Genomic DNA, 144,179 nt, shown 5'->3' on the forward strand with positions numbered 1-144,179 from the left:
CAATTCTACGTGACTTTACCGAAAGAACCAAGAAGATGAATCCCTGCAGTCACGAAAGCTTTAAATCGAAAAGAGACGATACAGTTTAAAGGGTAAAAACCTACTACTATATTTTGCCACTGATAAAGGAGGTCTCATAGTGTAAATGCTTACCCCGAGCTCTCAATACTATGATAGTGCGCTGTTTTTGAGTTGTACGCCTTTTGGCGTCATCTGGTCCAACACCAATGGAGACTAGGCTCTAAGAAAAGCTGTCTCGGGTGTGGACCAATCAACTTCAAGGACAGTGCATATCATTACCATTATCAGAGTTGTTTCTTTTTGTTTGCATTTTGACTGCTTGTGTTGCGGTTATTGCAAACATGATGCCTTGTATAAAAGAATTGTATAAAGGTATCAGTTTTGTACCAGTTTAAAGGGTAAAAACCTACTACTAGACGATACAAAGTTGAACTTTATGAACAGGCCAGACTCACCAGAGCGAGACAGCTCTTTTTAAATCCTTTATATTAAGTTCGCTTGCTTGCTTAGGACCGTGCAAATCTTTCGGTCGTTTTTTAACCCACTTCCCGTGATCCAATCGAGCTGACATTTTGCACACAGACTCGTTGTGCGTGACAATGCATTTTCGTGAAAAAATGTTTCCAAAAATTTACACTGTTTAGGGAATTTTTTAAAAAATATTTAATTACCAATTGTTTAATGCTGCCAGACAATCATCTGACCCATAGGTGGCAGCCATCAAAAGCCAGAGGACGAGAGCACTCTAGCCGCCCCGATGCCACGCATATAAAGGATTTATAGTGTGAAACTTAGTTTTTACGGGTTAATTTTTTCAGAAGCCATCTGGCTATCACCAACGATGGCTCGACAAAGTGGGCTTAACATCATCATCATCAAGTCGGAATTTTATAGCGGTAGCCAAATACTCTGAACACTCTCTTCGTCTGTTGTATCCTCAAAAAAGAAGTCTTGTAACTCAATTTGTACCCACTTCCCAATGTGCTATCGACTGCAAACTTGGTATAGGTACGTCATACTGATGACAACACGATATTCTATCATAAAAAAATCCAACATATTTTTTAAAAACATGTACACGCTTTTATTTAACTGTGTTGCCGTATCCAAAAATCTTTGTAACTCAAAATTCAACCGTATTCCCAATGTCGTATCGACTGCAAACTTCGTATAGCTATGTCATACTGATGACAATACTATATTTTATAATAAAAAATATATATTTTTGAACAATCTTTTTAACGGCTCTGTCCACGCTCAACTGACGTTGCCTGTAAATCACCACGTGGCCCCTTACGTCACGGCAAGCCTCAGGGAGCCACGCCCAGGGGCGGGGGATGTGGAAGGAGGGGAGGGGCGATGGGGGAAGAAGGCAGGGGAAGGGGCAGCTCGGACAGTACATTTCATTAAAGCGTGTTTTTTTTTTAGTATTTTAAAATATTTTATTAAAGATGTTCTTTGTTCATGTTTTAGTTTGTTGCGGTTGCACCCGACTCAAGAGCCGCATGGCTCACAGGGCTATCGCGCGAGCACGTACGATGCACGCCGATGCTGGGGACCGTACGAGGTGGAGACCACCAAGCCCGGAGCTTCGATCGAGTTTGAGAACTTCAGTAGTGACCTCGAGAGCTGTGTATCCGCCTCGCTCTGTTGGGTATTTATGTTGCTGTAAATAAAACTGCAATTCACGAACGTGCGGCATTCAAGCATTGTGGTGTACACAGCATTTCAACTTCAAAACATTTTTTTACAGGGACCTGGCTTAGCAAACCTGGTTCGTATGTCCAATTTCCCAGTTCAACCGCCGTGCAATAGACGGCGGCGGTGGCATCTACATCTGCAGAACGTGAAGAACCAGTGGCATCTACATCTGCAGAAGGTGAAGAACCAGTGGCATCTACATCTGCAGAAGATGAAGAACCAGTGGCATCTACATCTGCAGAACGTGAAGAACCAGTGGCATCTACATCTGCAGAAGGTGAAGAACCAGTGGCATCTACATCTGCAGAAGATGAAGAACCAGTGGCATCTACATCTACAGAACGTGAAGAACCAGTGGCATCTACATCTGCAGAACGTGAAGAACCAGTGGCATCTACATCTGCAGAAGGTGAAGAACCAGTGGCATCTACATGTGCAGAACGTGAAGAACCGGTGGCATCTACATCTGCAAAACGTGAAGAACCAGTGGCATCTACATCTGCAGTACATAAAGAACCAGTGGCGTCTACATCTGCAGAACGTGAAGAACCAGTGGCAAGTGGCATCTACATCTGCAGAACGTGAAGAACCAGTGGCATCTACAGAACATGAAGAACCAGTGGCATCTACATCTGCAGAACGTGAAGAACCAGTGGCATCTACATCTGCAGAACGTGAAGAACCAGTGGCATCTACAGAACGTGAAGAACCAGTGGCATCTACATCTACAGAACATGAAGAACCAGTGGCATCTACATCTTGCAGAATGTGAAGAACCAGTGGCATCTACGGCTAAAGGAGATTATACAACTTTTAAAGTAATTCCCCGTGTTTAGTGTATGTGCCGTACAACATGTTCGGAATTGACAGGAGTAAATTTGGACACACAAATCGACTTACAAACAGACCTCTGGAACATAACTCGTTCATAAGTAGAAGAGTCCCTGACCTAAGTTTCCTAATCGAACAGTACAGAAAATGTTACGGACACGCAGGGATTGTATAAAGCTGTCCATCACCAGTATTTAAGTAGTGAAAAGTTTTTATTACAGACACGTCGGGAATAGAATAAGCGCGTTGCACGTACACTTAAGTCGTACAAAACTCAACACATAACACAAGTGCCAAGCCAAAACAGGTGCACCTAACAAATTCATAACTTTATTGAAATTGTGAGTTTAGGAGAGGTGTGTAATTAGTCACGTGTCAATGTGGAGACTCCATGGGGCCAGTTCTTTTGAGAACTGGGGTGGGGGAACATTTTCCCTTACAAGTGGCTGAGCAATATTTCAATTACCTTGTGCAGGTCACACTAACACCTCGCCATTATCTAATCCTAATAGTAACGCACGTGCCGCCCAAAGCATGAAGAGGCCTTCGCAGTGACAGAAACTGAGCGTGCTAAAATAATAAAACACAGTACTACCAAGGCAGTTAGCATGCCCGCCCCCCCTCTAGTAGCTGTTTAGTGCATCCAAGATGATTGCGGCGATGGGTCAATATCGCCTTCCAAAATGTATTGGGAATAAACGGGCAAGTTATTGACCAACATTTGGCAGCAAATGATCCAGAACATGTTGTTCCCTTAACACATTAATGTTTATAACTCCCGTTTATACACCAAGCGGTGGCTTAGCATGCTGAGCTGTGAACCGCCATCGCCTGGGTTCGCTTCCTGGGCATAGCTAACCATCGGTGGCAAGTGATACCGACATCACTTCCGGCCCTGTGCCACGTTCCAAACCCGCACTGACCAGCGTGGTGAAGTATGGCCAGACAACCGCCCACGGCCGACATGGCACGAGAAAACCTTCATCCGGTAGCGAAATTGACAAAAAGCCTGCACATTTGAAGTTTAGAAACACTGCTGAAGCAGCATCGTTGACAAAAGCACACACACACATATATACAAATAGCATTTGTACATTCTGCAAAGAACCACCGAGAGATGCACGATGTTTGGGATTAGAAACACGGAAGACTTATGTACAGTATTGCAAAACGTAACAAAAGATAAAGACATCAAACGATCGAACGCAAATTTACTTAAAAAATGTTGACTTGGTATAAATGGGCTTGGGCAGTTTACATTGCCGGGAGGGAATGATGCTCGTTCGCAGGTGCCAGGAGGACTGTTACTTTGCGACACTCCGTCCGGCGGCGTATCGATGACGACCGCCGCTGGCTCGCGATCGAACAAAGACGGTCGCTTCGTCGCGTGGCGCTTCTGCGGCCGTCTGGAATGTTCTTCCTTTCTGCTATTAGGAAGCCACTGGGAGCCATGCCGCACTTTTAAACCATCATCGAGATTTGGATTTAAAGCTGTCATGACTACTGCAGGAATCCATGCTCTTTGGTTCTTTCGGTAAAGTCACGTAGGCAGAAAATAAAATAAATAACGACGTTTCGGACACAACACAAGCGTCCGTCATCAGGTGGGAAGGCGTGGCCTGCTGCTGAGGCAGACTGCTTTAAAAGGTTTGACATGGGTGTAGCCCAAGGGTCATAAAGAAGTGGCTGGGGCAAGTGATGTTAATGTGAGAAATTAGCTGTTATTTCATGCTAATCTCTCACATTAACATAGCCACATCCTTGCCCAGTTACATGCTAATTCCTCAGATTAACATCACTAGCCCCGGCCACTTCTTTATGACCCTTGAGCTACACCCATTTCAAACCTTTTAAAACAGTCTGCCTCAGCAGCAGACCATGCTTTCCCACCTGATGACGGATGCTTGTGTTGCGCCCGAAATGTCGCGATTTATTTTATTTTATACCTACATGACTTTACCTAAAGAACCAAAGAGTATCATCGAGATTGACAAATGCATTTCTTCAGAACTGCTCGTTGTCGTGTTTAGTTTATTGTCCTTACCCCCGCACCCCCCCATTAGCACGGTTGACTACATACGCTTGCGAGAGAAGTTCAACACACGTACACACATACAAAGGACTCGCAGAGACCCATAGACTCACTCAGACCCATAGACTCACACGAGGCCCATAGACTCACACAGACACCCAGACTCACACAGACCCATAGACTCACACAGAGACCCATAGACTCCCACGAGACCCATAGACTCACACAGAGACCCATAGACTCACACAGAGACCCATAGACTCACACAGAGACCCATAGACTCACACAGAGACCCATAGACTCTCATAGAGACCCATAGACTCACACAGAGACCCACATACTCACAAGAGACCCATAGACTCACTCAGACTCATAGACTCACACAGAGACCCATAGACTCACACAGAGACCCATAGACTCACGCAGAGACCCACAGACTCACACAGAGACCCACAGACTCACACAGAGACCCACAGACTCACACAGAGACCCACAGACTCACAGAGACCCATAGACTCACACAGACACCCACAGACTCACAAGAGACCCATAGACTCACACAGAGACCCATCGTGTTGTCGTCCTTCCCTCGGCACATCCGATTAGCGCGGTTGACTACGTACGACGATGGTGGTAGTAGTGTTCAAGCGGGAATGCTCCTCCGGTTTGACGGTCGAGTCCGGCCGTGGACACTACCAGACCGAGTCCACAAGGCTCCACAGGTAGTTGACGATGAAGGAGCGGCTGTGCTGGCGCGTGTCCAACTCGAAGGGCTGCACGCCCGTCTTGCTCCCCACCACTGCACGCACCATCGCAACCGAGCCGTGCGCGAGCAGCATCGCCGTTAGCACTTTGCCTTGACCGTATTCTCCACATTGTAAACCGTGACGATTTAAACTATTTGTGTTTTTATTTTACCAGAAGTGTAATGGGTTCTGGAGACACTTATAGAGGTAACTTGTTTATATTTCGATTTAAAGCTTTCGTGACTGCAGGGATTCATCTTTTTGGTTCTTTCGGTAAAGTCACGTAGAAGGGAAGTAATAAAAGAATAAAAATAAATTATTTTATTATGTTTTATTTTTATTATTTTATTACTTCCCTTCTACGTGACTTTACCGAAAGAACCAAGAAGATAACTTCTTTATTAGGATACAACACTCCAACAGTCTTGATACTCTGTTACAGCCTAGGGACACAGCCTACTCTGGCTACGCTCTGGGGTCCTCCGGCTACAATTACCCTAGGGGAGGCTACCTGACCCGACCCAGCCAAGGTGCGGGTCTAGACTCTGGCTTCCACGGACCTCGCCCTTACAAGGACGTAGATCCGGGAGTCCCAGAGTCCCACCACTGTCCCGCACAGCGTCCCGGCCATTACAAGGACAAGCGGGACGAGGGGGTCCAGGGTCCTAAGCTGGCTGGTCTTGGGTCTTGAGCTGCGACTGGCCCCGATCGGCTGGGGAGCGGCCCCTTAATCCCCCTTGCCCGTCAAGTTGCGTGGGATCCTAGATCCCCCGCAGCCCCCCGTTGGTGGCGCCAAGGGGCTCAGCTGTCTGGGTTGTCTGGGATCCTGAGCCCCCAGCAGCCCCCCCCTCTTGGGCTGGCACAGTGGCCCCTCCCCTGGGGGTCCGAGGTACCTGCAGATGGGCCCTGTCCACCACTGCCGGTGTGGCCCATCGAGCAACCCAACATTCCTACCAGCTCCCTCCGCAGGAATGTGTTCTGTATCTCTCGTCGACAGCTCTCTCCTCTCTTGTGCATCTGTCATCTCACTGATCTGTCACCGTCTTGCTAAGGCCATAATGTAGATCAGTGGGCGAGGGTGTTCACATCTGGCCAGCGGGCCATCAGTTGCGAGTACACTCCTCCTCTCGTCGACACGCTCACACTGCACGAACACCACTAGGGAGCACCTACTGGTAGGCGGGCGGGTAGGAACACGTACCTCCCTTGACGATTGCAGGGTCAGCATCATAGTCGAAGCGCACGAGCGTCAGCTTGGACATGAGGTGAACCATGTACCTGGGAGAGACAGAGTTTGGAAATGAGACTCGACTACCCCCCCCCCCCCACCTCTTTCCCCGAAGAAAATGGATCTGACGCACGTGCCGCGTAACGCTATGGGTAGCTACGCGTCCGCGTTGGCCGTCTGTCCGAGCCGCCTTGCCGGCGACGCGCCACTCGCCCGTCGTGGAAGTTGTACATCCCGCCCCCCCCCCCCCCTTACTCCCCCTGTGATCGGATCGATATAATTAATCTACAACAACAAAACGTGACGACCGGGCGTGTGTGCGCACGTACTTGGTGCTGGGGATGACGTCGGTCAACTCCACCGTGATGTCCTCCTCTTGGAGCTTCAGCTCCTTCTCCAAGTTCTTCATCTCCTCCAGTTCGGCCAAGCAGCGAGTGCGACGTCGGTCAAGGGGCTAAATCGACCCATGGGCTCACGACGCCTGCTTAACACCACAGTCGCAACGCACGTACGCACAACTTCTTTCGCGCCGTACGGAGCCAACCGTGCTCATCGGAGGTGCATGGGAAGGACAAGAAACTGTGCGTCTCTGTGTGAGTCTGTGGGTCTCTGTGTGAGTCTGTGGGTCTCTGTGTGAGTCTATGGGTCTCTGTGTGAGTCTGTGGGTCTCTGTGTGAGTCTGTGGGTCTCTGTGTGAGTCTGTGGGTCTCTGTGCGAGTCTATGGGTCTCTGTCTGAGTCTTTGGGTCTGTGTGCGAGTCTATGGGTCTCTGTGAGTCTATGGGTCTCTGTGTGAGTCTATGGGTCTCTGTGTGAGTCTATGGCTCTCTGTGTGAGTCTATGGCTCTCTGTGTGAGTCTATGGGTCTGTATGAGTCCAAGGGTAAAAAAACAATTATGATCTGTTTACCTTTCCTATATTCTGCACTCTTATCGTGTTTTTGTACTGTTGTTGTTGTAACGTTCCAACTCCGTCCCCCTACCGGACATCTGTGAAAAAAAGATTTGTAGCTCATCGGATTCTCCAGGATAAATAAACGTTCTATTCTATATTCAATTCTCGTGACCCAGCCCTGCGCGGGGGTCGCTGCGTGCGCGCCCGCACGTCCAAGGATATGCCAGCGCCTGCCGCTGCTCCTCCCGCTCCTGCAGCTTCTGCTGCAGCTCGGCATTCACCTGCTCCAGCTCCTGCTTCGCCGCACCGAGGTCATTCGTCGCCAGCATCATCTCCTCCCGCGCCATCTTCAGCGTATTCTTGTCTGCAGCGAGGCGCGCAAACGCCGGGGAGGGGAGGAGGGTTTTTTTTCTCAGTGTTAAATTAGGCCGGCGTTTTAGCCAAAAGCTTAAGTCTCGTCGATGACAACCCTGTGGCGCTTTAGCAAAGTCCGAGTGTGCAGATTTCATCTCGTCATTCTTTTGAGAGGTAGAGAGGAGCAGAGGCGAGATGTATGTTGAACTTCATTCACAACATACGTAATCGGAGGCGCGGGGGGATGACAATTAACTAAACACAAAGCAGTGAGCGGCACAGCTCAGCTTCTGCAGTGGAAAAACTTTACCTGGTGCCTCCCGAGCTACGGCCGGGCCGGCTTGGCACGGCTTGGCACGGTCCAGTTGCACGGCGTAAACATTCTCCAGATTACAAGGGGCACATTTTCCCCTGCACCTTAACGCAAAATCTGCAGGGTGCATTTTTTTAATCCGGTAAGTGACGTGGGGAGCAAGTTTGTGGAAAGCCTCATTTTTCGTGGCGTCTCATAAATGGTGCCACGGCGGCAAGATGCCAACTACCTCGCCTCGTGTACAGGAGGTCGTGGGTTCGACCCCGACCCTGACGCCTGCTGTGTATTTGGAGTTTGCATGCTCTCACCGTGGTTGCATGGATTTTTCTCCAGGGCCACATTCAGATTAATGCATTTAGAGTATTTGGCTGCTATACATTGCCACACGATAAACCACTTCGCTGAGTTATCATGTGGCCAAGTTGATTCTGAGCTACATAGGTTAAGTGGGCCCTACCTGGTAAAATAAAAAAATGTTAAATACAGTGAAACCTTGGATTGCGAGTAACTTGGTCTGTGAGTGTTTTGCAAGACGAGCAAATTTTTTAAATAAATAATAATTTGATAAACGAGCGATGTCTTGCAATACGAGCAGTATGTACAGTATACGCTTTGTCTGCCGAGCGTCACGTGATCACAACTGAGCCAATGGTTCTTCTCTCTCGGTGTGGGATTGTGGGTAATCGTCTCCCATGTTCGGTCTCAGTCGGCGTGCCTCACTCGTATAGTCAACATCCGTGCGAGCGTACACTGTTTACTATAGTGTGTGACCACGTGTGTGTGCGTAAAGCATTTTTTAAACTTTGTGTCCAAGTGTAGTGACTGTTCTTTAGTAACTGTACTGCAAGTGAAAGTCGTCCAACACAATAACCCTCCTCTCCTCTCTCGTCTCCCTCACACCGGCCACGATTAAATGTAATTAATACGTTTGATTACTTTATATAAAATTTAAATAAAAATATAAAAAGGTACAGTATTTTGTATTAATAATTTTTATATTAATATTTTTGGATTGTGGAACAAATCATCCGAGTTTCCATTATTTCTTATGGGGAAATTCGCTTTGACATACGAGTGCTTTGGATTACGAATACGTTTCCGGAACGAATTATGCTCGCAATCCAAGGTTTCACTGTAGTTGTAATCCAAACCTTGTCTCTCCCAGATACATGGTTCCCCCCCTCGTGCGCTTTGACTATGATGCTGACCCCGAAATCGTCAAGGGAGGTACGTGTTCCTACCCACCCGCCTACCAGTAGTAGCTACTCCCCAATGATGATCATGCAGCGTGAACATGTCATTGAGAGGAAGCTTCTTCCAACTGGCGGTTCGCGGGCCAGACTAGAGAGATGAACGAGAGGAGAAAGCTGTAGATGAGAGATACAGGTTCGAGAGATGAACAAGAGATAATATACATTCATAATCAACGTTTTTGGGTTTAGATCGCGTTATTTATAAATGTGTCGTAACCCTCCACCACCCGACACGGCCAATCAGTAAAAAAGTGTCACGTTGACAAAATACAAATAGTTCACTACTTTAGCCCACCGGTGTGTTGAAGCGTGAAACCACAACATTTACACGCTTCAACACACCGGTGAAACCACAACATTTACACGCTTCAACACACCGGTGGGCTAAAGCAGTGAACTATTTGTCTTTTGTCAACGTGACACTTTTTTGCTGATTGGCCGTGTCGGGTGGTGGAGGGTTACGACACATTTATAAATAACGCGATCTAAACCCAAAAACGTTGATTATGAATAATATTGGTCGCGAAAGCCTGCTACGTGTTAAGATAATATACAGTTCGGCTTAGAAGACACACCCTCATCTTTCGCTTTAAAACACATGGATGTGATGGAGACTACGGCGTGCGAAAGCATCCTGCACCTTTCAGCGCTTGGATGGCCTCCTCGCTCTGCACCACCCAATTCTCCATCATGTTCCGCTGCATTTCCAAGGCCATGTCCATGTTCTCCTTGGGTTTGAGATCACTTGTGAAAAAGCTGATGATGTCATCGCACACTTCCAAATGCTTCTCCTGGTTGTTCTTCTCCATCTCTGCTCGCTGGACCCCCTGCATGCAGCACATTCAGAGTTCGCACGAAGCACCGCAGCCCATTTAGAGACAGACCATCGATTTCTAACAAATGGGGTGCCATCTGGTCCAACACCAATGGGGACTCGGCTCTAAAGAAAGCCGTCTCGGGTGTGGACCAATCAACTTCAAGGACAGTGCATATTATTATCATTATCAGAGTTGCTTCTTTTTTGACTACTTGTGTTATGGTTATTGCAAACATGATGCCTTGAATAAAGGTGTCAGTTTTGTACCAGTTTAAAAGGGTAAAAACCTACTACTATAAATGGGGTGCCGCGGAGGTGAGATGATATCTCCCTCGCCTGATATGCAGGTCGTGAGTTCGATCCTGACGCCTGTTTGTATATTTGGAGTTTGAGTGTCTCTCCCTGTGGTCGCGTGGATTTTTCTCTGGATCTTTCGGTTTTCCCCTCCACATTTAGAATCAACGTCGCGCGTTCAGATTGTTTGGCTGCCGCTATCAACTTCCACATGATAAGCCACGGAGTTGAGCTATCATTTATGGGCAGGTTACTTCTGAAAAAGAACTAAATAGCTCAGTAGGGCTTTACCTGGTAAAATAAAAACAAACTTTCGTTTAGTAGTTACTTTGACATTCCGTCCGCAGGTATTGTGGTCAATGCAAACATGACTCCTTGTAAAAAAAGGTGTAATTTTTGTTGCCAGATAAAAGGGTTAAAAAAAACAATTATCAACCAAGAATAGAATCTACAACATTGACTGGATTTGCTGTACTTAGTAAGTCATTGGGGCACGTTCTGTTTACGTGGTAAAACCTTACAGATTGGCCGTGTCGGGTTTAACGTTATGTTTATATTTACGCGATTTAACTCCAAGAAAACCACTCTACATTATGGATATTGTCGCGAAAGCCTCCGACGTGTTAAATAACGAATTATACTCTTAATTCTTTCGGTAAAAATAAAATCACTGATTTTTATTTTATTTATATTAATTCATCTTCTTGGTTCTTTCGGTAAAGTCACGTAGAAGGGAAGTAATAAAATAATAAAAATAAAACTTATTATTTTATTACTTCCCTTCTACGTGACTTTACCGAAAGAACCAAGAAGATGAATCCCTGCAGTCACGAAAGCTTTAAATCGTAATTTATATTAATTTTTATCTAATTTTTTACCTACGTGACTTTACCGAAACAACTAAGAGTATACATCCTTGCAGTCACGAAAGCTTCAAATCTAGAATTAATAACGAATTGGCTACGCGTTGTTTAAATGACAAGCCGCTTATTAATCGGGTGGTGGCGGGTTTCACGACACTTTTAGATATTTAAGCGATCTAACCTTCCCCACCCACCCCACCTATATTATGATCGATATTGGTGGCGAAAGCCTCCTTCCTACGAAAGCGTTAAAACTTATAGTTTTAATTTGCGAATTTGCGAATTCGCGACTCGCCTCACCTCACGGCGACTTCAACGGTGGCGCCTCAACGGATGCGACTCAGCGAGCTCCGCCTCTGATTGGTCGGTTCGATATTCAAATTTTCGTTCGTTGACGATTGAACGCGCAAATTAAAAAAAAATTGATTTAAAAGTATATATTTATTTGACTCGTACATTGCGACGTCGACTTACGATAGCGACGGTGTAAAGTATTTCGCGATAACATTTGTAATATATAAAAAATATAAAAAGTAATAAAAAACACAAACGGCCTCGCGTGACGTTATCCGGGGGTGGGGTCAATCGGCGCGCGAGGCTTAGCGACCCGCCCGTGACGTCATCGCGCAAGTGTCGACGGACGTTAGCCGTGACATCATCGTTGCCTCTTGAGCGTGACGTCTTGCGTAAGGTATTGCCGATTGGTGCGTGACGTCATCGCAACGGTCATCAACGCCGCACACGAAATCAATTGGGCGCGGGTTACATGACGTCACCACCACCGACGACGTCACCACCGCGAACGTCCTCACATCGCTGTTTGGCGCCAAATTTACGATGGCATTTTTAAAGTCGCCGCACAACTTTTTCTCTCTTCATTTCTCAAGGTGAATTGACATTTGTAAACATTTCACCGAGTCTCGTTGTCTCTCTAACATGTATTAATTTTACTCCCTTTTCGCCGCGTGCATAAAATACTTTCCCGACTACGCTGTTTGTTAGCTGTGTACTGCACGCGCAGTAAACGTGAAACATTTTTTTATTTATTTTACTTACCCTCATAACGAGCTAATTTCTCGAGAGATAATGTAATTTGCCACGCGTGATATTTCACGTCATCTTTGTCAATCCACGCCGTGTCGCATCGTAAAGCGTTGGGTCAGTACGTGTGCGTGGGGAGCGGTGGCGCAGCGGTTAGCGCTACTAAACCACGACCACCCGAGTTCGATTCCCGCTCACGGCCACCAACACCGCTCACGGATGATCCGAACCGGTCCTGGCCCCCCCCCCCCACCTCTAGGTCGACTCAGCCTCTAATGAGTACCTAGTGCGGTGTGTAAAACCACCGCTGGGGGAGACAAAGCCGTCCGGGCGTGGTTGCCGGCCTTCAATAGACGCTACTCGCCATGGATCTCGGGAGCTTTCTGGACCATCCCCTCCCTGCCCACCAACATCGCCACCGCCTCCTGCTGCTGCTCCACGCTCTCCTGGTGGCCCGGCGGCCCGAGGCCGCGGGCTTGGCGTGGGCCCGGCGCTTGGAGGCCCGAGGCTTGCCGGCGGCGTGGGGGCCGCTGGTGGCGGAGCTGGTGGAGGAGGTGTGCGGAGAGGTGCCTGGCACGGGGCCCGGGCAGACCGCGCGCCTGGCGCTGTGAGTCGCGCAGAGGACGCTGCCGGGTGGGGGGTTTGTTTCTTCTCGCGGTTGTGTTTGGGTTTTTGCAGCAAGCAAGTCAGCCCCACACACCCCGAGCTCCTCCACACCCCCCTAGCACCCCCCCATACCCCTAAACCCCCCCCCATACCCCTAACCCCCCTAGCCCCCCCCCCCCATACCCCCCCTACCCCCACACCTCCCGAGCCTCCCCCCCCATACCCCTAACCCCCTTAGCCCCCCCACACCACACACCCCTACCCGCACACCCCCCTAACCCCCCCACCCCTCTACCCCCACACCCGCCTCCCCCCATACCCCTAACTCCCCTAGCCCCCCCACACCCCCTTACCTCCACACCCCCCTGACCCCCCACCCCTCTACCCCCCCCCACACCGCTCTACCCACCCGCACCGCCCTACCACCCCCTTAGCCCACCCACACCCCCCTACCCCCACACCCCCTTACCTCCACACCCCCCTAACCCCCCTGACCCCCCACCCCTCTACCCCCCCCCCCCAGACCGCTCTACCCACCCACACCGCCCTACCACTATCTTAGCCCACCCACACCCCCCCGAGTAGTCCGTCGCTCGCTAGACTCGCGTTATAGCGCCCGCTACGACAGCGCCCGCTACGATAGTGCCCGCTATGATAGTGCCCGCTATAACGCAAGTGGCTCCCACTATAACGCGAGCGCCACTCGCTGGCTCGGCTCGGCTGTTGCCGCCGGTGTACAAGGGCTACGACGCACTGGATTGTCTACCGTGACCCCTGTGACCCCCTGCGTGTGGCAGGCTGCCCACGCTGCTGCGGCTTCCCGTGAGCCTCCAGCGCTCCGTCGTGTCGCTGCTGAGCGCCGTCCGAGACGAAGTCCCTGCGCCAGCTCTCGCCCTGCTGCGCCGCGCCCTGCTGCACCCCGCCGCGACCTGCGACCCCTGGGTCCGCGTCGCGGCACGGACGATGGCGCCGCTGAACCAGCGAGTGGATGTTGGCAAGTGACCCCATCCCACCCAACTACCGCCCCCCATCACCACGACCCCTTGGGTGAGCTTAACGTGAATTTGTTTGAGGTGGCCACGCGGCTCGGGGAAGAACCGCAGCACTTGGGCAATTATTGGCGCCAGCTCACCGCTGCAGCCATGCCCTCTGTGCTCCCACAGGTGCCCGCTGCGCCCTCCTGCTTGTCTGTGGTTCCTCCTCGCGCCTCCGAGTCGTTCTCTCCCTTCGAGAGAGCGAGTGAATGCTGTGCGCGTTACGAATTGAAAATGACTTGTTGTTATAATTGTTGTCGCACCGTATCGGAGACGCGGAACCGGCACTGCCAAGACCCTGGCTTTTCGAATCCGGGTTTCAGTCGCCCGTGAGTCTGGTCGCCAATAATTATTTGCAGCCATTTGTCCTGAACTTAACCAGGCTAGAGCCCACTGAGATTATGTTATTCCCTTGCGATTGGAGTCCTTTACCCAGTTGAGAATTCACCGGGATCCTTCTCTCCTATGTCTTTCTCGAGTTGTGTACCACCCCCCGTGATCTACGGGGAAATGAATCGCGGCTCCCGGCGTGCGGAGCGGAACGTCGGGACAATGAGCCCAGTGACGCCCGGTAAGCGCGACCCGAAATCCCGTCTCGCGCGTTTCGTCTCGTCTCCCTCCGAAGGTGGCGGAGCGGTGAGCGAGGTGTGGCATGCCCGCTACGCCGCCCTCTGCGAGAGGCTGCGGGCGCGCTCGCGCTGCCAGGGCGGCAGTGGGCATCGCGGAGACACCGCGGATCACGTGGGCACGGCTCGGCAGGCAGAGCGTGGGGAGACGCCGGTGTCGGTGGTTCCCGGGTGAGTGTAAGTGCGATCGACTGCGACGCGTAAGATGCCGACGGGCCTGAATGCACATGCTCACCGGGAAGTGTGTACGTATGCATACCTAATTATAGGGTTTTTCCCCTGTTTTCTGGCAACAAAACTGAAAGCTTTTTACAAGGAATCATGTCTGCATTAACCACGATACTTGTGGTCAAAATGCAAACAAAAAACATTGATCAAATATTCATTGTCATTGAAACTGATTGGTCCACACCAAAGACAGCTTTCTTTTGAGCCTCGTCTCAATTGGTGTTAGACCAAAGGACGCCAAAAGGCGTGCAGCTCAAAGACGATGCACTATCAAAGTAATGAGGGCTCGGGGTGAGCATCTAACGAACGACTGCTGCGCCACGTCGTTCTCTTCAGGCGCGGCTCGGACGACGAAGGCACCGTCGGGGTGACCTGTGACCCCGCACTGTCTGGCACGCGGAAGCGCCCGGTGCCTGACGATGATGGCGGCGACGACGGCGACGACGGCGGCGAGAGCGGAAACGCGACCGTCGCCCCCAAACGGCCACGCCTCGACTCCCCCCGGCACGCCGGCGATTTGAGCGCGTCCGGTCGGGCAGCGCTGGGAGGAGATCCCGGGACGCCCGTGCCGGGTCCTCGGGAGTCGAGCGATGGTGGAGGCGGCGATGGCGATGGCGGCGGCGCCGACATTTTGGACGAGTTGCCGTTTCCGAAAGCCGAGCCGGAGCAGGGCCTTCCGCCGCACATCAAGGTCATCACTCGCGTTGTGGATTTCGTGTACACTTTTTTCAAGCCTTATTAGCGATCGCACGGGAAAATGAGGAGTGAATGTCGATAATTACGCGCGTGCGTTATCACGGTTATAGGTTTTGGAGGGATTAGAAAGAGGGCAGGCTTGTGTTTGAGTGAACTGCAGTTTAAGAACTTGCAAGTGAATCTTCGTGCCTCCTGGAAGTATAGGAATACAAAGTTATGTGAAACTGTATGAATGTTGTTGAACTTCTTTTGCACCATATGTAGCCACCCGCGCTAATCGGAGGTGCAGGAGAAATACCACAAACTATGGGTCTCTTTGCGAGTCTATGGGTCTCTGTGCGAGCCTATGGGTTTCTGTGTGAGTCTGTGGGTCTCTGTGAGTCTGTGGGTCTCTGTGTAAGTCTGGGTCTCTGTGTGAGTCTATGGGTCTCTGTGTGAGTCTTATGTATGTACGTTAAACTTCTTTCGCACCCTACGTAGCCAAAAGCGCAAGTTTTGCGCTTGGTGAAAAATGCTATTGCGGCATACCTCGGCGTTAGGTGGTTCGTGCACGGCGCTACGAACCCACGACCTGAATTTAAAGTTTTTCGGGCACAGCTAACAATGGATATTTGGATCAGTCCTGGGCACACCATGCACCAGCCCACACTGACCAGCGTGGTGAAGTATGGCCAAACAAACCCATCACGCCTGGTATGACGTGCGGCAGGCCGTCAGTCTTAACAGTGGGTTGGCAAAGGGCTTTTAAATGAATTATTGCTATATGCTGATTCAAAAAAAACATTTGTTGTTTTTTTCAGAAAAAGGTTGCTAAAGTGAAGGAGTGGCTGGAAGCAAGTTGTGAGGTTTGTGTGAACTTAAATATTAAATCATTAAATAATAATAGTCTGTTTATGATGCATGGCATGATAAGGACTATAATTGGGTTTGTTAGAGTTGAGATGGGGTTAAGGTTTGCTGGGTTAAGGTTAGAGTTCAATATTTTATGGTGATGATCGGGCTTGTTAGGTTTGGTGTTAATGTTAGGCTTGTTAGGTATAGAGTTGCGGTCGATTAGGGTAAGGCTACGTAGGTATGGGATTATCAACACATTCCTGCGGAGGGAGCTGGTAGGAACGTTGGGTTGCTCGGTCAATGGCCAGGGTCAACGGCGGCGTGGTGTATTCCGCAAATATGCCCGACTGTGAGGGCGGGCACAAGCCGGCGTGAGTAGGTTAAACGTTGAGTTTTATAAGGGCACCACGGGGTGACCAGCCCCTCCCCACCCAGCCCCACCCCTCTCACCCCCCACCCAGCCCAACCCTCCCCACCAAGCCCCTCCCCACCCAGCCCCACCCCTCCCATTTTTGGATGCACGATGGATGGACGGACGGACTCAATAATCCCCTGTGGGCTAGTGTAACCAGGAGGTTCCTACCAGTATCAGGCTTGTTATGGTTAATCTTGTTAGCTCAGGATGAGGTTTGTTAAGTATAGGATTACTGTGAGCCTGGTTGGGTCTAGCGTCAAGTTAAATGTCAAGCTTTGTTAGGTTATTGATAAGGTCTAGAGATATAGTTATGGCGAGGGTTTTGGTAGGTCTAGGATTAGAGTTAGGACTGGGGTTGGGTTTAGTTGTGCCTCGGATCATGCGTGATCTTGTTGGGCTTAGTGTTAAGGTGAACGTGAGGGTTGTTAGTGCTAAGTTTAATGCTGCAATGATTTAGATGTATTTCATTTATTTGGCAGTTTCCAGGCATGGAGGAATCGAGCCCTGCTGAGCTGTCCTTGCTGAATGAGTGCCGGCCAGAGCAGGTGAGCAGATTGAACACGGAGGAGGTCAAAGTTAACGAGCGAACTCGGCTAGTCCCGTGTATGCGTGGTTCCTGTGTAACGCGTTCCAGTGTGTGTTTGCCCTCGGAAGTATTTAATTAGCCGTATGGCATCTGACCGGGTAGCTGTCGGGGCAAAATGCGTATATGCATTTTTGCAAATTGTCCTGTGTGGTGCCCTGGTTTGTGCCTCCACATTTTTTGGGCAACCCTTTCGTCAAATTTAGCCGATGTTAAATAGGACGAGTCCTTAAAAGCAAGACAACCTACCACCAAAGTTTCATTAATTTCGGATCATCTTTACGTGAGTTAAGGAACCCAACCTCCCACCCGTTACTGAAGGACAGATGGAAAGAGACACATGCATGACCACCTCAAAATGTTCTGTGAAAGCTTTAAAAGCAACGATGAGAGAGAGAGAGACACGCAAACTTTGAATATACAGCAGCAGGCGTCGGGATGGAACTCACGACCTTCTGTATACCAGGCGAGGTAGTTAACATCTCCTAGCCACCGTGATGATGATGAGAGGGTGACAATGTGGAGTTCACGACCAGTGCTGTGCGGCGGCTCTGGTATCTGCGCAGGTCTCTGCCGTGTGCTCGGCGCTGGGAGCCGCGACCTTGCCGGAGGAAAGCATCGCTCTCCTGGCGACGGCCGTGGCTGCCCTTACCCCCAAGATCGGACACGCGGCCTCCACGCAGCTCGCCCGGGAGCTCTTCCTCTCCAAGGTGGGGCGGTGCCGTGGCCTAACGACGCATTTTATCATGAGACCTCCTTTGCCAGTACCAAAATATACTAATAGGGTTTTTCCCCTATTTTCTGGCAACAAAACTGACACCTTTTGCAAGGAATCATGCTTACATTAACCACAATACTTGCAGTCAAATGCGACCAGATGACGCCTTTTGGCGCCTTTTGGCGTCATCTGGTCGAACACCATATGAGACTAGGCTCTAAAGAAAGCTGTCTCTGGTGTGGACCAATCACTTTCAAAGACAATGCATAAATTATCAGAGTATTGTTTTTTGTTTGCATTTGACTGCAAGTATTGTGGTTAATGTAAGCATGATTCCTTGCAAAAGGTGTCAGTTTTGTTGCCAGAAAAAAGGGGAAAAACCCTATTAGACGCATTTTATATTCACGCGATCTAACCCAAAAAAACCCTTCGCTACGGACCTGTCCGAGGTCTTCTCCGTCCCGTCGTGTCCACCCGCCAAAGTGGCGAACGGGACCCACACCCTTGCAACTTTGCACGCGTCTCGGAACGGGAAAGGGTCAACACCTGGTCTCTTAGTAGTAGTAATAGGTTTTTACCCTTTTGTTTGGCACCAAAACTGACACCTTTATACAAGGGATCATGTTTGCAATAACCACAACACTTGTGGTCAATATGCAAACAAAAAGAGACAACTCTGATAATGATATGCACTATCCTTGAAATTGATTGGTCCACACCCGAGACGGCTTTTCTTAGAGCCTAGTCTCCACTGGTGTTGGACCAGATGACGCCAAAAGGCGTACAACTCAAAAACAATGCACTATCAGAGTATTTTTGAGTTGTACGGCTTTTGGCATCATCTGGTCCAACACCATGTGAAACTGGGCTCTCGGGTGTGGACCAAACAATTTCAAGGACAGTGCTTATCATTATCAGAGTTGTCTCTTTTTGTTTGCATGGACCAATCAACTTCAAGGACAGTGCATACATTATCAGAGTTGTCTATTTTTGTTTGCATTTTAACTGCTTGTGTTGTGGTTATTGCAAACATGATCCCTTGAATAAAGGTGTCAGTTTTGGTGGCAGATAAAATCGTAAAAACCTGTACTCTTGCTGGAAAGGGTAAAGCCCTGTTCTTTTTTTTTTACGTCGCTCGTGAGTTCATTTGATGTTGCCTGTACCGCGCGCGCCCGCCCAGCTGTCCAGCCTGGAACAGCCGGCTTCGAGGCTGCTGTCGGGGGCCCTTGGATCGTTTTGCAGCTCCTACCCCAAGCAGGGCTGTGCAGCGTGCCTGCTGCCGCTGACGCAGACGAGCGAGCTGGGTATGTACACGTGTACGTTGAACTTCTTTCGCACCGTACATAGCCAACCGTGCTAATCGGAGGCGCGGGGGAAGGATAACAAGGATCTTTGTGTGAGTCTATGGGGCGCTGTGTGAGTCTATGGGTCTCTGTGTGAGTCTATGGGTCTCTGTGTGAGTCTACGGGTCTCTGTGTGAGTCTATGGGTCTTTGTGTGAGTCTATGGGTCTCTGTGTGAGTCTATGGGCCTCTGTGTGAGTCTGTGGGTCTCTGTGTGAGTCTGTGGGTCTTTGTGTGAGTCTATGGGTCTCTGTGTGAGTCTATGGGTCTCTGTGTGAGTCGATGGGTCTCTGGGTGAGTCTATGGGCCTCTGTGTGAGTCTGTGGGTCTCTGTGTGAGTCTGTGGGTCTCTGTGTGAGTCTATGGGTCTTTGTTTGAGTCTATGGGTCTCTGTGTGAGTCTATGGGTCTCTGTGTAAGTCTATGGGTCTCTGTGTGAGTCTATGGGTCACCTGTGTGAGTCTATGGGTCTCTGTGTGAGTCTATGGGTCTCTGTGTGAGTCTATGGGTCTCTGTGTGAGTCTATGGGTCTCTGTGTGAGTCTGTGGGTCTCTGTGTGAGTATGTGGGTCGCTGTGTGAGTCGATGGGTCTCTGTGTGAGTCTATGGGTCTCTGTGTGAGTCGATGGGTCTCTGTGTGAGTCTATGGGTCTCTTGCTCTAGTGCAACGAGCAGTGTGTCTCAGATGGTTCACAGTGGCTGGGATGCCCTGGCACGTCCCATTAGCTGCGACGCCGTCGCCGTTAACCCACGTGTTTGTCTCGGCAGGGCCTTTCCAAGTGGAGTTCATGTGCAGGGTTATCCGCGACAACCTGGCCTCCGACGATCTCCCAAGTCTCCTCAGGTCAGCGGAGCAGGAGGGGCCGTTCTCCACTTCAGGGCCTCCTCCTCTGCCACCCGCACATTCCTCGATTCTGTGTGCGAGCACCCGTAGGGCTAGTTGTGTGCGGAGAGCGGTGGAGTACGATGGTCGGTGCGTCGCGCTCAGGAACCCGCCGACCCGAGTTCGATTCCCGCTCGCGGTCAATAGCGATGGCACGTAGAAGGGAAATAATAAAATAATAAAAATTAAACATAATAAAATACAATTTTATACAATTTTATTATGTTTTATTAAAATAATAAAAGTAAAACATAGTAAAATACAATTTTATACAATTTTATTATGTTTTATTTTTATTATTGTATTATCTCCCTTCTACGTGACTTTACCGAAAGAACCAAGAAGATGAATCCCTGCAGTCACGAAAGCTTTAAATCGAAAAATAGCGATGGCGTTCGTGTGAACCGGTCCTGGGCCTCCCCTAGGTCGACTCGGGCCTCAAATGAGCACCAGGTGCGGTGTGTAATCATCGCTGCCGGTGTGTTGTGCCGGTCTTCATAAGTGCTACTCGGTAACAGCACTTGCCCCAAAGAGTTTGTTCAAGGCTATATGGGGGATTTTTGTTTGTGTTGTGGAGAGTAGCAGTGTAATTAGCGCGCTGCGCTACAAACCGGCGACCCACGTTCCATTCCCACTCGCGACCAATAACAGTGACGTTCATCTGACCTGAGTTGGTCCTGGACCTCTCGTAGGTATACTCGGCCTTAAGTGAGCACCTGGTTTCGGCGTTTACAAAACATCGGCACTGCGGAGACAAAGGCGGCCGGGCGTGGTGTTTATGTCCACACCACCACCCCCTCCATAGGTGCATCGCCGGCATTTGCCCCAACAGTCTTCTGTGTCGCTTTGTGATTCGTGTGCTTGCTGGTGACCAGGCTGTTGGTGAGCAGCCCGGGCGTGTGCTGGGGTGAGGGCTTCCTCACCGTCTTGCAGGCCGCACTGGACCGAAAGGTGAGCTGTGGGACAAGAAACGTTTCCTCTCCATCGCCACCTCTTTCAAATATCGAAACACCTCATCACCACCACCACCACCACATCTCATAGCCACCGTGGTGCCCAGGACACAAAATCGCGTGTTGTGTTGCCTCCCCTTAAAGATGGAGCTGAACGCAGAGGAGGTGGAGATGCTGGTGGTGGCGATGTCGGCGCATGCAGCGTCGTTCGCCAAGTCCCTCAAGTTTGCCAAGCTCCTGTTGGCGCTCGTGAACAAGCATGGGGCTCAGGTGAGCTCAAACATTATCACCGCCACCGCTACGACCCAGCACGGTCAATACAGCCGCGATTACTACCGATTATCTCCTTGGTTCTTTCGGTAAAGTCACGTAGAAGGGAAATAATAAAATGATAAAAATAAAACATAATAAAATAATTCTCACGACGTTTCGGTCACAACACAAGCAGCCGTCGGGGAAAGAGCGTCAGACGCTGTCTCCCTGACAGACCTGGTCTTCACCTGAGGACGGCTGCTTGCGTTGTGGCTGAAACGTCGTGATAATTATTTTATTATGTTTTATTTTTATTATTTTATTATTTCCCTTCTACGTGACTTTACCGAAAGAACCAAGAAGATTAATCCCTGCAGTCACGAAAGCTTTAAATCGAAATTATACTACCGATTAGTCTACGTGATCAATCCAACCGTGCCGCTACGAGCAAATACGGACAATGCTATCGATGCAGCCACTGCTCATACCAATACGACCCTACGCTATCAATACCGCAATGCACTTTTAAATCGAGATTGAAAACTAATTTCTTTAGAGCCACTTTTTGTGTTTAGTTTGTTGTCCTTTCCCCGCACCTCCGATTAGCACGGTTGGCTACGTACGGTGCGAAAGTAGTTCAACATACAAAACATAAATTTCGATTTAAAGCATTCGTGACTGCAGGGATTCATATTCTTGGTTCTTTCGGTAAAGTCGCGTAGAAGGGAAATAATAAAATAACAAAAATAAACCAATAAAATTCTCACGACGTTTCGATTGCAACACAAGCAATCATCAGGTGTGAAAACCACACGGAATTTTATTGTTTTATTTTTATTATTTCCCTTCTACGTGACTTTACCGAAAGAACCAATAATATACATAACATACATACCGTGCCGGCCCTCACAGGTTCTACTCGCTAACAGTACTTGCCCCAATGATCTGTTCAGGCTATGCGCGGAATCTTTGTCTGTGTGTGTGCGTGCATTAACTTTCTGCCACCCGTGGCAGGTGACACGGGGTCACGGCGCGACCCTGGCCGCGATGGTGGAGGTCGGCGACACCTTTATGAAGCGGACACTGCGTGCGGCTCTCAAGAAGATCTCGGGCTGACCTCTGACCTTGTGCCCCGACCTCTGACCCTGTGCCCCGACCTCTGACCCCGTGCCCCGGCGGAGCAGCGTCAAACTTCGTGAACGGAATGAGTGACGAAAATATTCGACGCCAAAGTGTTTCCTGCTTTTTAGTCAACGATGATGACTCTTTTGAGTGGATGGAAATCATCAAGCGTTGCGATGGCTACAACTGCCCAGTACAGACCAAAAATAGCGACGGCGATGAAACGAAGTTAACGCGTCTCAATGAAGATGCAGATTGGTCATAGTGACAACATTGGAGGCGGCAGTGCACTGAAAAAGACCGAAGATTGTCATTGCCTTTATATGTACAGTAGATACAAATGAAGGGGTTTGGTCGATCGCACGGAGATTGTTGGTTGAAATTTATAGAATGCTCACAATGGCCCAGTCAACACAGTCTCTAACCTCACTACCACCACCTTGGAACCAACGTCACTTTGATTGAAAATGTGGGGAAAAAAGAAACGTGCTATTTGTAATGAAAATAAGGTCACTTTTCTTTAAACCTAAATGTCTACCTGTCAACCCATACTGTGTATTCTTGTACAAGGAAGTTTAGTTTTCAGGTCCATACGGCACACAGCCGTTTCAATACAGGCAAAAATAAATCTGTTTGTGTTTCTCCCTTACGATGGGACTTTGTAGGATGAACGTTGAGATGTATAAGGGGCACGGGGTGACTAATAAGGAATAGAATTGGTCTGTAATGAGGTAGGCAGTGATTAGGGGTTGACAGGTAAGCATTTCCAACGTGAATTGTGTCACGACACATTCAACGTTTAATTGCAAGGGATAAGCAACAGTTGTGGTCTTATTTACGGCATGTGCTTCAAAGCGTAGAGGGTTCGGAGGGTAACACATTCCTACGGAGGGAGCTGGTAGGAACGTTGGGTTGCTCGGTCAATGGCCAGGGTCAACGGCAGCGTGGTGTATTCCGCAAATATGGCCGACTGTGAGAGTGGGCACAAGCCGGTGTGAGTAGGTTAAACGTTGAGTTTTATAAGGGCACCACGGGGTGACCAGCCCCTCCCCACCCAGCCCCTCCCCACCCTCCCCTCCCCACCCAGCCATTCCCCACCCAGCCCCTCCCCACCCTCCCCTCTCCACCCAGCCCCACCCCTCCCATTTTTGGATGCACGACGGACGGACGGACACAATAATCCCCTGTGGGCTGGTGTAACCAGGAGGTTCCTACCAGTATAAATATTCTATTGTACTTCTTGGAACGTTCGCTACTGCACTCAGGCCACCGTGTGGATACTGGATATCTGAAAAAAAATCGCTTTTTGGCTCATCGGATTCCTCCGGTGGAAGATGAGATGAAAATTCTGATACTTGTAACGCAATTCTAGATTTGAAGCTTTCGTGACTGCAAGGATTCACACTTTTAGGTTTTTTCGGTAAAGTCACGTAGGTAAAATAATAATAATATAATAATAATAGAAATAAAATAAGAATAAATGAAAATAACTCAATTAAATCACGACGTTTCGGAGGCAACACAAGTCTCCATCTTCAGGTGGGACCGTCACAGCCAAGTTTACTGTATCAAGATACAGTAAATTTGGCTGTGAAAATAACTAAATTAAATCACGACGTTTCAAGATACGGTAAATTTGGCTGTGACGGTCCCACCTGAAGACGGAGACTTGTGTTGCCTCCGAAATGTCGTGATTTCATTTAGTTATTTTCATTTATTATTATTTTATTTCTATTATTATTTTTTACCTAAGTGACTTTATCGAAAAATACCTAAGAGTATTGTAACGCAATGTTAGTGGTGCACAAGGGTAGTTCGCGTGTAAGCACAGGGAAGTGATTTACGGGAAACGATTTGAGGGTTTTCTTTATTTGTTCGGATATTTCGCCTGTAAAAAAACGAAACGGACCTTGAGATGGAATTTCTCGCTTTGCGTGTCTGCATTGTCAAGTTACACGCACGTAGAAAATACAACGACATGTAGTGTAAATATATAACTTTTACACCGTGTATATAACTCATAGATATACACAATTAAACTAAAAGTTTTATTTTACCAGGTAAGGCTCACTGAGCCAAATAGCTTTTTTTTTAGAAGCAACCTGGTCACAAATGATAGCTCAACGAAGTGGCTTATCTTGTGGAAATTTGTGGCAGCGAAATACTCTGAACGCGTGATGTCGATTTGTAAATGTGGAGGGAAAAAAACCCAGAGGACCCGGATAAAAATCCACATGCAAGCGCATGGAGAAAGACACACAAACTCCAAATATACAGCAGCAGGCGTTGGGTCTGGATCGAACCCACGACCTACTGCAGACCAGGCGAGGGCGTTAACATCTCCGAGCCACTGTGATGATGAGAGAGAGACACGTAAATTCCAAATATACAGCAGGCGTCGGGTCTGGATCGAACACACGACCTACTGCAGACCAGGCGAGGGCGTTAACATCTCCTAGCCACTGTGATGATGATGAGAGAGACGCGCAAACTCCAAATATACAGCAGGCGTCCGGTCTGGATCGAACCCACGACCTGCAGACCAGGCGAGGGCGTTAACATCTCCTAGCCACTGTGATGATGATGAGAGAGAGACACGCAAACTCCAAATATACAGCAGGCGTCGGGTCTGGATCGAACCCACGACCTCCTGCAGACCAGGCGAGGACGTTAACATCTAGCCACCGTGGCCCAATTTGATGGCGGCCACCACCAGTTTGTGTCAAATGTTCGTGAGCTGTAACAGTCTCGAGGTATTGTGGTCGGAGAGAGTGCGTCTCAAAAGTTCGAGTGCGTTGACGCTGGCGGCATCTGTGAGCGTCTCTGAGAGACCCGCTGCTCAATCTTGCTGGCTAAAGATGCGTACATATCTTTTTTCTCAGGATAAATAAAGATTCCGGTAAAAAGACTCTTCATGTACAAGCTCAATTTGGTTGGCTCAGGTTTGAAGGGTGTGTCAACACGGATGTACACACACTGGGTGCTTCCAGTGTGATTTTCTCCTTAAATAAGTGTTGTTTATTGAAAGGAAATCCAGTTTATACAAATCAATTCGATGGAATTTTTATTTTATTTTCCGCTTCTGAGACCAGAATATACTTATTTAAAGCAGCGGTAGGGCTTTGGGGATCCGTCAATTAAACCAATTAATTGACTACCAATCGTCGTGTGTCACACGGCAACAGATGACGTTACTTTTTAAATCCTTTATATTAAGTTCACTTGCTTGCTTGCGCGCTTACGACCGTGCAAATCTTTCGGTCGTTTTTTAACCCACTTCCCGTGATCCAATCGAGCTGACATTTTGCACACAGACTCGTTGTGCGTGACAATTTATTTTCGTGAAATTTTTTTTCCAAAATTTTCCACTTTTTAGGAAAAAAGTAATTTCATATTTAATTTAAAATACCAATTTGATAAAAATTAAACTCTTACTCAAGAAAAACAGAAATGAATAATAAAATAAAACCGATGCCACGCATATAAAGGATTTATAGTGAAAAACTTTGTTTTTACGGGTTAATTTTCTTTCAGTGCAAAGATACGTACAATTGACGCATCACGTACAATTCTAAAATCTGAAAGAGAGAAAAAAACTAATCTGTAAATTTGTTTGAAAAAAAATCCGAACTTCGAAATTTCCCGGTCTATGATGACGCTTTTTAGGTTAGATTGAGTTAATGTGTCGTTAAACCCGCCACCATCCGACACAGCCAATTAGTAAGGTTTGTCACGTAAACATAAAGTGTCAACTCGTTACTAGTTCAGCACACCGATTGTGCGTTGGAGAGTAAAACCCACTCCAAACATTTAAAATTCCGAGTACTGTGGCGTTTCGCTGGTGATTACAACAACGACAATCAGCTTCAGGCGATTTAGCAGAATTGTCAAGACGGTGAGGTCATCACTGAGCCTATCAGGTTTATATGGTGCCTACTACACTACAACTCAAGGCCGTAATTATCATATATTGGGGGGGGGGGCATCCACACATCCCCCAATATTCAAATATTGCTATTAAAAACATTGCTATGTTCTGTAAATAAAAAAATTTGCTCAACCTTGGCCACAATATCTGGACTTGTCTTCATTTAAATCAATGCATCGATTTATGTTTATATGATTGTGGTTATGCTTATACTTTATTAATCCCTAATCTCTGCCATTACATACAATGAAACAAGAAATGGTAAAAAAGTAAAAACAGAGCAATGTATTCCAATACACTATTAGACATTGTAAAAAATAAATAAAAAGTCCATCCCATGTGTTAGTGAATTTTTAAATATTTTAGGCAGGAAATTAGTTTTCAAATTTTGATTTATTTTTCTGGGTTGGTACCCCCAGACACCCTGGAAGATTTGGTGACCCCCAATGTTGACTCCATGGCTACGGCCTTGCTACAACTAAACTTGATTTGGTGGCGCTGCGTTTGCATTGGCGCACAAGCACACACAATTAGCCAAACCGAAAATCGATAATTCTAGATTTAAAGCTTTTGTGACTGCAAGGATTCATACTTTTAGGTTTTTTCGGTAAAGTCACGTAGGTAAAATAATAATAATAAAATAAATAATATATATTTTAAATAAAATAAATAATACTATTATTATTTTTTTACCTACGTGACTTTAACGAAAAAACCTAAGAGTACGAAAATCGATACTTTATAGCATATTGGTACAGGACTGGCGAAAATCGATATGCGGTGAGCGTTTGTGGTATCGATTAAACAGGAATAGGGCGATTCTATAGGAATCTACAGCTTTCGATTCCTATGCTCGATTTAAAGAATCGATTCGTGGCGCGCGAGTGTAACGGTTTCCTTTTATTTTTCCCGCGCGTTGAGTTTATTTTCATTTACCTCAGGTAATGATCAATGTTTTCTTTTTCATTTATCATAAAAAATACAATTATATGAATTATAAAGAATAGGGTAATTGTGTGCAAACTTTACATGTAGCACGTTAAACGTTTACCCCCTAAGTAACGTGGCTTAACGGTACAATGCCAATACGTAAAAAGTTATTGAGGTTAATTATTATTGTAAGTACTTTTAATTGTTCGTAAAAGTAAAGGTACATTCTATCGTGTTGAAAATGAATGTGCCGTATCAAGTAATTGACATTTTTAGGGCAAAAAAAAGTAAATATTTACTTTACGAAAGCGAAGATTTCGTTATAAAAAAATATTTGTTTAATTAAATGCCCACGTATTATACTTTATGTAATTATTAACGTTACCCTGCAAATGCACTTAATGTAATTGACTAATACACGTGGCAGTGGCAATTGCTGCCTTGAAAGGGAAATAACACAAGGCGACGTTTCGGGCAATGACCCTTCTTCAGGCCACAATCGCAGAAGTCACCTTACGATGACCACTCTTTTATGTATTTTTATATTTTACCACGGCTTAAAATCATAATTATAGCTCTTCAAAATATAAATACTCTAGGCGATGACACCAGTTACACGACTGATTTACAAACTTTTTTTTTCCTGTAGTAATTAACTGGTTTCGGCTGTGGTAATACTTAATTTCGTAGTTTAATTATAAGTTGTGTTGCGTCGCGGTTTTCACGGCCACCCTCCCCCAGGTCGACTCAGCCTCAAATGAGTACCTGGTGCGGTGTGTAAATATGGCCACTGGGGAGACAAAGGTGGCCGGGCGTGGTGTTGGCCCTCCGCCCCCACGTGTGCTGTGCTGGCCTTCATAGGTGCTCGCTAACAGCACTTGCCCCTACAGTCTGTTAAGGCTACACGGGGGATCTTTGTTATTATGTTTGGTTCTTTCGGTAAAGTCACGTAGAAGGGAAAAAATTAAAAAACAATTTCTCACGACGTTTCGGCCACAACGCAAGCAGCCGTCCCCAGGTGAAGAAACAGAGCTGTCGGTAAAGTCACGTGGAAGGGAAATAATAAAATAATAAAAATAACATTCTCACGGCGTTACGGCCACAACACACGCAGCCGTCCTCAGGTGAAAAAACAGCTGTCGGTAAAGTCACGTAGAAGGGAAATAATAAAGTAATAGAAATAAAACAATAAAATTCTCACGACGTTTCGGCCACAACGCAAGCAGCCGTCCTCAGGTGAAGAAACAGCTGTCGGAAAGAGACCTGAGGATGGCTGCTTGCGTTGTGGCCGAAACGTCGTGAAAATGTTATTTTTTGTTTTATTTATATTATTTGATTATTTCCCTTCTACGTGACTTTACCGAAAGAACCAAGAATATGAATCCCTGCAGTCACGAAAGCTTTAAATCGAAATCTTTGTTATTTTGTGGTGTAACTGGCAAATATGTGAAATTCTGTTCCCGTGGGCTTCGATGAGATGTGATAAACGTATCGTATTCGTATTTTGAAAATAAAAAAAATGCAGCAACAACCCTAGTGCCCCCACTTCCATGTACGCTCCTGTGTACATGGAAGGCGGTTGTGAATAAAAAAAAATCATACCCAATGAAACTTGTTCTTGGTTCTTTCGGTAAAGTCACGTAGAAGGGAAATAATAAAATACTGAAAATAAAACATAAGATAAAATTCTCACGACGTTTCGGCCACAACGCAAGCAGCCGTCCTCAGGTGAAGAACAGGGCTGTCGGAAAGACAGCGTCCTAATGAACACTGCTAAGCTTGGCAGCGTATTTTTTAAACTTGCCAACAGATCACGCTCGTGAACTCTGGATTGCTATGCAGTAGTACTGTCTTAATAAATTCCACATTTTGTGTGTGTGTGTGCACGTACGGTCTTTGTGTGTCATACAGGAATGGAGGGGAACGATAATGAATTCTTCAGCATAAATTTAGCCAGCAATTTTTCCCCACTCCAAGCCTTCGATATACAAAGCATCTTAGGCATTGGCTCTGATAATAAGGGGATGCCAGAACAAGGCCACCGCCAATCTTTGCAGGGCCAAAGGCCATCAACCCGTGGCCAGAGTCAGCCAGGAAAAGGTCGTAGCCAACTCAGGCAAGGCCATGGGCAGTTGAGCCGAGGCCGTAGACAGCCAGAGCAAGGTTGGGGTCAAACCGGGCAGGGTAAGCTGAGAGAAGGCCACAGAGAGGCAATTAAAGGTTATATTCAGCCAGGGCAGGGACAATATCACGACAGAACAAAAAAAACACAATTGGACCGAGGTCAGACTCAGCCAAAACAGGGTCAACGTCAACCCGAGCAGGGTCAGAGACTGCCAGGTCACGCCCATGGTCTGCTAGGGCAAGGCCGAGGTCAACCTAATAAGGCCCTGAGTCAGCCAAGACGATTTTACGGTCCACAGGGCAAAGTCCAGGAGCCATCGGGTCACGCTTGGGGTCAACGAGGAAAAGGTCAAATGAGTCGTGGAAGGGATAAACCCGGACAGGGCAGGGGTAAAACTGGGCAAGTTCAGCAAGGTCAAGCTCAGAGGACACTATTGCAAGGTCAGTCAACTGGGTCGTGGTCAAGGGACACTGGCAAGGTCAAGGTATTCGTTTCATCTGTAGCTCATAGCCCTGTATTGTCTGGTCTGATCTGTAAACCAATTGCGCTACTATTTTTTCTTAAAGAGATCCCACTCCTTTGATGTCCACATCCTGAGCACAAATTCTGCAGTGCTTTTCAACCGGCGTTTGACGTCAGAAGTACGGTACGGTGCTTGGTTTCGTTATTGACAATAATGATGGTAGCACTTGCCCCAGGAACGCTCGAAAAGCGGCTCAGCCAAGGTGTGCTTGCCTCGGCCGGTCGGGCAAACAGGCCGCGGTGGCGAGATGTTAACTACCTCGCCTGGTATGCAGAAGGGCATGGGTTCGATCCCGACCCTGACGCCTGTATGTTTGAAAGTTTGCATGTTCTCGCCACGGTAGTGTGGATTTTGCTCCGTGTCCTGCGGTTTTTACCTCCACATTTAGAAACGTGTTGAAGAGTAATTTGGCTGATATAACTTTACACGTGATAAACCATGTGGCCTGGTCGTTTCTGAAAAAGAGCTACATAGCTGAGTGGGCTCTTACGTGGTACAATAAAAAGTTTCGATTCGTTTAGTTTATGGGTTCTCTTTACGCTGCCCTTTGGTTCGCCAAGTACTGAAATAAACTTTTGATCAGTTCGCCGATTTACTACAGGGCAAGTCCCTTATATCAAAACACCATTTGACTGAAGATGTATTCATATTTATGATATTCATCATATCCTCTCATTACAGACAGACACTCCGGCGGAGCTGAGCACTAAACCTCAGTTTGAAAGTTCTAAAAGACAATATGTGTAAACGTGTACAATGTACATCTCGTGCAGTGTTATTATGAACGATGTACTTTACTTAATTGTGCTCAATTTTGTTCGTAGCTCCAGCAAAAAACACTGAACAGCATCAACCTCAGAAGAGCACGCTGCTGTTTGATGGGCAAGAGGCAAGACGACACACTCAACACATTTAAACATGCCCAAAAATGTGCATCGTTATTTCAGATTAATAATACAGTCATGCTAAGAAAAAACAAATGTCTTTAGTTCCATGAAGCTTGGGGTTGCTGCCATGGTGTAATGGTTAGCACGCTGGACTTGCAATCCACAAGTCGTCATCTCCAGGCGTGGCAGGTTTAATAGGCACATGTCGAAAATGTCCCCCCTCTGTCCACTCTCCAGTATATATTGGTACACCACAGTTAAATGGCAGGCCGTATGTGGTGGGGTAAAGTGTGGGTACTGTCATCTCTTCCAAGACGTCTGGCGCAGCGTGGAAGAGTAAGCCTCTACTGAGGGTTTATCGAGCTCCCTCTAGTGGAGGCCCTTCTGCCAGCAGTGATATGAGCAAGTAATTGCAGATCTGCACCTTGACCTTTTTTTGTTCACAGCACTTGACTTTTTAAGGAAAGTTAATCAAACTTGTATTTGTGTTTTCTATGACTTGATCGATTATTCGGTTGAAATGGAGAAATAATCAGTTTAACACGTAGGCTTTTGCGACCAATATTAATCATAATAATTGTTTTTGGGTTAGATCGCGTAAGTATAAATGTGTAAATGTTGTGGATTTACTCTCCAACACACCGGTGGGCTGAAGTCGTAATTAATTGACGCATTTTGTTTACGTGACAAGCCTTACTGGATGGGCCCAGTGGTGGAGGGTAATAACACATACTTACGCGAGCTAACCCAGAACCCTTTATTATGAATAATAACACTGGTCAACACACTTTTTCTGGCATAAGGTATTCCAACGGTTTTAAGGTAGTTTTGGGGTGTTGATTCCAAATCTGGCATCAGTTTTTGTCTATCACATCAGGTTTTTGAGATATCAAATATTGCATTTTCAATAAAAACTGCATAAGAAAAATATTAAATAAATGTGGATATCTAAATAAAATTAGATTATAAACACACTATCCTAAAAATACAGCACCATATTTTAACACTAAAGCAGTCACTGACTCGCAACAAGTTGCAATCATAAGTGACGGAGTTAATTTCGGATAAAATCAATGAAAATGGGGTATGCCGATAGCATAAAATGAGATGTGATAGAGTAAATCTGAGATCAGATTTGGAATCAGCACCCTGAAATGAGTCTAAAACAGCTGCAAAAGTCCAGGCCAGAATTTTTTTTTTACCAGTGTAATCAGTCATCTGCAGCAAAAAAAAAATCTGATTTATTCGTGATACTACGGATACACGCTCCTCATATCATGTGTCGTGTTTTTTTTTCTTCATAGCATAAAAGCGTGTCACAAATCTACAGGTCTCTGTGCTTGGAAATTGACAAGGTGATCATATGGAAAGTTAGAGTTGAGTGTGTGTTCAACGAAAAGGATAAGGCTTTGAGAGAGGCCCAGGAGACAATCGACGCCCTGCGGAATACAATTCTAGAAATACAGGTAAGCAGCAGCAGCAGTGGTCATTCATCTAAAGCAGTGGTTGTCAGAGTGTGGTACCCCCCTTCCCCCCCCGGTATCACCGGTGCTCCACCACGCTCCTCCAGATGGTCCGCGGGGCTGTGATTGAAATGCAGGCTGATCCGGACAGTGATTACAATGTTTATTATTCTTTTAAATGAAAGTTATGATGATAATTGGTTTTTTACCCTTTTATCTGGCAACAAAACTGACACCTTTTTTGCAAGGAGTCATGTTTGCATTGACCACAATACCTGCAGTCGGAATGCAAATAAAAAAAACATAACTCTGAGAATGTATGCACTGTCCTTCAAATTGATTGGTCCACACCCGAGACAGCTTTCTTTAGAGCCTAGTCTCACATGGTGTTGGACCAGATGTGTATGCCTTTTGGCGTCATCTGGATAAAAGGGTAAAAAAACAATTATCATATTTTTGTTACTGGCAAATGATGTTCCAATGGTGAAAGTCATGATATTTTATTAAAAAAATTATTGAGGTAAACTACTTTAACCTCAGGTCTAATTGCGCCCCCTAGAAAAACTTTATAGCTGCGTGTTTGCATTCTGTGTAATGAGTCATTTTGTATTACTGTTGCTTAGAGATAAGTGAATGCATTATTTTTATTTAAAGCTTTCGTGACTGCAAGAAAAATTTCTTGCTGTGGATTTCACACCTGATGATGATTGCTTGTGTTGCAGTCGAAACGTCGTGAGAATTGTTATTGTTTTATATTTCTATTGTTTTATTATTTCTCTTCTACGTGACTTTACCGAAAGAACCAAGAATATGAATGCATTTTGTCACTAGGGGTGGGGGGACTGGGTTGGTCCATGGAAATGTTTGCATTGGCTGAGTGGTTTGTGGGCCAAAAAAAATTGAGAAACACCGGCGCTAAACGATTATGGGTAAGAAACGATCTCAGCAGGATGATGCCTCTCCACCCGCGGTATTTTCATCCGGCGAGAATTTTCAGAAACCTTTAATTGTTGAGATATTAAATTCTAAATCCCAACCGCCATAAACACATTCCTGCGGAGGGAGCTGGTAGGAACGTTGGGTTGCTCGGTCAATGGCCAGGGTCAACGGCGGCGTGGTGTATTCCGCAAATATGGCCGACTGTGAGGGCGGGCACAAGCCGGCGTGAGTAGGTTAAACGTTGAGTTTTATAAGGGCACCACGGGGTGACCAGCCCCTCCCCACCCAGCCCCACCCTCCCCACCTAGCCCCTCCCCACCCTCCCCACCCTCCCCTCCCCACCCTACCCTCTCCACCTAGCCCCACCCCTCCCATTTTTGGATGCACGACGGACGGACAGACTAATCCCCTGTGGGTTGGTGTAACCAGGAGGTTCCTACCAGTATGAATGTCGTTAAGTATTGATTCACGATGTTCATTTTAGTTACAGCCTTAAATCTCGTTGACAACAACTTGTAGAGTTTCAATTGAGTATTTGTGTATTGTATGCGGTCATCTCTTAGTCTTGTTGATTTACTAAAGCAGTGAAACACTCATATTACATGCTGGTGTGAGGTGCTCGTAATTTCTCCCACCCAGATATTATTATTGTCAGTCAATCGGTGAACTTAATCGTTTTATGTACACATGTAGCCAATTATCAGGTTTGGTTTTCCTCAGTGCACTGTATGTATGTTGAACTTCTTTCGCACCCTACGTAGCCAATAGGAGGTGCAGTGGTAACTCAAATTACGTTACTAGATTATCTTAGTCTGCATATTTGTTCAGACTTGTTAATTTCGTCTGGTTATAATCACGATTAGGTTTTTGTGTGGATTCCCCATAGTCATCATTTTGCTTGCTAATTTTGTCTGCTCATCGTCATTGTTAGCTAAAATAGAGAAACACTTCGTTGCCAAGACAATCATTTAAAGGTGCTTCTGATCTGTTTGCAGATTCAACTGTGCAGTAATAAGATTCATGTCTGTGGTTCCTCAGCGATTGCTGTTTTTGCATGATTGACGATGCTATATGAAACTAAACATTATTATCAGTCTTCTTGGTTCTTTCGGTAAAGTCACGTAGAAGGGAAATAATAAAATAATTCTCACGACGTTTCGGCCATTCAGACCCTGTCTTTCCAACAGACCTGTTCTTCACCTGAGGATGGCTGCTTGCGTTGTGGCCGAAACGTCGTGAGAATTATTTTATTATGTTTTATTTTTATTATTTTATTATTTCCCTTCTACGTGACTTTACCGAAAGAACCAAGAAGATGAATCCCTGCAGTCACGAAAGCTTTAAATCGAAATTATTATCAGTGTGTGTGTCAGATGTTGAAACGGTATGTGTCATCTCAGCGAAGTGTGTGTTGTGTTTCCTTTTAGTTTGAAAATGAAAACCTCAGCGTTAAACTTCAAGACATGATTAAAATCAAACAAGAATTAATAGAGAAGTAAGAAGTCTTTATTTTCCTTGAATTTTCGCTTAGTCTTCTGTTTAGGTTCCTAAACTTACGTTAGTGCAACACAATTGTGTTCACGAAGGGAGCGCACGTTTTAAGGTTATACGTCACAATCTACCATTATATAAAGTATTAACCCAATAAAAAAAGTGTTGTGTAAAAAAAAAATCGGTGTATTTTAGTTGTTGTGACTATCAAATGACCACAGACTTGTGTACGGGCGAATAGCATGCGTTGTGCGAAATTGCAGCTGACATGAAAGTGATAGATTGTGTCTGAATGTTTACAAGCACTCTCATATTACGCTTGGCATGGCATCAAATCCACAACTCAGTGCTCACACAATCACATTCGTACACATTGTGAAAAAAAGGTCAAGATGCAGCCCTGCAATTCCTTGCTCACACCACTGCTCGCAGAAAGGACCCTTACTAGATGGAGCTCTAGAAAGCCCCTCTAGATGGTGTTTTAGCCGACATTGCCATGCTCACCAGACGTCTTGGAAGCGGTGGGAGTAGCCACACTTTATCTCGCCACATCGACTTAACGTGGTGTACGCATGTATACAGAATCAGAACCTTTATTTATCCTGGAGAAACCCGATGATCGATGAAGCTCTTTTTTTAACAAATGTCCAGTAGATTTCAGAGATGTCCAGTGGACTACTGGGTGGACAGATGTCACGCCAGCAGATCAAACGAGCAACTTCCTGATTACACCAACATCCTCTCTGCAATGCACTTTTGTCTTAAATGGTGGATATTTTTCTACTAAGGTTTTCTGACCGCTGTCCTTGCAATATGCTTGTGTCCATAAGAATCCGTGGCACCAGGGAAATGCGTGACAATGTGCAGGGCCAGATCGCTACAGTGCAACAAATATTAAAGAGAGGTACATTCTCAACATTTGCCGACCATTTAACATTGACGCTGTAACGTTTAGTGATTGAACTTGTTTGGCACTGGCTTATGTGGGTCCTGTCCGTATGATATTCACAGCTGAAGCAGAAATGGAAAGCATAGAATATGCTGATTTGTTACTGAAAGAAGAAATTAAGGTAAATGTATAAAATGTATTTTGTTTTTATTTAATTATATTTCTTGAATATTATAGTATAAACATATACACATTAATATTTCACATTAATGCTTAAACCCTGGTGTCATCTTTTAAAGATACTTGCAGTGACTTTGAGTGATTTAAATTTAAAGTCTCAAAATGACAAGAACATTGCGTTGGACAAAGGTAAGTCTTGTGCAGGGTGGCTGACACAATGCATAGCTCCGTAATAAGAAGGTTTTGTTAAATATATAGAGCACCAATGTCCTGAAACAGTCATTCATCATATATTTGTTTGCATTGGGCACAGTGGTACATGCCTGTAAATAGCACATTCCTGCAGAGGGAGCTGGTAGGAACGTTGGGTTGCTCGGTCAATGGCCAAGGTCAACGGCGGCGTGGTGTATTCCACAAATATGCTCGACTGAGGGCGGGCACAAGCCAGTGTGAGTAGGTTAAACTTTGAGTTTTGTAAGGGAACCACGGGGTGACCAGCCCCTCCCCACCCAGCCCCACCCTTCCCACCCCCCACCCAGCCCCACCCTCCCCACCCAGCCCCACCATCCCCACCCAGCACCTCCCCACCCTCCCCTCTCCACCCAGCCCCACCCCTCCCATTTTTGGATGCACGACGGACAGACTCAATAATCCCCTGTGGGCTGGTGGAACCAGGGGGTTCCTACCAGTAAAATACAAACCCGTTGGACTGTGAGGTGGCATTACAAGAGATGGCAGTAGAGAAAATGGCCCCTTGATTCCAGCTGTGCGAAACTTTTAAGTGGTGTAAACACGAGTTGCATTAACGTTTCTATATTTAATTAAATATTTTCACATCACCATTTTATTCCTGGACACCTATGATAATAAATAATCTGATGTATTTTCCAATTGTGTCTGTTCAACATTTGTTGAGTGCACTTGTTGTTAATGACTTTGTTTAACTTGTGTTTTTTTGAGTTTTAACTTTCCAGCCTCCTTTATTACATATACAAAATTAATTGGAGCACTTTTTGAAAATGAAACATGAAAATAAAAAATGGCATTTTACCTGAAGAAAAAATTTAACGACCGTTGACTATAACCTCCTTTGACATGCGGTAGAAATCTGCACATCGACAGTGAAAATGAAACGAAATCTAAACAGTGCACAAATGAGCATCATTGAAAAATATCAGAGACCGAACGCAAATTCGAGACGCAGCATTGAGTGTTCAGGGGAAAGTAAGTTGGGCTTGGTCAGGTACACATTGCTCGAAGGGATGGTGGTCGATGTCGAGGCCGGTACACAATAGTACGGCTACAGCGGAGATGGAGCCATGGGATTCGGCTTGCGTGCAGCAGCAGCAAGATCGTTAGTTGCTTCACAAGGCCATGAGGGATGACGGCAGCTTGGGGAGGCGTTCATCGAGCAGTTGATAGAGCACTGTCGATGATTATCAATGGCAGTTGTGGTTTTACTGGATAAATATTGATGCGCTCACCTATTATGTTGAACATACGACGTGTGTTGTATGTAGTGGAAGCAGCTGTGCAAGAAATGGGAAGAGCACAGCGGGACTTTATAAGCAAGTTGACAGTTAAAGAAAGACAGGTTTGTGTGAATTCATGAGCTGATCGCTTTTGCTCACATTTTTTATGCATATTAGACGTAAAAAATTGGATTAAATTCCCATGCATTACATTTGACAAACTAATGTATATACAGCACAAATCCAAGGGTGTGTTCTAATTCAGGCTCATAATTTTTGTTGATTTCAAATGTAAGAAATTAAGCTACAAAGACATGCCTGTCTCAATCATAAAATATCCTTTGAAGAGCAAGATCACCTTCAAACAAAAACGGATCTATTCATGTTCCTATCCCAAACGTATTGCCTTTAACGCCTACTATTGCTATTCTGTACAGTGGTTAATACATTGGTTTTACAATTTACAAACGTCTGTAATACAATACAATGCTTAAAATGTAACTTTAACACGTATTCAGTGCCCTAAATGCATTTGTTCAACACAATATATGGGACGTACACATGTGTACCTCTTTATGTTGATTTTTCAAGTTATTTTCATTCTCATAAACAAAACTTACTTGAAATAAATGATGACTTGCAAACCAGAAAACTTGCCTTGCCTAGCAGTAGGTTATTTCATAGATTCGTGTATACAATCGTATTGTTCAGTAGTTATCAACATACAGTGCTGTCTTTCCCTTTTAGCTCAAAGAAATATCTGAGCTTTTGGAGTCAAAATATGAAGAACTCAAAACGACCTCTCAAAAGCTGCAATATTTCATTGAAAACTGTGTTCGACTCACAGAAATAAAGTGTGAGAATGCTCATAAAAAAAGGTTTTTGGGTTAGATCGCGATATTTATAAATGTGTCGCAACCATCCACCACCAGACACGGCCAATCATAAAAAAGTGTCACGTTTACAAAACACAAATAGTTCACTACTTTAGCCCACCGGTGTGTTGAAGAGTGAATCCACAACATTTACAATATTTGAGTAGCACGACGTTTCGCTGGCAATTAAATCCAACATCATCGGGCAATTTGCCAGAATAGTGAAGCCCTCCACCTGCTCCCGGTCTAAGAGAGTGCATTAAAATTGTGTGCTTTTGCCAACAGCCTGAATATGTGTGTGGTAGGCAAATGTCTACACATCTGACCGTTAAAGTTGATCTCAATTTAGTTTGTTTTACGTAATTAACAGGTAACTTTCAAACACTACTTGAGCAAGCACAGGAAGAAATTAATACCCTCAAGCTTGAAATAAATCGACGTCAGGAAGTTGAAAGCACACTACAGGTGACAAATCCATCGATATTTATATAAGATTGTCTGCCTACCTATTTCTGTATATTTTTCCTGAATGGTTTTCTCTAGCCTTTTTGCAAATCTCAGCTTTTCACTGTATCTGAAAAATGTAGCGGCTCATCTGCCTCATTGATTTAATCGTCATACGGTATAAATGAATATAACTTTCAGAAATAGTGATGACTAAACGCATTTTCTGCCACTGCTACTGCTGTAGGCTGAGATGCAAAACATGGCGAGCAGTTTTGCAGAGAAGGAGCGAGCGTACATCGCAAGCACGATGGAGCTACAACAATTGTATGACAAGCTGCAACACGAACATCAGGACCTACACGTAATTGTGCAAAACCTTCATAATGCAAATGAAGAGTTGACAAGAGCAGCCAGCCAGAGGCAAGTGGTGAACAACACAGCAAGTAGGGTGCTTAGATATTATATCATCACTAGTATTACGTACTACGCAAGTTGACAAAGGAAAGCCCCCTAGCAGTGTTCTTCACTAATTTTCAGGGGTTCGGAGGGTGGGGGGCACGTTCGCCAATACGACATCGAAAGTGTGAGGGCCGCCACACATTTGAAACCACTGGGTTTGACAGCAGCACGACGATGGGGAGGTGTTTTCAGATCTATGTATTGTCGGCCTCCGCATGTCAGCGGCCGCACTAAAGGCCATCAGGGGCCGCTAGTGGCCCGCGGGCCTTGCAGTGAAGAACACTGCCCCACAGTGTGAATTTTTAGAAGGGTTCTGCAATTATTTTGGCAGTAGGGGGCGACAATTTCTATGTGTTTCCCCCAATGAAGTTATTCGCGATTTTTAAAGTTTGTAAATTTCAGACAATGGGAGCTACTAAGGAGAAGGCACTACATTCCGTAGAACATCTGCCTGCTTTTGTATCTGTGAAGCAAAACAAATACAGTATATTTCGTTCACTGATGCAGCTTTCTGCATTGTTTAATTTGGCCTCTGCCGCACATCACGAACACTGTTTGTGTGACGATTATCTGAACCGGTCCTGGGCCTCCCTTTGGTCGACTCAGTCTCAAATGAGTACCTGGCGTGGTGTGTCAACATCGCCACTGGGGAGACAAAGGCGGTCTAGCGTGGTGCTGGCCACCCACCCCTCCGTGTACCGTGCTGGCCTACAATGGTGCTCGCAAACAACACTTGACCCAGCAGTCTGTGAAGGCTACACGGGGGATTTTCGTCTTGCATTGATTGTGTGCTGCGTTTCGTATACATTTTTGAACAATTAAATGAGGCAGATGTCTTGTTACGTTTTTTCAGGTGCAGTGAAGACGCTGAGATTCGTAGCAGGTTTGAAGCAAATATTCGTGAAAAAAATGCAGAAATAGGTAGGCAACGTTTAAAAGTGTAAATGTCCATTGCGGGTGTATTATTTATCGCATGTGCAACATTTTACCTCTATCAGTTGTACATTATTAACGTGTATTTTAGATATTTTCATCATGTCCAACATTTATTGATAATCCTTTATTAATCGTATTACTTTATTATTATTATTATTTTTAGATAATATGAAAATTGAAAGTGATAATAACAACGCGAAACATAAACAATTACTGGTGAGTACATTTCAATGTCGTTTTCACAATATCAGCCACAAGAATAGACAATATTCAACGTTACAATTGAAGTTCGTAAGTTGAGCCAAAAAGCTCTTTTTCAAGGGTGGTTTAGCTGGAAGACATCAGCAGATCATTCTATCTTACCAATTACACAGGTACTCTGGTTTTTTCATAAAGTCACGTAGGTGTGCTTTCGCTAAGTTGTCCCCACCTGAAGAAGGACGCTTATGTTGCGCCTGAAACGTCGTGATTTAATTTATTTTAAATTTTTACCTACGTGACTTTACCGAAAGAACCAAAGAGCATGAATCTTTGCAGTTACGAAAACTTAAAATCAACACAGGTTACATTAAAAAAATAATTATATAGTACTATTGCATTCACATTTGACCTTTCCAAAACTTGGGAGCGGCGACATTAAATGCTTTCGATTTATCCTCCCCCCCACTTCCCTGAAATGGTTCAGTTGCGTTGGGATTGTTTTCCGCCAACGATGTCACCTGATTGAGTAAGCTATGCAACGTTGCCGTATTGGGCTCGCATTTTTGTTACCAAAAAACAATTGTACTCTTTTGTTTTTTCGGTAAAGTCACGTAGGTTAGGTAAAACAATTAATAAAATAAAATAAATGAAAACTAAATTAAATCACGACGTTTTGGAGGCAACACAAGCCTCCTCATCAGGTGTAAAAAAAAAAGCTTTTCGATGTATCAAACACGAAGGCGCGCCACTGCGTAGGTCTCCGTCGCTGTGCTCGTACAGCTCTTGAGTTGTGTCGCAAAGTTGTTTGGCAAAGCGTTTGACGTTTAGCTCCCAAGAAGCTCGGGAGCACGGGGGAGAGAAACGAAACGTTCAGACGGTATTCGAGAGCTACGCCCATCGTGTGTAATAAATACATTCGGAGTATCATATGAGGTATTGGTTTCGTGTCGTGTCTTGTGTAAAGGAATCTTTAGACATGTTTAAACAAGAGGGAGCTTCATTCCAAGAAACCATCTGTCAAATGAAACAACAGATAGCCGCCATGGAAACACTGATAAACGAAAACAAGGTATTTCAAATGTTTCTTAAATCTATCGTAAAATAACCTGAGCAACATTTTCTAGTAAGTTATTTGTAAACGTGCTATAATTGTCATTTATCGTCACTGCAGATGCTCTTTTGTGTGCAGAAATATTCCATTTGCATCATCTAGCATAACATCTTGGGTGTCATTTAATTTCAGAGTGAACTCAATGCAATGAAAGCAAACGAGTGTGCCTTGGAGAATGACCGTATGGACGCCTTGAAGGCAGCAAATGTTCTGGAATCAGAACTGTGCCAAGAGAGGTAAATGGTGGAGCTTTATTTTTAAGTTCAGTGGTACCTTGGTATACGTCGTTAACTCGTTCCAGAAGGGCTAGGACTTATACCGAAAATGACGTATCCCATAAGAAATCAAAGGAAAGAAAATAATTCGTTCCAGAGTATAAGAAATTATATTTTATATGGCATGTTATACATTAAGGGAGTTGTATAAAACAATGTAGACACTATAGTAATCCCTCGCCACTTCGCGGTTCAAGTTTCGCGGCCTCAGTGCATCGCAGATTTTTCTAACTGATTTAAAGGCCTCATTATACCTGTGCAGTAACACCATCATCATCATCATTCATCATCACATTCATCGAACTGCACAGGTCTGTCATCGTCGTCATTGTCATCGTCACTGTCATCGTCGTCGTCGTCATTACTGGAGTCAAGTCTCAAGATACTACTGTCATTGGTGAGTGTAGAACACCATAATACGTATCGTATGAGAGAGAGAGTGAATGTATAATATTAAGGTTTTATAATTAAATAGATTTAAGTAAAATATATATATGAAGTATAAATATACATATTTTAAACATTCTGGTACCCACACACACATATACGGAAATTCCTAGGGGGCCAATCCTACTTCGCGGATTTTCACCTATCGCGAGGGGTTCCGGTCCCCATTAACCGCGATAAACGAGGGATCACTGTACTTATTACTAAAATGCATACATAAATAAATTAAAATACATTGAAATAAAAATACAATTTTACGTAACTTTACCTTGCTGAGAGGAGTTGATAGCCTACGAGGATGGTGGTGAGGAAGGGGAGGAGTCGTGAACGGGGTATACGCGGGTACGCGGTGACTCATCCCGACCCATACAAGTTCTAGCAAGCGCGTCGTATCCCAAGCAAGACGTCGTATCCCAAGACATTTTCCCTCGTCAAAACACGACGTATACCAAATTCGGTCGTATACCGAGGTATGACTACATTCATTCGGGCATTTAGGCACACCTCCACTTCGCCCTCCCTCCCTCATATTGTTTCAAACCCCCACCCGTCCTTCCCCTAGAGCGGTGGTTCTTAACCTTTACTGCAGCCTGCAACCCTTTGGTTCTCAATCTTTAAAAACGTACAATGTTAATAAATACATACCTACTCTTCATCCCCTATAGGACATAAGGCTACGATAAATACATAGGGTTTGATGAAACAAGGTAGTTATACGAGAATTGTTTTTTTACCCTTTTATCTGGCAACAAAACTGACACATTCTTTACGAGGAGTCATGTTTGCATAGACCACAATACCTGCAGTCATAATGCAAACAAAAAACATAACTCTGATAATGTATGCACTGTCCTTGAAGTTGATTGGTCCACACCCGAGACAGCTTTCCTTAGAGCCTAGTCTCACATGGGTTGGACCAGATGACGCCAAAAGGCGCACAACTCAAGACTAGGCTCTAAGGAAAGCTGTCTCGGGTGTGGACCAATCAACTTCAAGGACAGTGCATATATTATCACAGTTATGTTTTTTGTTTGCATTATGACTGCAGGTATTGTGGTCTATGCAAACATGACTCCTCGTAAAAAAGGTGTCAGTTTTGTTGCCAGATAAAAGGGTAAAAAAACAATTATCATATTTTGCTACTGGCAAATGAGGTACCAATGGTGTTAAGGTAGTTGTACTTACGTGCCCGCGCTTAATTTGTGTTTAAGATGATTACCTTCTAAAAAAATCTGGCCATGTCTCGCACCCGCAGAAAGGGAATCTGGCACCTCCAGGGGGTTACGTGCACTCCAGGTTTAAGAAGAACCACTGCCCTACATGGTTACCCGAGTTCAGGAAGTAGACACCAGGGATGTAGAGTTGAAACACACGGCACAGAGAGGTTAACAATATAAAACGCTGGTAATAATCGGTGTGCTTCTTCGCATTGTCTGTAATGATGTCAACTCCCAGGCATGCCCTCTGTGTGTACCTTAATCGTTTGTTCCATGAAATACTTTCGGACAAAAAAATGGTGAAGCTTTGAGACAGTTGGGCAGTGTGTTTAGTTACAGAATTGTAAAATGGTGGGTGTCTAAAAATTGTACTTTCTTCTAGATTTGAAGTTTTCGTGACTGCAAGGATCCATACTCTTTGGTTCTTTTGGTAAAGTCACGTAGGTAAAAATAAAAATAAAAAAAATACCATGTGAGACTAGGCTCTAAGAAAAGCTGTCTCGGGTGTGGACCAATCAATTTCAAGGACAGTGCATACATTATCAGAGTTGTGTTTTTTGTTTGCATTCCGACTGCAGGTATTGTGGTCAATGCAAACATGACTCCTTGTAAAAAAGGTGTCAGTTTTGTTGCCAGATAAAAGGGTAAAAAAAAACAAGTATCATATTTTGCTACTGGCAAAGGAGGTTCCAATGGTATAACTAAATTTAATCACGACGTTTCGGAGGCAACACAAGCTTCCGTCATCAGGTGGGACAACCACAGCTGATTTAATTTAGTTATTTGCAATTTTTCTACTTTACCGAAAGAACCAAAGAGTATTTTAATTTCTTTTTAAATCCTTTATATTAAGTTCGCTTGCTTGCTTGCGTGCTTGCTTGCTTGCTTAGGACCGTGCAAATCTTTCGCTCGTTTTTTAACCCACTTCCCGTGATCCAATCGAGCTGACATTTTCCACACAGACTCGTTGTGCGAGACAATGTTCGTGAAAATTTTTTTCAAAAATGTTACACTTTTTAGGCAAAAAAAAATTATTTGACATTTATTCAAATACAACTCATTCATGGCTTTGGCTGAACGTCACAGTGTAGGTGCCCAGAGCGTAACCCCTCCACAGGCCGTGGCGGAGTAGCGCAGTTGGTAGCGCCCTCGCTTCCCATGCCAAAGGTCGCGGGATCGATCCCCGTGTCCTCCACAGGCGAATATATTTTTAAATCCTTTATATTATGTTCGCTTGCTTGCTTAGAACCATGCTAATTTTTCGCTCGTTTTTTAACCCACTTCCCGTGATCCAATCGAGCTGACATTTTCCACACAGACTCGTTGTGTGTGACAATTAATTTTCGTGAAATTTTTTTTCCAAAATTTAACACTGTTTAGGGAAAACAAATTAAATATTTAATTACCAATTGCTTAATACTGGCAGACAATCATCTGACCCATAGGTGGCAGCCATCTCAAGCCAGAGGACGAGAAGGCTCTAGCCGCCACGCATATAAAGGATTTATAGTGAAAAACTTTGTTTTTACGGGTTTACTTGTTACGGTTGAATACTTGTCAATTGACTCAAACGATAGATGAAATAAACCTGAAAATAGATACCATAAAAAGTTCTTACTCATGAAAGTATGTTACCCAATAAATGTGTGCATGTGTGAGGCCAGATACGTATAGCTTTATTGACACTGGGCCGAGGTTTATGGTGCATCTTACATTCCGCAGCATCGTATAATCCAGAGAATACATTGCACTCTCTTGGATTTACACAACTATTGCTTATGTTTTTTTTTGGAGCCAAGTAACCGCACGTGAAATAATAGTATATTTACAAATCTTTCCTTTGTAACAGAGAATGCTACCTTGACACCAGAAACAAGGTTGGGACAGTTATTTTGGAAAACGAGAAACTGACTGAACTATGTTCTCGTTTGGCGAGTCAAATCAACGAACTTAACAACATCATTGAGGTATTCTGGCTCAGGTGTGCTTATAATTCACGTCTGTATTGGCAATTTCAACTGCAAAACTGTATTTCAAAATGATCTATGCTTTCGTTTTCAGACAACCAAGCGCAACGAAGATGCATTACAGTTCAACATTCAAAAGTTGGAATCGAATAATACAAACCTAGAGTAAGTTGTTCCTGCCTATTTTTTGTTTCTTTTCAATTCACAATCTGTTCCTTTTGTGGATGACATAGTTTTGTTGCAAACACAACTCCCATCTCTGTGAAAAAAGACTCTGGCCCTTTTCTTTATCCACAAGGTAAGGTCTTTATTTCACGGCACGGGTCCACACCTTCATCCTCGCTCTCCAGCAACGCCCCGAACTCCTCCTCACGCTCCCTCTTTTAACTTCTTCCTGGCTCCGCCCCTTGTCGCACTCCGTCTCCACCAATCATCACCTCTCTTACACTCACCTGGCCTAACCGTCCCACCTGACGCTCACTCACCCACTCAATCACCCGCTTTCTCTTTTAACCTCTTCCTGGCTCCGCACCTCCTCACACTCCGTCTCCACCAATCGTCGCCTCTGTTACCCTCACCTGGCCTAACCGTCCCACCTGACGCTCACTTACCCACTCAATCACCCGCTCCCTCTTTTAACTTCTTCCTGGCTCCGCACCTCCTCACACTCCGTCTCCACCAATCGTCGCCTCTGTTACCCTCACCTGGCCTAACCATCCCACCTGACGCTCATCCAACCCTCTAGCTCTTTTAACTTTTGCATGTTCCGGCCAATTTTCTTGGCTCCCCGTTCCCTAACCAATCAGAGCTTGGAGTGTTTTCTCTGCCTTCTTGATTACTCTGTCCCAGGGATCCTGTGGGACAATCGCTACACACCTGTAATGTGTTTTTCTTTTAATCCAGGGAAGAGTTGGAATCTTCCAAAGAACATCATCAGGCACAGCTCGAAGTCCACATACAGACAGAAACAAACTTGGTAATACAAAACATAAAACAGTACTCTACAAAGTGCTTTAAATAATTGATTTCCACAATGTAATGGTTAGCACACTAGGCTTGCAATCCAGACGTGGCCGGATCAATCCCCTGGTGTGACAGTTGTAATAATGAGGGCGATTCTGAAATGCGTCTTAAAAGTATACCCAAGTATCTGGCAACAAAACTGACACTTTTTTACAAGGAGTCATGTTTGCATCGACCACAATACCTGCAGTTGTAATGCAAGCAAAAAACATAACTCTGATAATGTATGCACTGTCCTTGAAGTTGATTGGTCCACACCCGAGACAGCTTTCCTTAGAGCCTAGTCTCACATGGTGTTGGACCAGATGACGCCAAAAGGCGCACAACTCAAAGACAATGCACCATCAGAGTATGAGAGCTCGGGGTAAGCATTTACACCATTGGAACCTCATAAAAGGGTAAAAACACAATTATCATATTTTTCTACTGGCAAATGAGGTTCCAATGGTTTAAATGCTTACCCCGAGCTCTCATATTCTGATGGTGCATTGTCTTTGAGTTGTGTGCCTTTTGGCGTTATCTGGTCCAACACCATGTGAGACTAGGCTCTAAGGAAAGCTGTCTCGGGTGTGGACCAATCAACTTCAAGGACAGTGCATACATTATCAGAGTTATGTTTTTTTTTTGCATTACGACTGTAGGTATTGTGGTCGATGTAAACATGACTCCTTGTAAAAAAAGGTGTCAGTTTTGTTGCCAGATAAAATGGTAAAAAACCAATCATCATATTTTTCTACTGGCAAATGAGGTTCCAATGGTATACCCAAGTATTTTGTTTCAGTAAACTTGGGTATAGTATTAAAATACACACCCTGTATATTTTAGTTACACAGACGGCCATGTATTCTATTCTGATTCATTTATTATTCCTACAGTTCTTTAATGGGGGCATTACCTCTCATTCTCAGTGATTCGAGAATTGCAATTTTAGCAGTGGTATAAAATATGAAATATGGTTATCGTTGCTGTGGTTTCCTGGTATCATAACGCCCCCTTTGAGACTATCTAAATTAACACGGTTATGATGATTGAATATGTCCTTCCGCTCATATGTTTTGGTTAGCGCCTTAAAATGTAAAACTGAAAAAAAAACCACCCAACAGAAAGTAAAAAAATAGCAGGAGCTGTGTAGGTTTGCACTGCCATTAAAATAAAAGGCACTCACTGTATGTGGTTGCCTAATTATCGGTCCCACCTGATGACGGAGACTTGTGTTGCCTCCGAAACGTCGTGATTTTTATTTTATTTTATTTTCATTAATTTTGATGTTTTACCTACGTGACTTTACCGAAAAAACCTAAGAATATGAATATAATTATCTCAGTTTACATTTCCATACCGTGTCAACCCATACGGTTTACCCCGTATTATTGCACAGGGAAATTGAATTTTCAGGTCCATACGGCGTACAGCCGTTTCGATATGGGCAAAATTTTTTTTTGTCTATTTGTGTTTCTCCCTTGTGATGGGACTTTGTAGAATAAACATTGAGATGTAGAAAGGCACAGGGTGACCAATAAGGTCTGAACTGGTCTGTAATAAGTTAAGACACTGATAAGGGGTTGACATGTATTTCCAGTATTAATTGTGTCACTTGACCCACATTCAATGTTTAAAAACACCGCGATTGAATAGTACCAGTTGGTCCCCTCGACAGTGACGCTTGGTGGCAGTGGTAAAGCGGCATGGCTGCACGATGGCGATGAACGCAGCTGCTGGGAGTCTTTGCCGCGTGGTCTCTTTTAAGAAGTCTGTGCGCTCTTTTAATCTCGAAGCGAGGGTCAACACATTCCTGCGGAGGGAGCTGGTAGGAACGTTGGGTTGCTCGGTCAATGGCCAGGGTCAACGGCGGCGTGGTGTATTCCGCAAATATGCCCGACTGTGAGGGCGGGCACAAGCCGGCGTGAGTAGGTTAAACGTTGAGTTTTATAAGGGCACCACGGGGTGACCAGCCCCTCCCCACCCAGCCCCACCCCTCCCACCCCCCCACCCAGCCCCTCCCCTCCCCACCCAGCCCCTCCCTGCACGACGGACACAATAATCCCCTGTGGGCTGGTGTAACCAGGAGGTTCCTACCAGTATTAACCAACACGTCGATTGTACGCGAACTGCAACAGGGTCACGAGTTGGAGGAGCAACGGGAGGAGCAATGTGAGAAGGACAGCTGCTACGAAAAGAAGGTTGGCGCGAAACCTTTTCAATGACAATGCATATATTATCAGAGCATATTTGTTTGCATGTGTAAAGAAGAGCCGACACAAGATTGCAGGGGTTTCGTCTTTTAATTCTTTTCTCCCATCCACACCTGTCCCCAGCCGTCCCAATCTCGTTCCTGCCAAAGGCCTCGTCTTCCCGCCCGTTCTCCCCTTATATCTCCTCGATCACCCCTCCCACTAACCCTCCTATTGGTGGGAATCTTTCCCCTGACACCCCTACACATGTTCACCACAGGTACATGTGGCTAATGCAGTACTCGATTCCTTGGAAAAGGTGTCTAATTGGTGTTTGAATATCCTAACGTCTGTTTTGTTGCCAGAAAGGGTAAAACACTATTCTTATTCTTTTATAATACCAAAAAAAGACACTGAGTTCCTTATTTCATTAACACTGGCTCATAACAAAAAAATGTATATCGGATTTTCCGGATTATAACATGTCCTCCCCCACCCGTATTTCATAGCAAAACTTGGGGGTGATTATTTGAAACCAGTTTCTGTGTGTGTGTTGTGTGCGTGATCTGATTTGTATAGCTTAATCGACACCGGGTACAAGTGTGGGGTGTGTCTTGCTTTCCGGGATAATCTGGAGAATGCTGTCCTAAGCAAGAATTACAGGTCCAGACAATGGCCGAAATCATTAATCTACTTTACTGTATTCAACACACAAAGGCGCGTTCACAAACAGCAGTCAGGAACAACTCCCATAATGCCTTGCATGCATGGCATGTGACCACCGCTGTTGGTGATTAACACACCTTTGTGTGTGTGTTGTTAAATCCCTTTTTTTCCAGCCTTCACGTACTCTCCTGCTGTGACGGGTTTTCTCCAAACCAATACGTTAATCGTATGCAGTATATACACATTATTAATGCTTTTCAACAACAATACAGGACCTAAGGAATACAGAAATAATGGAAGTTGGTGGACGAATAAAATATATTCAACTTTATTCCCTACACTACTGACGATGCGCTCCCCAAATTTCACCAGGCTTACTGTTCATGAACTCTTAGAAGTGCTTGCACAAAGGATAGTAACATCTCATCCTGTGTTCTTGGAAACCTTGGGCTGATTCAGGAAAAAATATGGGGATGGCTAAAAAGTGAGGGATGTGGGAGAGGGTGGGGTGGGGGAAGATCGGGGACAACAGAAATAAAACTAAGGAAAATATGGGGAGGAAGGCTAGGTTTACACGATGTATGTATGTTGAATCTCTTTTCCACCGTACATAGCCAACCGTTCTAATCGGAGGTGCGGGGGAGGGTAAGGACAACCATGGATCCAACTTACTGTATTTCATTTCACAGTAAGTTGTTAATGGTTAACGCTGAAGGTGGCAGGGGTTTTTGTTTGATGTGTGCCGTTGTAAGTCAATGTCTAAAGCCGGTCTACGTGCGATACTGTAAGAGCAGAATGTGGAAGTCAGGTGTTGTAGACTTTATAAATAGCAGACAGGGCGTGATGACCTATTAACATTGACAGCACTTCTAAAACAACCCCTTTTTTATTACACGCTTTTATTTAACTCACTTCGGCTGTTGTATCCTCAAAAAATAAATCTTGTAACTCAATTTTTACACACTTCCCAATGTGCTATCGACTGCAAACTTGGTATAGGTATGTCATACTGATGACAACACGATATTCTATCATAAAAACATCCAAAACATTTGAAAACTTTTTACACGCTTTTATTCAACTTACTGTATGTGTTGTATCTAAACATATTGTAACTCAATTTCAACCGTATTCCCAATGTATCGACTGCAAACTTCGTATAGCTATGTCATACTGATGACAATACTATATTCTATATATAAAAAAAACATTTTTAAACAATCTTTTTTAACGGCTCTAATTGTCCACGCTCAACAGACGTTGCCTGTAAATCACCACGTGGTCCCTTACGTCACGGCAAGCCTCGGGGAGCCACGCCGAGGGGCGTGGTGATGTGGAAGGAGGGGAGGGGCGATGGGGGCAGGGGGATGGGGCAGCTCGGGCAGTACATTTCATTAAAGCGTGTTTAAAAAAAAAGTATTTTAAAATATTTAATTAACATATGAAACTTAAGCAGTCTTTATTATCGTGACTGCAAGGTTCGTTATGACCATGTTTATGTGACTTTGCAGATGAAGGATTTCGAGTCTGAAATGGACTCACTAAAGCAACAGCACGAACAAAAGCGCAACAATGCAATGGCAAAGTTAGCGGACTGCAGGGTGCAGATAAAACACTTGGAAGAGGTTTGCGAATCGAACTTGACAAATGTTGTTTACCTCCGTTTTAGTCTTGGTAAAAAGGCATCGGGTATAATGTATACTCGATGCTTCTAGATTTGAAGCTTTCGTGACTGCAAGGATTCATATTCTTAGGTTTTTTCGGTAAAGTCACGTAGGTAAAAAAAATTTAATTAATAAAAGTAAAATAAAAAATAAAAATCACGACGTTTCGGAGGCAACACAAGTAAGAGATACAGCTATCGTGCTGTGACGGTTCCACCTGAAGATGGAAGCTTGTGTTGCCTCCGAAACGTCGTGATTTTTATTTTACTTTTATTAATTTTAATTTTTTTGACCTACGTGACTTTACCGAAAAAAACCTAAGAATATACTCGATGCGTTTATGCAACAAATCTTACTAGATGGCTGTGTCGGGTGGTGGCGGGTTTAACGACAGGTTTACATATTTACGCGATCTAACCCAAAAAAAACCTCTTATGGATGATATTGGTCGCGAAAGCCTACGTGTTTAGCTGATAATGTATGTATGTTGAACTTCTTTCGCACCGTAAGTAGCCAACCGTGCTAATCGGACGTGTAGGGGAAGGACAACAATACTAAAAAACAAAAAGCAGTTAATACTAAAACTATTTAGAGTGCCATTTATTCAGTAAAACCTCACCAAGTGTTGAGCTCTTTTTTTCTTTCACTTAAGAGTTTTGCTTGGAGATTGCTGCCCATGTCCATCCGTGAGTGTTTTGCGTTCGGTATATTGAAACCGGAGCATCTGGCCAAAGATGCACCGCACATATGAGGGCAATTCAGTCACAGGTTTGCGCAACCTACTTTTCTTGTATTTTCTTGGCCTCCTTATCAACAAAAGTGGGTTTGGGGGTTTCACAAATGATCAACGACCTTGCCTTTCTTCAAAGGGTGCTGGATTCGGAGACATGAGCCAAACCCACCCGCACACAACGACGGGGATATTGCGTGTTACTGCGTGTGCGTGCAAACTGTGATTTATACCGTAGCAGATGTTAAGTTTTTATACGTGGAGCGTTAACTTGCATCACTGTTATAAAAAAAAGCAGCAACGATTTTGCTTTCATGGCATTAGTAATGAAGTTCACACCAAGTGAAAATCCAAGGCACATGTGTGACCGTCGTTTTTCCCCCTCTTGCAGATAAAACCCAAGAGTATTTCAGCTGAGATTGAGAAAGTGAAAATCAACGCAGAAAAAATTGCACAGTTCAAAATTACAGAAATGACTGCAATGGTGGAAGAGTACAAGGTAACGTGCCGAAGTTGGCACTTCATTCCTGAATCGGACTCGCATGTTTTAGCGGCTTCAAAATAACTGCAACGTTTGTAAAAGAAAACAACGAAATGTATTTTTTCTTCTGATCGTTCATTGGCAATGGTGGATAAAAAAAAAAACTTTTTCACATTTGTTAATAACGCTCTGCAATGGCCCCCTTCTTAACAGCAACTATAACAGTTTCAACTTGTAACTCGCACGGCATTCGCTCACCCTCATAGAGAGATAAAACTGGTAGGAATCTTCTGGTTACACCAGCCAACAGGGGATTATTGTGTCCGTCGTGCAGGGAGGGGCTGGGTGGGGAAGGAGGGGCTGGGTGGGGGGTGGGAGGGGTGGGGCTGGGTGGGGAGGGGCTGGTCACCCCGTGGTGCCCTTATAAAACTCAACGTTTAACCTACTCACGCCGGCTTGTGCCCGCCCTCACAGTCGGCCATATTTGCGGAATACACCACGCCGCTGTTGACCCTGGCCATTTATCGAGCAACCCAACGTTCCTACCAGCTCCCTCCGCAGGAATGTGTTTTATACTGGAGGAGGAATCAGATGAGCTGTGAAGCTCCGGTAGCTTCCTAATATCAAAAGGAAGAGCGTTCCAGACGGCCACAGAATCGCATCTGAAAGCGCGAGATGCAGGGTCAATGCCCGAAAGTTACCCTTTTGTATTTGTTTTTGTTCTTCTTTAGGACAGTTTTATTGACAAATGTGTTGGATTTCTGTGAATATACATATACAGTATTAGTGTTTATGTTTCAATTGTAGGTTTATTTTTAGTGGAAAGTATGTGAAGAATTTTTAAGCATCGTCTTTCGTCGCTACAATGTTCACGATATATTCACGAAATATATTGAAGCATAAATTGGACCATAGCAAAACACATCTATATGTATTTCCTTAGTTTTGTGCAGTTGGTAAATGCTATTAAAATGTTTTGCAATTTTTTTGCGATCCTGACGTAAAGCGCCAGTGTGACAAGAATCTGGAAGATAAAGACAAAGAATATTCTTCTCTCGACCAAAAATATAAGGATGCACTTGAAAATGTGTCTACGTTGGTAAGTTTAGCTTTTTTAAAATAATGTTTTGGATCCTCCATTGCGAATCGTAACGCTCACATTCACCTCACCCTCACAATCCCGATGATGTTATTCAGGCGAGCAATGTTGTAAAGTCACACGGCAATTAAGACTCATTGTAGAAACAGAATGGTGACAATTTATGATGAAAGAGCAAGTGCTCATTTGCACGGTCGCACATCGCATACAATTTAACTGATAGCTGGTCTGTTCAGTTGTGTTACCTATGAAATACTCAACGGATCTTCAGTCCAATTATTGTACTAGCTAGTCTTTAGCCCGTCCAAGGACGGGTGTATAGCAGTAAATCTGAAACTTGCAAGCGAAAAGCAGACCGCGACATGATATATTCATTGCATCCATTCGTGTGCAATTTGTAAGGCCGCGGTGACACAGACTTATTTCATTTAATGATTATGTTCATCATGACGTCCTTTTTACTTCTATGTCTCAGTAGCGTTACGGAGATCACGTGACGTCAGGGTTCTGCCTTTGTAGTGAGGGTTGTCAGTTGACGCCGAGGAGGGGGGAGGAGGCGCATCGCCCCCCCCCCATGGGGAGTGACGTCAGCCGCTAATTATTTTTAATGTAAGGTGTTTCCCGCATTCAGGAAGCAGGGTGTGATTGTGGCTGTCTTGATGAAATGTACCCGTGTAATTAGCTACAAAAAAACTATTATTTGGTTATTTCGGTAAAGTCACGTAGATAGAAAGATAATAATAAAAAATAAAGTTGATAAAAAACAATAAAAACTAAAAAACACTAATGTAGACTGGTTCTAAATCAGAGTGAGTGTACTGGTAGTATGAAGGAAACTGTAGCAATTGACACGGAGATGCACATAGAGATTAAAAGAGATCAACAGCCCCAAATGACCTCTGGGTTAATATCCAGGTTTCAGCTGAATTCTGATTAAACCAAGCTCTCAGGTCAATCTTGAACATTTTCGCAACCTCCGATTAGCACAGTTGGCTACATGCGGTGCGAAATAAGTTCAAAGACAAAGATCCCCTGTATAGCCTTAACAGACTGTTAGCGAGGACCTATGAAGGCTGGCACGGCACACGAGGGGGTGGGTGGCCAGCACCACGCCCGACCACCTTTGTCTCCTGAATGGCAATGTTTACACATCTTACCAGGTACTCATTTGAGGTTGAGTCGACCTAGGGGCGGCCCAGGACCGGTTTAGATAATCGTTACTGGTGTTGGCCGTGAGTGGGAATTGAACTCGTGTCGCGGGGTTCGTAGCACAACACACTAAATGCGACACTACCGCTCTCCCCCTCTCCTCTGATATACGGAGCCACAGACAGACTCACAGATAGGGAGGCACAGAAAACGTACAGAGATGCACATACATTTTCCTTAATAATGAATGTAGCTTATAATGCGTGTGTCATTTATATCCCCAGACGCCTGCGTTATATATCAGGTTTTTGGTGTTATAATATAAAACTCAAGTATATAATGTGTATCGCCGCAACGTTTTTGTTGGTTGAAAACAGAAAAGGGCCAATGCTGATGAAATGAGAGCAGAAATAGAAAAGTTAAAGGAAGAATTGAAGCAGAAGGTAACTTTTAACCACAGTTGGGCAAACGGACACGGAGACACACAGGGAGACACTCGCAGACACACATGCAGACACGGAGACATGCTTTTTTATTATAATGCGGGTAGCCTATAACGGGCACGTTTTTCATGTCCACTGATGCCCCCGTTATATCGGGCTTTTACCGTACAATACATAGCTCAAATGTACAATGCGAATCACCACAACGTTTCTGTTTATTGAAAACAGAACAATGCTTTGGCTGTTGAAATGAGAACATAAATAGAAAAGTTAAAAGGACGAATTGAATAATTTTTTACTAAACCATCCAGTTCTTTTCACTTGCTTTCATTACTAAAGCGTGAACCTTTTTAATTCTTTTCTTTCTTTCTTTACTTCAGACTCGCAAACGTTACAGCAGCTCATACCCTGTAGGCCGGTGCCGTACACGACAGATGTAAATTGTTGTTTGCGTCAATCTAAAAATGTTACTATCATCGTCCTGAGATACGGTTGTGTTTAGACGGTCAAGAGATCAAAATGGTATTACGAAATGCCTTTCCTCAGGGAACGCTCACTGGGTCTCAGGACCTCTTTTTTTCAGGAGGGTCCTGCATTGCAACGTCAGCGCTTTTCCACAAATTAAGTGTTTGGAATGTGGCAGAACACCGGAGTAAGATAACCCGCGCATACGATGGGACATACTACTCACAGCTCCGCGTAATAAATTCAAGAATCTACTTGTCTGCTGCCATCACATAGCTACCTTCCAACCCAATTGTGTGATAGCACATTGTGTCATTGGTTCAGATTAAGCAGTACAAAGAGCCTGTCTATACAAAACATATAACATGGATTTCAAAGAAGGGAATTCTACTTAACTTATTTTTTTACATTCCACATCTTAAAATGTTCTGGCAGGGTATGGCTCCTCTATTGAATGCGCCCATTAAATGAGTCCAGAACTTTGTCGTGGCAAAGGCGGCAGCGATTTGATTTCTTGCGTTGCCCGCAGGAGAGCATCAATGTGGTGTCACGCCGGCCTGAAATCGCGCCTCAGCTGGCGGCTACCCCCAAGACTTCCACAGTGACGCCAGTGAAAAGAAACAGGAACACACCTACTCCTGTTTCAGTGGAGAAAATGGTACTGCGTAAATCCTCCCGGTGTTCTGTGGGCATCATCACAAGAGTAACACAGGTAAGTCACGTGTCCATTGTGTACAAGAACTAATCCCGTCACTCCCAGGGCATTCTCTCCCAGGGCATTCTCTCCTTTGGCTGCCATTTCATAGCGAGTCTTGTCCATCCGTTCCAGTCGAAATATATCCGGCCAAAGCCCGCTCACATTTTCTTCACGTATCCATCTCTCCGTATGAACAATAAAAACATCTCTTAACCCATTATACCACAATTGCCTTCTGGGAGTGCATAATTGTATCAACATTGTTTCGAGACAATTCAACTCTGGACCTTATTTTGACACACAGCGCCTGGTAGAGTGTGTAAACGTCAGCACGAGGGGGGGGGGGGGACAAATGTGGCCAAGTGAGGTGCTGGTCACAGCAACCCCTCTCGTGAGCTGTGCTGGCCAAGCATGCGTGAGGAGGCTCTCCCTGAAAGCCAGGAGTGGAAATTCCACATTCTTATGACGAGACCCCCAGAATGGGATTTAAACTCAACACTTTTCGTTGAAGTCCACGTGGTCTAATCTCTGCACATCTCTGCACCACATAATTGAGTTTATGTTGATGGTCAGCGATGCGGCAATCGACTCGTCTCGACGAGCTGTACACGATGCACTGTTCAAAGTTTAAATTTTCGATAACGGATTTTTTGATGCTGATGTTTGGCATTTCGACATCGCAGAGTAGCACTGATTTCGGATTGATTGGTACCCCAGTCGTGGAGTGAAGTACACCCCTGGAGAAAATAGTGTCCCAGAAATAAAATATTTAATTGCCTCTGCCATTTTGTATTATTTGGTATCCCGGGGTACCACCATAAGGATCATGTATTCAGAATCATTGTTCATTGTGGAACGTAATGGGTAACAATGTATCTAAACACACCTCCATTCTGTGTTTACACATACACACACATAATATATGTTTTGGCCATCAGCCTATTGGCATTCCAGACCAATATCCAGCAGCATTCATTCAAGCTAGCAAGATCTGGACCGGTTTTTACTTTCTGGGTCTTATTCATCAATCAGGCTTGTTAAATAAATTCCGCTGGGTTAAGCGCCGATGTTGGGTGTTTGCGAACAGCACGTCACTCCTGCAGTCTGCGAGCCTAAATGTAGGATCTTTGTTTGTGTGCTTGTGTGATCTGCAAGGCTTCTCCTTTGCCCGCACCGGTAACAGTGGCCAAGTCGGCTTCTAGGGGCTTTCTGAAGCCCCTTGCGATGGGGAACATCATGAATAAAAAACGAAAGGTATTCTATTGGTCGGACTCCGAAAGCTCTGACGGCATGGGTTTGGTGGTGAGAAATGCGACTGCTTTGATTGATATTCTTGGGATGCTGCAATGGGGCTGCATCCACTCTCGGTGGGAAAAAGCAGCTCACCTGACCCTAGGGATAATTCGCCTCATGACAGGGTCATTTGTGGATGTTTATGCAAAATAGAGACACTCCTCCAAATGTACGGTGCACAGTAAAGCCACTCAAAGCTGGACCAACTGGGGTAAGAGCCTTTCCGGTTACGGGGAGCTGACTGGCATGCCGCAGATAATTAAATATTTTTTTATAATCTAATAAAAAATAATTGCATGACTATATGATTGGAATATAAGGCATTCATTTGACAATTAATAACATTGAACTAAAAATGTGCAATTTAAAAACAAACAAACAAACAAAATCACTATGCAGTTTAATGCGAGTCACCATCACCATGAATCAGAATAAAAGGCCGAAGTCATTGGATGTGGGAAGGTGGAATAAACATCATGACGGGCTTGAAGCATTTGTTAAATAAACGTAAGATGAATGTGCCAGAGACAGAGCGCTCACAAAGCATGACCGTGACTAGGGGACGGGTTTCTGAATTCCCCAAAATGTAAACATGCAACACCTAGATGCAGATTTAGAATTGTTGCGGTCAAAGATTTTTTAAAATGTAAATTATAAAAAAAAATTCAGGAAGCCTTTTAGCTTCCAATTCCAGCAAGGCCAAGTATTTTTTTTTATTGTAGGACCCATGCATATGCATGCTTTTTCTTCCTCAATATTTACATATGTTAGGTCGATGAACAACTGATGCAAAGTATCTCTGGCGTGATGCCATCCAAGCGAACTGAAAAGACCAAGGCAGCAGCCAAGGTGAGGTCTGCCATCTTTCTCATGTATGTCGAGGTTATGCCGCCGCGGTGCAAATGGGGAGTGCACCAGACTTGCAGTCCGGTTTGATCTCCTGGCGCGGCAGTTTAAACAATGCTCTTGATGTTGACGCACATTTTTTTCGTACTCCAAAATATACATTTCCACGTGGTACGCCACTTCGTAGAGCTACCGTTGGTTGCCATGTCGCTACTGTAAAATAAGCTAATAGTTCAATGGGCCTTGCCTGGTAAGATAAAAATGGTTTTATTTTTTTTGTTAATATTTTTTTATCCATTTATTTACCTTTCCTGTACTTTGCGCTCCTGTGGTGTTTTTGTATTGTTTGTTGTTGTAACGTCTGACCTGCCCTTAGCGGTGGCGAAATGTTAACTACCTGACTTGGTATACAGGAGGTCGTGGATTGGATCCCGACTCTGACGCCTGTATATTTAGAGCTTGCATGTTCTCCCCATGATCGCGTGTATTTTTCCCTCCACATTTAGAAACATGCTTTTAGAGTATTTGGCTGCTATAAATTTCCACGTAAGCCACTTCGTTGAGCTATCATTTGTGAGCAGGTCACTTCTGAACAAGAGCAATACAGCTCAGTGGGCCTTACCTGGTAAAATAATAAAATAGTTGATGTACTGGACATCTGTGAAAAAGAGCTTCATAGCTCATCGGATTCCTCCAGTATAACACATTCCTGCGGAGGGAGCTGGTAGGAACGTTGGGTTGCTCGGTCAATGGCCAGGGTCAACGGCGGCGTGGTGTATTCCACAAATATGCCCGACTGTGAGGGCGGGCACAAGCCGGCGTGAGTAGGTTAAACGTTGAGTTTTATAAGGGCACCACGGGGTGACCAGCCCCTCCCCACCCAGCCCCACCCCTCCCACCCCCCACCCAGCCCCACCCTCCCCACCCAGCCCCTCCCCTCCCTGCACGACGGACACAATAATCCCCTGTGGGCTGGTGTAACCAGGAGGTTCCTACCAGTATAACCCTCGTGTTGTTCGTACATACGTACGTACGTGCGTATGTATGTTGAACTTCTTTCGCACCACCGTACGTAGCCAACCGTGCTAATCGGAGGTGCGGGCGGATGGACAACAAAAACGTTGTTCCTTTCACCGTCTCTCAGTGTAATCCCAAGCGGGCATCTCGCCATGCTTCTTTGTGAGCACCTTTGCGTTTGTGTTCCGTATCTTTTTTGTTTGTTTAACGGACAGTATTTATGAACCGTATACCATAGCAGCTAGTACATTCTGATTTGTCATTTCCTTAGGCACATTTGGGTTCTTAATGTTAAGCAACATGTAAAGAGGCTAAGATTGTATAACTAATAACATTGCAAGCATAACCAAAATAACTTTTAATATGTGCGTCCTTTAAAACGTTTTTCTTCAGTGCTCCTGTCACAATCCTTATCAGGCCTAAACATGTTTTTTTTTGCCAGACACACCAGCCAGGCATAAGCACAACTGATAATCCTCATGAGCATAGGTGAGTTGTACCTGCTTCGTATCCAGGGCAGGTGCAAATCCCAGGTACGAGGGCAACTATAATTGCCCGCAGTCTTGTAATATGACACGTGTGAATTGTCACCGCAGATATCCAAACAATCACAGAGGGACATGTCAAGAGTTTTGGGCAGAATCGACCAAAATCCCTCCATATTCTTCGCAAAACCAAACAAGGTACTTGGTACTTGAGTATTTGATGACATTTAACCGTTGTGGAGTTTTTGTTGTTGTTACGTGTGATTGTGCAACCACTCTCAGTGCAGTTGCAGCAGCATCACCAAGTCATTTCTTCAACTCCACACTGTGTAACCTGAGGTGGGGGATTCACACAGCACGGTACTAAACTGGAAATGTCTGGCACGTGGCATTTCAATACAGTACTAAACTGGACATGTCTGGCACGTGGCATTTCAGTAGAACACTAAACTTGGACTATCTGGCACGCGACATTTCTTTGCAGCGTCCGAGGATGCAGGCAACCTCAAGTCGGCATCGCTCTACGCGCTGTTCGGTTTATTGAGCTCCCTTAGCACGAGTTTGAATTTCCTTCCGATTAAATTTGTAATTGTACCCGTTATATGCAGCGCACGGTGAATCCACACGCGTTATTTCGAGGACACGCCATAGCAACGTGGACGTATCCACCACTTGACCCGTACACCTCCTCACGCGAGACCAACACCAACTCATGCTCACTTGAGCAGGAGACCCGCTTTAGACTTTTAACGATGCCCTATCGTCGTGGTGTCTTCGATGTGTTAATTTGTCACAGGCGATTGGGATCTCAAGAAAAACAACGTTGACAAGAAAGGCCAAACAAGGGAAGATATTATCTGCTTTACCTCCCATCAAGCCTCCTGCAAAACAGCGGGACACGACCTTTAGCTGGTTAAAGATTCAAGATGTCTACACTTTTGGACCCGAGGATTAATAAATAATTGGAGGTTTTTTTGAGCGACGTTGTTTTGCGTTCTGTGTTTTAGATGGAGACTTTTAGCCACCACAGTTAAAATGTTTTGGGTGTTCAGTTTTAAGGCAGTGTTTTTCACCAATTTTCAGAGGGGGGGGGGGGGGTTGGGGACACTTGCGCCGATAAGTGTGGGTAGGGCTGCCACACATTTGAAACCACAGTTGGATTTGACAGCAGCACGATGATGATGATGGTGGGGGGGGAGGGTGTTTTCACATTTGTGTATTGTTGGGGGGGAGGGGCGCGGGCCCATGTCAGAGGGCCGCAATAAAGGCCCATCAGGGGCCGCCAGTGGCCCGCGGGCCTTGCACTGAAGAACGAACTGTGTTTCGGTCAATGTTTAAAAGCTATGCCATTCAAGTGGTGAAAAAAAACCAACCTGGGTAATTCCGAATAGGTAAAACATGGTTTGACGTCAGTCGCAATGAAATGGCCACGAACAAAATACAAACTGTGTTTAAAGACCGCTCACGGAGTGTGGCGTTGAAGTATCATAATAAACACGCTTGACACAATAGGAGCCGTGTAACATAACTGGCAGGCGTGTACTTTCGTGGAAATGTGGATGCTGTGATTGTGAAGTAAATCTTGATTTGAGGCTTTCGTGACTGCAGGAATCTGTACTCTTTGGTTCTTTCGGTAAAGTCACGTAGGTATAAAATAAAACAAATCACGACGTTTCGGGCGCAACACAAGCGTCCGTCATCAGGTGCTGACATAGGCAGGTAGGATGGAAACATCACAGTTAGTTAAGACTTTACCTGGTTAATAACGTCCTTCCAATGATTGCTTAGTTTGTACCCATCTTCTCGGTTGACGTTGTGTCTGTATTTATATATCTGGATGGCTTCATGAACAAATCTCTGAAGGTAGTCGGTAGCTTTGCAGAGTACCTCCGTCTTGGAAAAAATCGATTTCGTGTGAGCCCACAGTGTTAAAACAATGATCAGCAACGGCAGAGGTATTGGTCCTACCGTGTTTCAGATCTGCCTTGTGTTCGCGAACGCGGTTCGAGACATGTCGTTTCGTTTCCCCAATGTAACTGCTGCCACAACCACAACTCAGTTTGTAGACACCAGGGTATTGCATGTCAGGAATCACATCCTTTACAGATGCGATTAAATCACGGATTGTGTGTACTGTGTTGAAACGAACCTGGATCTTGTGTTTGTTTAAGTAGGGGTTACCAAAACGATTTCTGACATGCAATACCCTGGTGTCTACAAACTGAGTTGTGGTTGCGGCAGCAGTTACATTGGGGAAACGAAACGCCATGTCTCGGACCGCGTTTGTGAACACAAGGCAGATCTGAAACACGGTAGGACCAATACCTCTGCCGTTGCTGATCATTGTTTTAACGCTGTGAGCTCACACGAAACAGATATTTCCAAGACGGAGGTACTCTGCAAACCTACCGGCTACCTTCAGAGCTTTGTTCATGAAGCCATCCAGATATATAAACACAGACACAGCTTGAACCGAGAAGATGGGTACAAACTGAGCAATTGTTGGAAGGACGTTATTAACCAGGTAAAGTCTTAACTGACTGTGATGTTTCAATCCTACCTGCCTATGTCAGCACCTGATGACGGACGCTTGTGCTGCGCCCGAAACGTCGTGATTTATTTTATTTTATACCTACGTTAATTTACCGAAAGAATCAAAGAGTATGTGAAGTAAATGTTATTTTTTTTCTGTTCATTGCGAACATAGTTTCATTGAGTACCATCTCGTAAGGTTATGTCAAGTGTACGTTCAACATTAAGCACTTAAAAGCCCATGTAATTCCATACTTTTTTTTTAATTCAACGTTAGGAAATACATTCTGTGCAAATAATCGGAACCGGTGATGCCGACGTAAGATTCACAATAAAATTCTTAATTCGGAAAGGGTGCGAGTTCGCTACCCCGTCGCGAGTGTCAACTCAGCCCTTCACTCTTTCGGCGTTAACATTATTACGACTGTCGGAGGTCAATAGTGGTTTGCCCTATTGCTAGACCTTCGCCCCGCCACGAACACAGTGAGGAATTGACAACACTGACGTGAGGCCATAGCACACCGGAGCCAGTTAATTGGCCAAATTGTGACCGGCAGCACATTGACCAGGGCAGTTAAGGCAACTTGCGTGGCAAACAGCAACGCGACAAAAGTTCCGTCGAGAGAGGTCACGGGCGACGAGTCTTGGCGGCTTGCCCAGCGTATCGAGGACTCTTTAACGCGAGCAGAAGCGCTACCTCACTTCACTGGAGCAAAAGACAACACTTTTACACTTTGATATTTAAGCTGTAGATTCGTAAAGGTTGTAGTAACAGCGTTGTGTAATAGCGGAGGCTCCAGGGTGATTTATTGTAAAAGTGTAAGAGAATCAACAACCGGTGGCAGAAAATATTGTAAAGGAAAACATTGCAATACAACAACAAACTTTACATATATAGATTGTTTTCCTCACGTTAAAAATAGTTTAAAAGGCATAGCTGTTACGACAGAACACTTGTAACTTAAATCCTGGCCACACTCCACTCGATATGCTTTTAGCATAGTGCCACACAACAGTGGACAATGGTGCAACATTGACACCTAAGTATAACAACTCCCAAGTTATCTTACAGAAAGCACCCACTCACATACGGCATATCCAAAGATATACGAACAAGAAACAATGTGTACTCATAGTGCAAAACAGCATTATTTACGCTATTATTCTTCTGCTTAAAAGCCAGTGATCAACTGCGTGCTTCGTTGACAGAGGTGCGTGCGATGTGTGCCGTGGTGGTCGTTTGCCGGCCATGGAGTGTTCGTTCTTTTCACCCGATGTTTCAAAGGAAAGTTGAGTCTTAAAAAAAAAACGAACAGGGCTCATCCAGTGCTGTTTGGGCTCAAAGTTTCGTTGGTGCAGGGTTGGTCACCTCTTTGAAGTGCACCAGAAAAACCCCCTGGGACATGTCATGGGGCAGGAGAATAGAGGGTGCTTCAAAAGAAATGTTAACACTTATATGGCATTATAGTTTTTAATGGGAAAAGTAACGAATAATAATACACTGGAACATGACAACAAATGTCATGTTAATAGCTTCAAAAAGTCAAAGAGTCTCCGCTTATTTGCCATCATTGTCAACGCACGCCTAGAATCTTCTCCAGGTGGTCTCCAGTGCTCGGAGGTACATTTCTTGTGGTACTGTTGCAAATTCTCAGAAGTGTTAACATTTTTTTAAAGCACCCTCTATTCATAACAGCAGAAGAGGGGAGGATGACTGCATGTAAATGCACGGTATTGAGTGGTGTGCTTTCACGCGACTGACAAAAAAACAAGACTTTGCGAAGACTTGCAGATATCCCACGGGAGCTGACCTCAATAAGAGGATGATCTTGGGAAAACCAGTACAGTAAACCATTAAAAATAGTAACCGTGGCAATCTAGTGACATCCATTAAATTAATTTAAATGCATCAACGCAGGGATATCGTGACATCAAAGCAAGGACAGGTGGCAACATCGCGTCTTAAAACGACAACAAAAATACTTTAAAATCACACTCGTTCTGGAAATCTAGCGGCGTCACTTAAATGGAATTCGATGTCACGTCAGTGCTGGACGATGACCTTATCGTCCTTTTTTTTGGTTTGATTTGCTCACTAAACGAAGCCTCAAAACGTCACGTCGGACGGAGCCGGTGTCTGCACACCGCCTCGCCACGTAACCACCGGGAGAAATTCGTGTTTTCCTTCTCAATTGTTGTTTGTTAACGAACATATCCTGAACGAGGAGGTAAAAACCGTGAAAACCCACCACACTAGGCAGCGCCACAAGGGAGTAAGAGAGAGGCTGGCGCTTTGCCCCGCTTGGTAGACGGGGGTGGGGTGGTGGGCAAGCGAGAGACTTCACACCCCCGCTCATAACTCCCTGCTCAGGGAGGCAAGCGCCAATTAAGTTAAATTTACCGGGTAAAATGTGTATAATTATCACACGCCGTTTATGTTAGAAATCCCACCCCCTACAACATCACCAAGGTAATGTGCTAGAGACTATTTCTGTTCACGTTAGAGGTAACGACCCTACAACATCAAAGAGGTAATGTGCTGTAGATCAGTTACGTTCATATTCTTTGGGTGTTTCGGTAAAGCCACGTAGATAGAAATAATAACAAAAATCGAAATCACGAAGTTTCGATCGCAACACAAGAAATTCTCTTCGGGTGAAGAAGAGGAGGAAAGCTGCTGAGGCAGGCCTGTTTATAAAGGTTTAGACATTTCGATTTAAAGCTTTCGTGACTGCAGGGATTCATCTTCTTGGTTCTTTCGGTACGTGACTTTACCGAAAGAACCAAGAAGGTTTAGACAGTCTGCCTCAGCAGATTTCCTCCTCTTCACCTGAAGACGATTGCTTGTGTTGCGATTGAAACGTCGTGATTTTGATTTTTGTTATTTTTTATATCCTCGTGGCTTTACCGAAAGACCCAAAGAACATGAATTCCTGCAGTCACGAAAGCTTTCGGTCAAGATTTAGTTACATTCATGTTCGAAATAATGTCCCTACAATATCGCCTAGGTAATGTGCTGTAGACCAGTTACATTCTTGTTCGAAGAAGCGTTCATATAACATCACCTAGGTAATGTTCTACGGACCATTTACATAAACAGCGTTGGTCGCCGGAAAGGTTACGATAGCCAGAGGGAGCGGATTAAAACATAGAAAATACTCGGTAGCCCGAGGTGGGGATTCGAACCCGTGTCCTTCACGTGTTAAGGGTGACCCACCCTTCCTGTCCTGTCCCTTCGGCAATGCCGCCTCCACGGGAACAGCCAACCCGTACTTTATCCCTAATGAACATCTGTTGCATCGCCAACGTTGCCACTAACCCCATCACCCAATTCCCTGACCCCCCGCCCCCAGCTTGCGCCCGATGCAGTACAGGGACTACCTCTACTTACGAATATTCGACTTAGGAACTTTCAGAGATACGCAAAAACCTGTCCGTATGTCCCGTTACCGCTGTTCAACGATGCTATTGCCCGTCAGAAGTTGATTAATGCAGAGATGAAGAGAACAACTGTGCAGACATTTCTGGGTAGGTATTTCAAGAGAGTAGAGAGGAAACACGAGCGCCAAAGGGAATTAGCATCTATATCTGCAGAGCATGAAGAACCAGTGGCATCTACAACTGCAGAACGTGAAGAACCAGTGGCATCTACATCTGCAGAACATGAAGAACCAATGGCATCTGCATCTGCAGAACGTGAAGAACCAGTGGCATCTACATCTGCAGAACATGAAGAACCAGTGGCATCTACATCTGCAAAACGTAAAGAACCAGTGGCATCTACATCTACAGAACGTGAAGAACCAGTGGCATCTACATCTGCAGAACGTGAAGAACCAGTGGCATCTACATCTGCAGAACGTGAAGAACCAGTGGCGTCTACATCTGCAGAACGTGAAGAACCAGTGGCATCTGCAGATCGTGAAGAACCAGTGGCATCTACATCTGCAGAACGTGAAGAAGCATTGGCATCTACATCTACACACATGCGTGTGTGGGTGCGCCTGCTTGTTTGCGGGCGTTGTGTGTTACTTGACTCGGTGCTCGCCCTCTTTGAAGTTTCACCGTGAAATTCGGCAACCGCGGAGGGCGGGCGGGGCAGGCACGCAACCACGATGCGCTTTGGATTTCCATCCCCCCACCCTCTGGGTGGTGCTGCGAATTGGGCTAAGTGTCTCGAACAGAGACAAAAAAAAATAAAGACGGGGAGATGTGACTCCGAAACACGTGCTTCTCCGTCAGCGGTCACCCATGGGAAAGAAGGTGATGATGATGATGATGCAGTGGGGTTTTTCTTCTTAGAGACCTGGAAAGTGAAACACAAATGGCGCATTATTGATGACAACGCACGATAACCTTTGCCACGCGTGGTCACGTGAGCGCAACGCGATCTAGAAATAACGCCGCGAGATTTCAATTCACGCTTATTTTTGTGATGCGGTCGTGCTCGTGTTGAAACGGCTCTACGCGCGCCGGAGGGCGTTGAGCCCCGCGGTGTTCCGGAGCGCGCTGGCGAGCTGATCGGTCGTCACCGGGGGTGGGCAGTAAAAGTTGGGTAAGCGACGCTGCCGCCTGAGGTGCGGCAGTACTACAGCCGGCGTCTTCCTTCTCGCGCGACATTTCCAAGGTCCTGTCCGCTTGAACTTTGCACTTGGTGATTTAGAATTGGGCGCCGTTTTTCAAGAACACGACCGCCCCCCCCCCCCGCCCGCGTAGAACGAGAGGTAGCTGCGCTGTGCTCTCCCGATTGTAAAGACGCTCCGGGAGAAATTTAGATGCGCCCAAGTTGAAAAACTTGTGCCCGGTGTCAATCATGGCTTGGCTTTTGCGAACGAAGATCTAGGAAGGACATCCACGTCTTCTGCAGGTACGCTGGTGGCTGAAGAGGCCTATGCGGGACAAGCAGGTCCTGCCACAACGGCTGCAAGTATAGGTCTGATCTGGGATGGGTGCTGAGGGATCATGGAGCCCGGTGTCAATAAATGTATACAAACTTGGGTCTTGCACACACGTGCACACCTGCCAGGTCTGAACATGCGGAGAATACGGTAATGAAATACAAGGGGTCGCTCAGTTCACGATGCCATCCACTAAACGATATTTCGATGAATGATCCGCCTACCCATAGGGTCTCCTCATTGTTGTTATCAGCGATACATTTTCGATGAACGATATCACTGAACAAAAGAAACCGTTATCTTACTTCATCATATTTATATAACAGCGCCCTAACTTGAGGGTGCTCTTCATAACATAGCTTAGAAAGCGGTAACGAGAATCGTGGGGTTTAGATGGCGGTGCAGTGCAAGGGGCTAAGGAGTGAGTGACTGTAACAGAGGGCAACAGAGGAGATCACGAAAGGGCTACAAGGGAGGGATGGGAAGGAGTGGAGGGGCGAGGGGAGGGATGAGGAGGGGGAGTGGGTGATGATGGAGAAGAGGTGGTGAGGCTTTGAGAGAGGAATGGAATGAAGTTAAGGAGGGGGACTGCTTCATGTACAGGGGCAGTGTTGAGTCTACGGGCAGTGCTGAGTCTATGGTGCAGTGTTGAGTCTATGGTGCAGTGTTGAGTCTATGGGCAGTGTTGAGTCTATGGGCAGTGTTGAGTCTATGGTGCAGTGTTGAGTCTATGGTGCAGTGTTGAGTCTATGGGCAGTGCTGAGTCTACGGGCAGTGTTGAGTCTATGGTGCAGTGTTGAGTCTATGGTGCAGTGTTGAGTCTATGGTGCAGTGTTGAGTCTATGGGCAGTGTTGAGTCGATGGTGCAGTGTTGAGTCTACGGGCAGTGCTGAGTCTACGGGCAGTGTTGAGTCTATGGTGCAGTGTTGAGTCTATGGTGCAGTGTTAGTCTATGGGCGGTGTTGAGTCTATGGTGCGTGTTGAGTCTATGGGCAGCGTTGAGTCTATGGTGTAGTGTTGAGTCTATGGTGTAGTGTTGAGTCTATGGTGCAGTGTTGAGTCTATGGTGCAGTTTTGAGTCTATAGTGCAGTGTTGAGTCTATGGTGCAGTGTTGAGTCTATGGTGCAGTGTTGAGTTTATGGGCAGTGTTGAGTCTACGTGGAGTGTTGAGTCTACGGGGAGTGTTGAGTCCATGGTGCAGTGCTGAGTCTATGGTGCAATGTTGAGTCTATGGGCAGTGTTGAGTCTACGGGCAGTGTTGAGTCTATGGGCAGTGCTGAGTCATTGGGCAATGTTGAGTCTACAGGTAGTGTTGAGTCTACAGGTAGTGTTGAGTCTACAGGTAGTGTTAGTCTATGGGGCAGTGTTGAGTCTATGGCAGGAGGGATCTTGTCACGGTCGTAACGTCGGTCAACTCGCAATGAGCGGCCGCAGCGGCAGCGACGGCGGCGGCGGCCTCTCACCCGTGTCGTCACTGCCATCGTCCAGGAGACGCTGGTGGTGGAACGGGCGGTTGATCATGTAGCGCTTGCGCACGACGAACAGTACGCCCAGCATGAGCGCGATGGCCAGGAGCACTCCGAACACGACTCCCGCCACGTGGCCCGAGCCCTCCGCACTGCTGGCTGTCGTGGGGAGGGGGGGGCGAGGAGATAGAGAGAAAGAGTGAGAGAGAGAGAGATTCAGCGGGACGATGTTTTGCGGTCGGCAGGGACTTGCGCGCCAAATTCGTAGGGATTCTCTCCCGGTCACGGGTCGTTGGGTCGCAAGGTTCGTGTTGGGGGGTGAGGGCCACCTATCCACTCACGTTAAAATTGAACTGAACAATTCATTAGCGTTTTACCGTGTAATAGCTCTTTTTTTTTCAGAAGCGCCCTGGCCACAAATGACAGCTCGCCGAAGCGGCTTATCGTCGCGTGGGAAATGCACGGCGGCCAAATATTCTGAACGCGTGACCGTTGGCTCTAAATGTGGAGGTGGAAAAACCGGAGGACCCGGGGAAAAATCCACGCGGCCACGGGGAGAGAGAGAGAGATGTGCTCCGAATATACAGCAGCAGGCGTCAGGGCGGAGATCGAACCCACGACCTCCTGCACACCACGTGAGGTAGTTAACATCTCCTAGCCATCGTGATGATGATGAGAGACGCAAACTCCAAATATACAGCAGCAGCAGGCATCAGGGTCGTGATCGAACCCACGACCTCCTGCGTACCAGGCGAGGTAGTCAACATCTCCTAGCCACCGTGGCGTATAATGTCACGTGGGGCCATCGGGAGTCAACCGAGCCTGCCATGGGGACGTCAGTTACCTTTGTCGTTCCTGCTACCGTCTCCCTTCGCGTTGCTCGCGGTCGTGCTCGCCACGCTCTTGGCCGTCGTCGCCGCTTTGGTCGTCGCCTTTGCCATCGTCGTCGTCTTCGCTGTCGCCGTCGTCTTTGTCGTTGTTGTTGCCATTGTCGGCGCCGTCGTCGTCACCGTTGTCGTCGCCTCGGCCGTTCTGTTGGCCGTTGCGTTGGCCGTTGCGTTGGCGGTTGCGTTGGCCGCGGTCGACACCGTGCTGACGTTGCCGGCGGTGGCAGCGGAGGGTGCCGTGGCGTTGGCGGCGGCGGTGGCGTTCGCGGTCGACGCCGGCGCCTCTGTGGCGGTGGCGTTGGGCGCCGCCGGCGACGACTCGTTGCGCCCCGGCGACGTGCCGTTGCCCGGAGCCGTCGACGGCCCCCCGGTGACGCACGGCGGCGACGACGGGACGCCGACCGGCAGCGTCGTGGTGACCGTCGTGCCGGTGGACGCGGTGGACGCCGCCGTCGTCGTCGTAGGCGGCGGCGGGCTTTTGGCATTTTGACCCGACGTGCCGGCCACGAGCACGGCGAGGATCATCGCCAGGCTCCCCCACGAGGTCGCTTTACTCTGCCGCATCCTGAGGGCCTCCCCTTGGGTCTCGGCTTCTTTCGCTTCGAGCGGAACGGGCGAAACCTGCGGCGACAGCGGTGATGTTCACGCGGGGGTCACTTCTCGCGGGCCAAAGACGCGGCCCTGCAAGCGATGCCTCTGCTCGTGCCGCTCGCTGGCGGAAGCGGAATCTTTGTTTTAAGACTCGAGAGAATCGTCTGTGTGAAGAGTTGTTCACAGACGTCCAGTAACGGGTGGCGGGTCGTAAAGTTACAACGACGAACGAAGCATAAAAAAACAACCATACAACTACAGGAAAGGTAAGCGAATCACTAAAAAGTTTTAAACTGACACTAAACTATTATTGGTTCTTTCGGTAAAGGCACTTAGAAGGGAAATAATAAAAATAAAACGGTAAAATTCTCACGACGTTTCGATTGCAACACAAGCAATCATCATCAGGTGTGAAAACCACAGCAAGAAATATTCTGGAACGCTGGGAGCTATGCAACTTTCAAATTGTCATCATCTACATTGACAAACTGAAAATTGTGTTTAGTTTGTTGACCTTCCCCCCCCCCCCCGCAACATACATAGACTCACACAGAGACCCACAGACTCACACAGAGACCCATAGACTCACACAGAGACCCATAGACTCACACAGAGACCCACAGACTCACACAGAGACCCACAGACTCACACAGACCCATAGACTCACACAGAGACCCATAGACTCACACAGAGACCCACAGACTCACACAGAGACCCACAGACTCACACAGACCCATAGACTCACACAGAGACCCATAGACTCACACAGAGACCCATAGACTCACACAGAGACCCACAGACTCACACAGAGACCCACAGACTCACACAGACCCATAGACTCACACAGAGACCCATAGACTCACACAGAGACCCACAGACTTACACAGAGACCCATAGTTTGCCGTCCTTCCTCCGCACCTCCGTTTAGCGCGGCTGGCTACGTACGGTGCGAAATAAGTTGAGCGTGCGTACGTGCGTAGATGCGTGCCGCGTTTTATGTTGAGCCAAACGGACGATACGGGAACCGTGGAACTTAAGCCGTACGTGCGATCGATGTAGCGTCGCCACCGCCACGGCAGAGCTGCTCGTGACTTTACCGAAAGAACCAAGAAGATGAATCCCTGCAGTCACAAAAGCTTTAAATCGAAATTTAAGGGTAAGAATTAAAAAAAAAATCCATTTGCACTTTTTTCCAATAATCACATTATCAGTTCCAGGAGTACGCTTAATGTAAGCCTCCTTGTTCCACTCTCCTCCTCCTCCACTCACCCAAACCCACAGCCACTTATTTTGGAATCAAAATAACAGCAAGGCGTGAAACGCAACGGGCGAAGGGATGACGAGAGAGAGAGTAGCGCTCCACGTGCCTCATAACGTGCTTCCGCCAGATTGCGCTTGGGATCATAATCTGCCGGCGATAAAGTTTTCCTCGGCGGAAGCGTTAAGACGGCATGGCCCACTGTAGGAACACGGCATCGCCGGTCAGGATTTTCTTTTTGCACTCTTAGGTTTTTTCGGTAAAGTCACGTAGGCAAAAATAAATAAATGAAAATAACTCAATTGAGTTATTTTCCCGAGACAGCTTTTCTTCGAGCCTAGTCTCACATGGTATTTATTTATTTTATTATTATTTTACCTCAAGTTCCAAGTTTTCAAGTTTCATTTATTAGGTGTAGCCCTGTGAGCCATTCGGCTCTTGAATCGGGTGCAACCGCAACAAACAAACAAAAACATGAACAAGAAAACATCTTAAAGTGAATATGTGACTGAGTGCAAACAGAAAATCCAAGAAAAGACCTACGTGACTTTACCGACAAAACCTAAGAGTATGAATCCTTGCAGTCACGAAAGCTTCAAATCTAGAATGTTCTTTTTGCACCGTTCGTAGCCGACCGTGCCGATCGGAGGTGACTTTTGGCACGGTTGGTCTACGTACGGTGGTCAGGAGATGTTAACTACCTCGCTTGGTATACAGGAGGTCGTGGGTTCGATCCCAACCCTGACCCCTGCTGTATTTGGAGTTTGCGGTGTCTCTCTCCCCGTGATCGCGTGGATTTTTCTCCGGGTCCTCCTTCACGTTTAAAATCAACATCACTTCGCGTCCAGAGTATTGTATTTGGCTGGTGCTGCTACAAATTTCTACGTGATAGGCCACTTAATTTGGCTATCATTTGTGATGGGCAGGTCGCAGCTGAAAACGTGCTCTATAGCTCAATGGGCCTTACCGGGTAAAATGAAATAAATAAATAGTCGAGTCGCGTGTGTGTGAGTAATGAGTGTAGAGTGTGTGAGTCGTGTGTGTGTGTGAGTAATGTGTGTATAGTGTGAGTCGTGTGTGTGTGAGTAATGTGTGTATAGAGTGTGTGACAGACACGTGTGTGTGTGTGTGTCAGCGTGTGTGCGAGTTGCACAATAGGGGGCATAGGTGGTGCATCAGCCAGTCATCTCGGTCATCTCAGTCAGTCGACCCGTGGCACCTGCTGGGTCTGCCCCGTGACCTCCTGCCAGCGGGCGTTCGACACTTCACGTGGCCTCAAGGTGCACATGGCCTGGCACAAGCCTCGTGGTGACGTCACCACCACTTAGTGGCGAATGGCTGTTGTTGTTGTGTGTGTAGTGGTAGTGTAGAGGTTAGCGCTCTGCGCTACGAACCGGCGGACCCGAGTTCGATTCCCGCTCACGACCACCAACACCAGTGACGATTATCTGAACCGGTCCCTAGGTCGACTCAGCCTCAATTGAGTACCTGGTGCGGTGTGTAAAACATCGCCACTATACACTACACACTATACACTACTATACACTACACTACTATACACTATACACTTCTATACACTACACTATACACTACTATACACTACACTATACATTACCCTACACACTACAATACACTATGCACCACCATACACTACTATACACTACACTATACACTACTACACTACACACTACTCTACACTACACTATACACTACTATACACTACACTATACACTACTATTTCCACCAGCTGACCCTAGCGTAGGAGCAGAGACAGAATTTGACTGCCCCACTACCACGACGATGGTGGTGGTGGTGGTGGAGGTGGTGATGATGAGGGTGGTGGTGGTGACGATGGTGGTGGTGGTGGTGGTGATGATGATGGTGGTGATGGTGATGATGGTGGTGGTGGTGACGATGGTGACGATGGTAGTGATGATGGTGGTGGTGGTGACGATGATGATGGTGGTGACGATGATGATGGTGGTGACGATGATGATGGTGGTGACGATGATGAAGATGGTGGTGGTGGTGATGATGATGATGATGGTGGTGGTGATGATGATGGTGACGATGGTGGTGGTGGTGACGATGATGATGGTGGTGACGATGATGATGGTGGTGACGATGATGATGGGGGTGGTGACGATGGTGGTGGTGGTGACGATGGTGGTGGTGACGGTGGTGGTGGTGACGATGATGATGATGGTGGTGACGATGATGATGATGGTGGTGGTGGTGATGATGATGGTGGTGGTGATGATGATGGTAACGATGGTGGTGGTGGTGATGATGATGATGGTGGTGGTGATGGCGGTGATGAGGCTGGCGATGGGAGCGGAGTGCTGCTCGTATTGGCGGCTGCATTTTTTTGTCAGATTTACGACCGGGGTGTGGGAGAGCCGAGAGCATCAATAAAAATAAATAATTTCGGGCAAAGGTCACGGGAAATCGCAGGGAGCGTTCCCCCTCCCCTCCCCCCGACCACAACAACCCCCACCGCCTTTACATTTCGCTATTTATTTAATTTCATGTACAGGGTGGCACAAAAGGCAGGACACACAGGGTTGGTATGACTGGTAGGAACCGACTGGTTCCACCAGCCCACAGGGGATTATTGTGTCCGTTAGGCCGTCGTGCAGGGAGGGGCTGGGTGGGGAGGGAGGGGCTGGGTGGGGAGGGGTGGTTGGGTGGGGAGGGGCAGGTCACCCCGTGGTGCCCTTATAAAACTCAACATTTAACCTACCCGCCCTCACAGTCGGCCATATTTGCGGAATACACCACGCCGCCGTTGACCCTGGCCATTGACCGAGCAACCCAACGTTCCTACCAGCTCCCTCCGCAGGAATGTGTTACACAGGGTGGCCCAAAAGTTAGGACATGGGATTAGTTGATTTACTTTAACAACTGTTCAGACAGACTTCCGTTAACATTAATGCACGATGCATGGCTTTTCTTTAGAATGAATAAAATATAAATTTCTTAAAGATTAAATGCAGGTGCTTAATCTGTGATCATTCGTCAATTATGCGTTGACTCAATTCATTCAAGTCAGGGTTTCCTGGTCGAGTTTTGTGAACAAATCGATATTACTAATGCTAATACAGTAGATATCATATTAACAATAAACAAAGTGTTAAAGTAAATGAAACAAACCCGATGTGTCCTGACTTTTTGGGCCACCCTGTATATTTATTGAACTGTTCAAACTATTTTTTTTATCTTACCAGGTAAGGCCCACTGAGCTCTATCACTCTTTTTCAATCCTTTATATTAAGTTCGCTTGCTTGCTTGCGTGCTTGCTTGCTTGCGTGCTTGCTTGCTTGCTTAGGACCGTGCAAATCTTTCGCTCGTTTTTTTACCCACTTGCCGTGATCCAATCGAGCTGACATTTTCCACACAGACTCGTTGTGCGAGACAATTAATGTTCGTGAACAAAATTCTAAAATTTTACACTTTTTAGGCAAAATTTTTTTTATTTTACATTTATTCAAATACAACTCATTCATGGCTTTGGCTGAACGTCACAGTGTAGGAGCCCAGAGCGTAACCCCTCCACAAGCCGTGGCGGAGTAGCGCAGTTGGTAGCGCCCTCGCTTCCCATGCCAAAGGTCGCGGGATCGATCCCCGCGTCCTCCACAGGCGAATATATTTTTAAATCCTTTTTATTAAGTTCGCTGCCACGCATATAAAGGATTTATAGTGAAAAACTTTGCTTTTAAATCCTTTATTCAGAAGCGTCCTGGCCACAAATGATATCCCAACGAAGCGGCTTATCGTCACCGTGTGGAAATTTATAGCAGCCGCCAAAATACTCTTAAGACGTGTGATGTCGATTCTAAATGTGGAGGGGAAAAACCGGAGGATTTGGAGAACAATCCACGTTACCACGGGGCAGACAAGCAAACTCCAAATATACAGCAGCAGGCATCAGGGTCGGGCTCGAACCCACGACCTCCTGTAGACCAGGCGAGGCAGTCAACATCTCATAGCCACCGTGATGATGATGAGAGAGACACGCAAACTCCAAATATACAGGTGTCAGGGTCAGGCTCGAACCCACGACTTCCTGCGTACCAAGCGAGGTAGTCAACATCTCATAGTCACCGTGATGATGATGAGAGAAAGAGAGAGACACACAAACTCCAAATATACAAGTGTCAGGGTCGGGCTCGAACCCACGACCTCCTGTACACCAGGCGAGGTAGTTAACATCTCATAGCCACCGTGATGATGATGAGAGAGAGACACGCAAACTCCAAATATACAGCAGCAGCAGGCGTCAGGGTCGGGCTCGAACCCACGACCTCCTGTACACCAGGCGAGGCAGTCAACATCTCATAGCCACCGTGATGATGATGAGAGAGAGAGAGAGACACACGCAAGCTCCAAGTATACAGGTGTTTGGGTCGGGCTCGAACCCACGACCTCCCGCGTATCAGGCGAGGGAGTTAACATCTCATAGCCACCGTGATGATGATGAGAGAGAAAGAGAGACACACGCAAACTCCAAATATACAGGTGTCAGGGTCGGGCTCGACTTCCTGTGTACCAGGCGAGGCAGCCAACATCTTGTCACTGCTGCGCCCCAAACTAAAAAAAAAGTTACATATTTTTTCTCCAATTACATTTTTTTTTCTTTCATGAATGTTCCCCATTCGAAAAAAAAAATGCATAAATCTTTCAAGAAAGCGACAGCCACAGGCGTCTCCCCTTCATTCCCGTACCGACGACATCAACGCGCCCAAAGGTGCAACTCCGTACTTTCATGACGAGCGGCATTTTTCGTGCGTGAAATAAAAGTTGCCACATCTGACGCCGTTCCCACGGCCGTCCTTGTCAGACGTTTCACTCCGGGGGCTTTTTAAAGAGCGGTCCGTTTACGATTTCCGCCCGGCTCTTGTCCAATGATCACCATGCCCCCTTGCCAGGGAGGGTGGGTGGGTGGGGGGAGGGCGGGCGAGGTGCCGCACCTTGGTGACACGATAAGACGAAAGGACAAAGCGAACAAAAATCCCGTCCGGTTGATCTCAAGGGCGAGCCGCTGAGGTTGATCACGGAGGATGGGCCACGCGCCCATAAAAAACGTGGCACGCAATTGAGGAAGTAGCGATTGTTTTCTTGGTTCTTTCGGTAAAGTCACGTAGAAGGGAAGTAATAAAACAATAAAAATAAAACATAAAAAATTATTCTCACGACGTTTCGGCCACAACGCAAGCAGCCGTCCGAAAGAACCAAGAAGATGAATCCCTGCAGTCACGAAAGCTTTAAATCGAAATTTAGCGATTGTTTCTCAGGCGTGGCACGGCCGTCCTGCGAAAATCTCGCGCCTCTGTGTTACCGGTCTCCTTACGAGATACTCTTAGTTTTTTCGGTAAAGTCACGTAGGTAAAACATGAAATTAAAATTAATAAAAAATAAAATAATATTAAAAAATCACGACGTTTCGGAGGCAACACAAGTCTCCGCCATCAGGTGGGACCGTCACAGCCAGTTTGCTGTATCAAGTGAGGCAGGGATTTCAAAAGAAAGCCGTACCTTGGTGTGGACCAATCAGATTCAGGGACAATGCATCTATTACACTGGTCAACAAAAAAAACAGTTTTTTCTGGCCTGGACTTTTGCAGCTGTTTTAGACTAATTTCAGGGTGCTTATTCCAAATCTGATCTCAGATTTGCTCTATCACATCTCATTTTTTAATCCTTTATATTAAGTTCACTTGCTTGCTTGCTTGCGTGCGTGCTTGCGTGCTTGCTTGCTTGCTTAGGACCGTGCAAAATTTTCTGTCGTTTTTTAACCCACTTCCCGTGATCTAATCGAGCTGACATTTTGCACACAGACTCGTTGTGCGTGACAATTAATTTTCGTGAAAATTTTTTTTCCCAAATTTTACACTGTTTAGGGAATTTTTTTAAAAATATTTAATTACCAATTGCTTAATGGTGGCAGACAATCATCTGACCCATAGGTGGCAGCCATCTCAAGCCAGAGGACGAGAGGACTCTAGCCGCCCCGATGCCACGCATATAAAGGATTTATAGTGAAAAACTTTGTTTTTTTACGGGTTAATTTTTTATGCTATCGGCATACCCCATTTTCATTGATTTTACCCAAAATTTATTCTGTCACTTATGATTGCAAGTTGTTGCGAGTCAGTGACTGCTTTAGTATTAAAATATGGTGCTGTATGTTTAGGATAGTGTGTTTATAATATCATGTTATGCAGATATCCACATTTATTTAATATTTTTCTTCTGCAGTTTTTATTGAAAATGCAATATTTGATATCTCAAAAACCTGATGTGATAAACAAAAACTGATGCCAGATTTGGTGGGGTGGGTGGCGTGGTAGGGTGGGTGGCGTGGTGGGGTGGGTGGCGTGGTGGGGTGGGTGGGGTGGGTGGGGTGGGTGGGGTGGTGGCGTGGTGGGGTGGTGGGGTGGGTGGGGTGGGTGGGTGGCGTGGTGGGGTGGGTGGTGTGGGTGGGGTGGGTGGTGTGGGTGGGGTAGGTGAGTGGTGGGGTGGGTGGGTTGGTGGCGTGGTGGGGTGGGTGGGTTGGTGGCGTGGTGGGGTGGGTGGGTTGATGGCGTGGTGGGGTGGGTGGGTGGGTGGGTTGATGGCGTGGTGGGGTGGGTGGGTGGGGTGGGTGGGGTGGGTGGCGTGGTGGGTGGGTGTTATTTTCGTCCCACGGCGCGTGGAAACATGTTGCGGTTAAATGCGGCAGAGTGCGTGGCGGGTCAATGCGCCAATGTGGGCGTTTGTTTACAAGCCGCTGATAATCACGCACATGGACACGTTAGAACTGCGATTGTATGTACTGTATTGCTATTGTGGATGTGTGTTGAACTTCTTTCGCGCCGTACGTAGCCAACCGTGGCTAAGCGGAGGTGCGGGTGAAAGGACAACAAACGGAACACAGAAAAAAATCAGTTCTCAAGAAATGAGTTTGTGAATCTAGACGACGACGATGATGATGATGATTTAACACGTTCCTGCGGAGGGAGCTGGTAGGAACGTTGGATTGCTCGGTCAATGGCCAGGGTCAACGGCGGCGTGGTGTATTCCGCAAATATGCCCGACTGTGAGGGCGGGCACAAGCCGGCGTGAGTAGGTGAAACGTTGAGTTTTATAAGGGCACCACGGGGTGACCAGCCCCTCCCCACCCACCCCACCCAGCCCCTCCCCACCCTCCCCACCCAGCCCCTCCCCACCCTCCCCGCCCCACCCAGCCCCACCCTCCCCTCCCCACCCAGCCCCACCCTCCCCACCCAGACCCTCCCTGCACGACGGACGGACACAATAATCCCCTGTGGGCTGGTGGAACCAAGAAGGCGTTTCGGGCGCAACACAAGCGTCCATCATCAGGTGGGAAAGCGTGGTCTGCTGCGCCCGAAACGTCGTCATTTATTTTATTTTCTACCCACGTGACTTTACCGAAAGAACCAAAGAGTATGGATTCCTGCAGTCACGAAAGCTTCAAATATAGATGGATGATATTCGTTGCGAAAGCCCCCTCCTCCTCCTACGAGTTGAACCAAGTCAAGATTTTTTTTTTTAAACACAACTGGTACAGGTCCTCACCTAAGCAGCGCCTCTCTTCGTGCTTGTTTATTTTTTTAATTATGTTTGTTGATTATTTGTAACATGATTTTGTTCGATATCCTTTTTTTTCACGTAAATGTTTTCATAATATTTAACATTATACATTTTTCAAAATTTTTGCCATTATTTTGTACATACGTTTTTCATTTTTTTACATAATTTTTCGCATTATTTCTTTACATAATTTTGTACATAATTGTTTTCATTATTTATTTAATTATTTTTGTACGTACATTTCTTCCTTATTTCTTACGTAATTTAGTTCCTATTTTTTTCATTATTTTTTACGTAATTTTCACATTTCCCCATTAATTTTTTCATACGTTATTTTTTTCCCATTATTTTTCAGAAGCGACCAGGCCACCACAAATGACGGTGTAGCGGTTAGCGCGCTGCGCTATGGACCTGGCGACCCGGGTTCGAATCCCGCTCACGGCCAACACCAGTGACGATTATCTGAACCGGTCCTGGGCCTCCCCTAGGTCGACTCAGCCTCAAATGAGTACCTGGTGCGATGTGTAAACATCGCCGCTATGGAGACAAAGGCGGCCGGGCGTGGTGATGGCCACCCACCCCCTCGTGTGCCGTGCCGGCCTTCATAGGTGCTCGCTAACAGCACTTGCCCGACAGTCTGTTAAAGCTATACGGGGCATCTTTGTCTTTGTCTGTACGTGTGCGTGTGTGCGACGATTTGCAGGCTGAAGGGCTGCGCCACTAACATTACCGGCGAATATTTTCCATGCCACTATATCTCTCGCGGTGAGAAGATAACACTCATACACACAAAAACAAAGATCCCCCGTATAGCCTTAACAGACTGTAGGGGCAAGTGCTGTTAGCGAGCACCTATGAAGGCCGGAACGGCACACTAGGGGGTGGGTGTTGCCAGCACTACGCCCGACCGCCTTTGTCTCCCCAGTGGCGATGTTTACACACCGCACCAGGTACTCATTTGAGGCCGAGTCGACCTAGGGGAGGCCCAGGACCGGTTCAGATAATCGTCACTGGTGTTGGCCGTGAGCGGGAATTGAACTCGGGTCGCCGGGTTCGTAGCGCAGCGCGCTAACCGCTACACTACCGCTCTCCACAATATTTACACAGACACACAAATACAAAAACAGATATACACACAACAACAACAACCAATATTCGCCACTAAGTGGCGGTGACGTCACTACGGCGCTTGTGCCAGGCTAGGTGCACGTTGAGGCCACGTGAAGTGTCAAACGCCCGCTGGCAGGAGGTCACGGGACGGACCCAGCAGGTGCCACGGGGTTGACCGACTGAGATGACTGGCAGATGCACCACACGTACACACGTACACACACACACGTACACACGTACACACGTACGTACACACACGTACACACGTACGTACACACGTACGTACACACACACGTACACACACATGTACATACACACACTTACATACACACACACGCGCACACACGTGCGCACACACGCACACACGTGCGCACACACACGTACACACACACGTACACACACACACGTACACACACACACGTACACACACACACGTACACACGTACGTACACACACGTGTACATACACACACGTACATACACACACGTACATACACACACGTGCATACACACACACACACGTACACACACACACGCACACACACACACGCACACACATACACACGTACACACACGTACGTACACACACACATACACACACACACACGTACGTACGTACACACACACGTACACACACACACACGTACACACACACACACGTACACACACACACACGTACACACACACACGTACGTACACACACACGTACACACACACACACACACGTACACACACACACACGTACACACACACACACACGTACACACACACACACACGTACACACACACACACGTACACACACAAACGTACACACACATACACTGTCGTTCCAACAACAGATAGCCAAGCTGCTGCTGCTGTAAACATGACATCGGGTTACTCGCCACATCTATCGAGTCCCAATACACAAAGACAAAGATCACCCGTATAACCCTCAACAGACGTTTTGGGACAAGTGCTGTTAGCCAATTCTATAAACACACACACCACCATCATCTAACACCAATTATGTTGGTGGCGATGCTGTTGCTGCGGCATTGGCAGTGGTGCACAGGCAAAACTAACATAAACAACAAACTCAACACATTCGTCAATAAAAAAAACTGTGTATGTGGCCTTAAAGAAATAATACAGGGACTACCTCTACTTACGAACATTCGACTTACGAACCAGTCGCATCTACATCTGCAGAGCATGAAGAACCAATGGCATCTACATCTGTAGAACGTGAAGAACCAGTGGCATCTACATCTACAGAACGTGAAGAACCAGTGGCATCTACATCTACAGAACGTGAAGAACCAGTAGCATCTACATCTGCAGAACGTGAAGAACCAGTGGCATCTACATCTGCAGAACATGAAGAACCAATGGCATCTACATCTACAGAACATGAAGAACCAGTGGCATCTGAATCTGTAGAACGTGAAGAACCAATGGCATCTACATCTACAGAACATGAAGAACCAGTGGCATCTGAATCTGTAGAACGTGAAGAACCAGTGGCATCTACATCTGCAGAACATGAAGAACCAGTGGCATCTACATCTACAGAACATGAAGAACCAGTGGCATCTACATCTGCAGGAGATTATACAACTTTTAAAGCCACTCCCCGTGTTTAGTGTACATGCCGTACAACGTGTTTGTAATCGACAGGGAGTAAAGTTTGGACTTTCGAACAGATACTTCTGGAACATAACTCGTTCGTGAGTGGATGAGTCACTTCTACCGATACGACGTTTCGGACAATAGCTCATCCAATGTGTGATGGCCGTTCTTAACTTGTGCTCTGAAGAAGGGCCATTGCCCGAAACGTCACCTCTGTCTTCTTGTAAGGCCGCATTAGTGGTTATTGTCGAACGTGTTAAAGGTTTCTTGAAATGTATTCTACAATTAACTCGCGAACCGTACTTGTTAACTACCTACGTGTTTCTCTAATATTACGTATTGTCGCTACATCACCAAGTAACGCACCTTCTTCTCTGGATGATAAGTCGCTCCGGAGTGCACACACGATGTCAACAAAGTTGCACACAAATCTGGTCTCGCACAAATCACGCGCGCACACAGCCAGCGGCTGATAACACTGGTCAACAAAAAAAAAATCATTTTTTTTGGCCTGGACTTTTGCAGCTGTTTTAGACAAATTTCAGGGTGCTGATTCCAAATCTCATCTAATTTTTATGCTATCGGCATACCCCATTTTCATTGATTTTACCCGAAATTAACTCTGTCACTTATGATTGCAAGTTGTTACGAGCCAGTGACTGCTTTAGTGTTAAAATATGGTGCTGTATTTTTAGGATAGTGTGTTTATAATATCATTTTCTGTAGATATCCACATTTATTTAACATTTTTCTTCCACAGTTTTTATTGTAAATGCAATTTTTGATATAGACTCACACATAACCCCATAGACTCACACAGAGGCCCACAGACTCACACAGAGACCCACAGACTTACACAGATCCACAGACTCACACAGAGACCCATAGACTTACACAGAGACCCATAGACTCACACAGAGACCCACAGACTCACACAGAGACCCATAGACTCACACAGAGACCCACAGACTCACACAGAGACCCAGACTCACAGAGACCCATAGTTTTTAGTCCCTCCCCCGATTAACCACGCTTGGGCTACGTGCGGTGCGAAAGAAGTTCCAACATACAGACGCCAAACCGACGTTTGACTCCCACCCCCTTCATTTGCAAGCATTTCCACGTGGGTCCAATTGGACACCGTACAGTACAGTGTATATATATACACACATAGTACTGCGTGTCTGTGTGTGTGGTGTGTACGCGTTTGCAGTGTTTCTCAAGAGACTTGTGTTCTTGAACATAAATTATCCTTGAATCCGATTTCGTGCTTTGGTTGCTGTGCCACATTCCACGCGTTAAGCCCTCTCCGCTCAACAGGTGAAACGGGTTTTCATTTTGGGTGGGTGGTGATGGGTGGTGATGATGGTGGGTGGTGATGGTGATGGGTGGTGATTGGTGATGGGTGGTGATGGGGGTGGTGATGGTGATGGTGGGTGGTGATGGTGGGTGGGTGGTGATGGGTGGTGATGGTGGGTGGGTGGTGATGGTGGGTGTGATGGTGGGTGGGTGATGGGTGGTGATGGTGGATGGTGGGTGGGTGGGTGGTGATGGTGAGTGGGTGGTGGGTGGTGATGGTGGGTGGTGGTGGTGGGTGGTAATGCTGATGGGTGGTGATGGTGGGTGATTGGTGATGATGGTGATGGTGGTGATGATGGTGATGGTGGTGATGGTGGTGGTGTTGGATGAGGGAGCGGGAGTTGTCGCAGTGAGCGCGCTACCAACCCCACGGGGTCACCCGAGTTCAATCCCCGCTCACGGCCAACAGCGGTGACAGAAGATCTGAACCGGTCCTGTGCCCTCCCCTAGGTCGACTCAGCCTCAAATTTCTACCCCGGTGTGATGTGCAACAACATCACCACGAGGGAGACAAAGGCGGCCGGGCGTGATGCTGTCCACCCACCCCCTCGTGTGTCACAGTTCCGGCCTTCATAGGTTGCTGCTCCTGCTGCTCGCTCACAGCACTTGCCCCAACAATCTGTTACAGGCTACACGGGGGACTTTTATCTTTGGCCTAGGGGGGGAGGGGAGGGTGTGAATGCTTCGGCTCTGTTTGCGTGACTCAACTTCAATGTGCACACACACACAGAGAGAGAAACTTGCCGCAACCTCCTACAGATAACGATTACCCCACCACACACACACACGCCAGCCCCAGTTTCCCCAAAACACTCTCATGGCACAAGCAGAGGCAAAGGTGCCCCGGATAGCCTGCGGCAAGACTGGGGGCAAGTGCTGAGCGAGTCGCAACACCGACGAAGGGTGGCCAGCAAACACGCCCGGCCGCCTTTGTCTTCCTCCAAAGGCGATGTTTTATTTTTATTTTTTTACGCGTCGCACACAAGGTACTCGTTTGAGGCTGAGTCGACCTAGGGGGTGGGCCCAGGACCGGTTCGGATAATCTGGACGTGAGCGGGAATCGTGTGCGCGCGTGTGTGTACACTCGTGTGTGTGTGTGTACACGTGTGTGTGTGTACACGTGTGTGTGTGTACACTGTGTGTGTGGTGTGTGTGTTATCACTTCTGTGTGTGTGTACACGTGTGTGTGTGTACACGTGTGTGTGTGTACACGTGTGTGTGTGTACACGTGTGTGTGTGTACACGTGTGTGTGTGTACACGTGTGTGCCGTGCCGGCCTTCATAGGTGCAAATCGCCTCCAGCACTTGCCCCAACAGTCTGTTAAAGGCTACACGGGGATATTTGTCTTGTGTGTCCGTGCGTTGCCGAAGCGATCAGCGCTGCGCTACGAACCCGGCGACCCGAGTTCGATCCCCGCTCACGGCCAACAACGGTAATCGATAATTATATCAGCACAGGGCCTGGGCCACCCCTAGGTCGACTCAGCCTCGAATTAGCACCTGGATGCGGTGCGTAAAACAAACATCGCCACTGTGGGAAGACAAAGGCGGCCGGGCGTGGTTGCTGGCCACCCACCCACTGCCGTGTCAGCCACCTTCACAGGTGCCAGTCGCTAGCAGCACTTGCCCCGACACACTGGTGCAGGCTATACGGGGCACCTTTGGTGCGTAGCGAGCGGCCCACACTGCCCACACAGCAGCACGTGACCACACACGCACCAGCTGATGATGATGGTGCTGATGATGATGATGGTGGTGATGATGATGGTGGTGGTGCTGATGATGGTGGTGATGATGGTTATGATGGTGATGATGGTGGTGCTGATGATGATGGTGATGATGGTGATACTGCTGATGATGATACTGCTGCTGCTGATGATGATGATACTGCCGCTTCTGATGAAACTGCTGCTGAAGATGATGATGACGACGATGATGATACCACTGCCGTTAAACAAGAAGAAGAAGATGATGATGATGGTGACAGTCGTGATGAGCAGGGACCACGAGCGGGCTTTGACGAACCAACATTCGCGATGCGGGAACAAGGTCCAAGAGAGAGAGAGATTTAAAAATAAAAACCCTTACCGGAGTCGGAAGGCGGCCAGAAGTCGTTCAACCCGATCGACTTTTGCTCCAGGCGAAATGATGGTCACAGATGTGCCTCCCACCCTCCCCTACCATCACCCCGGACTACGTGGGCGGACTTGTGTGTGTCCGTGCTGTGTGTGTGTGGGATAGAGATGTGGTGGGTGGGTTGGTTGGTGGTGGTGGTATCAAGGTGTGAACACGGGGAGGGAATGGGGAGGTTTTTAGCCCATCACGAGGCGCAGAGCCACTCAGAAAAGCCGGTGGGGGGGGGGGGAAATGTTTCTGTGGGCTGAGCTCGTGGTGGTCGTGGTGGTGGTGTCGTTAAGTAGCCGTGCGGCTCGCCGGCTCTCTGGCCAATCGATGAGAGGCCGCTCCGGGAACGTGAGCCCGTGACCGGGGCGAGGTGGTGGCGAATATTCTCCGGAGTTATATTTAGGGCGGCGTGAGATAACGCGGGTTGACGGTGAGTCAACGCGCGCAAACTGTGGGTAGGTTTAGACATTCACCATCTCATCAGCGGTGTTGGTGGGGGTGGTGGTGAGGGTGGGGGTGGGGGTGAGGGTGGGTGTGGTGATGATGATGGTGATGATGGTGGTGGTGATGGTGGTGGTGATGGTGATGATGATGGTGATGATGGTGATGGTGATGATGGTGGTGGTGATGGTGATGATGATGATGGTGATGATGATGGTGATGATGGTGATGATGGTGATGGTGATGATGGTGATGATGGTGGTGGTGATGATGGTGATGATGGTGATGATGATGATGGTGATGATGATGATGGTGATGATGGTGATGATGATGATGGTGATGATGGTGATGGTGGTGATGATGATGGTGATGATGATGGTGATGATGGTGGTGATGGTGGTGATGGTGGTGGTGATGATGATGGTGATGATGGTGATGATGGTGGTGATGGTGGTGGTGATGATGATGGTGATGATGGTGATGATGGTGGTGATGGTGATGATGATGGTGGTGATGATGCTAAATCACAAGAGGTCAAGTCGGGGACTCACACACCCGGTAGCAACAACACGAACCGAGTTCAGCAGCGAGCCGACACTGCCCATGACCGGACATGTCCAGACACGGCCGGGAGACACCACCCCCATCACCACCACCACCACCCCCAACACCACCACCACCACAACCATCACCACCACCACCACCACCACCACAACCATCACCACCACCACAACCATCATCACCACCCCCATCACTACCACCACCACAACCACCACCACCACAACCACCACCCCCATCACCACCACCATCACCACCACCACAACCATCACCACCACCATCACCACCACAACCACCCCCATCACTACCACCACCACCACCCCCCTCACCACCACCATCACCACCACCACAACCACCACCACCCCCATCACCACCACCCCCATCACTACCACCACCACAACCACCACCACCCCCATCACCACCACCACCACCCCCATCACTACCACAACCACCACCACCCCCATCACCACCACAACCACCACCACCCCCATCACCACCACCCCCATTACCACCACCCCCCTCACCACCATCACCACCACCCCCATCACCACCTCTATCACCACCCCCATCACCACTACCACCCCCATCACCACTACCACCACCATCATCATCATCATCACCACCACCATCACCACCATCACTACCACCCCCACCACAACCACCACCACCCCCACCACCACCTCCACCACAACCACCCCCGCCATGACAACTCGTTTCGTTCGAGCGAGCCTCCCCTCGGCTACTCCACATGGGGACTCACTCCACGTGGGTCCCCTTGGTGACCCCACATGGACCCCTCTCCCCTGGACTCCCCTAACCACCACCCCCTCCCCCCCAATTAAAACCACCAGCCCCCCCCCCCACGCGTCACCGTGGTCCCTCGAGTTGTAAATCTCTACCCCCCCCCCCCGTAGTGACGTGGCACGAAGCTCACGTGACCCAACGCCCTCCCCGCTCGCAATGCCCCCAATGATCGAGGCTATAAGAATAAGGGGGTTTACCCCTTTTTTTCTGAAACCTTTTTACCCGGAATCATGTTACTGCATTAACCACAATGCTGGCGGTCAAAATGCAAACAAAAAACACACTTCTTGGTTCTTTCGGTAAAGTCACGTAGAAGGGAAGTATTTTTTAAAATACATTTTATTATTTAATTACTTCCCTTCTACGTGACTTTACCGAAAGAACCAAGAAGATGAATCCCTGCAGTCACGAAAGCTTTAAATCGAAAAAAAACAAACTCTGATAAAATATGCATTGTCCTTGAAACTGATTGGTCCACACCAGAGACGGCTTTCTTTTGAGCCTCGTCTCAATCGGTGTTAGATCAAAGGACGCCAAAAGGCGTACACAGCTCAAAGACGATTCACTATCAAAGTAACGAGGGCTCGGGGTGAGCATCTACATCATTAGACCTCCTTTGGCAGTACCAAAATATAATTTTAAAAAAGGGGAAAAAGCCAATTATCATATTTTGGTACTGGCAAAGAAGGTGTAATGATGATCGAGGCGATGTTTATAATCTACCCCAACCCCACCTCCCCCCACAATTAACGACATCGTTTGCTCCGATAGCTTCCCTGTTGTGTGCGTCTTTGTAGTCTGTGTGTGTGTTCGTGTGTGTGTGTGTTCGTGTTGGTGTGTATGCATGTGTTGGTGTGCGTGGGGAGCGGTAGTGTAGCGGTTAGCGCGCTGCGCTACGAACCCGGCCACCCGAGTTCGATTCCCGCTCACGGCCAACACCAGTGACGATTATCTGAACCGGTCCTGGGCCTCCCCTAGGTCGACTCAGCCTCAAATGAGTACCTGGTGCGGTGTGTAAACATCGCCACTGGGGAGACAAAGGCGGCCGGGCGTGGTGCTGGCCACCCACCCCCTCGTGTGCCGTTGCGGCCTTCATAGGTGCTCGCTAACAGCACTTGCCCCTACAGTCTGTCAAGGCTATATGGGGGATCTTTGTCTTTGTTGGTGTGTGTAGGTGTTGAGTTAATTAAGAACACTGCTTAAAATAATCATTAGCGTCTGCGTAGAAGATTGTTAATAACGGAAGAGATAAGCGGACAATGCCTTTTACACGTGGCCGACTACAAATCAACAAAGGTTGGACGTGTGGACGTGTGTCGGACTTCTTTCGCGCCGTACGTAGCCTACCGTGCTAACCATGGGTCTCTGTGTGAGTCTATGGGCCTCTGTGGGTCTCTATGTGAGTCTATGGGTTTCTGTGTGAGTCTATGGGTCTCTGTGCGAGTCTATGGGTCTCTGTATGAGTCTGGGTCTCTGTGTGAGTCTATGGGTCTCTGTGTGAGTCTATGGGTCTCTGTGCGAGTCTATGGGTCTCTGTGCGAGTCTATGGGTCTCTGTATGAGTCTGGGTCTCTGTGTGAGTCTATGGGTCTCTGTGTGAGTATATGTGTCTCTGTGCGAGTCTATGGGTCTCTGTGTGAGTCTATGGGTCTCTGTGTGAGTCTATGTGTCTCTGTGTGAGTCTATGGGGCTCTGTGTGAGTCTATGGGTCTCTGTGTGAGTCTATGGGTCTCTGTGTGAGTCTATGTGTCTCTGCGTGAGTCTATGTGTCTCTGCGTGAGTCTATGTGTCTCTGTGTGAGTCTATGTATCTCTGCGTGAGTCTATGTGTCTCTGCGTGAGTCTATGTGTACGTACATGAGCTGAACTTCTTTCGCACCCTACGTAGCCAACCGCGCTAATCAGAGGTGCGCCCGTCAGCCGCCTCTTCCCCCCTCGTAAGTGTAGAATGTCAGTGGCATTGTCTTGGAGAGAGGCAAAACTCACTCGACCGGTTTCGGCATCTCGCTCGGGTCAATGCCGGCAATGGGGCAGGTTTCTTGCGAACGGTGTCTCATCAGCAGTAGTCAGGACGGTTCGCTCGGATGAATGCCATCACGTGTGGACCCCTTATCAGTTGCCCCTACCTTATTCTTAGGTTTTTTTCGGTAAAGTCACGTAGGTAAAAAATAAATAAATTAATAAAAGTAAAATAAAATAAAAAATAAAAATCACGACGTTTCGGAGGCAACACAAGCTTCCGTCTTCAGGTGGAACCGTCACAGCACGCTTGCTGCATCAAGTTACTTGATACAGCTATCAATTTGCCTCCGAAACGTCGTGATTTTTATTTTATTTTTATTTTAGTTTTATGAATACAAATTTAATTTTTTTTTTACCTACGCGACTTTACCGAAAAAACCCTAAGAATATGAATCCTTGCAGTCACGAAAGCTTCAAATCTAGAATTAATGCCCCTACCTTGTTCCAGACCAATTCTAGACCGTATCGGTCACCCCGTGCCCCTTTATAAATCTCGACGTTCATCTTACAGAGTCCCATCGCAAGGGAAGAAACACACACAAATAGACAATTCACTCTAGATTTGAAGCTTTCGTGACTGCAATGATTCATACTCGTAGGTTTTTTTCGGTAAAATCACGTAGGAATTTTTTTTTTACATAATAAAAATAAAATAATTGTATTTAATTTTATTTCTATTATTGTTTTGTATTATTGTTATTATTTATTTGGTTATACATTTTTGGTATTATTTGTTTATTTTACCTACGTGACTTTACCGAAAAAAACCTAAGAGTATAGACAATTCACGTTTTAGGTGCCCGCATTGAACGGCTGTGGGCCGTCGAGACCTGAAAACTCAATTTCCCTGCACACGAATTGGGGGATAAACCGTGTGGGGTTGGCAGGTGAGGGATGCTGGCGAGGGCTGTTTTTTTAAAATCCTTTATATTAAGTTCACTTGCTTGCTTGCTTACGACCGTGCAAATCTTTCGGTCGTTTTTTAACCCACTTCCCGTGATCCAATCGAGCTGACATTTTCCACACAGACTCGTTGTGCGTGACAATTAATGTTCGTGACATTTTTTCCCCAAAATTTTACACTTTTAGGACAAAAATAAATTATATTTAATTCCCAATTGCTTAATGGTGCCATGCAATCATCTGACCCATAGGTGGCAGCCATCTCAAGCCAGAGGACGAGAGGACTCTAGCCGCCACGCATATAAAGGATTTATAGTGAAAAACTTTGTTTTTACGGGTTTACTTGTTACGCCCGGTGTCTCATCAGCGGCCAGGGTCTGGCTCGAACGAAACTCAACAAATCACGGCTCAAACATTTACAGGGGGATGAGTCACGCGATGATTGATCAGTGCAAGAGACTCAGTGTAATCATTAGCGCCGCTGCAAAGAATATAAATTGAAACAATGACAGATAAGATGATATCAATAAAGATAAAACGTGTGTTGTCAATAATGGCCATGGTCTATATTATATTATTATATTGTTTTATTTTTATTATTTTATTATTTTCATTCTACGTGACTTTACCGAAAGAATCAAGAAGATGAATCCCTGCAGTCACGAAAGCTTTAAATCGAAATTTCACCTTTGGAACCGGTTTCGACACTCAGTGACTCATCAGCAGCGGAGGCAGCCTTTCTTGAAGCAACGCTGGCGAACTGTGGAACTTGTTGTTGTTGTTGTGTTGTTGTTGTGTTCGTTTGTTGTCTCTCCCCCGTACCTCCGATTAGCCACGGTTGGCCACGTACGGTGCGAAAGAAGTTCGTCTTCACGTGCCATTCATTGTCTGACGGTTTGAAACCCGGCCCTGGGATTCCCCCTCGCCCGCGTGTGTTGGCTCGATCTCTCCCCACGTGTGGCGTGGGTGGCGAATAATTTGCATGAACAACATCAGATAATCACCAACCACCATGAGCTTGACACGTGGAAACCCCGCAGCCCACCAGCCAACCAACCAACCCACCAACCCACCAAGCCACCAACCCACCAAGCCACCAAGCCATCAACCCACCAACCAACCCACCCTCCCACCAACCAACCCACCCACCCACCCAACAACCTACCCACCCAACAACCTACCCACCCACCCACCAACAAACCAACCCACCCACCAACAAACCAACCCACCCACCCCTCCGCCGAATGTCGCGGCACGTGACCCATAGACTCACACAGAGACCCACAGACTCACACAGAGACCCATAGACTCAAACAGAGACCCACAGACTCACACAGAGACCCACAGACTCACACGCGGGGTGCACTCCCCCCCCCCCCCGTTGTTGTGGCCTCTGCATCTCCATCAGCAGCCGTACGAAAGAGGAAGTGGGGGGGGGCGGTGGCGCAGCGGTTAGCGCCGTGCTGCGCTCCGAACCCGGCGACCCGAGTTCGATTCCCCGGTGACGATTCTCCGAACCGGTCCTGGGCTCTCCCCCCTCACGCGATGTGGGTGGGTGGCCAGCACCACGTTCGGCAGCCACCCCCCCCCCCCCCATTAACACACCGCAGCGGGTACTCATTTGATGCTGAGTCGACCTAGAGGAGGCCCAGGACCGGTTCAGATAGTCGTCACCAAAACATCGAACTCGGGTCGCCGGGTTCGGAGCGCAGCGCGCTAACCGCCGCGCCACCGCTCCCCGACAAACAAAGACAAAGATCCCCCGTGTAGCCTTGAACAGACTGTAGGGGCAAGTGCTGTTAGCGAGTAGCAGCAGCTGTGAAGGCTACCGGCGCTGTGGCAGACGAACACCACGCCCGGCCGCCTTTGTCTCCCCAGTGGCGATGATTTTACACACACACACACACACACGCCTACCTGCAACATAAAAGGAGTCTTTAATTTTTTTAAAGTCGTATTGCAAACAAAACACGCAGTGTTATCACCCGAATGATAACAATAGCCACAACACTGCAGCGATGTTTAACCCACAAACACACAGCCGGAATCATCAAGAGCACTGTGTCTGTGAAATATAATATCATCGACAAGGAAGGGCGGCACACAGAGAGAGGACGACTCAGACAGAGGACAGCGTCTTGGTGGCTATGAGATGTTAACTACCTCGCCTGGTATACAGGAGGTCGTGGGTTCCATCCCGACGCCTGCTGTATATTTGTAATTTGCGTGTCTCTTTCACTCATCATCATCATCACGGTGGCTAGGAGATGTTAACTACCTCGCTTGGTTTACAGGAGGTCGTGGGCTCGATCCTTACGCCTGCTGCTGTATATTTGGAGTTTGCGTGTCTCTTTCTCATCATCATCACGGTGGCTATGAGATGTTAACTACCTCGCCTGGTATACAGGAGGTCGTGGGTTCCATCCCGACGCCTGCTGTATATTTGTAATTTGCGTGTCTCTTTCTCTCATCATCATCATCACGGTGGCTATGAGATGTTAACTACCTCGCCTGGTATACAGGAGGTCGTGGGTTCAATCCCGACGCCTGCTGTATATTTGCAGTTTGTGTGTCTCTCATCATCATCACGGTGGCTATGAGATGTTAACTACCTCGCCTGGTTTACAGGAGGTCGTGGGTTCGATCTCGGCCCCTGACAACGCCTGCTGTTGCTGTATATTTGGAGTTTGCGTGTCTCTCCTCTCGGTCTTTCCCCTCCGCGTTTAGAATCGACATTGAAACTGCGGGACAAATGGTCCACGCGCCGACAAGTCCCGCACTCACTTCGCCGAGGCTCTCGTTCCGTGATGACCGAGTTCCGTTTCTGATTTTTTAAAAAAGCTATGAAGCTACGCGGGAAGGCAGCAGCCAACAACTGCCCCAAGTTCTGCGGTCCTACACATGGATTATTGTCATCCAATCAACGGGAAACAGCAGAAAACCCTCAGCCGTGCGCGCGCGTGATGATGATACACTATACACTACACTATAAACTACGAGACGCTACACACTACACTACAAACTACTATACACCACACTACTATACACAACGATATTACAGTACTATGCACTACACAACTATACACCGCAAAGATTTCGATTTAAAGCTTTCGTGACTGCAGGGATTCATATTCTTGGTTCTTTCGGTAAAGTAGCGTAGAAGAGAAATAAAGTAAGGAAACATTATTTATTTATTATTATTTTATTCCCTTCTACGTGACTTTACCGAAAGAACCAAAAATACTATACACTACGCAACTATACACAACACTAGTGACTACACTACTATACACTACACTATACACTGCTATACACAACACTACACGGCTATACACTACACTATACACTGCTATACACTACACAATACACTGCTATACACAACACTACACTATACACTACTATACACTACTATGCACTACACTACTATACACTACACTACACACTACACTATACACTACTATACACTACACTATACACTACACTACACACTACACTACACACTACACTATACACTACACACTACACTATACACTACACTATACACTACACTATACACTACACTATACACTACACTACACACTACACTATACACTACACTACACACTACACTACACACTACACTATACACTAGACCCTGGTGCAGGGTGGTGAGCGGTGTGAGTGCGCCTCGAGTCGGCTGCCCTCTGTCGCCGCCTCCTGGACGATGCCAGGAGGCCGCTGCGTCTCCCCAAAATCCCCACACGGTTTCGATTTAAAGCTTTCGTGACTGCAGGGATTCGTCTTCTTGGTTCTTTCGATGAAGTCACGTAGAAGGGAAATAATAAAATAATAAAAATAAAACATAATCAAATACTTTGTTATGTTTTATTTAAAGCTTCTTTCGTGAGTGCAGGGATTCATCTTCTTGGTTCTGTCGGTAAAGTCACGTAGAAGGGAAGTAATAAAATAATAAAAATAAAACATAATAAAAGTCACGTAGAAGGGAAGTAATAAAATAATAAAAATAAAACATAATAAAAGTCACGTAGAAGGGAAGTAATAAAATAATAAAAATAAAACATAATAAAAGTCACGTAGAAGGGAAATAATAAAATAATAAAAAATAAAACACAACGCAAGCAGCCGTCCTCAGGTGAAGAACAGGTCTGTCGGGAAGACAGCGTCTGAATGAAACACCACCAGGTTTGGCAGCGTATATTGAGCTGGGTTGGAGGGGGAAGAGCGCCTTGACAAAGGAATTTGCATATCAATAGGAATTTAGCATATTTATGGGAAATTCAGGTATGTGATTAGTACTACTTATGCCCGTGCATAACTCTGTCACTTATGATTGCAAGTTGTTGCGAGTCAGTGACTGCTTTAGTGTTAAAATATGGTGCTGTATTTTTAGGATAGTGCGTTTATAATATAATTTTATGTAGATATCCACATTTATTTAATATTTCTCTTCTGCAGTTTTTATTGAAAATGCAATATTTGATATCTCAAAAACCTGATGTGATGGACAAAAACTGATTCCACATTTGGAATCAGCACCCCAAAATTATACCTTATGCCAGAAAAAGTGTGTTGACCAGTGCAATCAATCAATCTCGGCCCACTTTTCCGAACCGAATCGGGTCGCGGCTCCCGGCTCGCCGGCCACTCCGCGGCCAAGTCGCCACCGCCGCGGTCTTCGCAGGGCAGAGGTCACAAACGGGTTTTGATTCCTTACCCGGCTACCCGTACCCGGCCGCACCAGGGTCGCAAACGGGTATCGGGTACCCGATTGCGACCTCTGGGATGAAGCCATGTTGCAGGCGCGGGTGGGTTGATTCTAGGAGCTTGAATTGTGAGAAGAGACAAGACGTTGGGAAATGAGTGACAATCGGTGACTCACCAGTGACTCACGGTCTACCCGTACCCGGCCGCACTAGGGTCGCAAACGGGTACCCGTACCCAGTCGGGTACGGCTAGCCGGGTATCGGGTAGGGTACGGGTATCGGGTAGGGTACGGGTATCGAGTAGGGTACGGGTATCGAGTAGGGTACGGGTATCGGGTAGGGTACGGGTATCGGGTAGGGTACGGGTATCGGGTAGGGTACGGGTATCGGGTAGGGTACGGGTAACGGGTATCGGGTAGGGTACGGGTATCGGGTACCCGGTTGCGACCTCTGTCGCAGGGCCATCGCGGCCTCCGGGTTTGTTTCGTTTGTTCACAGAGCGAGAGACGATTGTGTTTTGGCGATGCGGGACATCGACGGAACGCCGGACACGTCGTTCGTCAGCGGTGACGCGTCCACCTTGCAGACCACGTCAGCTGTGACGCGATCGCCGCCTGACGACGATGCTGCTGCTCGGGTGGGAAACTCAACAAAGTCTCGGGCAGCGGCGTGGCGACTGTGGGTCATCCAAAACGTGCAACGTGCAACGTGCAACGTGCAACGTGCAACGTGCAACGTGCAACGCCGCAATGACGCGGTCCACACGCACCGAGGGGGAGACATCACGGTGACGACGATGACGACGACGACGATGATGATGATGATGATGATCCAGCACTCCGCTGGCCCCTCACGCCGTTGTGTCCGTCTGGGCTTGACCATCCGAATGTGAGAATAAAGCCCCCCAGGTGCGACGACGACGATAACTATGACGACAACGACGACGATGATGACCGTGAGGACGGACGAAGGGGCGGCCGTGACGTTCACCGTCGTCACCGCCTCTCCCGGCCACGGCCGCCCCCCCCCCCCAACCAAAGGATGACTCAATACGCCCGAGTCTGCCTCGCATCTTTCCTCCTCCTCCCCCGCCCCCCCCCCCGCCGCCCCCCCCCTCCTCCCCCCCCTCCTCCCCCCCCCTCCTCCCCGCCCGCCCCTCCCCTCTTCGCATCGCTGCGCACGGGAGCGCTGGCCGGCCTCGTCCGCTCGCTCATCTCCACGGCGACGCCCTCCTCGTCCCGCGGCCTCTTCCGGAGCAGCCGCTCCCGCTCCGGCTCCGGCTCCCGCTCCGCCTGGCCGACGCCGAGCGGCCCAACGTCCGCCGCGACCGCCGCCGCTGCGGCTTCCACCGTCGCCTGCGTGGCGACGCCGGCGCCGGTGACACCGCCGCCGGTGACGCCGCCGACCTCCAGGCAGTTCTCGAGCGCGGCAAGCACCGGCACCACGACGAGCAGCAGCAGCCAGCCGATGAGCGCCAGGCCGTAGGAGTAGCCAAAGCGCAGCAGGCCGGGACCCCCCTCGTAGCCACTGCGGACCGTGAACGATGCCCACGGGATGAGCGTCAGCACGCCTGGGGGGGGGGGGGGGGCACAAGGGGGGGGGGGGCACGGGGGGGGGCACAAGGGGAGGTGGGAGGGTGAGGGGTCGGTGGCCGTGGGAGGATGCGGTGGGGGGGAGCAGGGGTGGAGGGAATTGGGGTGAGGGGGCATCCGAGATTACAAGCGGCACGGGGATAGGTGGGGGGTGAGGGGGCAGCGAGGTGATGAGAGGGGAGAGGCAGGAGAGTGGTTGGAGTGAGATGAGAGGTAGGAGAGTGCGTGGAGGGGAGTGGGGTGGGATGAGAGGCAGGAGAGAGCGTGGAGGGGAGTGGAGTGAGATGAGAGATGAGAGGCAGGGAAGAGCGTGGAGTGAGATGAGAGGCAGGGGAGAGTGTGGAGGGGAGTGAGATGAGAGGCAGGAGAGAGCGTGGAGGGGAGTGGAGTGAGATGAGAGGCAGGGGAGTGTGTGGAGGGGAGTGGAGTGAGATGAGAGGGGAGAGGTAGGAGAGAGCGTGGAGTGAGATGATAGGCAGGAGAGTGCGTGGAGCGGAGTGGAGTGAGTTGAGAGCCAGCGGAGTGAGCCTGCCAGTCGCATCATCACCAGGAGTGATCTGGGCCCCAGCCGGCGCTACTCACCGGTGGGCATGAGCACAGCGAGCAGCAGCGAGCTGGGCACCAGCGTGCGCTCGCGGTGCAGGGCGGGGGTCCCGTGCCGCCGCTGGTCCCAGAAGAGCAGCATGTGGAGGCACACGGAGGCCCCGGCGCACGCCAGCACGCACGCGGTGCCCGCGTACACACGCTCCGCCTGCACGGCTGCGGAGAGGCACCCCCGAGATGTTAGCTACCTCGCCTGGTACGCAGGAGGTCGTGGCTTCGATCTCGACCCTGACGCCTATTGCTGTGTATTTGGTGTTTGCGTCTCTCATCATTATCACGGTGGCTAGGAGATGTTAGCTACCTCGCCTGGTGTACAGGAGGTCGTGGGTTCGATCTCGACCCTGACGCCTGCTGCTGTATATTTGGAGTTTGAGTCTCTCAGCATCATCACGGTGGCTAGGAGATGTCAACTACCTCGCCTGGTGTACAGGAGGTCGTGGGTTCGATCCCGACCCTGACGCCTGCTGCTGTTAATTTGGAGTTTGCGTCTCTCATCATTATCACGGTGGCTAGGAGATGTTAACTACCTCGCCTGGTACGCAGGAGGTCGTGGGTTCGATCCCGACCCTGACGCCTGCTGCTGTATATTTGGAGTTTGTGTGTCTCTCTCTCTCATCATCACGGTGGCTAGGAGATGTTAGCTACCTCGCCTGGTGTACAGGAGGTCGTGGGTTCGATCTCGACCCTGACGCCTGCTGCTGTATATTTGGAGTTTGAGTCTCTCATCATCATCACGGTGGCTAGGAGATGTCAACTACCTCGCCTGGTGTACAGGAGGTCGTGGGTTCGATCCCGACCCTGACGCCTGCTGCTGTATATTTGTAGTTTGTGGTGTCTCTCTCTATCTCTGTGGCCGCGTGGATTTTCCTCCGGGTCCTCCGATTTTCCCCTCCGCATTTAGAGTCCGCGTCACCACACGTTTAGAGTGTTTGGCTACTACCATGAATGTCGACACGATGTCGAGAAGCCGCCACTGCCTCGCGCTGTCATTGGTGATGTCCAGGCCGCTCCTGATAAAGAGCTACTTAGCTCAGTGAGGCCTTGCCTGGTAAAATACAATAAAATGGTTCGTGGTTTCATTTATCCTTTGCCAAGTAGGTCGTGGTTCCGACCGGGTGGCCGCCCTGGTTAATACCCGCGTGGCACTCCCACGACAAAAGTTATCGTCGGGGTGGTGGAAAGCATCCAGGCCAGCAGCTGGCCAGGAAACCCGAACCGTAGAATATTTCAAATGTTTTTTGTGATAAATTAATATCGAGGTGGGGCACTGCCACGCCTTGTTCTTCCGCTAATAATTATTAAAATAAATCACGATGCAACACGTTTTCTGTTCCTGGGTAGTAAGTGTTATTTCCTAATTGCTTATGCCTCAAAAGTATAGAGAATGGCTATTATTGCCCACAAACTTTGCTTTTGTGACCAGGACTTTACGTGAAGGAATGACACAAATGCACACCACGTTTTCTCAATGAAAATAGGTACATTTCTAAATATAAATGTTTTTTTGCTACACAGTGAATCATTATACGTGATTCACTTCCCGCACCGCACAAACTGCGGTCATCCTCGCAAGCAGCGGCGGCTTCTGGCCGAGCCGTCGAACAAAGACGGACAGCGCTTTCAGATTGCGCTTCTGCGGCCGTCTGGAACGCTCTTCCCTTTCGGGTTTTCGGAAGCCACTGGGAGCTGTGCTGCATCTTCTAAATCATCATCATCATCGTCGTCGTCGTCGTCATCGTCGTCGTCGTCGTCGTCATCGTCGTCGTCATCATCGTCGTCGAGATTGACAAACTCATTTCTTTGGAACTGATTTTTGTGTGTTAGTTTGTTGTCCTTCCCCCACACCTCCGACAAGCGTGGTTGGCTACGTACGGTGCGAAAGCAGTTCAACATGCATAGACTCACGTAGAGACCCATAGACTCACACAGAAACCCAGAGACCCATAGACTCACAGAGACCCATAGACTCACCCATAGACTCACACAGAGACCCATAGACTCACGTAGAGACCCATAGACTCACACAGAGACCCATAGACTCACACAGAGACCCATAGACTCACACAGAGACCCACATACTCACACAGAGACCCATAGACTCACACAGAGACCCACATACTCACACAGAGACCCATAGACTCATACAGAGACCCATAGACTCACACAGAGACCCATAGACTCACACAGAGACCCACATACTCACGCAGACTAGCAATGTTGGCTACGTACTGCGCGAAAGAAGTTCAATGAACAAACCACGGCCGTGAATTTTACCAAACATGAGCGGTGCCCAAACTCGTCATCTTCGATCAATCAATCACGACCACCCACCACTCCACCCACCCAACCAACCAACCACCCACTCCACCCACCACTCCACCCAACCAACCACCCACTCCACCCACCAATCCACCCACCACTCCATCACTCAACTACTCCACCCACCCACCACTCCACCCACCACTCCACCACCCACTCCACCCACCACTCCACCAACCACTCCACCCACCACTCCAACCACCCACCCACCACTCCACGACCCAGCCACCCACCCAGCCACCCACCACCCACTCCACCCACCACTCCACCCACCAGCCACCCACCACTCCACCCACCACTCCACTCACCACTCAACCACTCCACCCACCACTCCACTCACCACTCACCATTCCACCCACCACTCCACCCACCACTCCATCAACCACTCCACCCCCACTCCACCCCCACTCCACCACCCCACCACCCACTCCACCACCCACCCACCCACCACCCACCCCACACCCACCTGTGTCATCCCTGAAGCCTGCTCTGGCGAGTCGAGGCTGGGGGTCGTCCCACAGTCCGCCCTGCGCGTCCCAGCGGCTCGAGGCGGCGGCCACCAGGGCGCACAAGCTGCCCACGACGCCGGCCACCGCCTGGGTCGCCTGCAGGGCACGACGCAGGGGACCCTGCGAGCCCGAGAACAGCATGGCCCGGCACGAAGAGGACCGATCCTAAAGCGGACAGAGCCCAAAGCGGTCCGATCCTAAAGTGTGGTCCAACCCCAATGCCCCCCCCCCCCCTGATCTCAGTGGGATCCGACCCCCAGTGCGATCCAACTCCAGTGAGATATGTTCTTCAAAACGGTTCGATCCCAATGGGGCCCGATTCCAATGCGATCCGACTTAACACAAGACTTGAAGTGACTCGACCTGACTCAAGACTCGACCCGACTCAAGACTCGATCCGACTTGATCCGACTCGAGACTTGATCCGACTCGAGACTTGATCCGACTCGAGACTTGATCCGACTCGAGACTTGATCCGACTCGAGACTTGATCCGACTCGAGACTTGATCCGACTCGAGACTTGATCCGACTCGAGACTTGATTCAGGACTCGGGCTCTGTCAGGATTCAGCGTGGAAACCCGAGTCAGTCGACGGCGTTAATCAGGACTACTACAACTATAGTATTACTACTACTACAACCATAGTATTACTACTACTACCATAGTATTACTACTACACTACTACTATAGTATTACTACTACTACAGTACTACGACTGCTATAGTATTACTACTACTACAGTACTACTACTACAGTACTACACTACTACTACTACACTACTACTACTACACTACTACACTACTACTACACTACTACTACTACACTACTACTACACTACTACAGTACTACTACGCTACTACTACCACTACCACCACCACTACTACTACACTACTACTACACTACTACTACACTACTACTACACTACTACTACTACAGTACTACTACACTACTACTACCACTACCACCACCACTACTACTACACTACTACTACACTACTAGACACTACTACACAGTACCACCACCAACCGCCACCACCACCACTAACCGCCAGCACTAACCGCCACCACCACACCACTAATCACCACCACTAACCACCAGCACTAACCGCCACCACCACACCACTAACCACCACCACTAACCGCCACCACTAACCGCCACCACTACACCACTAACCACCACCACTAACCACCACCACCACACCACTAACCACCATCACCACCAACCGCCACCACCACCACCAACCGCCACCACCACCACCAACCGCCACCACCACCACCAACCGCCACCACCACACCACTAACCACCACCACTAACCACCACCACCACTAACCGCCACCACCACACCATTAACCACCACCACCAACCGCCGCTACCACCACCAACCGCCACCACCACACCACTAACCACCACCACTAACCGCCGCCACCACCACCACCACTAACCGCAGCGAATTCCGTTGATAATTCTCCAAAGCGCTCCTCCCTCTCGTAGTCTCACTCAGTCTCTCTCTGTATCGCTCTCTATCAGTCTCACTCAGTATGTCTCTCTCTCACTGTCTCTGTCTCTCTCAGTCTGTCTCTCTCAGTGTATCTCTCAGTCTGTCTCTCTATCAGTCTCACTCAGTCTCTGTCTATCTATCAGTCTCAATCTATCTCTCAGTCTGTCTCTCAGTCTCTCGATCACTCTCTCTCTCTCTCACTGTCTCTATCAGTCTCTTACCAGGCTCACTCTCAGTCTGTCTCGCTCTCAGTCTCTCAGTCTCACTGTCTCTCTCGCTCAGCCTCTCTCTGTGTCTGTCTCTCTATCTGTCTATGTCTGTCTGTCTCTGTGTCTCTGTCTGTCTGTGTGTCTCTCTCTGTGTCTCTCTCCCTCCACAGCCCCCCGAAGTGCCCTGGGGGCACGCTTCTTGGGGGCACGCGTCTTGCGCAACCTCGCAACGTGCTGGAGTCGAAGTTCTGAGGCGGGGCGGGGCGAGTCGCCTGTGTGGGTGGAACGCGGGGGGGGGGGGATTGTGATGTGTGTATGTGTGTGTGTATGTGTGTGTGTATGTGTGTGTGTCAGTGTGTGTGTCTCTATGAGTGTCTGTGTATCTCTATGAGTCTCGGTGTATCTCTATGAGTCTCTGTGTGTCTCTATGAGTCTCTGTGTATCTCTATGAGTCTCTGTGTATATCTGAGTCTCTGTGTATCTCTATGAGTCTGTGTGTCTCTGTGAGTCTATGTGTGTCTCTATGAGTCTCTGTGAGTCTCTATGAGTCTCTGTGTATCTCTATGAGTCTCTGTGTATATCTGAGTCTCTGTGTATCTCTATGAGTCTGTGTGTCTCTGTGAGTCTATGTGTGTCTCTATGAGTCTCTGTGTGTCTCTATGAGTCTCTGTGTATCTCTATGAGTCTCTGTGTATATCTGAGTCTCTGTGTATCTCTATGAGTCTGTGTGTCTCTGTGAGTCTCTGTGTATCTCTATGAGTCTCTGTGTGTCTCTGAGTCTCTGCGTGTTTCTATAAGTCTCTGTGTATCTCTGAGTCTCTGTGTATTTCTATGAGTCTCTGTATCATCTACTGAGATTTCGTGTCGCCCTTCCTCCTCCTTCTCTGCTCAATACGCACAAGCCGCAGTGGCTTTGTCATCGTCCCATTGTGCGGTCCAGAGCCGACGACCAAAACTGGTTTGTCATCAATGTACAGTACAGGATGGTCCACATGTCCTGTGACCCCTCCCCCCAATTAATGTTAACCCTTCGCATTTGAACACGTAGGCTTTCGCGACCAATATTATTCATAATCAACGTTTTTGGGTTAGATCGCGTTATTTATAAATGTGTCGTAACCCTCCACCACCCGACACGGCCAATCAGCAAAAAAAGTGTCACGTTGACAAAAGACAAAATAGTTCACTACTTTAGCCCACCGGTGTGTTGAAGAGTGAATCCACAACATTTACAAAAATAAACCACAACATTTACAATTTATATTTTTGTAAATGTTGTGGATTCATTCTTCAACACACCGGTGGGCTAAAGTAGTGAACTATTTTGTCTTTTGTCAACGTGACACTTTTTTTGCTGATTGGCCGTGTCGGGTGGTGGAGGGTTACGACACATTTATAAATAACGCGATCTAACCCAAAAACGTTGATTATGAACCTTTCGCATATTGCTAATTAAGACAAGGTGAGATTTTTTGTTTTGTTTAAAAAGGCCACGTGTTTTTTTCAATGCGCGCACTTTCGTTTGCGCTCCAAAAAAGTAGAAAGTTAAAAATGTTTTCGTTGGACCACCCAGCCAGAATGAATCTGATTTCACGTGCTTGAATACAAGCGGAGTGGCTTGCGCAAAGGAAGATTCAACGCGCCCGATAGGAAGCCACCGACTTTTATTGAGCAACATCAAATCTGATCAATTCTAGGGGGGGGGGGGGGGGTCAAAAGAATGCACTTTCTACGTTTTGAGCGCCAACAAAAGTGGGTGCGTTGGAGACGAAAATAGGAATCATAAGCAGAGGGCTTTATTTACAGTAGTTGCGTTCAGATGTTCAAATACCAGACACCGTTTGCGAGACATCTTCACGCCTGCATTGAGCACACGCGTTGTATTTGTGGCCAAAACATGCAAACAAAATAAGTTATATTTTTAAAAACTAAAAAAAAACACGCTTTAATTAAATGTACCGTACGAGTAATGGAAGAACTCCACGACTCGAGAAAGTGGCCCGAAGCTTGCCGTAACGTGCATAATTAGACCCAAGCCGAAACATAACATATGCAAAATAACGTTTTACAATATAATTTTAATGATATAATATAGTATTGTCATCAGTATGACATAAGTATACCAAGTTTGCAGTCGATACCACATTGGAAAGTGGGTTAAAATTGAGTCGCAAGATTTGAGGATACACCAACAGACAGTGTGAGTTAATACTGGTAAGAACCTCCTGGTTACATCAGCCCACAGGGGATTATTGTGTCCGTCCGTCATGCATCCAACAATGGGAGGGGTGGGGCTGGGTGGAGAGGGGAGGGTGGGGAGGGACTGGGTGGAGAGGGTGGGGCTGGGTGGGGAGGGAGGGGTGGGAGGGTGGGGAGGGGCTGGGTGGGGAGGGGAGGGTGAGGAGGGGCTGGGAGGGGTGGGGCTGGGTGGGGAGGGGCTGGTCACCCCGTGGTTCCCTTATAAAACTCAACGTTTAACCTACTCACGCCGGCTTGTGCCCGCCCTCAGTCGGGCATATTTGCGGAATACACCACGCCGCCGTTGACCCTGGCCATTGACCGAGCAACCCAACGTTCCTACCAGCTCCCTCCGCAGGAATGTGTTTATTTTTTCATTTTCCAATTCAAGAAACGCCACAGGAGATGAGATAAAGGCGACTGCAGCTGTGCTGTGGCTACTTTACTGTTGGTGGTGGTTGTTGTTGCTTGCTGCGCTTTGGTGGCGCAGTGGTCAGCGCACCGCGCTCACGATTTCCGGCGAAGCGAAGTTCGATTCCCAACAACAACGGCGGCGATTTTTTTCTTTCACCGGTCCAGGGCCCTCCAAATTGGTCGACTCAGCCTCAAATGAGTGCTTCGTGCTCCGTGCTACGCGTACGAAACATCGCCGCTGGGGAGACAAAGGCGGCCGGGCGTGATTCTGGCCTCCCACCCACTCGTGTGCCACAGTGCCGGCCTTCATAGGTGTTGCTCGCTAACAGCACTTGCCCCGACAGTCTGTCACAGGCTACACGGGGGACCTTTGTCTTTGTGGTGTTGGCCACCCACCCCCTCGTGTGCCACGGTGCCGGCCTTCATAGGTGCTACTCGCTAACAGCACTTGCCCCGACAGTCTGTCACAGGCTACACGAGGGTTGAGGTCTCTTTATCTTTGGTTGTCAGCTCAGCTGTGTGGTGCAGGGGAGGCGCCGTTGCGAGTTGCCTACAGGAATGCGAGCCCTGACAACATACTTTGGCATGACGCTCATGCATATGTGTGGGGGGGGGTGGTGAGAGCGGTGGTGCAGCGGTTAGCGCTGGGCCTCCCCCTAGGTCGACTCAGCCTCAAATGAGTACCTGTTGCGGTGTGTAGTGAAATCGTAGTGGGAAGACAAAGGCGGCCGGGCGTGGTGGTGCTGGCCACCCCCCACCCCCTCGTGTGCCGTGCCGACCTTCATAGGTGCTACTCGCTAACAGCACTTGCCCCGACAGTCTGTTAAGGCTACACGGGGGGCCTTTGTCTTTGTCTGCTACCATTACCCATGCAGGGAGGAGGAGGGGGTGGAGGGTGCGAAGCGGCCCAACCAACTCGTGGGTTCGAATCCGACAGGCCACCCTGGACAATGTGAAACTGCGGTGCTGCGTGCTTACTCGTATGCGTGGATTAAAATAACAAATGTAAGCTGGGTCCTGTGTGAGTGGGGTCTTTGTGTGAGTCTGTGGGTCTCTGTGTGGGTCTGTGGGTCTCCGTGCCAGTCTATGGGTCTCTGTGTGGGTCTGTGGGTCTCCGTGCCAGTCTATGGGTCTCTGTGTGAGTCTGTGGGTCTCTGTGTGAGTCTGTGGGTCTCTGTGTGAGTCTATGGGTCTCTGTGTGAGTCTATGGCTCTCCGTGTGAGTCTGTGTGTCTCTGTGTGAGTCTATGGCTCTCCGTGTGACACACAACAGCGCCTCGCTGCCTGGTGATAACCTTCCACTATGAGAAGCTAGCGTCAAAACTAAATGTATTTAATCATACATTTTCATTACTGTTTAGACCAGTGGTTATTAAGCTTTACGGCAGCCTTGCTCCCCTTTGGTTTCTCGATCGTCGAAACAACGTCACAATGTTAATAATTACACAGAGAATACACAGAGGGTTCGATTTAAAGCTTTCGTGACTGCAGGGATTCATCTTCTTGGTTCTTTCGGTAAAGTCACGTAGAAGGGAAATTTTTATTATTATTATTTTATTATTTCCCTTCTACGTGACTTTACCGAAAAAACCAAGAAGATGAATACACAGAGGGGTTGATGAAACAAAGTTGATACGTTGCCTGTGATTAATTTGTGTTTTCGATTATTTACCTTCTACGAAAACAACACGTGACCACGTCTCGCACGCGGCCACGTCCAGAGAGGGCATCTGGCACCCGCCATTAAAGATCTTCACCTAAAGCTTTAGGCGACTGCGGGGATTCACATTCTTTGGGTCTTTCGGTAAAGTCGCAGTAGATCGGCTCAAAATTGATTTAAAAAAAAATTCAAAAACCAATCACAACACAAGCGATCGTGACTCCTTGTTAAAAAAAGGTGTCAGTTTTGTTGCCAGATAAAAGGGTAAAAAAACTATTATCATATTTTTTCTTCTGGCACATGAGGTTCAAATGGTGTAAATGCTTACCCCGAGCTCTCATACTCTGATGGTGCATTGTCTTTGAGTTGTGCGCCTTTTGGCGTCATCTGGTCCAACCCATGTGAGACTAGGCTCTAAGGAAAGCTGTCTCGGGTGTGGACCAATCAACTTTAAGGATAGTGCTATACATGATCAGAGTTGTGTTTTTTGTTTGCATTCCGACTGCTGGTATTGTCAATATAAACATGACTCCTTGTAAAAAAAAGGTGTCAGTTTTGTTGCCAGATAAAAGGGTAAAAAAACAATCATCACAAGCGATCGTCTTCACTCCCCCCCCACAAACATCTTCAACCGTGACATCGCGTCGCCCATCCGTATTCATTAACCAGCGGACTGTACCACCTCGCCCGTGCTGGAGGGGTGCGTGGGTGGGGGGTGCCAATGCCACACTGCCGGTCTCACCTTTGCCCTGGCACGGAACGAGCGAGTTGGTGGTGCCGTGTCGTGACGTCACAGGGGGGCGTGGTTGTCCAGGCACGGCCCAGGGATGATGATGATGATGGGTGCAGCGGTGGTGGGAATGAGCATTGAGACACACAGACACACACACAGAGACACACACAGACACACAGAGACACACACATAGACACACAGACAGAGACACACACAGAGACACACACAGAGACACACAGAGACACACACACAGAGACACAGAGACACACACACAGAGACACACACAGACACACAGAGACACACACAGAGATACACAGAGACACACACAGAGACACACAGAGACACACACAGAGACACAGATACACACAGAGATACACAGAGACACACAGACAGAGACACACAGAGACACACAGACAGACACACAGACACACACAGAGACACACACAGACACACAGAGATACACAGAGACACACAGAAACACAGAGACACACAGACACACATACACAGAGACACACAGAGCCACACACAGACACACACACACATATAGAGACACACAGAGACACACAGAGACACACAGACAGAGACACACACAGAGACACACACAGAGACACACAGACTGAGACACAGACAGATACACACAGATAGAGACACACAGAGACACAGAGACACACACAAAGACACACAGATACACACAGATAGAGACATACAGACAGAGACACACAGACTGAGACACAGACAGATACACACAGATAGAGACGCACACAGATAGAGACACACAGACTGAGACACAGAGACACACAGACATAGACACACACGGAGACACACACAGAGACACATAGCGTACTTCCCGACATGCAACAAACTTGAAATTTGCCATGTGGGTACTTTCCAGACTGTACACCATGCACAAATTATAAAAAAATAAAAAAAATTGGGGGGGGGGGGGGGGGGGCACAATAATGGATATATTTTGCACGGCAGGTGAGCTGTGACGTCACATCTGTGTCATGTCACCCGCATGTGGAAGCGTCGCGCATTGTAGTGTAGTGGGTAGCGCGCCGCGCTACGAACCCGGTGACCCGAGTTCGATTCCCGCTCACGGCCACCACCGGTGACGATTATTTTAACCGGTCCTGGGCCTCCCCTAGGTCGACTCAGCCTCAAACGAGTTAACTGGTGTGGTGTGTGAACATCCCCACTGGGGAGACAAAGGCGGCCGGGCGTGGTGCTGGCCACCCACCCTCTCGTTACTGAATAAAGTGATTTTATTTTGAAAAATCTGTTCAACTGCACGGCGGCACGAGCAGCAGCATGGCGCCGCCTGCTGCAAAACAACAAAAACCACGGGGCCGGTGACCACCCCCTCCTCCTGCTGAAAAACACAATTCTCGAGACTTTGAAGTCTATAAACTATTGTGGTTTTTAATATTTTGGGCAGGTGACGTCCCGCTGAGATGCTACGCAGAAGCGGACTGGCCACGGCAAAATGATAGTCCAACGAAGTGGGATTAACACCATCATTATCACCATCATCATCATCATCACCACGACCACCATCATCATCACCACCATCATCATCACCACCATCATCATCACCATCATCATCATCACCACCAGCACCATCATCACCACCATCATCATCACCACCACCACCACCATCATCATCATCACCACCATCATCATCATCATCACCACCACCACCACCATCATCACCATCATCATCACCACCACCACCATCATCATCACCACCACCACCAGCACCATCATCATCATCACCATCATAATCATCACCACCATCACCATCATCATCACCACCACCATCACTACCACCATCATCATCACCACCATCACCACCACCATCACTACCACCATCATCATCACCACCATCATCATCATCACCACCACCATCATCATCATCACCACCAGCACCATCATCATCACCATCATCATCATCACCACCATCACCATCATCATCACCACCACCATCACTACCACCATCATCATCACCACCATCATCATCATCATCACCACCACCATCATCATCATCACCACCATCATCACCATCACCACCACCACCATCATCATCACCACCACCATCATCATAATCACCACCACCACCATCATCACCATCACCACCATCACCATCATCATCACCACCATCATCACTACCACCACCACCATCATCATCATCATCACCACCATCATCATCACCACCACCACCACCACCATCATCATCATCACCACCACCACCACCATCATCACCACCACCACGCGGACACGTGTTGCGATCGAAACGTCGTAGTTTTGTTTGTTTGTTATTTCGTGTTATTTTCTTTGAACCTATCGAGGTGACTTTACCGAAACACCCAAGAAGACAGCAGCAGCAGCCGAATACTCGGAACGCGCGCCTCTAAACTTGGAGGGAAACAACGGAGGACGCAGAAACAAAATTCGATGCGATCACGGGGAGAGAGAGAGACTGTAAAACTCCAAATATACAGCATCAGCAGCAGGCGTCAGGGGTCAGGATCGAACCCACGACCTCCTGTACACCAGGCGAGGTAGTCAACATCTCCAAACCACCGTGATGATGAGAGACGCAAACTCCAAATGTACAGCAGCAGGCGTCACAGGGTCAGGATCGAACCCACAACCTCCTGTACACCAGGCGAGGTAGTTAACATCTCCTAGCCACTGTGACGATGATGAGAGATGCAAACTCCAAAAACACAGCAGGCGTCAGGGGTCAGGATCGAACCCACGACCTCCTGTACACCAGGCGAGGTAGTCAACATCTCCTAGCCACCGTGATGATGATGAGAGAGACGCAAACTCCAAAAACACAGCAGGTGTCAGGGGTCAGGATCGAACCCACGACCTCCTGTACACCAGGCGAGGTAGTCAACATCTCCTAGCCACCGTGGCGTCTTATGGTATCGCCTAGGGGCACCCCCAGCAGCAGCTCAGTTGTCTCTGCGTGGCACGGCAGCTTCGCTACGAAGACGCTGCTGAGTTTTCCAATCGAGGCGATTTGCAGTTTAAGTTTGTCGTCTTTTTGCAAATTTGGACCCTGACCCTAATGGCACACAATGGCTCCACTCTTCTTAGTCCATGAGTTTATGTGTGAGTCTATGGGTCTCTGTGTGAGTCTGTGGGTCCCTGTGTGAGTCTGTGGGTCCCTGTGTGAGTCTGTGGGTCCCTGTGTGAGTCTGTGGGTCTCTGTGTGAGCCTATGGGTCTCCGTGTGAGTCTGTGGGTCTCTGTGTGAGTCTGTGGGTCTCTGTGTGAGTCTATGGGTCTCTATGTGAGTCTGTGGGTCTCTGTGTGTGTCTGTGGGTCTCTGTGTGAGTCTGTGGCTCTAGGTGTGAGTCTGTGGGTCCCTGTGTGAGTCTGTGGGTCTCTGTATGAGTCTATGGGTCTCCGTGTGAGTCTATGTGTCTCTGTGTGAGTCTATGGGTCTCTGTGTGAGTCTGTGGGTCCCTGTGTGAGTCTATGGGTCTCCGTGTGAGTCTATGGGTTTCTCTGTGAGTCTATGGGCCTCTGTGTGAGTCTGCGGGTCTCTGTGTGAGTCTAGGGGTCTCCGTGTGAGTCTGTGGGTCTCTGTGTGAGTCTATGTGTCTCTGTGTGAGTCTATGGGTCTCTGTGTGAGTCTATGCATAGCTGCCCCGTGGCTTCCTAATATCGGAAGAGAAGAGAGCGTTCCAGACGGTCACAGAAGCAGCGCGTACTGAAAGTGCAACGCGGCTCCCCTAGGTCGACTCAGCCTCAAATGAGTACCTGGTGCGGTGCGTTAATATCGCCACTAGGGAGACAAAGGCGGCCGGGCGTGTTGTTGGCCACCCACCCCCTCGTGTGCCGTTCCGGCCTTCATAGGTGCTACTCGCTGTCAGCACTTGCCCTGACAGTCCGTTGCAGGCTACACGGGGGACCTTTGTCTGTGTCTGTGTATTGGCGGTGCGTGACGCGCAAACCCCCGTACCTGGGCGCATCTCAGGTGCTGGGGCGGTCCCTGCACATCGCACGCCCAAGGTACAGCCCACCCAGCCACCCACCACCAACACAACCAACACAACCATCACCACCACCACCACCACTAACACAACCAGCACGAGGACTCTGCCACTCACCTCGCCACACCTGCAGGGACTTCTCACCTCGCCTCGCCACACCTGCAGGAGGACAACTCTGTCCGCTGCTCACTCCTCACCTGCCCCGCGACCGACTTCTCCATCCCGACAGGTAAAAGTGTCGCCCTGCAGCGGACACACACACACAGTGTGTGTGTGTCAGTGTGTGTGTGTAAGTGTGTGTGTCAGTGTGTGTGTGTCAGTGTGTGTGTCAGTGTGTGTGTGTCAGTGTGTGTCAGTGTGTGTGTCTGTGTGTGTGTGTCAGTGTGTGTATCAGTGTGTCAGTGTGTGTGTGTCAGTGTGTGTGTGTGTCAGTGTGTGTGTCAGTGTGTCAGTGTGTGTGTGTGTCAGTGTGTGTGTCAGTGTGTGTGTGTGTGTCAGTGTGTGTGTGTCAGTGTGTGTGTCAGTGTGTCAGTGTGTGTGTGTCAGTGTGTGTGTGTCAGTGTGTGTGTGTCGGTGTGTGTGTGTCAGTGTGTGTGTCAGTGTGTCAGTGTGTGTGTGTCAGTGTGTGTGTGTGTCAGTGTGTGTGTGTCAGTGTGTCGGTGTGTGTGTCAGTGTGTATGTCAGTGTGTGTGTCAGTGTGTCGGTGTGTGTGTCAGTGTGTGTATCAGTGTCTGTGTCAGTGTGTCAGTGTCTCAGTGTGTGTGTGTCAGTGTGTGTCAGTGCGTGTGTCAGTGTGTGTGTCAGTGTGTGTGTCAGTGTGTCAGTGTGTGTCAGTGTGTGTGTCAGTGTGTCAGTATGTGTGTCAGTGTGTGTCAGTGTGTGTGTCAGTGTGTGTGTGTGCGTGTAGTGTGGGGAGCGGTGGTGCAGCGGTTAGCGCTACGCTGCGACCCGAGTTCGATTCCCGCTCACGGCCACCAACACCGCAGTGACGATTATCTGAACTGGTCCTGGGCCTCCCCTAGGTCGACTCAGCCTCAAATGAGAACCCGGTGCTGTGTGTAGTAAACAAAGGCGGCCGGGCGTGGTGCTGGCCACCCACCCCCTGGTGTGCCGTGCCGGCCTTCACAGCTGCTGCTACTCGCTAACAGCACTTGCCCCTACAGCCTGTTGAGGCTACACGGGGCCGCCGTTGTTGTTGTTGTGAGTTCGCCGATCTCGAGGGAGTCGATTCCGCAGATTGTTGTTGTTGTGGCAGTAACCGCACGTCGGGCTCGTGTTACCCATCTGTGCGGATTTATTAGCGAGCGGTTACACCCCCATCCCCAACCCCCCATGAAGAGTTGCAAGAGGAATCCGATGAGCAATGAAGCTCTTTCTCTCGCAGATGTCCCACAGTAGAAGGCACGGGGGGGGGGGGGTCAGAAAGTTACAACAAACTAAAGCCATCTTCTTAGGTTTTTTTCGGTAAAGTCGCGTAGAAAGTAAAATAAAATAAAAACAAAAATCACGACGTCGTGACGTCGTGATTTTTGTTTTTATTTTGCAGTCACGAAAGCTTCAAATCTAAAACTAAAGCCATACTCTTTGGTTCTTTCGGTAAAGTCGCGGAGGTGAAAATAATAATAGAATAAAATTATTATTTTTATTTTTAAGTCACGTAGGTGAAAAAATATATATATTTTTATTTTTCTTCTTGGTTCTTTCGGTAAAGTCACGTAGAAGGGAAGTAATACATTCCCTTCTACGTGACTTTACCGAAAGAACCAAGAAAGCTTTAAATCGAAATTTATTTTTATTTTATTATTTTCTACCTACGTGACTTTACCGAAAGAACCAAAGCGTACGGACCCTTGCAGTGACGAAAACTTCAAATCTAAAACGATATCGAAACATGTTCTTCTTTTTCACGTAAATAGAAAATAAAAAATAAAAATGTAATAAAAATTCACCCAAAGAACAAAGACCACGAATTCCTGCAGCTTTAAGTCAAGATCGCAAAGCACACTCACGCAGACACGATAGCAGTGCAGAGTAGGGGAAGGGTAAGAAAAAAAATCACTCGAAGTAGCAACTCCACTTAAACTTGGCGTCTTGCTTGCTTCTCTGAGCAGGTCCCACTGCGCAAACGTCGCTGCTGTCGTCAGAAGCGACAGTGGCTGACCAATGTGAGCTCAGGCGAAGTGTCCGATCGTCGCGATCTGTGCTGCACAGGTAACAGCTGTTCATAGATCTCGTTCGTTACCTGTGCTGCACAGGTAACAGCTGTGCTGCACAGGTAACAGCTGTGCTGCACAGGTAACAGCTGTGCTGCACAGGTAACAGCTGTGCTGCACAGGTAACAGCTGTGCTGCACAGCTAACAGCTGTGCTGCACAGGTACAGCTGTGCTGCACAGGTAACAGCTGTGCTGCACAGCTAACAGCTGTGTTAGCCCTGGTATTGGGTGGGGTGTTGGTCTGGGTGTTAGCCCTGGTGTTGGGTGGGGTGATGGTCTGGTCGTTAGTTCGAGTGCTGGGTTGGGTGTTGGGTTGGGTGATGGTCTGGGTGTCATTCCGAGTATTGGTCTGGGTGTTAGTCTGAGTGTTGAGTTGGGTGTTGGTCTGGGTGTTGGTTTGATTGTTATTCTGAGTGCTGGCTAGGGTGTTGGTCTGAGTGTTGAGTTGAGTGTTGGTCTGAGTGTTGAGTTGGGTGTTAGTATGAGTGCTGGCTAGGGTGTTGGTCTGAGTGTTGGGTTGGTTGATGGTCTGGGTGTTAGTCTGAGTGTTGAGTTGGGTGTTGGTCTGACTGTCTGGGCGTCAGCCCTGGGTGTTGTGCTGGGTGTTAGTCTGAGTGTTAGTCTGAGTGTTGGTCTGAGTGTTGAGTTGGGTGTTGGTCTGACTGTCTGGGCGTCAGCCCTGGGTGTTGTGCTGGGCGGTAGCTTCTGTCCCTGCTCGTAGACTCGGCTCGGGTGTTGTCACGTGCCGTGTTTGTGTTCAGCCTGGCCGATCGAATTGCAATGGGGTGACGTGTGTGTGTACGTGTGTGTGTGAGTGTGTGTGAGTGTGTGAGTGTGTGCGCGTGTGTGAGTGTGTGTGTGAGTGTGTATGTGTGAGTGTGTGCGTGTGTGCGCGTGTGTGAGTGTGTGTGTGAGTGTGTGAGTGTGTATGTGTGTGTGTGAGTGTGTATGTGTGAGAGGGTGTGTGCGTGTGTGTGAGTGTGTGCGCGTGTGTGAGTGTGTGTGTGTGCGTGTGTATTGTGTGTGTGAGTGTGTGCGTGTGTGTGTGAGTGTGTGTGAGTGTGTGAGTGTGTGTGTGCGTGTGAGTGTGTGTGTGAGTGTGAGTGCGTGTGTGTGTGTGTGCGTGTGAGTGTGTGTGCGTGTGAGTGTGTGTCTGTGTGTGTGCGTGAGTGTGTATGTGCGTGTGTGTGTGCGTGTGTGTGAGTGTCTGTGTGTATGTGTGTGTCTGTGTGAGTGTGTGCGTGTGTGTGTCTGTGTGTGTGTGAGTGTGTTTGTGAGTGTGTGAGTTTGTATGTGCGTGTGTGTGTGTGCGTGTGTGTGAGTGTCTGTGTGTGTGTGTGTGTCTGTGTGAGTGTGTGCGTGTGTGTGTCTGTGTGTGTGTGTGTGAGTGTGTGTGTGAGTGTGTGTGTGTGCGTGTCATCTCGGTCATCTCGGTCAGTCGACCCGTGGCACCTGGGTCTGCCCCGTGACCTCCTGCCAGCGGGCGTTCGAAACTTAACGTGGCCTCAAGGTGCACATGGCCTGGCACAAGCGTCGTGGTGACGTCACCGCCACTTAGTGGCGAATGGCGGTTGTTGTGTGTGTGTGTGCGTGTGTATGTGTGAGTGTGTGCGTGTGTGCGTGTGAGTGTGTGTGTGTGTGCTATGAACCTGGCAACCCGGGTCCGATCCCGCTCACGGCCAACACCATCAGTGACGATTATCTAAACCGGTCCTGGGCCTCCCCTAGGTCGACTCAGCCTCAAATGAGTACCCGGTGCGGTGTGTAAACCTCGCTACTGGGGAGACAAAGGCGGCCGGGCGTGGTGTTGGCCCACCCACCCCCTCGTGTGCCGTGCCTGCCTTTATAGGTGCTGCTCGCTAACAGCACTTGCCCCTACAGTCTGTTAAGGCTGTACGGGGGAACTTTATCTGTGTTTGTGCGCGCGTGTTGATCGTTTATTGCCGTCGGTGTCACGCGACTCTCTGCCACGGCCGACGCGAACGCGAGACGCCTCCTCCCTCCAGTCCAGGGCTCACAACGGCCGTGGCCACCGAGACCTCAGAATCAAGTCTCCCTCGTTCAGACCCAAACATCGTCATCACCATCATCATCGTCATCATCGTCACACCTCCTCCTCGCTCTGACATCTCTCCCCCTCCTGGCTTTGAAACTCCACCACCTCCTGGGTTTGAAATTCCACCTCCTGGTTTTGAAATTCCACCTCCTGGTTTTGAAATTCCACCTCCTGGCTTTGAAACTCCACCACCTCCTGGGTTTGAAATTCCACCTCCTGGTTTTGAAATTCCACCTCCTGGTTTTGAAATTCCACCTCCTGGCTTTGAAATTCCACCTCCTCCTGGTTTTGAAATTCCACCTCCTGGTTTTGAAATTCCTCCTCCTCCTGGCTTTGAAATTCCACTTCCTGGCTTTGAAATTCCACTTCCTGGCTTTGAAATTCCACCTCCTGGCTTTGAAATTCCTCCTCCTGGCTTTGAAATTCCACCTCCTGGTTTTGAAATTCCACCTCCTGGCTTTGAAATTCCACCTCGGGCTTTGAAATTCCACCTCCTGGCTTTGAAATTCCACCTCCTGGCTTTGAAATTCCACCTCCTGGTTTTGAAATTCCACCTCCTGGCTTTGAAATTCCACCTCGGGCTTTGAAATTCCACCTCCTGGCTTTGAAATTCCACCTCCTGGCTTTGAAATTCCACCTCCTGGCTTTGAAATTCCAGCTCCTGGCTTTGAAATTCCACCTCCTCCTGGCTTTGAAATTCCACCTCCTGGCTTTGAAATTCCACCTCCTGGCTTTGAAATTCCACCTCGGGCTTTGAAATTCCACCTCCTGGCTTTGAAACTCCACCACCTCCTGGCTTTAAAATTCCACCTCCTCCTGGTTTTGAAATTCCACCTCCTGGTTTTGAAATTCCTCCTCCTCCTGGCTTTGAAATTCCACTTCTTGGCTTTGAAATTCCACCTCGGGCTTTGAAATTCCACTTCCTGGATTTGAAATTCCACCTCCTGGCTTTGAACTAGGCAGCATACTCAGAACAACAACAACCAAGCAGCAGCATCACAACAACAACAACAACCAGGCAGCATCATCAGAACAACAACAACAACAACAAAGCAGGCGGACAGCTACAGATGTGGGGATAAATTCTCGCTCGTGTTTCGTTCACAATCACGAGATATCACCCAACCACCAACCCCCCCTCCCCCACAAGGAGAGAGACGCCTTTTATTTGTGGAGAACATTTAGTCGCGAGAAGCCTGGCCTGGTGGGTTCCTCGCGCCAATTCCTCGTTCCTATGACAGGGCCAGTCCATCCATATTGATAATTGCTGTTCAAACTTCCATCCCCCCCACCCCCCACTATCTCCAGCGGGTGGTGAATGTGAGTGGCACTCCCCCCCCCCCCCTGACCGGGTTTTGAACTCAGGAAGATTGTCTGGGTGAGTGTGGCGTTGCTATTGGTGAGTCACTGTAGTGGTGGTGGTGATGACATCATCGTCTTAGTTATTGTCTCACGCGTTTGCTCACCAACTCACCCACTCACCAACTTGCTCACCTATCACCCACCCAACCTTTTCGCTCACTCACCCACCCACTTTGAAATGCACTCGCCCATTCGTTTGACTCATTCTTTAGCTCAACTCTTACTGTTCAACCCAATCACTTTCGCCGACTTTATAACTTACCCACTCATTCACTCACGATATGACTCACCATTCAACTCATTCACCCACTCATTCACTCCCTCACCCACTTTGTAACTCACTCACCCACTCATTCACTCACTAAATAACTCACCATTCCACTCACTCACCCACTCATTCACTCACTAGATGATTCACCATTCCACTCACTCACCCACTCATTCACTCACCATTCAACTCACTCACCCACTCATTCACCCACTCATTCACTCACGATATGACTCACCATTCAACTCATTCACCCACTCATTCACTCGATCATTCACTCACCATTCCACTCACTTTATGATTCACCATTCCACTCACTCACTCATTCACTCACCATTCCACTCACTCATTCACTCATTCACTCGCTCATTGTTGAACTCGCTCGCCCACGCCGCCCGCCACTCCCCACAGTCGCGCCCCCTCCCCCTCCCTCCCTCCCTCCCCCACTCCTTCCCCCACTCCCTCCCCCCTTCCCCCTCACTCCCTCCCTCCTCCTCCCTCTCACTCACTCCCTCCATCCCTCCCCCTCCCTCCCCCACTCCCTCGCACCCCCAGAGTGAGGTCACCGTCCCGTGGCACTCGGCACCAGGCCTCGCATCCCCCCCTCCCTCCCTCCCCCACCCACCTCCTCCCTCCCTCCCCCACCCACCCCCTCCCTCCCCCACCCACCCCTCCCTCCCACCCCTCCCTCCCTCACCCACCCTCCGCTCCCACCTGCCCCACCTGCTGCTCAATGACCCGCCGAGGGTTTCCGCGTCATCACACCTCACGATATCCCACTCCACGATATCACACTCCACGATATTACACTTCACGATATGACACTTCACGATATTACACTCCACGATACGATTATCGCGATACGAGTTCGCCATTACATCGCCAATTGCATTTCCGATTCTCATCGTCTTCATCTCCTCTTTGCGGCCCCTGGGCCAGTAGTGGACATTCCACATTCCTATGGCGAGCCGGGGGTGGGGATGTGGGCGTTGTTTCGGGCGAGTCTATCCATAGAACCCCCCGCCGTTGACGTCCGCCCACAAAGTGGTGCTGGATTTTATCGACCCCTGGGGGATGATGGGCCGAGTCAGCTTCCATCCTGGATAGCCGCAGCAGACGAGCAGGAACTCGCTGCTTGACGTGAGCCACGTGATTCTCGTGGGGGGGGGGGGTAAAGGGCTTGACGACGATGGGAGAGAGGTGAGCACGCTTGGCTGCGTACGGTGCGAAGGAAGTTCAACGCACAAACCTACAGAGATAGAATGGTTGTGATCTGGGGTGAGTGGGTGGGTGGGTGAGTGGGTGAGTGAGTGGGTGGGTGGGTGAGTGGGTGGGTGGGTAGGTGAGTGGGTGGGTGGGTTGGTGAGTGGGTGGGTTGGTGAGTGGGTGGGTGGGTAGGTGAGTGGGTGCGTGGGTGGATTGGTGAGTGGGTGGGTGAGTGAGTGGGTGGGTGGGTAGGTGAGTGGGTGCGTGGGTGGATTGGTGAGTGGGTGGGTGAGTGAGTGGGTGGGTGGGTGGGTTGGTGAGTGGGTGGGTTGGTGAGTGGGTGGGTAGGTAGGTGAGTGGGTGTGTGGGTGGGTTGGTGAGTGGGTGGGTGAGTGAGTGGGTGGGTGAGTGGGTGGGTGGGTGGATGATTGAGTCTGTGTGTGAGTGGCGGTGTGCCGTGCCGGCCTTCATAGGTGCTACTCGCTAACAGCACTTGCCCCAGCATTCTGTTGAGGCTACACGGGGGATCTTTGTTCGTTTTGTTGATATACAACAGAGGAAATGCACGAGTCATCGTTTGCCATCTGCGTATCAATCAACACTCGGGAAACGTTTCGATTTAAAGCTTTCGTGACTGTAGGGATTCATCTTCTTGGTTCTTTCGGTAAAGTCACGTAGAAGGGAAGTAATAAAATAATAAAAATAAAACATAATAAAATTGAATTTTATTATAATAATAAATAATAAAAATCAAACATAATAAAACATTATTTAATATGTTTTATTTTTAATATTTTGTTATTTCCCTTTTACGTGACTAAAACATAATACAAAATTATTTTATTGTTTTATTTTTATTATTTTATTATTTCCCTTCTACGTGACTTTACCAAAAGAACCAAGAAGATGAATCCCTGCAGTCACGAAAGCTTTAAATTGGGTTTTGATTCCTTACCCGTACCCGGCCGCACCAGGGTCGCAATCGGGTACCCGTACCCTACCCGGCTACCCGTGCCCGACCGGGTACGGGTAGGGTACGGGTACGAGTACCCGATTGCGACCTCTGGGATGAAGCCATGTTGCAGGCGCGGGTGGGTTGATTCTAGGAACTTGAATTGTGAGAAGAGGCGAGACGTTGGGAAATGAGTGACAAACGGTGACTCACCAGTGACTCACGGCCTACCCGTACCCGGCCGCACCAGGGTCGCAAACGGGTACGGGTAGCCGGGTATCGGGTAGGGTACGGGTATCGGGTACCCGATTGCGACCTCTGCCTGATGGTGGTGGTGGCATTGCCCTTGTACTGCCCTCTGGGCTGACACTGGCGGTGAGACTGGGCCCTGAAGAAGGCTGCTGCTGTCTCTGCTGTAGGACAATCGGTTTCACAGACAACGCCCCGGTGTGTGATTATCAGGGCCACGTGCGTTTTTGCGTGTTCACCGCAGGTACTACGTGATGGCTAATGCGCTAACTTGATGCCTTGCGAAAGGTTCCATCTATTTGCTGTCCGACCATCTTAACACAACCGCTGTTGCTATATTGCCAGATAGGGTAAGAAACCCCAATGTTATTTGTTCATGTGGAGTAGGAAGAGGGGTAGGAGGAGGAGATGTGGGGACATTTCTCAGCCCAGGCACTTTCCCCGGGTTTCGCTGAACGACGGTGAGTCGCGGCGAGTCTCGGTGAGTCACAGGATGTCACAGTGAGTCACAGTGAGTCTCGGTGAGTCACAGTGAGTCTCAGTGAGTCTCGGTGAGTCACAGGATGTCACAGTGAGTCACAGTGAGTCTCGGTGAGTCACAGTGAGTCTCGGTGAGTCTCGGTGAGTCACAGTGAGTCACAGTGAGTCTCGGTGAGTCACAGGATGTCACAGTGAGTCACAGTGAGTCTCGGTGAGTCACAGTGAGTCACAGTGCGTGACAGTGAGTCACAGTGAGTCTCGGTGAGTCTTAGTGAGTCACAGTGAGTCTCAGTGATTCTCGGTGAGTCACAGGATGTCACAGTGAGTCACAGTGAGTCTCGGTGAGTCACAGTGAGTCACAGTGCGTCACAGTGAGTCTCAGTGAGTCTCAGGATGTCACAGTGAGTGTCAGTGAGTCACAGTGAGTCTCAGTGAGTCTCGGTGAGTCACAGGATGTCGCGGTGAGTCTCAGTGAGTCTCGGTGAGTCACAGGATGTCACAGTGAGTCACAGTGAGCCACAGGGAGCCCCAGGGAGGCAGTGTTATGAGTTGGGGGGGTGGAAGGAGTTTGGAGCGAGCCAAGTGGCGTGTAAACAACAATTATAGTGACGGGCGTGCAGGTGACGACGATGACAGGAACTCTGCGTTCTAGAATTGGTATCATTTTGGTACGTTGCGTGTGTGTGTAAATCTGTGTGTGTGACTGTGTGTGTGTAAATCTGTGTGTGTGTGACTGTGTGTGTAATTACGTGTCTATGTGTGTGTAAATCTGTGTGTGTGACTGTGTGTGTGTGTAAATCTGTGTGTGACTGTGTGTGTGTCTATGTGTGACTGTGTGTGTGTGTAAATCTGTGTGTGTGACTGTGTGTGTGACTGTGTGTGACTGTGTGTGTGTAAATCTGTGTGTGTGACTGTGTGTGTGTCTATGTGTGACTGTGTGTGTGTGTGTAAATCTGTGTGTGTGACTGTGTGTGTGACTGTGTGTGACTGTGTGTGTGTAAATCTGTGTGTGTGACTGTGTGTGTGTGTAAATCTGTGTGTGACTGTGTGTGTGTCTATGTGTGACTGTGTGTGTGTGTAAATCTGTGTGTGTGACTGTGTGTGTGTAAATCTGTGTGTGACTGTGTGTGTGTCTATGTGTGACTGTGTGTGTGTAAATCTGTGTGTGACTGTGTGTGTGTCTATGTGTGACTGTGTGTGTGTAAATCTGTGTGTGACTGTGTGTGTGTCTATGTGTGACTGTGTGTGTGTGTAAATCTGTGTGTGTGACTGTGTGTGTGTAAATCTGTGTGTGACTGTGTGTGTGACTGTGTGTGACTGTGTGTGTGTAAATCTGTGTGTGTGACTGTGTGTGTGTCTATGTGTGACTGTGTGTGTGTAAATCTGTGTGTGACTGTGTGTGTGTATGTGTGACTGTGTGTGTAAATCTGTGTGTGTGACTGTGTGTGTCTATGTGTGACTGTGTGTGTGTGTAAATCTGTGTGTGACTGTGTGTGTGTATGTGTGACTGTGTGTGTAAATCTGTGTGTGTGACTGTGTGTGTCTATGTGTGACTGTGTGTGTGTAAATCTGTGTGTGACTGTGTGTGTGTATGTGTGACTGTGTGTGTGTGTAAATCTGTGTGTGACTGTGTGTGTGTATGTGTGACTGTGTGTGTGTAAATCTGTGTGTGTGACTGTGTGTGTGTGTATGTGTGACTGTGTGTGTGTAAATCTGTGTGTGTGACTATGTGTGTGTCTATGTGTGACTGTGTGTGTGTAAATCTGTGTGTGACTGTGTGTGTGTATGTGTGACTGTGTGTGTAAATCTGTGTGTGTGACTGTGTGTGTGTAATTCTATGTGTATGGGAATGTGTGTGTAAATCTGTCTGCGTGACTGTGTGTGTGTGTAATTCTGTGTGTTTATGTGTGACTGTGTGTGTGTATGTGTGATTGTGTGTGTGTGTAATTCTGTGTCTGTGTGTGGCCGTATGTGCAAATCTGTGTATACATATGTGTGTATGTGTGACTGTGTGTGTAAATATGTGTGTGTGACTGTGTGTGTGTCTATGTGTGACTGTGTGTGTGTCCAAATCTGTGTGTCTATGTGTGACTGTGTGTGTACATCTGTGTGTACGTGACTGTGTGTGTAAATCTGTGTGTGTACGACTGCGTGTGTAAATCTGCGTGCAGGTGACTGTGTGTGTGTGTGTACATCGGGCGTGGTGCTGGCCACCCACCCCCTCGTGTATCGTGCCGGCATTCATAGGTGCTAGCTAACAGCACTTGCCCCTATAGTCTGATAAGGCTATACAGGGGATCTTTGTCTTTGTACATCTGTAGGGGAGCGGTGGTGTAGTGGTTATCGCTACGCTGCGCTACGAACCTGGCGACCCGGGTTCGATTCCAGCTCACGACCAACACCCAGTGACGATTATCTGAACCGGTTCTGGGCCTCCCCTAGGTCGACTCAGCCTCAAATGAGTACCCGGTGCAGTGTGTAAACATCGCCGGTGCTGGCCACCCACCCCCTCGTGTGCCGTGCCGGCCTTCATAGGTGCTCGCTAACAGCACTTGCCCCAACAGTCTGTTCCAGGCTACACGGGGGATCTTTGTCTTTGTACATCTGTACACCAGTCAAGTCTGTTCCGTGACCTGCCGTCAGCAGCGAGTCCTTCGACACTTCACGTGGCAGCCTCAAAGTGCACCTAGCCTGGCACAGGCGGTCTATGCGACTGTGCAATTGTGTGGGGGGGGAGCGGTGGCGCAACGGTTAGCGCACCGCGTGACATAACCCCGTGACCCGAGTTCGATTCCCGCTCACGACCTGTATGAAGAGTGGCGAATGTTTAAACCGATACTGGTCTCGATTTAAAGCTTTCGTGACTGCAGGGATTCATCTTCTTGGTTCTTTCGGTAAAGTCACGTAGAAGGTAAATAATAAATAAGTTGTATTTTTATTATTTTATTATTTACCTTCTACGTGACTTTACCGAAAGAACCAAGAAGACCGATACTGGTCCTCCCCTAGGTCGACTCAGCCTGCTGTGCGCAAACATCTCCACTTGGGGAGACAAAGGCGGCCGGGCGTGGTGCTGGACCCCACCCCACCACCCCCTCAATGCCCGGTAGTCTTCGTAGGCGCTGCACACTTCAAGTTTTCAAGTTCATGTATTAGGTGTAGCCCTGTGAGCCATTCGGCTCTTGAATCGGGTGCAACCGCAACAAAAACATCTTAAAGTGAATATGTGACTAAGTGCAAACAGAAAATCCAAGAAAAGACGGCAAAATATTGCAGAAAAAGCACCGTACACCAACGCTGTGTGCAAAAATCCCAGTGGGATGCAAGTCAAACAACAACAACAACCACAAGACAACTTAGATTAAGGCCATCAGTCTAACTCTGTACTACAACCAAAAAACATGGCCAAACCAAAAAACTTTTCGAAAATCACCAAAATAAAGCCATAAAAGCAATGAAACAGTGGTCATAGCGCTAACAGCACTTGCCCCAGCACAGGAGGATCTTTGTGTTGTGTTGTTGAGGTGTGTCCGTGTGTATTCGCGTGCCTGTGTGAGTGATGTGACGGGTGTGTCCTGTGGGTGTGCCTCCTGTGTGTGTACACGGTGGGGGAAAAGGGGAGCGGTGGCGCAGTGGTTAGCGCTCTGCTAGCCGACTTAAATAGCCCGACGCGTCCTGACGTAACCTCGTTGTGTCCTGACTTTTGGGCCACCCCTGTAGAATGAAATCTTTTGGATGTTCAACACAACGTCTCGTTACGTGTGTACACGATTTGAATTGCATATTTAAACGCAAGGTGACACATCGCCACGAGTTTCGCAACAGCGGTGAACACGCCACCCACGTAGAATTATGGGGGTGGCCTCCCTGCCATGGGAACGTGGAATTTCCACCATGTCGGTCACCAATGGGAGGCGACGAACAAACGCTGCCCCTTCGCGCCCCGTCGATCCGGAGCGAAATTGTACTTCCCGTTCAACTTTTATCTACACACACAGATAAAGACAAAGATCCCCCGTATAGCCTTAACAGCTTGTGGGGGCAAGTGCTGTTAGCGAGCACCTATGAAGGCCGGCACGGCACACGAGGGGGTGGGTGGCCAACACCACGCCCGGCCGCCTTTGTCTCCCTAGTGGCGATGTTTACACACCGCACCAGGTACTCATTTGAGGCTGAGTCGACCTTATCTACACACACACACAATCGCACTTTCAAATAATGAATTCGACGGTCCTGGGAACCGTGAGTTTTATCAGCAGGCGATGACGTGCAGAGTCCCACTCATTGAACCCACGTGGCTTGTAACGGGGGGGGGGGGCTGATCTATTGTAGTTGGCCCGCTGTTTATTTGTTTGCAAAGCCACAAAGTAAATAAAACGATCTTGTAAACTAACCGCTCGTGGGAAACAATCAACTCGTTCAGACACCACCACCACCACCACCATCATCACCACCACCACCACCATCATCACCACCACCACCACCCTCACCACCACCGCCACCACCACCCTCGCCCCCCACCACCTCCACTACAACCCCCACCCCCACCACCACCACCCCCACCACCACCCCCCCCACCACCACCCCCACCACCACCTCCACCCCCACCACCACCCCCCCCACCACTACCCCCACCACCACCCCCACCACCAGCGGCGATTGATTATCTGGACCCGGTCCTGGGCCTAACCCCCCCTCCCCCTAGGTCGACTCGGCCTTAAATGGGTACCTGGCGTGTGCGTGTGTAAACATCGCCAATGGGGGGGGGGGGTCAAAGGTCGTGGTTTCTGATCACCCAACCCCCTTCGTGTAGGCCACCGTGCCGGATTTCATAGGTGCTACTCGCTAACAGCACTTGCCCCAATAGTCTGTTACATGCTACACGGGGGACCTTTGTCTTTGTGGTGTTGGCCACCCACCCCGTTCGTGTAGGCCACCGTGCCGGCCTTCATAGGTGCTACTCGCTAACAGCACTTGCCCCAGCAGTCTGTCACAGGCTACACGGGGGACCTTTGTCTTTGTGTGACATGCCTGCATGTCAAGCGACAGTGGAATGATCTTAAGCTATATCAGTCGGATCAGCTGATGCCAGGGGTTGTAGTGGGGGGGGGGGCAGCGGATGAGATCTAAGATATCAGGGCAGGTAATCCACAAAGTCTCCACCGCGAACGAGGGCGGTCTCTCTCTCTCTTTCTCTTTATCAGTTCCACCTGGCTTAGCCAAGCCACTGTGTGTGTGTCTGTGTGTGTGTGTGTGTCTGTGTCTTTGTGTGTGTCTGTGTGTGTCTGTGTGTGTCCGCGTGTGTGTGTCTGTGTGTCTCTGTGTGTGTGTCTGTGTGTGTGTCTCTGTGTGTGTGTCTGTGTGTGTGTGTGTGTGTCTGTGTGTGTGTCTGTGTGTGTGTGGAGTGTCTCCATGTGTATGTGTCTGTGTGTGTCTGTGTGTGTCTCTGTGTGTGTGTGTGTCTGTGTGTGTGTGTCTGCGTGTCTCTGTGTGTGTCAGTGTGTGTGTCTCTGTGTGTGTGTCTGTGTGTGTCTGTGTGTGTGTGTGTCTCTGTGTGTGTGTCCGCGTGTGTTCTGTCGGTGGCGCCAGTGGTTAGCGCGCTGGCGACCCGAGTTCGATTCCCGCTCACGGCCAACACCGATGACGATTATCTGAACCGGTCCTGGGCCCTCCCCTAGGTCGACTCGGCCTCAAATGAGTACTTGGTGGGGTGTGTAGTAAACATCGCCACTGGGGAGACAAAGGCGGCCGGGCGTGGTGCTGGCCACCCACCCCCTCGTGTGCATTCATAGGTCCTACAGCACTCGCTAACAGCACTTGCCCCAAAGGTATGTTGAGGTTACACGGGGGATCTTTATCTTCGTGGAGCACAGTGTTTATCGCATTCCTTGCGTTCAATTCCTTGGCCCAGGCCACACAAAAAGAATACAAACTAAACCAGCGGCGACGGTTATTCAAATATTGCCACTGGACCTCCACTGGGTGGACTCAATGTGGAGATGTTAACTACCTCGCCTGGTACACAGGAGGTCGTGGGTTCGAACCCGACCTTGACGATGCCTGCTGCTGTATATTTGGAGTTTGCGTCTCTCATCATCATCACGCTGGTTAGGAGATGTTAACTACCTCGCCTGGTACACAGGAGGTCGTGGGTTCGAACCCGACCCTGACGATGCCTGCTGCTGTATATTTGGATTTTGCGTCTCTCATCATCATCACGGTGGCTAGGAGATGTTAACTACCTCGCCTGGTATACAGGAGGTCGTGGGTTCGATCCCGACGCTGACTGCTGCTGTATATTTGGAGTTTGCGTCTCTCATCATCATCACGGTGGCTAGGAGATGTTAGCTACCTCGCCTGGTATGATGAAGGTCGTAGGTTCGAACCCGACCCTGACGCCTGCTGCTGCTGTATATTTGGAGTTTGCGTGTCTCCCTCTCCCCGTGGTCGCGTGGATTTTTCTCCGGGTCCTCCGGTTTTGCCCCTCCACGTTTAGAATCAACATCACGCGTAGTAGAGTATTTGGCGACTGATATAAAATTCACAAGGTGATGATGTTAAGCCCACTTCGTTTGTGCCAGGTCGCTTCTAAAACGAGAGCTATATTGCTCAGTGGGGCCTTACCTGATGAAATAAAATAAACACATTCCTGCGGAGGGAGCTGGTAGGAACGTTGGGTTGCTCGGTCAATGGCCAGGGTCAACGGTGGTGTGGTGTATTCCGCAAATATGCCCGACTGTGAGGGCGGGCACAAGCCGGCGTGAGTAGGTTAAACGTTGAGTTTTATAAGGGCACCACGGGGTGACCAGCCCCTCCTCACCCAGCCTCACCCCACCGTCCCCACCCAGCCCCTCCCCATCCTCCCCCCACCCTCCCCACCCAGCCCCTCCACACCCTCCCCACCCAGCCCCTCCCCACCCAGCCCCTCCTCCCCATCCGGTACCACCACTCCAACCCCCACCGTACCCACCAAGCCCCTCCCCTCCCAGCCCCTCCCCACCCTCCCCCCACCCTCCCCACCCAGCCCCTCCACACCCTCCCCACCCAGCCCCTCCCCACCCAGACCCTACCCACCCCCACCCCCCACCCAGCCCCACACCTCCCACCCCCCCACCAAGCTCCTCCCCACTCTCCCCTCCCCACCCAGCTAGGTAAAGCCTCGGCTTGTTATTTTATCACTTTTGGTTACTGGCACGTGACCCAACCCAACGTGACATCTGTGAAAAAAAAGAAGTTAGATATCTCGATGGGCTCTTAACCCTGGAAAAAAAATAACATTTGAAGAAAAAAAACCACGTAGTCAAAACAAAAAGAGGATTGCGTTGTTGATAGCAGTAGCTGGTGACACACAGAGAGAGAGAAAGTGAGAGACCCTCCCGGTCCGGGTATGTTCTGCAGTGGAATTGGCAGACATGCTCCTGGTCCGGGTTTGGTTTGCAGTGGAATTGGCGGCCACACTTCCGCTGAGCTCCTGAAAGAGGCCCAGGAAACGCAGAAATCGTGGGAAGGAGAGGGCAGGAGATGCAGATGGTGGGGTGGGTGGGGTGGTGATGCCACGCGTTGATGCGTCGTCTTGAGTGGACCATCCGTTGTTGGTTGATTGTTGTTATTTTTTTTATTACACGCTTTTATTTAACTCACTGTGTGTTTTATCCTCAAGAAATAAATATTGTAACTCAATTTTTACCCACTTCCCAATGTGCTATCGACTGCAAACTTGAAATAGCTGTGTCATACTGATGACAACACGGGAGGGCGGTTGGGGGGCGGTTGGAGGGCGGTTGGGGGGCGGTTGGGGGGCGGTTGGGGGGCGGTTGGGGGGCGGTTGGAGGGCGCTGGGAGGGCGGTTGGAGGGCGCTGGGAGGGCGGTTGGAGGGCGGTTGGGGGGCGGTTGGGGGGCGGTTGGGGGGCGCTGGGAGGGCGGTTGGGGGGCGGTTGGGGGGCGGTTGGGGGGCGGTTAGGGGGCTGGTGGGTGGTGGTTGCAGGGCGGTTGGAGGGCTGGTGGGGGGGCGGTTGGGGGCGGTTGGAGGGCGGTTGGAGGGCTGGTTAGAGGACGGTTGGGGGGCTGGTGGGGGGCTGGTGGGGGGCTGGTGCGGGGCGGTTGGGGGGCGGTTGGAGGGCGCTGGGAGGGCGGTTGGCGGGCGGTTGGCGGGCGGTTGGGGGGCGGTTTGAGAGGGTTGGGAGACAATTGGAGAGGGTTGGGGGCAGTTGGAGGGCAGTTGGGGGGAGGTTGGAAGGGAAATGTAAGGGCTGACATGGGAGGTTCTGTTGGTCGTTGGCCGATCTCGTTCGATTGATGCGCGAGATCGGGTTTTTGTGTTTTAACGGAAGAACGGAGACAGACATTGAACCTCTCCCCTCTGACACAAGGCTCAACAAACCAGTTCTTCTGCCTCACTCGCACCATCTCCCCCCCCCTCTCTCTCTCGCACCATCTCCCCCCCCCCCTCTCTCTCTCGCACCATCTCCCACCCCCCCTCTCTCTCTCGCACCATCTCCCACCCCCCTTTCTCTCGCTGATGTTGCTGGAGCTACGACGAGAGAGATAGCGAGATGGGGGACCTTCGGCAGGGAGAGAGAGAGATGAGAGAGAAAGTGGTTTCGGCATAGAGAGAGATCTTCTTGGTTGGAAGATGAATCCTTGGTTGGAAGATGAATCCCTGCAGTCACGAAAGCTTTAAATCGAGAGAGACAGATGTTCCATCCTCTTGCTCCTCATCCTCCTCCGTTGAAGGAACGCAGATCAACATTACGCTGTGTGGTCTCGATGTATCTCTACGTGTCTCTGTGTGTCTATTGGTGTCTCTATGAGTCTATCACGTAGCTCTATGAGTCTATGCATACATAGATATGAGTATCTGTGAGTCTCTGTGTTTATCTATGAGTCTATGTGTGTCTATTGGTGTCTCTGATTCGAAATGTGGCTCTATGAGTCTGTGTCTCTGATCTCTGTCTGTCTCTGATCTCTGTCTGTCTCTGTCTCTGATCTCTGTCTCTGTCTGTCTGTCTTTAATATCTGTCTCTGATCTCTGTCTCTATCTCTGTCTGTCTCTGATCTCTGTCTGTCTCTGATCTCTGATCTCTGTCTGTCTCTAATCTCTGTCTCTGTCTGTCTCTGATCTCTGATCTCTGTCTGTCTCTGTCTCTGTCTCTGTCTGTCTCTGTCTGTCTGTCTCTGTCTGTCTCTGATATCTGTCTGTCTCTGATCTCTGATCTCGATCTCGATCTGTCTGTCTCTGCTCTGGTCTCTGTCTGTCTGTCTCTGATCTCTGTCTGTCTCTGATCTCTGATCTCTGTCTGTCTCTGATCTCTGTCTCTGATCTCTGTCTGTCTCTGATCTCTGATCTCTGTCTGTTTCTGCTTTGATCTCTGTCTGTCTCTACTCTAATCTCTGTCTGTCTCTGTCTCTGATCTCTGTCTGTCTGTCTCTGTCTCTGATCTCTGACTGTCTCTACTCTAATCTCTGTCTGGATGTCTCTGCTGTACTTCATTTCTATGGCATTGCATTTAGCGCTGTTCGTGACCCAGGCCACTCACGCATGCACATGACACCTAATAGCACCTAACAACACCTAATTCTGCTGGTGTCCTCACTTCTCTACTGGTTTAAGGAAGTCGACTTGAAAAGAGAAACATAACCCTGGCAGATCTGCTCCAACTGCTGCTGCTCCCTCCTCTCTCTCACCATTACCTCATCGCCCGCTTATTTACGATTACAGGGGTACCCGCAGAGGTCACAATCGGGTACCCGATACCCGTACCCTACCCGATACCCGGCTACCCATACCTGGCCGGGTACGGGTAGGCCGTGAGTCACTGGTGAGTAACCGTTTGTCACTCATTTCCCAACGTCTTGTCTCTTCTCACAATTCAAGCTCTTAGAATCAACCCACCCGCGCCTGCAACATGGCTTCATCTCAGAGGTCGCAATCGAGTTCCCGTACCCTACCCGATACCCGGCCGGGTACGGGTAGCCGGGTATCGGGTAGGGTACAGGTACCCGATTGCGACCCTGGTGCGGCCAGGTACGGGTAAGGGTAAGGAATCAAAACCCGTTTGCGACCTCTGGGTACCCGTGTCACACACGCACACGAGTGTAACTAATGTAACTAGTTAAACTAGTGTAACTAGCCTAACTAGCCAAACTAATGTAACTAATGTCACCAGTGTAATTACAGTAAGGGAAAAAAGTATTTGATCCCCTGCTGATTTTGTACGAGTGCCCACTGACAAAGAAATGATCAGTCTATAATTTTAATGGTAGGTTTATTTGAACAGTGAGAGACAGAATAACAACAACATCCAGAAAAACGCACGTCAAAAATGTTATAAATTGATTTGCATTTTAATGAGGGAAATAAGTATTTGACCCCCTCTCAATCAGAAAGATTTCTGGCTCCCAGGTGTCTTTTATACAGATAACGAGCTGAGATTAGGAGCACACTCTTAAAGGGAGTGCTGCTAATCTTAGCGTGTTACCTGTATAAAAGACACCTGTTCACAGAAGCAATCAATCAATCAATCAGATTCCAAACTCTCCACCGCGTGTAGTAGCTACTACATATGTAGTACGCATGTAGTAGCTACTTGTGTAGTAGCTACTACACATGTAGTAGCAGCTACTACATATGTAGTAGTAGCTACTACATGTGTAGCTACTACTACTACATATGTAGTAGCAGCTACATGTGTAGTAGCTACTACTACAAGTGTAGCTACTTCATGTGTAGCTACGACACGTGTAGTGGCTACACTTGTAGCCACTACACGTGTAGTAGCTACTACAAAGTAGCTGCATGTGTAGCTACTTTTGCTCTTGGGACAATCCGTCACTGGTCAGAGGGCGCCGTGTTCGAGGGCACGGCGGATCGGGGTCGACCACCGCCAACCGCGCGGTTCTTGCACAGCTGCTGGGGTGGACGAGAGGTGGTGGTGGTGGACGGTGAGCTTAAAAAATCGCCTCCCAACCCCCCCACCGCCACTCTCCCCGTTGATTTCGGACTCTGGACCGCCACGCCGTTCGGCGTTGGTTGCGTATCCGGTGAGCAGCGCGGTTGCGTGCGGTGCGAAAGAGGTTCTGCATACCGTGCGCGCCTATGGGATCTGGGGGGCTCGGGGTACATCATACCGCGTGCCCCCCCCCCCCCCCAAAGCACGGGGCCCGGGGCAGTCGCCCCGATTCGCAGTACCCTCGGGGCTCTAACCTGGTTATATAAGTATCTTGTTCGTTCACTCGCATTTCCGAGTATTAATATTGCCACAGGGGAAGGCATTATTCCTGAATTCGCAGCGTTGACGGTGGCGTGTGAAAAAACAATAACGTTGATTTGTTAGTAGGATGCCGTAAAAGGCTGCAACAAAAGTTGTTTGACGTGTTAATCTCCGCTGCACAGAAGGAGTCTTTAGCCTTGCAACGGCCGGAGGTCAGAGGTCAGAGCAATGGCATGGCGTCACTGGAATAATGGGTTCACACCGGGACAGGGGTCGAGATTTAACCCGGTGGATTAAATCGCTGGGTGGTGGTGGTGGCAATGCACGGAGCTGCAAACTTGAACCCACTCACTCACACACGGGACCATAGTTCACTACAATGGGTGCAATTGCTACACCGCCCTCTGTAGCTGCTGCTGCTACAGGCGCTGCATTAGCTGCTACAGCTGCAGCTGATGCATCAGCTGTAGCTGCTGTAGCTGATGCATCCGCTGCTACAGCTGATGCATCAGCTTCTGCAGACGATGCATCCGCTGTAGCAGCTACAGCTGCTAACAACGTCGGCCCCGCAACTGCAGCAGCAGCCTCGGCTCAATAAAGCAGCCGGGGCAAAGTCCTGCTGACTGTACACACACAGCACTGTACACACGGCACTGTATACCGTACACATGTAGTGGGTTCGTATTAGGTGCACACACACGCAGCTTGGAGGCAACACTATTTATTAAACGGTAAGTAACATAACGCTGTACATGAGGTGGTGACCACCTTCCTCAACTCACTAACACTCTGGAACGCGACACAGACTGGACCAGGCAAGGCAACGTTGCCTGCCTGGCCCAGGACGACGACTCGGGACTTGACGACCGATGATGTCGTCTTCACTTTGGAGTACAGTACAACAGCCTCGCTCTGCGTTCACACCACGCTTATATCTGCTTTGGCGTGGCTGGCTCCGCCCCGGCGTGGCTGGCTCTGTCCAGGCCACGCCTCCCTTCCCAGGCCACGCCTCCCTTCCCAGGCCACGCCTCCCTTCCCAGGCCACGCCTCCCTTCCCAGGCCACGCCTCCCTTCCCAGGCCACGCCTCCCTTCAACCACCTCTGGGAAGGTCCGGATCCCTCCACCACGTGACCCCCCAGGCACCCCCTTGGGGCCCCCAGCCCTCGTACGGGCCGACACAGTAGTGACCGTTCTATGTCACTACACACCACACTGTACACAAACATCTCTGTGCACTGTTGGCATACAGTACTGCATGTGCAAGGCACGATACTGTACGTGTACAGTGCAGCATATATGTACAGCGCTGCGTACTGTATACACAACACGGTGCTGTGAGTACAGTACTGAGTACAGTACCGCGTGCTGTGCGTACAGTACGGTGTGTACAGTACAGCGTACAGTGCGGTGTGTACAGTGATGTGTGTACAGTGCTGCGTGTACAGTACAGCGTGTACAGTGCGGCGTGTACAGTTCGTCCAAATGAATTCCAAATGGCTTCTGAGACGTGACCAGATCGGTCGCATTCCGAGCGATTTGGGTCATCGTCGTCTGCACGCCGCTCGCAGGCGACGTCGTGTTTCATGTGATTGTCTCTGTAGCTGATGCTGCTGCAGCGTGTCGCAGGGGTGGTGGGGGTGAAGGGCACGGGGGGGGGAGGGCGGTGACCACGACTAGGGCGGTGGTGGTTGTGGTTGTGGAGAGGCGTGGTGGTGGTTGTGGCGGTGGTGGTTGTGGAGAGGCGTGGTGGTTGTTGTGGTGGTTGTGGAGAGGCGTGGTGGTTGTTGTGGTTGTGGCGGTGGTTGTTGTGGAGAGGCGTGGTGGTTGTGGTGGTGGTGGTTGTTGTGGTTGTGGAGAGGCGTGGTGGTTGTGGTGGTGGTTGTGGCGAGGCATGGTGGTTGTTGTGGTGGTTGTGGAGAGGCGTGGTGGTGGTGGTTGTTGTGGTGGTTGTGGAGAGGCGTGGTGGTGGTTGTGGTGGTTGTGGAGAGGCGTGGTGGTTGTGGAGAGGCGTGGTGGTTGTTGTGGTGGTTGTGGAGAGGCGTGGTGGTTGTTGTGGTGGTTGTTGTGGTTGTTGTGGAGAGGCGTGGTGGTGGTTGTTGTGGTTGTTGTGGAGAGGCGTGGTGGTGGTTGTTGTGGAGAGGCATGGTGGTTGTTGTGGTGGTTGTGGAGAGGCGTGGTGGTTGTTGTGGTGGTTGTGGAGAGGCGTGGTGGTTGTTGTGGTTGTGGCGGTGGTGGTTGTGGAGAGGCGTGGTGGTGGTTGTGGTGGTTGTGGAGAGGCATGGTGGAAGACAATGGGTCTCTGTGTGAGTCTATGGGTCTCTGTGTGAGTCTATGGGTCTCTGTGTGAGTCTGTGGGTCTCTGTGTGAGTCTATGGGTCTCTGCGTGAGTCTATGGGTCTCTGTGTGAGTCTATGGGTCTCTGCGTGAGTCTATAGGTCTTTGTGTGAGTCTATGGGTCTCTGTGTGAGTCTATGGGTCTCTGAGTGAGTCTATTGGTCTCTGAGTGAGTCTGTGGGTCTCTGTGTGAGTCTATGGGTCTCTGTGAGTCTGTGGGTCTCTGTGTAAGTCTATGGGTCTCTGTGTGAGTCTATGGGTCTCTGTGTGAGTCTATGGGTCTCTGTGAGTCTGTGAGTCTCTGTGTGAGTCTGTGGGTCTCTGTGTGAGTCTATGGGTCTCTGTGTGAGTCTGTGTGTCTCTGTCTGAGTCTGTGGGTCTCTGTGTGAGTCTGTGTGTCTCTCTACTCACACACAGACCCATCGTTTGTTGTCCCCCCCCCGCACCTCCGATGAGCATGATTGTCTACGTACGGTGTGAAAGAAGCTGCATAGTAATCGTGTGCAGTGTGTTCATGTGTGTACGTGTCTGGTAGTGTGTGGGGAGCGGTGGTGCCGTGGTTAGCGCGCGGTTTCAATTCCCGTTCACGGCCAACACCCGTGACGATTATCTGAACCGGTCCCGTGTCTCCCCTAGGTTGACTCAGCCTCAAATGAGTACCTGGTGCGGTGTAAACATCGCCAATGGGGGAGACAAAGGCGGCCGGGCGTGGTTGCTGGCCGCCCACCCCCCTCGTGTGCCACAGTGGCAGCCTTCATAGGGGCCGTCCATAAATGACGTCACGCACCTGGGGAGGGGGGGTCAGACATTTGTGACGATGTGTGACGATGGGGGGGGGGGTGAGAAATGTGACGTCACATCAAAAGGTGCAACTTTATAAATAAATATAGACAACACGTTCTACTTAATTAAATAGACTTTGTAATAAATATTTTCTCCTACAACATCAGAGTGCAGCGCCACATTAAATACGCACGACAATGACAATAGTTAAAGCGATTTGAAGCACGTTTTATTTTTTTTGGGGGGGGGAGGGGCAGAGCTTTGTGACGTCATATTTGAGAGGGGGGGGGTCTGACTTTTTGTGACGTCGTGTGACGAGGTGGGGGGGAGGGGGGTCAAAATGGACGGCCCCACGTGCGCTACTGCTCGCGACCAGCACTTGCCCCACCAGTGTGTTAAGGCTACACGGGGGATCTTTGTCTGTGCCTTGTGTGTGGGGCAGGTGAGCGATGGGAGACGACGCCATGGACGCGCTGGAGAAGAGGAGGGAGATGAGCAGGCTGAGGAAAGAGGAGATGAGGAGGGAAGCTGAGAGGTAGAGGTCGCTCACCCCCCTCGCTCGCCCAGCCCCTCGCTCGCCCACCCCCCTCGCTCACTCCCTCCACTACATCTCTCCCCCTTCACCCCCTCGCTCGCCCACCCCCTCACCCACCCCCTCGCTCACCCCCCTCGCTCACCCCCCTCGCTCGCTCACCCCCTCGCTCGCTCACCCCCTCGCTCGCTCACCCCCCTCGCTCGCCCACCCCCTCGCCCACCCCCTCGCTCACCCCCTCGCCTACCCCGTCACTCACCTCCTCGCTCACCCCCCTCGCCCACCCCCTCGCTCACCCCCTCGCTCACCCCCTCGCCTACCCCGTCACTCACCTCCTCGCTCACCCCCTCGCCCACCCCCTCGCTCACCCCCTCGCTCACCCCCTCGCCTACCCCGTCACTCACCTCCTCGCCCACCCCCTCGCCCACCCCCTCGCTCACCCCCCTCGCCTACCCCGTCACTCACCTCCTCGCTCACCCCCTCGCTCATCCCCCCGCTCATCCCCCCGCTCACCCCCTCGCCCCCCCCTCCACTACATCTCTCCCCGCTCACCCCCTCGCCTCCCTCCCCCCCACGTCTCCCCAAGTCTCCCCTCCTCTCCCCATGCACCAGGGGGCTGTGTGCGCTCGCTACACCCGAGGATTCCACTTGGGCGACGCACCGAGTTTGCCGTTGCACAACAACAACAACAACAACGATGTTGTTGTTGATAATTGGGTTTTTACCCTTATATCTGGCACCAAAACTGACACCTTTTTGGTGTCTGACTTGGTCTGTAACGAGGTAGGGCACTGATAAGGGGTTGACAGGGATGCGATTATGATGATGGTGGTGTAGGTAGTTGGCAATTATGATGATGATGATGACGGTGGCATTTGTAGGAGTGCTTATAATGATGGCGGTAATGATGATGGTGGTGGTGGTCACGATGGTGATGATGGTGATGATGGTGGTGCTAGTAGCGGTGATGGTGGTGATGGTATGTTTGTTGAACTTCTTTCGCACCGTACGTAGTCAAGCGTGCTAACCTGGTGGGTGGTAGCAGTGGTAGTGATCACGACGATGATGACAGTGGTGATGATGATGATGGTGATGATGGTGTTATAGTAGTGGCACAGTAGGGGGGTACAGGTGGTGCATCAGCCACTCATCTCAGTCAGTCGACCCGTGGCACCTGCTGGGTCTGCCCCGTGACCTCCTGCCAGCGGGCGTTCGACGCTTCACGTGGCCTCAACGTGCACCTAGCCTGGCACAGGCGTCGTGGTGACGTCACCACCACTTAATGGCGAATGGCGGTTGTTGTTGTTATAGTAGTGATGGTGATGATGGATGCAGGTTGAACTTGTTTCGCACCGTACGTAGCCAACCGTGCTAATCGGCGGGTGCTAGCGGTGGTGGTGATCACGACGACGACGATCATGATGGTGGTGGTGGTGATGACGATGGTGGTGACGATGGTGGTGATGACGATGATGATGGTGGTGATGGTGATGATGGTGATGACGATGATGATGGTGGTGATGATGATGACGATGGTGGTGGTGGTGATGATGGTGATGATGACGATGATGATGGTGGTGATGATGATTACGATGGTGATGGTGATGATGGTGGTGATGATGGTGATGATGATGATGGTGGTGATGATGATGATGACGATGGTGGTGGTGATGGTGATGATGATGGTGATGATGACGATGATGATGGTGGTGATGATGGTGATGATGATGGTGGTGGTGAAGATGGTGGTGATGATGATGATGGTGGTGGTGATGATGATGACGATGGTGGTGATGGTGATGATGACGATGATGATGGTGGTGATGATGGTGATGATGGTGGTGGTGGTGGTGATGATGGTGACGATGATGATGACGATGCCGGCGACGATAGCAGGAGCGGCAATCGTGGCCCACTGTGACGGCGCTGTGGGGTTTGCGACGATTACGGAGACGATCTGTTAAATCGGCGGCTCTCACGAACTCCGGGCCGGCGCCGCGCTCCATTTTTCCGCATTCACCATTTTTTGTCTTGAAGACTCCCCAACTCACACGCTCATCCACCCACCCACTCCCTCAACCTCCCACTCACCCACTCACTCACCCACTCACTCACTCAGCCACTCACTCAGCCACTCACTCACTCAGCCACTCACTCAGCCTCCCACTCACTCAGCCATTCACTCACTCATTCACTCACTCAGCCACTCACTCAGCCACTTACTCACCCACTCCCTCACCCTCCCACTCACTCAGCCACTCACTCAGCCACTCACTCACCCACTCACTCACCCTCCCACTCACTCCCTCCCTCCCTCACCCTCCCACTCACTCAGCCACTCACTCACCCTCCCACCCACCCACTCACTCACCGTCCCACTCACTCACTCAGCCACTCACTCACCCACTCACTCACTCACCCAATCACCCACTCATCAACTCATCCTCCCTCCCACCCACCCACTCACTCACCCTCGCATCCACTTAACCACTCACTCATTTACTCACTAACTCACTTATCCACTCACCCACTCACTCACCTAATCACTCATCCACTCACCCACTCACTCACCCTCCGTCCCACTCACTCACTCACCCATTCACTAACTCACTCACTCCCCCACTCACTCATACATTCACCCGCTCACCCGTTCACCCATCCACTCATTCATTAAGCAAGGGGTTCACTGCGGCGAATGATCCGAACCGGTCCCGTGCCTCCCTTAAGTCGACTCGGCTTCAAATGAGCACCTGGGGCGGTGTGCAATCATCGCCACTGGGGAGATAAAGGCGGTCGGGCGCGGTGCTGATCGGCCACCCACCCACCCCTTGGCGTCCCGTTGCCGGCCTTCATAGGTGCTTATTCTCAGGTTTTTTCGGTAAAGTCACGTAGGTAAAAACATTAAAATTAATGAAAGTAAAATAAAACAAAACAAAAATAAAATTCACGACGTTTCGGAGGCAACACAAGTCTCCGTCATCAGGTGGGACCGTCACAGCCGCCTTGATGCGGCTAATTCGGCTGTGACGGTCCCACCTGATGACGGAGACTTGTGTTGCCTCCGAAACGTCGTGAATTTTATTTTTGTTTTGCTTTATTTTACTTTCATTAATTTTAATGTTTTACCTACGTGACTTTACCGAAAAAACCTGAGAATATGAATCATTGCAGTCACGAAAGCTTCAAATCTAGAATTCATAGGTGCTGCTCGTGAACGGCACTTGCCCCGATCGCCTGTGTGGGCTACCCGGGGGATCTTTGTCTTGGCGCGTGTCCGGAGGTATTTACCGAACCGCTGTCGCCGCTGAGGATGGGGGCAGCCAAGGGTCACCGGTGACCTTGACCAGTGACCCTGATGACCGGTGACCTTGACCCGTGACCCTGATGATCGGTGACCTTGATGACGGCACACGATCCACCAGTGGGCACATTCATCCCAATGTACCCTGACTACACGCCACCCCCACGCACCCCCACACACACTCACACACACACATCCCCACACACCCACACACACACACACCCCTACACACCCACACACACCCACACACACACCCACACACACCCCCACACACCCCTACACACACCCCCACACATCCCCACACACCCACACACACACACCCCTACACACCCACACACACCCACACACACCCCCACACACCCACACACACACATGCCACCCCTACACATCCCCACACACACTCACACACACCCACACACACACATCCCCACACACACTCACACACACACACACCCACACACACCCCCACACACCCCTACACACACCCCCACACATCCCCACACACCCACACACACACACCCCTACACACCCACACACACCCACACACACCCACACACACCCACACACACCCCCACACACCCACACACACACATGCCACCCCTACACATCCCCACACACACTCACACACACCCACACACACACATCCCCACACACACTCACACACACACACACGCCACCCCTACACATCCCCACACACCCCCACACACCCCCACACACACCCCCACACACACCCCCACACACACTCACACACATCCCCACACACACACCACACACACACACACCCACACACACCCCCACACACACCCCCACACACACCCCCACACACACCCACACACACACATCCCCACACACACTCACACACACACACACGCCACCCCTACACATCCCCACACACCCCCACATACCCCCACACACACCCCCACACACACCCCCACACACACTCACACACATCCCCACACACCCCCACACACACACCAACACCCCTCCACACACCCCCCCACGCCACCCCCACACTCGCCCAACGCCACCCCCACACACACTCACACACCCCCCCACGCCACCCCCACACTCGCCCAACGCCACCCCCACACACACTCACACACCCCCCCACGCCACCCCCACACTCGCCCAACGCCACCCCCACACACACTCACACACCCCCCCACGCCACCCCCCACACTCGCCCAACGCCACCCCCACACACACTCACACACCCCCCCACGCCACCCCCACACTCGCCCAACGCCACCCCCACACACACTCACACACCCCCCCACGCCACCCCCACACTCGCCCAACGCCACCCCCACACACACTCACACACCCCCCCACGCCACCCCCACACTCGCCCAACGCCACCCCCATATCTCTCGACTCTCAATGTGCAGCGTTAGCACGGTGCCTTTTTCTCTTGCAAGTAAAAATACAGCTGACATATCAATTTATAAATCAGGATATATATGTGGCAGTGTCTAGTAGGAGCAGCTTCCGAGGACAAGGGCGTTTTGAGAGAATTAATCTCCGTTTAACACGCAGTGAGATGAGGCTTTCACGACCGATCTTATTCATATTAGAGGTTGTTTTTTGGGTGAGATCGCGTGAATTAGACTGCGTCGTCAAACCCCGCCACCACCCGACACGGCCAACTAGGGAGGTTGGGTCACGTGAACAGAACGTGGCCAATTTGTGACTTGGTACAGCAGTTGGAGAGAGTAAACCCACCAACATGAAGTGTTGTGGGTTTAATTTTCGATTTACAGCTTTCGTGACTGCAGGGATTCATCTTCTTGGTTATTTCGGTAAAGTCACGTAGAAGGGAAATAATAAAATAATAAAAATAAGAGAACAGGTCTGTCGAGAAGGCAGACTCTGCCTTCTCGACAGACCTGTTCTCCACCTGAAGACGGCTGCTTGCGTTGTGGCCGAAACGTCGTGAGAATGATTTTATTACGTTTTATTTTTATTATTTTATTATTTTTCTTCTACGTGACTTTACCGAAAGAACCAAGAAGATGTTGTGGGTTTACTTCCCAACACACCCGGGTTCGATTCCCGCTCACGGCCAACACCAGGTGACATTTAGGTCGACTCAGCCTGAAATGAGTACCTGGCGCGGTGTGTTAACATCGCCACTGGGGGAGACAAAGGCGGCCGGGCGTGGTGCTGGCCACCCACCCCCTCGTGTGCCACAGTACCGACATTCATAGGTGCTACTCGCTAACAGCACTTGCCCCGACAGTCTGTTAAGGCTACACGGGGGATCTTTGTGTTGCTGAGGAGCGGTGGCGCAGCGGTTTGCGCGATCCACTCCGCTGCCAACCCGACCCCGCCCGAGTTCGATCCCTGCCCACGGCCAACACCGGTGACGGCTATCTGCGCTGGTCCTGGGCCTCCCCTAGGTCGACTCAGCCGCAAATTGTTCGTGCAGGCTTCTGCTCGCTAGCAGCACTTGCCCCAGCAGTCTGCGAAGGCTATGAAGAGGTGGGGGCCCTGAATGGAAAGCAGTCGAGACGAACGTCGATGTTTTGCATCACCGTCCGTCATCCGTCGCGCTCACTCACTCGGTGTGTAAACAACAACAACAATAACAGCAACAACCGCCACTAAACTATGAAACTATTTATTTTTTCTTCTTGGGTTTTTTCGGTAAAGTCACGTAGAAGGGAAATAATAAAATAATAAAAATAAAACATAATAAAATACAATTCTCCCACAACGCAAGCAGCCGTCCTCAGGTGAAGAGCAGGGCTGTCGGAAAGACAGCGTCTGAATGAACACCGCCAAGCTTGGCAGCGTATATTTAAGTTGGGTTAGGGGAGGAAGGGCGCATTGACTAAGACATTTGCATATCAACAGTGGAATTTAGCATATTTATGGGAAATGCAGATATGGGATTAGTCATTAGACAGACCTGTTCTTCACTTGAGGACGAACTCTGGTCGGCGGGTTCGTAGCGCAGCGCGCTAACCACTACACTACCGCTCCCCACACTCGTAGATAAAGATAAAGATAAAGATCCCCCGTATAGCCTTAACAGACTGTAGGGGCAAGTGCTGTTAGCGAGCATCTATGAAGGCCGGAACGGTACACGAGGGGGTGGGTGGCCAGCACCACGCCCGACCGCCTTTGTCTCCCTAGTGGCGATGTTTACACACCGCACCAGGTACTCATTTGAGGCTGAGTCGACCTAGGGGAGGCCCAGGACCGGTTCAGATAATCGTCACTGGTGTTCGCCGTGAGCGGGAATCGAACCCGGGTCGCCAGGTTCATAGCGCAGCGCGCTAACCGCTGCACTACCGCTCCCCATACATGTGTGTGTGTGTGTATACATACGTACACACACGCACACACGTACCAAACAAGTCGGAACCAGATTCCTACTCATCCCTGGCATAGCCTGACAGCCCTGGCAACGCAGCGGTGAGTCAATGGGGGCTTGCCATTGACAACGTGTGATTACCAGTTGATGTCTGGGCCAATTACGGTCTGGGTGGTTGGGGGGGGGTGATTGTGGAGGTTTAAATCGAGCAGTGGAGGCGATGGGCAGAGTGACTGCATCGTCTGCCGTGCGCGTGGTGCGCGCACGCGTGATTGGCGCTGCCGGGTGGGGAGATCGAGTGGAACGCTCCGCTCGGTGCGAACTGTGGCGGATAGAGAGACGTGGCGAGAGTGATTCGTGGTGATGACGGTGGTGGTGGTGCGGTGAGCGACGCAGGGTGTGGTGATGATCTCTGGCCGATTGTTGTTGAAAGTGGCACGGATTGTTGTTGGTGGCACAGAGGGGGGGGGGGGGGGTGACGATGAGTGGGGAGTGGGCTTGTCCTAATGAAATCGCCGCCGTGGCTAGGAGATGTTAACTACCTCGCCTGGTCTACAGGAGGTCGTGGGTTCGATCCCGACCCTGACGCCTGCTGCTGTATATTTGGAGTTTCAGTGTCTCTCTCATCATCACGGTGGCTAGGAGATGTTAACTATCTCGCCTCGTGTGCAGGAGGTCGTGGCTTCGATCACGCCTGCTGCATATTTGGAGTTTGCGGTGTCTCTCTCTCACCACGTGGTCGCGTGGATTGTTTTTCTACCAGGTCCTCCGGTTTTTTCCCTGCACATTTAGCACTCGCCTATTTGCCCGTCCAAGGACGCGGGTGAATTGCAGTAAATCTGAAACTTGCAAGCGGAAAGCAGACCGCGACGTGATATATTCATTGCAGCAATGCGTGTGCGATTTGTAAGGGCGCCGTGACACAGACCCGTTACATTTGAAGGTTATAATCCCCTGTTCATCACGACGTCCTTTTTACTCTGATGTCTCAACAGCGTGACGGAGATCACGTGACGTGAGGGCTCTGCCTTTGTAGTGAGGGTTGTGAGTTGACGCCGAGGAGGGGGGAGGAGGCGCCTCGCCCCCCCCCCCATGTGGGGTGACGTCACCCGCTAATTATTATGAATGGAGGTGGGCGTGTTCATTTGGAGTGACGTCACCTGCTCATGATTATTAATGAGGGGGGGTACATGTGGAGTGACGTCACCTGCTCATGTTTATTAATGACGGGGGGCTGGTCGATGTGGAGTGACGTCACCTGCTGATGTTTATTAATGAGGGGGGGGGGGGTACATGTGGAGTGACGTCACCTGCTCATGTTTATTAATGAGGGGGGCTGTTCGATGTGGAGTGACGTCACCTGCTGATGTTTATTAATGAGGGGGGGGGGGGCTGATCGACGTGGAGTGACGTCGCGAGCGTTGCACACAGACATTGTTGGCGGCTCATGAAAGTCGGTTTCCAAATGCGTTTGGAGTTCTTGTGGCCGCTCCTATTGATTTCCACGCGACGATAATCACACTTCATTGAACTATCAGTTTTGATCGCCAGGTCGCTTCCGAGAAACAAGTTAATAACCGTCGGTTGGCTTTACCTGCTGGGATGTGGATGGTTGAGTGTTGTATTTGTTTCGATTTAAAGCTTTCGTGACTGCAGGGATTCATCGTCTTAGTTCTTTCGGTAAAGTCACGTAGACTTTACCGAAAGAACCAAGATTTCGATTTAAAGCTTTCGCGACTGCAGGGATTCATATTCTTGGTTCTTGAATGGAAATAATAAAATAATAAAAATTAAACATAATATAATAATTTTCACGACGTTTCGGCCACAACGCAAGCAGCCGTCCTCAGGTGGAGAACAGGTCTGTCGAGGAGACAGCGTCTGAAGGCCGACAGACCTGTTCTCCACCTGAGGACGGCTACTTTTATTATGTTTTATTTGTGTTATTTTATTATTTCCATTCTACGTGACTTTACCGAAAGAACCAAGAAGATGAACCAAGAAGATGTTGTATTTGTGGCCTGTGTTTGGCTGAGTTGTTTGCCTTTCATGTACTTTGCACCACGATCGTGGTTGTTTTTGTACTGAAAGTTGTTGTTGTTGCAATGTTCTTAACCCGTGCCCCCAACTGTGCGCCTGTGAAAGAAACAACATCGGATTCCTCCTGCAGAATAAATCAATATTCTGATTTGGCTGTTACTAATATCTCCGAGGTGATCAGCCCACTTCGTGCTGGCGGTGGCGCGCACTTGCAGGGCTGCGCTTAGTGCCCTCCCCCCCCACCCACAGTTGCTGTTGTTGTTGTGGTGTTGTGTTGTGTGTGTGCTGTTGTGTGTGTTGTGTGTGTTGTTGTGTGTGTGGTGTGTGTGTTGTGTGCGTGTGGTGTGTGTGGTGTGTGCGTGTGGTGTGTGTGATGTACATGTGGTGTGCGTGTGGTGTGGTGTGCGTGTGGTGTGGTGTGCATGTGGTGTGTGTGTTCCGTGTGTTGTGTGGTGTGTGTGTGTGTGGTGTGCGTGTTGTGGTGTGTGTTGTGTGTGTGTTGTTGTGTGTGTGGTGTGTGTGTTGTGTTGGTGTGTTGTGTGCATGTGGTGTGTGTGTGTGTTCTGTGTGTGTTGTGCGTGTGGTGTGTGCGTGTGGTGTGTGTGATGTACATGTGGTGTGCGTGTGGTGTGGTGTGCATGTGGTGTGTGTGTTCCGTGTGTTGTGTGGTGTGTGTGTGTGTGGTGTGCGTGTTGTGGTGTGTGTTGTGTGCGTGTTTTGGGCCATTGTGTGGTCGTTGCCTGGCACCTAATCTTCGTGTTCATCCGTCCCTTCCGCGTGGGATTGAGCAACCTGGTTTCGGTTGCTAGCCGAGGTTGCAGGATTGTAGATTGTAAACTTTATTCTGCTGTCATGCTGTCTGACCTCATTCTCTGGCGTCGGATTTAATAATAATACTACTATGATTATATTTTACTACGTGTATATAGATTGTTTTCGCTTCCCCAAATCAGATTCAGAGTTCGCTTAGTGAGGTTTTTTTTTAGTGACTTATAAAAGGTCGCGACGTTACGGGCGCACACCGCACACAATCACGACACGCGCGCCTACCGTGTTACCTCTTTCCCACTGGCGCAACCGAGCCAGCCCGGCTCGGCTCAGGAGTAAGCCAACATTTTTTTTTCCACTGCGGAAGCCGTGCCGTGCCGTGCCGCTGACGTCACCCGCGGCGATCGCTTGGCGAAACGCGCGTGCAGGCGATGCGGTGACGCGGAGTAGTGGGTAACGTCACGCGAACTGCACACGTCACTGGCGATGGCCGCCGATGGTCGAGACTAAAGACGGAGTGGCAGCCGAAGGTTGGAGAGGCGGTTGGGAGGGGAGAGATGAACGCACGTGCCGAGAGCCCCTCCGAACGCGGAGATGGAGCGAACAAATGAGCTCGGGGCGCAGGAGTAGCCGGGGAGGGTCGCTACGTGGCAAGGAGCCGTCGCGGGGAAAGAGAGTGCGCGAGAGAGAGGGAGAGAGACGGTGAGCGGCAGGACGACTGGTGGCCTCCAGCCAGCGGTGGAGTGATCGTGGCTCGTAGCAAAAGTACAAACGACACGCGGCCGCTTGACG

The 144,179-nt window shown here is 48.8% G+C and overlaps 6 protein-coding genes and 2 long non-coding RNA genes across 11 annotated transcripts in view; 5 read left to right on the forward strand and 3 right to left on the reverse strand.

Moving 5' to 3' along the window:
• Positions 1-4,567: 4,567 nt before the first annotated feature.
• On the reverse strand, positions 4,568-11,780 carry SPC24 (SPC24 component of NDC80 kinetochore complex). Its single transcript, XM_078619750.1, has 6 exons — positions 11,647-11,780; positions 10,013-10,199; positions 7,675-7,816; positions 6,889-6,993; positions 6,533-6,609; positions 4,568-5,384 (listed from the first exon to the last, which is right to left on the reverse strand). Exons 2-6 carry the CDS (start codon positions 10,179-10,181, stop codon positions 5,278-5,280), a joined length of 600 nt encoding a protein of 199 aa, XP_078475876.1. The 5' UTR covers positions 10,182-10,199; positions 11,647-11,780; the 3' UTR covers positions 4,568-5,277.
• A 317-nt stretch (positions 11,781-12,097) lies between these two features.
• On the forward strand, positions 12,098-23,382 carry FANCE (FA complementation group E). Its single transcript, XM_078619684.1, is given in 14 exon segments — positions 12,098-12,155; positions 12,158-12,186; positions 12,741-12,994; positions 13,791-13,987; positions 14,653-14,824; positions 15,218-15,572; positions 16,378-16,422; positions 17,306-17,371; positions 17,976-18,119; positions 19,308-19,431; positions 20,236-20,311; positions 21,226-21,301; positions 21,448-21,573; positions 22,570-23,382. Coding segments are annotated over 14 exon segments (1,809 nt in total). The 5' UTR covers positions 12,098-12,112; the 3' UTR covers positions 22,672-23,382.
• A 409-nt stretch (positions 23,383-23,791) lies between these two features.
• LOC144737034 (uncharacterized) lies at positions 23,792-26,742 on the forward strand. Its single transcript, XR_013588856.1, has 2 exons — positions 23,792-25,223; positions 25,339-26,742. It is a non-coding gene; the product is annotated as an uncharacterized LOC144737034 (long non-coding RNA).
• Positions 26,743-38,255: 11,513 nt separating this feature from the next.
• On the forward strand, positions 38,256-39,241 carry LOC144737018 (uncharacterized). Its single transcript, XR_013588852.1, has 3 exons — positions 38,256-38,360; positions 38,750-38,844; positions 39,071-39,241. It is a non-coding gene; the product is annotated as an uncharacterized LOC144737018 (long non-coding RNA).
• Positions 39,242-41,196: 1,955 nt separating this feature from the next.
• On the forward strand, positions 41,197-60,689 carry SYCP1 (synaptonemal complex protein 1). The gene is made up of 16 exons (XM_078619699.1): positions 41,197-41,491; positions 41,666-41,769; positions 45,322-45,439; positions 45,534-45,604; positions 46,343-46,415; positions 48,580-48,642; positions 50,811-50,924; positions 52,085-52,192; positions 53,181-53,273; positions 54,800-54,865; positions 55,860-56,042; positions 57,183-57,281; positions 58,092-58,169; positions 59,780-59,873; positions 60,153-60,203; positions 60,676-60,689. Exons 1-16 carry the CDS (start codon positions 41,351-41,353, stop codon positions 60,687-60,689), a joined length of 1,470 nt encoding a protein of 489 aa, XP_078475825.1. The 5' UTR covers positions 41,197-41,350.
• A 1,755-nt stretch (positions 60,690-62,444) lies between these two features.
• Positions 62,445-85,479, reverse strand: LOC144737089 (uncharacterized). 2 transcript variants are annotated; one of them, XM_078619752.1, is made up of 4 exons: positions 85,063-85,479; positions 69,410-70,073; positions 68,563-68,724; positions 62,445-66,506 (listed from the first exon to the last, which is right to left on the reverse strand). In XM_078619752.1, exons 2-4 carry the CDS (start codon positions 70,014-70,016, stop codon positions 66,499-66,501), a joined length of 777 nt encoding a protein of 258 aa, XP_078475878.1. In that variant the 5' UTR covers positions 70,017-70,073; positions 85,063-85,479; the 3' UTR covers positions 62,445-66,498. The 2 variants fall into 2 exon arrangements, with proteins under 2 accessions (XP_078475878.1, XP_078475877.1); XM_078619751.1 differs by lacking the exon at positions 85,063-85,479 and adding an exon at positions 70,927-71,334.
• A 9,540-nt stretch (positions 85,480-95,019) lies between these two features.
• LOC144737051 (uncharacterized) lies at positions 95,020-102,152 on the reverse strand. Its single transcript, XM_078619700.1, has 5 exons — positions 100,994-102,152; positions 99,508-100,107; positions 96,702-96,878; positions 95,678-96,097; positions 95,020-95,156 (listed from the first exon to the last, which is right to left on the reverse strand). The coding sequence occupies exons 2-5, from the start codon at positions 99,689-99,691 to the stop codon at positions 95,020-95,022; spliced, it is 918 nt and encodes a 305-aa protein (XP_078475826.1). The 5' UTR covers positions 99,692-100,107; positions 100,994-102,152.
• An 8,116-nt stretch (positions 102,153-110,268) lies between these two features.
• Positions 110,269-144,179, forward strand: part of LOC144737076 (uncharacterized) — an 86,941-nt gene continuing 53,030 nt past the window's right edge. For all 3 annotated transcript variants that reach the window (XM_078619735.1, XM_078619738.1, XM_078619737.1), the window contains exons 1-2: positions 110,269-110,540; positions 133,870-133,962. The gene's annotated coding sequence lies outside the window, so the exon portion shown is untranslated. The remainder of the gene's footprint in view (positions 110,541-133,869; positions 133,963-144,179) is intronic.

This window comes from Lampetra planeri, chromosome 64 (assembly GCF_965212315.1).
Source record: "Lampetra planeri chromosome 64, kcLamPlan1.2.h2, whole genome shotgun sequence".
In the NCBI taxonomy this organism is placed as follows: Eukaryota; Metazoa; Chordata; class Hyperoartia; order Petromyzontiformes; family Petromyzontidae; genus Lampetra; species Lampetra planeri.

Excerpts from the sequence above, each read along its gene's own strand:
- SPC24 (XM_078619750.1), bottom strand. The coding sequence starts at position 10,181 with ATGGAGAAGAACAACCAGGAGAAGCATTTGGAAGTGTGCGATGACATC. Across the intron at positions 6,610-6,888 it reads GACGTCATCCCCAGCACCAA|GTACATGGTTCACCTCATGT; the intron begins GTACGTGCGCAC and ends TGTCTCTCCCAG. Across the intron at positions 5,385-6,532 it reads CCCTGCAATCGTCAAGGGAG|TGGTGGGGAGCAAGACGGGC; the intron begins GTACGTGTTCCT and ends TGGTGCGTGCAG.
- SYCP1 (XM_078619699.1), top strand. The coding sequence starts at position 41,351 with ATGAGGTATTGGTTTCGTGTCGTGTCTTGTGTAAAGGAATCTTTAGAC. Across the intron at positions 45,440-45,533 it reads AACTTAACAACATCATTGAG|ACAACCAAGCGCAACGAAGA; the intron begins GTATTCTGGCTC and ends TTTCGTTTTCAG. Across the intron at positions 45,605-46,342 it reads TCGAATAATACAAACCTAGA|GGAAGAGTTGGAATCTTCCA; the intron begins GTAAGTTGTTCC and ends CTTTTAATCCAG.
- LOC144737051 (XM_078619700.1), bottom strand. The coding sequence starts at position 99,691 with ATGCTGTTCTCGGGCTCGCAGGGTCCCCTGCGTCGTGCCCTGCAGGCG. Across the intron at positions 96,879-99,507 it reads AGGCTTCAGGGATGACACAG|CCGTGCAGGCGGAGCGTGTG; the intron begins GTGGGTGTGGGG and ends GCCTCTCCGCAG. Across the intron at positions 96,098-96,701 it reads CGCTGTGCTCATGCCCACCG|GCGTGCTGACGCTCATCCCG; the intron begins GTGAGTAGCGCC and ends CCCCCCCCCCAG.
- LOC144737089 (XM_078619751.1), bottom strand. Across the intron at positions 68,725-69,409 it reads CGGTAGCAGGAACGACAAAG|CCAGCAGTGCGGAGGGCTCG; the intron begins GTAACTGACGTC and ends TCCCCACGACAG.